This window comes from Pongo pygmaeus, chromosome 8, assembly GCF_028885625.2.
Source record: "Pongo pygmaeus isolate AG05252 chromosome 8, NHGRI_mPonPyg2-v2.0_pri, whole genome shotgun sequence".
Classification (NCBI taxonomy): domain Eukaryota; kingdom Metazoa; phylum Chordata; class Mammalia; order Primates; family Hominidae; genus Pongo; species Pongo pygmaeus.
The window spans coordinates 121,878,493-121,993,972 of NC_072381.2; the positions used below are offsets into that span (position 1 = coordinate 121,878,493).

General features: G+C 40.6%; 2 protein-coding genes and 1 pseudogene across 2 annotated transcripts; all 3 read left to right on the forward strand.

The window, feature by feature from the left end:
• Positions 1-15,131: 15,131 nt before the first annotated feature.
• Positions 15,132-73,202, forward strand: LOC129045085 (pancreatic triacylglycerol lipase). The gene is made up of 14 exons (XM_054503335.1): positions 15,132-15,290; positions 16,576-16,632; positions 26,059-26,212; positions 52,348-52,502; positions 53,397-53,519; positions 56,153-56,287; positions 58,750-58,861; positions 60,213-60,332; positions 60,426-60,545; positions 61,038-61,156; positions 64,228-64,357; positions 65,481-65,589; positions 66,555-66,719; positions 73,082-73,202. Exons 1-14 carry the CDS (start codon positions 15,132-15,134, stop codon positions 73,143-73,145), a joined length of 1,722 nt encoding a protein of 573 aa, XP_054359310.1. The 3' UTR covers positions 73,146-73,202.
• On the forward strand, positions 43,258-43,353 carry LOC129006959 (U6 spliceosomal RNA; annotated as a pseudogene).
• Positions 73,203-82,544: 9,342 nt separating the features above from the next.
• PNLIPRP1 (pancreatic lipase related protein 1) lies at positions 82,545-114,030 on the forward strand. Its single transcript, XM_054435898.1, is given in 12 exon segments — positions 82,545-82,590; positions 96,605-96,759; positions 97,255-97,380; positions 99,580-99,714; positions 101,078-101,186; positions 102,678-102,795; positions 102,895-103,016; positions 104,876-104,994; positions 105,914-106,043; positions 108,868-108,976; positions 110,297-110,464; positions 113,945-114,030. Coding segments are annotated over 12 exon segments (1,401 nt in total). The 3' UTR covers positions 114,009-114,030.
• The last annotated feature ends 1,450 nt before the right edge of the window (positions 114,031-115,480 follow it).

A 115,480-nucleotide genomic window follows, 5' to 3' on the forward strand; every position in this document is an offset into this window, starting at 1 on the left:
CTTGACTTTTAATAAAACAAAAATAGCCATTCTGACTGGCGTGGTTTTTTCATTCCTCTAATAATCAGTGATGTTGAGCTTTTTTAAATGTTTGTTGGCTGCATAAATGTCTTCTTTTGAGAAGTGTCTGTTCATGTCCTTTGCCCACTTTTTAATGGGGTGTTTTTTTCTTGTAAATTTAAGTTCCTTATAGACTCTGGATGTTAGACCTTTGTCAGATGGATAGGTTGCAAAAATTTTCTTCCATTTTGTAGATTGTCTGTTTATTCTGATGATAGTTTCTTTTGCTGTGCAGAAGCTCCTAAGTTTAATTCGATCCCCTTTGTCAGTTTTTGCTTTTGTTGCAATTGCTTTTGTATTTTCGTCATGAAATCTTTGCCCTTGCCTCTGTCCTGAATGGTATTGCCTAGATTTTCTTCTAGGGTTTTTATAGTTTGGGGTTTTACATTTAAGTCTTTAATCCATCTTGAATTAATTTTTGTATAAGGTGTAAGGAAGGGATCCAGTTTCAATTTTCTGCTTATGGCTAACCAGTTCTCCCAGCACCATTTTTTAAATAGAGAATCATTTCCCCATTGCTTGTTTGTGTCAGGTTTGTCAAAGATCAGGTAGTTGTAGATGTGTGGTCTTATTTCTGAGTTCTCTATTCTGTTTCATTGGTCTATATGTCTGTTTTTGTACCATGACCATGCTGTTTTGGTTACTGTAACCCTGTACTATAGTTTGAAGTCAGGTAGCATGATGCCTCCAGCTTTGTTCTTTTTGCTTAGAATTGCTTTGGCTATACAGGCTCTTTTTTGGTTTCATGTGAGTTTTATTTTATTATTTATTTATTTATTTATTTATTTATTTATTTCGAGACAGAGTCTTGCTCTGTCACTCAGGCTGGAGTGCAGTGGCGCGATCTTGGTTCACTGCAACTTCTGCCTCCCAGGTTCAACTGATTCTCCTGACCCTGTCTCCCAAGTAGCTAGGATTAGAGATGCACACCACCATGCCCGGCTAACTTTTGTATTTTTAATACAGATGGTGTTTCACCATATTGGCCAGGCTGGTCTCGAACTCCTGACCTCAGGTGATCTCCCGCCTTGGCCTCCCAAAGTGCTGGGATTACAGGTGTGAGCCACCACACCTAGCCCCATATGAATTTTAAAATAGTTTTTTTTTCTAGTTCTGTGAAGAATGCCAATGGTAGTTTGATGGGAATAGTATTTAATCTATATATTACTTTGGGCAGTATGGCCATTTTCATGATATTGATTCTTCCTATCTATGAGCATGGAATGTTTTTCCATTTGTTGTATCCTCTCTGATTTCCTTGAGCAGTGGTTGGTAGTTCTCCTTGAAGAGGTCTTCACTTCCCTTGTTAGCTATATTCCTAGGTATTTTATTCTCTTTGTTGAAATCATCAATGAAAGTTCATTCATGAATTTGGCTCTCTGCTGTCTGTTTTGGTGTGTAGGAATGTTAGTGATTTTTGCACATTGATTTTGTATCCTGAGACTTTGCTGAAGTTGCTTATCAGCTTAAGAAGCTTTTGGACTGAGACAATGGAGTTTTCTAGATATAGGATTGTGTCAGCTACAATTCTAAGAGCTTTGGGCATTTTCTGATTCAGTTTTCATGACAACCCTATGAGGTACATACAGACGAGGCACCTGAGACACAGAGAGATTAAGTAACTAGCCAAAGATCAGACAGCTGGTTAATGGCAGAAACAGGGGGCAGACCCCAAGCAGTCTGGCCCCAGTGTCAGTGGTACTGCAAAAAGGTGAATGTTTTACACATTGTGGACCACAAGAGTGATGAGAACCAAAAAAATATCTGGAATCTGAGCAAATAGAGCACAGGGTTTTACTGAACCTAAAATGAGGGTTCACTATTTCTAGTTGCCATGGCAATGAACCACTTTAATGACAATGCAGGCAAAATGAGGGATGGGGGAATGATGTACAAATGAAGTAATAGTAGTAAGGCAGAGAAACTAGGGGAGTGAAACTTGACTTGGGGGGAAGTTTGTGGATCCATTTGGGAAAGAATCTGCAGCCAACATGTCATAGCAGCATCATAGGGAAGCATCTGGGTTCTAAATAATGGAACTAAATGAACGGTGATGCTCCAAAACATATATCTAGATATCTATCGTCTCTCTCACTGCTTTGGTCAACAGAGAGTCAATAAATCAAAGAGTGAAAACCCACAGGGTCTCATTTTTTCTACCTGTCATCATTTATATCTTGATAGGATGACTGTAGAACTCATTCTCAAGGTGTCCTGTGCAAATTGGCTTTTGGTTCATGGTCTTGCTGACTTCAGGAGTGAAGCTGCAGACCTTCACAGTGAGTGTTACAGCTCTTAAAGGTGGCACGTCCAGAGTTGTTTGTTCCTCCTGGTGGGTTCGTAGTCTTGCTGACTTCAGGAATGAAGCCACAGACCCTCGTGGTGAGTGTTACAAGATCATAAAAGTGGTGCGGACCCAAACAGTGAGCAACAGCAAGATTTATTGTGAAGGGGAAAAGAACAAAGCTTCCACAACATGAAAGGGGACCCAAGCATGTTGCCACTACTGCGTCAGGTGGCCAGCTTTTATTGTTTATTTGGCCCCTCCCACATCCTGCTGATTGGTCCATTTTACGGAGTGCTGATTGGTCCGTTTTTACAAAGTGCTGATTTGTGTGTTTATAAACCTTTAGCTAGACACAGACTGCTGACTGGTGCATTTTTACAGAGCACTGATTGGTGCATTTACAATCCTCTAGCTAGACAGAAAAGTTCTCCAAGTCCCCACCTGACCCAGAAGCCCAGATGGCTTCACCTCTCAATCCCCCCTCTAAACAGGACACCCCAACTGCTGTTAGGAATTAGGCGGTGACCACTCTAGCTATTTCCTGCTAGATAGGGGCAAAGAAGGGGCCCTGCAGATGTAGTGTCCTCCAGGGGGGAAATCTTTAGGCCAGTGAAAGGGCCAGCGGGTTGGTCTAGGGGTCCTCGGTAGAAGTTGTTAGTTGAGCTCATTTGGGGTTCCATTTGTAAGACCATCTGTAGCTTGATGGCCTCGATCCTAGAGGAAACAAATTTGACAAGGAGGTTAAAAATACAGGGCCTGAAGATGAATAATAGTAAGATGGCTGTCATGAGACCTAGAAAGGGGAGAAGCCACGTTGCCTAACTTCAGAGGTTGGTATAAGAGTTTGAAAGGCGTTGTCTGATTTCAGAAGCCTTTCCTGTAAATGCTGGGCAGTGTCTGGTACTATCCCTGAATGGTTAGTGTAAAAACAACACTCTTCCTCTAAGAAGGTACAGAGTCCTCCTTTCTCAGCAGTGAGGAGGTCTAGGCCTCGGCAGTTTTGGAGAGTCACTGCTGCCAAAGAGTCTATTTGGGGTTATAGAGTAAGGATAGATTATGTTATGTCTTGCAAACTGTCTGAGAAATCCTTTGAGAGTGTGTGGTAGTAGGATAATACATGTTACACTGTTAGCAAACTTTACTTTTGTTGAAAACCTTGTAAGTTTGGGATTTCAATTATTCTTTGCTATTAATAAGACCTCATTCAGTCCATATTAACTTAGAATTTGTATAAATGGCTCCTTCCTGATTCTGTAAGTACCTTAATGTTTGGCTGAGTGCAAACAGCTCCCACATTTGAGCAGACCAATTATTAGGCAATTTTCCTAACTCTGCTTCTATAAGATTTTCCTTATCACTTACTGAATACCCATTGTGTCTTTTTCCCTTAATCGCCTGGGAGGAACCATCTATTGTCCTGTCCTGGAGGGAGATCCTCCTAGGTCTGGTAAGACCTTTGTATGGTAATTAATTAAGATTTAGATCCGCTGTTAGGAAACCTGCTGGGTTAAGGATTTTTGATAGGAAGGCTATGGGTTGTCAGTGGCCTCACTGCTTTTGGACTACGTTTACACTGACAACAAGGTGGTATTGGAGTGTTATAGGGTCACGGAGAAGACCTTCAATTATCAATTATAGGTTTTAAATTTACCCTGGCTTTTAAAGGAATAGGGTACACTGTTTTTTCTTTAGTAATTCTATCTCTGTTTCTTTCTCTTTGACTTCTTCTTTGTCTCTTTCTCTCTTTCTGACTCCCTCTTTGTCGGTCTCTTCCTTTCTTTGACTATCTCTCTCTTTCTCTCTGACTCCCTGTTTGTCTCTGTCTCTTCCTCTCTCTGTCTTTCTGATTTTCAGTCTCTTTCTCTCTTCCTCTCTGTCTGACTCCTTCTTTGTCTGTCTCTTCCTCTCTCTCTTTCCTTCTCTTTCTTTGACTTTGTCTTTCTCTTTCTTTCTCTCTGACTCCCTCTTTGTCTCTCTGTCTCTTCCTCTCTGTCTCCTTCTCTCATTGACTTCCTGTCTTTTTCTCTCTTTCTCGCTCTCTGTCTCTGCCAGCCGCTTATGCTGCTCTTGCCACTTCCTTGGGTTTTTGCACTGTGTGCAATAACTCCATGGTTTCCTTGTGATATTTAATGGAGATTCCCCCAGAGGTTAGGAACTCCCTTTCTTTCCATATTGCAGCATGGGCATGTAGGATTAGATAAGCATACTTACTATCTGTAGCAAAGTCTCCCAGTTATAACTGAGGAGGTGGGAGAAATACCTGGTTACCAGCTGTCCCAGGATTCCTCAGATGGTAACGGACCTTGAGGACAGCTGTCCGGGACAGGAGATTAACACTGAGAAAGCCATGCCAGTGTCCAGGAGGAAGTCAATTTTCTCTCCCTCAATGGTTAAACATACCCAGTGCTCAGTGAGGGTGATGACATGAGCTGGTGCTTGCCCCAGGCACCCTCAGTCCTGTTGTTGAATCATCTGGTTGGGGGCTTCTGGCCCAGAGAACCTTCGTCTTCTGGGGCAGTGCACCTTCCAGTGATTGCCTCGGCATTGTGGACATGGGCAAGGGGACAGCTTGTTTCTTGTTGGACAATCTTTTTTTAAGATGTCCTTGCAAACCACACTGGTAACAAGCCCTACCGTGTGATTGACCTGCTCCATTTTCTGTCCTCTCTGAACCACCAAGGTTTGTTTGTCTGAGGGCCATGACTAAGGTTGCGGCTTTTCTCTGATCTCGCTTTTCCTTTTGAGCCTCTTCCTCTTGGTCCCTATTATAGAACACCGAGGTTGCCAGGTTTAATAATGCCTCCAGATTTTGTTCAGGGCCCAGGGTTTGCTTTTGGAGCTTTCTCCTGATATCTGTGGCTGATTGGGTAATAAACTTATCTTTTAGGATCAATTGACCCTTGAGTGAGTTGGGTGACAGGAGTGTATTTTCTTAAGGCCTCCTATAGCCACTCGAGGAATGCAGAAGGACTTTCTTCCTTTCCCTGAGTTATGGTGGACATCATTGAATAATTCATGAGCTTTTTCCTACTTCTCCTTAGTCCTTCTAGAACACAGGTCAACAGATGTTTATGACTCCAGTCCCCATGATCTGAGTCAAGGTCCCAGTGGGGATCCATACTGGGGGTGGGGGGTGGCTTGCTGACTGGTAGGGAATTTGTCTCTTTCTTCGACTGTCATTCTATCATTTACCTGACTAAGATACCAGGTATCTCTGAACTCTTGGGCTGCAGCTAAAGCCACATTCTTTTCATTAAAGGCCAGGGTTTGATCTAACAATAGCATGACAGCTCTCCAAGAGAGATTGAAAGTTTGCCCTAGACCCTGTAGGACATCTATATACCTATCAGGATCATCTGAAAACTTTCCCAGATCTACCTTGATCTGCTTTAAATCAGAGAGGTAGAAGGGGACATGTATGCGGATTAGGCCAAATTCTCCTCCCCCTACAGCTTGAAGGGGACATAACCGATAGCCCAGGGATTTTTGTGGTCCTTTGAAGATTTCTTTGCTTGTTTCCTTCTGGGATGGGGAGATTAGAGGAGGCTTATCATTAATAGGAAGGGAAGCTATGGGGGTAAGCTGAGAGGTCCTCCTGTGGGATGTAAATTGCAAGCTTTCCATAGTTATGGATTCTCCTTCAATGAAAAGAAAGCTTGGAAATAAGCTCCATTTGCCTTCCCTCTTATAGAAAAGGTCAAGCTGCAGGATAGTATTGCAATTTATACTTCATTCATGTGGCCATTTTTCCCCATCAGAGAGAGAATATTGGGGCCAAGCCATAGTATAGAAAAAAATGAGCCACCTCTTTTTCAGGGTTTGTGGGTCAAATTGGTCCTAATGGCTTAGGATGCATTTCAAGGGTGAGCCTGTTGATGCCTGAGTGTTTCCCATCTGAAACACAAAACTGCCCATGGTTTTGGTTTGTTTCTCCCCCTGCCCAAGAACCCGCAACAGTCCCTGGACCCTGCTGATTGGAATAGTTGTGCTCACCGACACAGCAGCAGAAACACTAGTTTTCCTCCTAGACCCCAAGGAGGGCCGAGGAATGTCAGATTTAGTGGCCCTTACCACTGCATTCTCGAAAACCTGTTAAGAGTCCTAAGCATTCTCCTGTTAGTATTGGGACCTTACCCCTGTCCTATAAAGACGTTATGCCCCAAAAATGAAATGGAGGGCCATACCCTGAGGGAGGGAAGGGATCTCCAGAGTTGGAAGAGTGATGCCTTTTTTCCTCACTTATATGAATAGGAAAGATACCATTTCTGAAGCTCCCCATATCCTAGCTTCAGGAATAGCTTTTATTAGGCCTGCTAGTCTCAGGAGGGATCCTAAAATTCCAGATAGTAGCCCCCACCACTGATGGGGCTTTGGGCAAAAATTATGTCTTTCTGATTGGTGAACCTGGGTGCCTAAAGAAGGGAACAGAGTCCTGAGGTTTATACTAGAAATCATGCTTAGAGGAGAAACTACAAAAGCACCAGAGACAGGGAGTGGTTTTTAGAAGTGAGACCTGTCTCGGAGAAGAGAGGCGAGAGGAAGTTTGTCTGACAGGCATTAGGACCCATGAGGCAAGGGTCAGGATAGATAGGATAGATGGGTGAGTCTCACTTGGACAACGTAACTTTGAGAGTTCCACTCATGGCCGCAGGTTCAACCAACTTGTTGTTGGGACCCTGGAGCTGAATGGCTTTCCTCTTTGTTGACCCTCGGCTCAGCCCAGAAGTACAGGAAAAGTGGAAGCTGGTTCCAGGCAAACCAACTCTCCCAACTCCAAAGAGTCGGGGATTGTTAGAGAGCCCTTTCCCAGGAAGCCTGACACCTGTGTCTTTAGTGCAGCGGCCACAGTAATCACTTAACTGGCTGACAGGTGCCCGGTATTTAGTCCCCAAATTGTAAGTAAAAATAGGACAGAATAGCAAGCGAAAGGAGTCCGATAGTGCTCACCGCTTGGCAATAGTCCCATCTGGGTCACCAAAATGTGTCTGGAATTGGTTTCTTCCAACGGGTTCTTGGTCTTGCTGACTTCAAGAATGAAGCCGTGGACCCTCGTGCTGAGTGTTACAGTTGTTAAAGATGGTGTGTCTGGTGTTAGTTCCTTCAGATGTTCAGATGTGTCCGGAGTTTCTTCCTTCTGGTGGGTTCATGGTCTCACTGACTTCAGGAGTGAAGCCGCTGACCTTCGTAGTGAGTGTTACAGCTCTTAATGGTGGCACATCCAGAGTTGTTTGTTCCTCCCAGTGGGTTCATGGTCTCGCTGACTTCAGGAATGAAGCCGCAGACCCTCACGGTGAGTGTTATTAGCTCATAAAGTTAGTGCGGACCCAAAGAGTGAGCAGCAGCGAGATTTATTGCGAAGAGCAAAAGAACAAAGCTTCCCCAGTGTGGAAGAGCACCTGAGCGTGTTGCCACTGCTGGCTTGGTTGGCCAGCTTTTATTCCCTTATTTGGCCCTGCCCACATCCTGCTGATTGGTCCATTTTACAGAGCACTGATTGGTCAAATTTACAGAGTGCTGATTCATGTGTTTTTACAGAGTGCTGATTGGTGCGTTTATAAACCTTTAGCTAGACACAGAGTGCTGACTGGTGTGTTTTTACAGAGCGCTGATTGGTGCATTTACAATCCTCTAGCTGGACAGAAAAGTTCTCCAAGTTCCCACCTGACCCAGAAGCCCAGCTGGCTTCACCTCTGCAACCTTAAACACTTGGGCTCAAATGATCCTCCCATCTCAGCTTCCTAGGTAGCTAGGACTACTGGAACATGTCACCATGTCCACGCATCTGGCTTTTTAATTTTTTACTTTTTTGTAAAGACTGGATCTCTCTATATTGCCCAGGTTGGTCTCAAACTCCTGACCTCAAGGAGTCCTCCTGACTTGGCCTCCTAAAGTGCTGGGATTACAGGTGTGGCCCATCACACCTGGCCAAAAAAATTTATATATATATCCCTAAATATTGAACTCAATATTAAATATATATATACAATTTTTTATATATTTTACCTAAAGAATATGCCTTTTGTATTTTCAATTTGTGGCTTGATTTTCCAAAACATATTCACAAGAAAATGGAATATATATATTATATATATATATATATATATATATATAAAATTGTTTAACTGCACTTAGAAAATGGAAGTAAAATTTTTAAATTAAAAAAAAATATTACCAATGGTGTGGAGAGAAATAAGGTGGGAAAAGACAGAGAAAGCCTGACTTTTCTGAATCTACTTTGTTTTGTAGATTTCATTTTGGAAACATGTAGGTATTTTACATGATTATATAACAAAATAAATGAATAGAAAATCCCTAAATATTGGACTCAATATGAAATAAATGAACTTCAGTGTGTGTCTGGCTGATTTGCATAATCACATAAAGATAAACCACTGCAAGTGATTTTATAGCAGTCATTTGATTTATATCCCCAGTGGGATAACCTGAAGGATAAAAAGACCTGCGAGGAAAAACCACATAAACTCTTTCCAGTATTTATATTGTTGTTGCTGGTGTTGATATTGCCATTTTGAGACTGATGCCTGTGTTGTTATTTTGAGACCATTGTAGGATAAAACAAATGAAAATTAAGCTGATGTCATTGAGAACCAGTACTTCTGGCATGGAAAAAAAGGGATATACAGATGCAAGATTAATGAGATTACATAAAATCCTTTAGTACTGAAGTGGAATTCCGGTGGGAAGTCATAATCCATTTTATCTTTTTCTAAAATAAGAAGATTTTGTAAAGTCATATTTAAAGGCCTAAAAACAATAACCAGTCCAGTAGTGATGAACACCCTAACACCCAAATTGTGACCTCCACTTGCCATTTCCCAATAAAAATAACCAAAGCTTCTTGGAGAAATGGCTGACTTCAGGTAGAAGATGAAGCCAGCACATCTTGTCTGACCTGAAAGCAAAGAAACTGTCAAGGATTACAGGGTCATGTTAAAGAGACTAAGGAGCTGACTTAAAGAGGCTCATATTTATTGCAGGTGGGACACTATGAGCATCAATAAACAGTAGTTATATGGCAATGGCCATAGATGGAAACATTTAAAAATTTGTTTACTCATGAGTTCAAAACGAGACTAGAAATCAAAACAAAAAGTTTATTCGTCACCTTTGGAGGATGATAAACTCATTACTTTGAAAACTGGCAAATAAATGGTAAATCATTGATCCTGCTTTTCCTATATGAATTGTAACTCACAGTAACTAGTTATTAAAGAGGCAAGTAATAGTAAATAGAGAGGTAAATTCCTCTTTATAGAAATATTCTAGCTAATACATGAAATAGAAATTACATAATTAGGATACCATTATTTTCAAACCTTAAAGAATTATAGTATCTAGGCAATGATTATCATTGGCTACTAACATCACAAAAAGAGAGACAACCAGATATCTGGATATCAGAGTCGTGAAATACACTACCTAGCATTGCTGCATAGAATCCTAAGGAGGAGTTTTGACAAACAGCTTCCTAGTGATCTTACTGGGAACGATTCAGATTTCAGTTCCCCCCCCCAAATTTGTATGTGCATCTGAGTAATCAAAGAATTAAAAAAAAAACAACCCCAAATACTGCCCCTGATCATGTGATCTAATAGAGTTCAGTTGAGGAATTGATTTTATAAAATTTCACAGGTATTTCTGATGTTCATCCAGGTAAGGGAACCATTGGCCTGTCTTTTATTGTCCCCAAAGCCTCATCTAATACCCTGTATGGAGCAGACTACAGGCAGGTAAAGCCTTGGGATTTTTGGAGAATCCATCAAAAGGCTGGTATCTTCAATCACTCCTCCACCTTATTGCTGGAACCTTCAATTCCACCATCAGCATTTAAAGTGTTTAGCTTTTAACTGTCAAAATAACCCACTAAAGATGGGAATGGAAAACGCATAGCCAATGTAATATCACTTTTTACTCCCAACCAATGGCCCTGCGACTAACTGATCAACATCCTCTTCCCACTGAAATCAAATGTGACCTCAGATTCTTTCTCACTCCAATGATCCGGGCAGTCACAACCAGTTAATTATTATTGACACACAAAAATGATTTGTCATTTTGGGCTCGAGTGTTACTATTATCCCCTGTGCACTTTGTTTAGGCAGAAAAAAGTGATTTGTTTGCATCTCCTTAACATGCACTAAGGGCCTGAGAGTGGCAAGTGATGATAAAGTGAGAAATCATGAACATTTCCTGTATCTCAGGCTGATAATGGTGTGTGTGCTCATTACTTCAACAAGTATTCATAGAGTTGCTCTTGTCCAGGCCCCATGTTTGGCAGCAGGGTTCAAAAGAAGAAAATAAACATGGCCCCCAGCCTCGTGAGGTTCACTGTCCCACACTTCACAGAGAGGGTTCCACCAAGAGGTGAGCATTTAGCTTGGAAGTTTCAGAGGAATGAAGGAATGAAACAATGTTGTTTGCACGCACTTGATAAATAGGAAATGTAACATTTACTATCATTTCCTTGGAACCCCTGCTTCCTTCTTAACAATGTGCTCTGAGGATGGAATCCATCCTTTGGCCTCAGCAAGCATTTTACTTAGTAGCAAGCCTTCTCAGCTGATGTCTTCTCGCACCATTTGTGGGTTTATTCTTCAATTGAGCTTGTTAATTTGCACAATTTCTTGTTACTCCTGTGTTTGTTTCCTGTGTTTGTTACATCCCCACTTCACTAGAAAGAATCAGTGGCTCCAAAGTCGTTCAGTGAGAGGGGAAATCAGAGATGACAACAGCAGCGTAAGTACCAGGCACAGAAGCGTGTAATAAACCAAAACCCAGCCTTGGCTCAAATGAATCTGAAAGCATGAGAGAAGCCAACTGAACAGTAAAACTTTTTCCATCTTCCTTTAGGTCTATAGTGTGTAAACATTTCTCCAGCAGTAGCGTCAAGTTTTTGACATTCTCATGACATTGTTAAGCAAAATGTGGTGGCCTCTTTATTAAGCGTATTTATTTATTTATTTATTTTTATTTTTGAGACAGAGTCTTGCTCTGTTGCCCAGGCGGGAGTGCAGTGGCCCGATCTTGGCTCACTGCAAGTTCCGCCTCCCAGATTCACGCCATTCTCCTGCCTCAGCCTCCCGAGTAGCTGGGACTACAAGCGCCCCCTACCATACCGAGCTAATTTTTGTGTTTTTAGTAGAGACGGGGCTTCACCATGTTAGCCAGGATGGTCTCGATCTCCTGACCTCATGATCCACCTGCCTCGGCCTCCCAAAGTGCTGGGATTACAGGCGTGAGCCACCACGCCTGGCATAAGTGTATTATTTTTTAAACAAGCAGAAAACAATACCTTCCAGAATTAGATTTATAAATAGGAGATGAGTTCAAGAGTACACAGGCATCATTCAATGTTGCAGCCCTTATGGCAAAAACAGGTGCAAGTCGCAGTATTGCAGAGGAGCTTGTAAAACCAGTCTCAAAGTCAGTGACAAATATTTTTGAGAAAAAAGAATAAGCTATCACTTAAATGCCTTTTCAGATGAAGCTGTTGGATGTTGCATCATATCACTAGTATACCATGTGGAATTACTATCACTTGTACACGCCAACAGGCTTATACAGTTGTACAAAACCATTGATATGTAAAGTAGTATGAGGGAGAAGTGTGATGACCTTTTGTCCTCTGTATTGTGGAAAGCCCATGCCAAAAGGAGCAAAGATTTCCACCTAGCTCAATGGTTGGTGTGTGAGCCATAAGATAAACTGGAAGAGGTATACTGGGATCAATACAGACAACACCAGCTGTGTTTGCAGCAAAGAGGCTCTGAGGACACAATTGAAAAATATGGCACCAGAATGCCTGTTCATGCATGGCTGAATGTTCAAAGAACAGTTGGTCTACAAAATGCCTTCTGATCCTGAAATGGTGTTGAGAAAGATTGTGAAATTTTTGATATGACAATATCGTGGCCACGGAATATGTGTTTAGCATGCTGTATGAAGAAAAGAACTCCAGTTCTGAAGGGAAGTGTGTTCATGTTGAAGAAGAAAAAAGCGTATTCAATATCCCTAATGATGTCTGTTCTGTTATTTCCATGAATGATCTTAGCAATAGATTTATTTTCTTGAGTAGACTGAACCTCTCACTTCTTGGATAAAATACCACAGTTTTTAATGCTGAGGGGAAAAAATGTAATTTTTAAGAAGAGAAAAATATGGTGAGAAACTGCTTGATGCCCAAGATTGGATTCTTTCTAATTATTCAATAATTTTCCCCATTTGCCCCCTCCAGCCCTATGCCCTGCTGCCAAATAGGCATATTTTTAAGAATAAAGAAGAAACCTCAATATCCTCAATTGAGGATGTTAAGAATGGCTGTATTCTCAGATATTCGTCACTCTCTTTGTAAAACATCAACAGGTGTCTGCAGCACGGTGATTCCACTGTGACTCAGTATGTCTGTGTGTTCTCAAACGTATTTACCACTTGCACTGTTAACATAGGTGTATAATTTAATCAAACATTACACCAGCTGATGATATAAAGACATACACCAGACTCTCTTGGGAAGCTTTAAAAATCCCAGCTCATCCTCCAGCCCAATTTCACCAGCATCCCTGGGAATGGGTCCCAGGCATCAGTGTTTTCTTTAGAGATCTTCAGGTCATTCCAATATACAGCCAAAGCTGAGAAACAGAGATTGATCACCCAGCTATCTTAGGTATGGAACAAAAGAAAGAGTTGGCACAAATTATTAGTTTAGATTTTTTTTCTTCATTTTTTAGCAATGACCAAGCTACCTCCATAGATTCTCAGGAATGTTATCTTTTTCCTTTTTTGATTCCTTTTGGTAAGTAGTGGCATTTGAGAAGATGTTGCCATTTTAGGGGTCTAGGATGTAGCCTACCTTTATATAACTGCAGCTGATTTTTTTTTTTTTGAGATATTGTGAAAAAAAGGCCCTGTGGCACCTCCCATCCTGATGAAGTCCTGAATGTGTGGGCATATTCAGACATCTTCATAGCTCACTAAGCAAATAGAGACTACTCAAAAGATGCTTCAAGCTCGGCACAGGGTAGTTCCAGCTACTCGGGAGGCTGATGCGGAGGATTACTTGAGCCCAGGTGCTCGAGACCAGCCCAGGCAACATAGCAAGACCATGCTGTAAAAAAGTTATTTTCAAAAAAAAGAAAGTTGGGGAAAAAATTAGCACAGCGAGGGCGGGACTGGAGGACAGCACCAAAGGGGAAGACTTCATGCTCAGGAGGGAATTATGATACAGATAGATAGATATCAATTGAATACCAGGGTCGCTGGGTGGGCCATTGGTGAGTGTTGCCAGGTGTGTGGGGGATGGGGGAATATGAGGGTAGGGAGCGTAGTGGGGAGGAAATAATGTTCCTGGCCGAACAAAAGAAAAGTGAGAGGAGAGCTGAGCAACTCTGCTGTGAGTCCCCAGGGCCCTTGGGGAATTCCACTACCCAATCATTCTTGGAATCTCTTTTGTTATCCTCTCTGGGGTCCAGATGGGAAGACACAGGAACAACTGTTTCTCTGCAAGTCCTTGTTTCTCAGGCTTTCAAACTCATGCTCATTCGTCCATTCAGCAAAAGTTTGCCTGAAGTAGGAGCCTCTTTGGTTTATCTGAAAAACAGCAGCGTGGCCAGAGCCAGAGTGCAAGGCAGAAATTGAGAAGAAACGACGTGAGGGTGGAAAACAACCAAACTTGCAAGCCATGGTAAGGAACTTGGAACACATCCCAAGGAAGCTGGGAGACCCATGGAAGATCTTGAGCACATCCTCTAAGTTAGCTCCCTAAGAGGAACACTTTTACTATTAACTTTTGCAGAGCTCTTCACTAAAGACATAGCCTCATTTTTGTGACTGTGATTGACATTAAAGGACTAATGTAAACCTGGTGGCAATCTGGTGTTTAAATACCTGTTGGGGATGATTGGACAAAGAAAATGTGGTGTATATACACAATGAAATACTATTCAGCCATTAAAAAGAATGAAATTGGCCGGGTGTGGTGGCTCAGGCCTATAATCCCAGCACTTTGGGAAGTTGCGGCGGGCGGATCACGAGATCAGGAGATCCAGACCATCCTGGCTAACACAGTGAAACCTCGTCTCTACTAAACACACACACACACACACACACAAAATTAGCCAGGTGTGGTGTCAGGCGCCTGTAGTCCCAACTACTCAGGAGGCTGAGGCAGGAGAATGGCGTGAACCCAGGAGGTGGAGTTGGCAGTGAGCGGAGATCCCCGCCACTGCACTCCAGCCTGGGCAACACAATGAGACTCTGTCTCAAAAAAAAAAAAAAGAATGAAATTATGTCTTTTGCAGCAACATGTATGGAACTGGAGGCCATTATCTTAAGTGAAACAAGTTAGACACAGAGAGCCAAATACTGGATTTACTTAGACGTGGGAGCTAAATAATGTGTACACACGGACATAGAGTACGGAATGATAGAAAATGAGAACTTGAAAGAGCAAGGGAGCAGGAGGAGGTGGACAATGAGAAATTACTTAATGCACACAATGTTTGTTATTCAGATGATAGATACTCTAAAAGCCTTGACTTGACTACTGTGCAATCTATGCACGTGACAAAATTACCCTCGTACCCTATACATTTATATAAATAAATAAATACCTGTTGGGTGTTTTACTTAATGGACCAGTTTTTCTTAAGAATTACTTCCTTGACACTTCTTTGCAAGGAGTCTTTTCTTTCCTAAGTGCTTTTGTTCCTAAGTTATGCTTCCACACAGCATACAGGCATTAGCAAGATCCCTAGAGTCAGAAAGAATGGACCCTGGAGACCTGCCTTCCTTCCTGTGGACACCTGTGACTGATGGGGACTTAAGCAAGTCAAGGGTGACCATAGTTGAGCTATCTCAAGATGTGATGTGCTGTGGAGACTGGAGGAGAATAGGTTTGGGGGGCAAGTTCAAGCGGTTCCACAAGGTATGTGAGTGCCCTCTGTGTACTAGCCCCTTGGGCAACTTCAGCCTCATGTAAATGATATCTGGGGACCCAGGGAGCACTGGGTAAATCTGCACTGAGATTTTGGGTTTCAATTGACCTCAAGCTGCCTAGAAATCACAATTCCCGTAGGTATGATAAATAACGATGGATATATTCAAGTACCCTACCAAATCATGAATTTTAGATAATTTAGGGATAGCAAATGGAGAAGGATTTTTTTCTAATATAGAAAAGCTCTTTTAGGATATTATGGTTATGCACAAATACTGTATCTTCAGAAATATTCATAAGTACTGCCCAAGCCATTAAGGATGTTGGCAGCCCAGGAGATTTTTTTTTACTTAAACTTTTAATGGACTTTAGAAGGAAATCAGTGAATAGTGAAATACTGAAATACTCTAAACTATTTTTCTACTGGGAAATAAATGGCACTCTAGAGGCCTAAATAAATCATTACAGCTAATAAAATTTCCTGATATTGCCTCTAGTGAATTTTCACCAGGAAGATTGAATTTGTACAGATTTATACAGTCAAACAAGGTCAGTCTAGGAAAGGAAAGCTGTTTATCCAGCATGTGGGCAACATAAATTCAGACTATTCATTATGTAACCATACCTTTGGTAGATGCCCTTTGTAGCTTTCCTGTGAGATTGGAGAAGAGAAGGCTTACGTTGCTGGAAATAGATATGACTGCTAGTGAGAGAGGACACTGTAAGATTCGTTCCTAGGATATTGGACTCAAAAGCCTGTGCTTTCAGTCATTGCAGACTTTCAGTTTTATTTCTCACCAAAATCATATCTCACTTTAATTTGCATTGTCATTACTATATTTAATTCTATTTTATGTGTAATTTTTCATATGTATATATATTTCAGTTCTGAATTTCTTGTCTGTGTATTTTACCTCTTTACTTATTTATTGTATCTGGATGGTTTGTCTTTTCCTGATTGATTTGTAAAAACTCCTTGTATATCATGGATATTGTTTTGATTGACATATATATTGCAAATATTTTTCCCAGGTTGTGGTTTGCATTTTGTCTTTGTTTTTACCTTGTGGAGATTTTTTTTATTTTTATGCACTCATCATTCAACTGAGGTTAAGATTAGCTTTATTTAAAAAAAAACATTCACTAATTATCCAAAATCCATCAATTTCCATTTAATTGATTTAATGATATCTTTATACTAGTTTATATTGCTATAGATGCTTAGGTCTAATACTGGATTCACTACTTTGTGCTGTTCGTTTGTCTGTTTTAGTTTCTCAGCCTTGGCACTATTGACAGTTTTGAGCTAGTTATTCATCGGCAGATGGGAGTAGGCGGCTGTCCTGTGCATTATTGTAGGATGCTTAGCAGCATCCCTGGCCTCCATCCTCTAGATGTCAGTAACACACAACTGAGCATCCCTCAATTGTAACAAAAAAATACCTCCAGCCATTGCCAAACGTCTTTGAGGAGCAAAATTGTCCGCAGTTGTGAACCCTGGTCTATGTCTATCCCTCTACCTCATTATTTTAATAACTGTGGCTTCCCAGCATACTCTGGTATTAGGTAGGGCAAGTTACCCCCTTTTATCAGAATTTCCACATTCAGAATTCCAAAATGTAGAATCACCCAGTGAATTAAGAAAAAAATCCTGATGTAAATTATGTATCAATAAAGTTGTTATATTTTTAAAATCCTGTCAACATTTTATTGGGTTTGCATTTAATTCAAATATAATTTGGTAGGAACTGACACCTTTTATGATACGCAGCCATCCTGTTCAAGACATATCTCCACTGAGTCAGGTGCTTGTGTAATACTTTAGTGGAGTTCTATGGCTTTTTTTTTGTAAAGGTAGAGCGGGAGTCTCTAGCCATTAAGACCACAACCTTTGGTGCAAATCCTGACTCTCTTGTGTTCTGGAAATGATTTTGGCGAGCTGGTGATGCTTTTTGAAGCTCAGTTTTCTCAGTTACAAAATGATTGTAATAATGTTAATGCCAACCCCATAGTTTGTTTTGAGGATTAAATGATAAATGTAAAAAAAAAATCCCCATTTCAACAGGTGCTTGTTATTAGCTACCATTGCGATTCCTAGATATTTTGTGTCTTGTTTTTGTGAGTAGAACTTCTTCTTTCATGATGCGAATTGTTTCTGCAGCGTGAAGTTTGTTGATACTTGCATATAAATTTTACAACTAACCACCTTACTGAACTCTCTTATGGTTTTCAATGGTTTTTTTTTTTTCAATATAGTGATAGCATCTGGAAATAAGGGAATATTGCCTCCTTCTTTCCAGCTGGTTTTAACAGCTTGTTATTGAATTGATGCATTATTTAGCACTTTCAGAACAATTTAAATTATAATAAATGACAAGCATCCTTGCTTCATCTGGTGTAAATGAAAATGCTTCTAGCCTGTCATCATTAAACATTGGTTCCTGAGAAGTATTATCATTCTTTTGAAGTAGTTTTGTATTCTTCCTTTCAAAATTTTTGTTTGTTCATTTTTTAATCAAGAATAAATATTGACAGAGAGTAGAATAGTGGTTGCTGTTCTACTACGGCAAATGGGGAGTTGCTCATCAGTGGGCATGAAGTTTCAGTTATGCAAGAGAGAGTAATGCTAGAGAGCTGCTGTACAACACCGTGCCTGTGGATAATGATACTGTATCACACACTTAAACATCTGCGAAGAGGAAGATCTCACGTTAAGTGTTCTTGACACAATACAATAATTTAAAAAAGTAATAGACAAGGAAACCAATGAAACAAAATAGACACAGACCCACACAAATATAGGAATGATGCATTATTGAACTGGCAGATGCAGATGAGTGGGAACAGATTGGACATTTTAACAAATAGTGCATGGAAAGCTGGTTAGACATATGAAGTTTGACCCCTTACACCACACGATACCTAAAGAAATCAACTCTAGGTGGATTTGAGACTCAAATGTAAAAGGAAGAACTATAAAACAATTGGAAGACAGTATCAAATGTCTTTATGTTTTCTGAATTGTGAAGGATTGTTTTAAGATATTAAAAAATATAGACCATAAAGCAGTGGTCTCCAACCTTTCTGGCACCAGGGACCGGTTTTGTGGAAGATAATTTTTCCATGGACCAGGGCGGGAGGATGGTTTCTGGATGATACAAGTGCATTACATTTATTGTGCACTTTATTTCTATTATTATTATATTGTAATATGTGATGAAATAATTACACAACTCGCCATAAGGTAGAATCAATGGGAGCCCTGACCTTGTTTTCCTACAACTAGATGGTTCCATCTGAGGATGATGGGAGACAGATCATCAGTCATTAGATTCTCATAAGGAGCATGCAACCTAGATCCCTCTCATGCACAGTTCACAATAGGGTTTGTGCTCCTATGAGATTAATGCTGCCACTGATCTGACAGGAGGCAGAGCTCAGGCAGTACTGTGAGCAATGAGGAATGGCTATAAATACAGATGAAGCTTCACCCATTTGCCCACCACTCACCTCCTGCTCTGAGGCCTGATTCCTTACAGGCTATGGACCAGTACCAATCTGTGGCCCTGGGGGTTGGGGACCCCTGCCATAAAGGGAAACATAATATATTCAATTACAGTAGTATTAAGAACTTCTGTTCATGAAAATAAAACATGAAGAAAGTGAAAATCCAATCCTTTAACTGGGAGAATATATTGCAAAACATATAAGTGGAAAATTATTTATATCCAGAATATATAAGCGATGCTTACAAATTAATAAAAAGGAGAAAACCAACCCAATAAAAAATGGTCAAAAGGCACTTTATTGAGGAATAAATCCAAATAACCCAAAAAGAAGTTCTAGGTCGTTGGCAATCAGGGAAACTAATTGAAATGACCTGACTGTTTTACTGGCAACAGATTACCAAAACTTTTAAAAGCCTGATAACATCAAGTTATTGTGAGGATGGAGAACAACTGAAGCAGTTATACAGTTCTCATGGGAATGTAAATTGGAACAAACTCTTTGGAAATAATTTGACACTATCCAGTAAAGACTAAGGCCAACCTATGAAGACCCTACATATCAAGTTCGCTCCTAGATATGTAACCTGAAAAAAACATATACAATTGGGTCATGTATAAGAATGTTAACAGCAACGAGTTTTGTGCCACAACTAGGAACACTACAAATGTCCACATATGCCCAGATAATTAATTGTGATGTAATCATACAACAGAATACCATACAGTGGTGAACACTGGCTCCAAGCTATACACAACATGGACACACAACATGGATGAGTTTTGGAAACTGTTGAATGAAAAAGCTGAGTCACAGAAGAATGCATGTGGTTTGCTCCATTTATAGAAAGTCAGAAATATGCAAAACCAAACAGTATGTTTTTAGAGATACAAACATATTGTAAAACACACAAAGTATAAAGACAGCAGGGGAGAGATAAACATATTTAGATTTGTGACCACCTGTGATGGGGGAGGGAAGTGGGTAGAATAGAGGAGGGTCACTCAGGAGGTTTGTCCTGATCCTTCAACTGGGTGGCAGATTTGTGAGTGTTTGTTCACACATGCATTCAACAAATGTTTGTTCAGAGCCTCCCCCCTGTATCAGGAGAGAGAGCAGCTGTTCTGCCCACCGGAGCTGACTTCTGATGCTGAGAGATAATTGATTCATAAATAATATATGTTCTTATAGTGATAAATGCTAAGGATTTTTTAAATGAAGAACAGAGGAAGGACAGGAAGTATTGGCTGGGATGGGTGCTGAAAATTTATATTTGGTGGCAGGGGAAGGGCTCACTGCAGAGGTAGCAGGCATTTGGGAGAATCCCTGGAGGAAGTGAGGCTCAGCCCTGTGGCTGTGTGGGGAAGACAGCTGCGGGCCGAGGAAGGGCCAGGGCAAAGGCCTCAAGTCTGAGGGCCAGAGGAGGGGGCAGCGGTCAGCTCTGCTGTAAGGACAGGGTGGAGGCAGGTGACTGGAGCCCAGCTGGAGAAGGGTGAAGAGGAGGCCAGGTCTGAGGTGGTGGGTTGGAGAGTAGATCATCACGGAGACTTCGGCTTTTCCTCTGAGGAATATGTGACACTATAAGGAGGTTTTCAGCAAAAGAGCAACAGTCACTGCAACATGATTCTTTCTACCCTAGACATAGCTTATCAGGATTTCCTATGGTCTGAATGTTTGTGTCCCAGCAAAATTCATATATTAAAATCCTAACACCCAAGGCAATGGTATTAGGATGCGAGGCCTTTGGGAGGTCATTAGGTCATGGGGGCAGAGGCCTCATCAATGGGATTAGTGCCCTTATAAATGAGGCCTGGGAGAGACCCCTCACTCTTCTACACTGTAAGGATGCAGCAAGAAGACGTCATCTATGAACCAGAAAAGGGGCCCTCACCAGACTGGGAATCTGCTGGCACCTTGATCTTGGACTTCCCAGCCTCCAGAACTGTGAGAAATCAATTTCTGTTGTTTGAAATCCACCCAGTTTATGATATTTTGTTATAGCAGCCCGACTGGACTAAGTATTCTTTTCTGAAAATTCAATATTAATTTGTTATAAAGGTATTCAAAGACAAAAGTGGGTTTTTCTCCCACCTCCATCTGCCCACTTTATTCCCATGGGTTAATAGAAGAGGAAGCAGGCGAGCTTATGATTCAAGTGTTTCAATTAGTAAATAAGCTTAGAACTCGAGTATGAACAGCTAAGGCTGCAGTAATTAGGCATTCAATGTTGTATTTCCTAAATAACAGCCAGGAGCTGCTGTGCAGACCTAGTCTCTGGCTGTGACCATAGGGTTAACTTGACACTGGTATGAACACATGCCTTAAAGAATTAGGACTCTGGTTCTCAGAAGTTTCTGTTCTCCAATGTTTTAGCCCAGTTTTGAGATAATGAGAGCTCATTAAAGTCCTAGTGTAAGATTTTAGAAACAGCTGATGTGACCAGGCCCACTAGACAAAATAATGTATTCTTCTATATCCATAACTAATCTAATTTTTACGAGAACTGGTCCTTTTCTTTGTGTTGTGTCATTACAAGAACATCACTCGAGCCTCTCGGTCAGTCATTACACACAAAGGTCTCTGCCTCCTTATTGGTCCTGCTTTCTATTTTCTGCACCTGCCATTTTACCTGGGCACTGAATATCTCTTTTAGGGACACACAGGCAAGCCACAATGGCTCTAACTATTTCTTCTTAACATACCACAAGGCCCTGCTCCTGGCCTGAAGAACTTAGGAGCTGATGGACAAGGCAGACGCTGTACACGCAATCTCCAGTTCGCTTCTCCAGAAGATCTTTTCTGACTCCTTTTTTCCTAGATGGAATTTTCCAAGTTGAATCTCAGTTTACTCTCCTTCTCATCATTTCATTGGGCAGCCTGTAACTTATTTTTCCTTTATTGTTTGACCACGGTTCCTTCCGTTAGCTCACTTTTTTCCCTACATTAATGCTGAGAGGTAAATGGACTGGTTATATGTTATTCTAAGCTAAAATAACACCCGTTTTTCTAGAATGACTGAATGGTCTTGCTGGGTTAGCAGTGAGTGAAGAACTATTGCTAATTTTCTGTTTTTGACCTTGCTGTGAGTTAGACAAGCTGTTCATAGAAAAAGTATGGGCAGATAATTTCTTCATATTTATTTGCCAGGCAACCCTAATGGGCTTTGTGGTCACAAAACCCTTTCAGCCACAAGAATGTATATGCTTGAAATTGTGGAATAAAAAAACAACCACACTGAAAAAGTGACTTATTTAAGCACTGATTACCCAGTTTTAAAAATAAATTTTATATGTGCATTTATGACCTTTCCTCAATTGTTATTGATGTAAGCTTTTCAGTGGTTTAAATTGGAAATATATCCTGGAAACCTCTCTTTTCTTGTTCCTTTTCTATGGAATTATAGGGAAAAGCAAACATTTACCTATAAAAGGGCATTTGTACTCTGGCATGATATCTGAAACCTCCTGGAGCTACTTGGTGAGGTGAAAAATGTGCCATACTTAATTAGGTAATGGCAAATGTTTTTTACGTATAAAATTTATTTCATATCTATTTATCTATATTCAAATTAAACTGTAGCTGTCCCTTGATAGCCTCGGGGATTGGTTCCAGGCTCCCCCCACCCAGGATATCAAAATCCTCAGATGCTCAAGTCCCTTATATAAAATGTTGTGGTATTTGCATAAAACCTACATATATCCTCCAGCATACTTTAAATCATCTCTAGATTATCAAAATACTTAAGGTCAATGCTATGTAAGTAGTTGCTATGTTTTATTGCTTTTATTTATATTATTTTTATTGTTATATTGTCACTTTTATTGTTTTTTTTTCTCAAATATTTTTGATCTGCAGTTGGTTGAATCTACGGATGTGGCACTGACCAACATGAAGGGCCGACTGTATTACCATGGCACTGAATTTTCTGAGTTAAAGCCACTTAAAAATATCACCATTAGGCTGGGCGCAGTGGCTCATGCCTGTAATCCCAACACTTTGGGAGGCCGAGCCGTGTGGATCACGAGGTCAGGAGATCCAGACCATCCTGGCTAACACGGTGAAACCCCATCTCTACTAAATATAAAAAAATTAGCCAGGCATGATGGCGGGTGCCTGTAGTCCCAGCTACTCGGGAGGCTGAGGCAGGAGAATGGTGTGAACCCACAAGGCGGAGATTACAGTGAGCTGAGATCGCGCCACTGCACTCCAGCCTGGGTGACAAAGCGAGACTCCGTCTCAAAAAAAAAAAAAAAAAAAGAAAAGAAATGATATCAAAGAATTTAGAATATTGCATAAACTGAGTTGATAACGCAGCAGCAGAATTTGAGAGGACTTGCTAGAATTTGGAAAAGGTTCTACTGTGAGTAAAATGCTATCAAACATCATTGTATGCTATAGAGAAACATTTTGTGAACGGAAGAGTCAATTGATGCAGCAAACTTCGCTGTTGTCTTATTTTAAGATATTAGCCACAGCCTCCCACCTTTGCCAACCACTACCCTGATCAGTCGGCTATCAACACTGGGGCAAGACCTCCAGCAGCAAAAAGACTATGACTCACTGAAGGCTCAGATGATCATTAGCACTTTTTAGCAACAAGGTATTTTTAAATTTCAGTATGCACATTGGTTTTTTAGACATAATACTGTTGCACCCTTACAGTGTAGCACACACATAACTTTTATACACACTGGGAAGCAAAAAAATACTTTGGACTCCCTTTATTGCTGTGGTCCCAGTGTCTCTGAGGTAGGCCTGTACTTATGTCTGTGTTGAAAGAGAAGTTATATAAAAATCTTTGTGGCCAGGCTAAGTGGTTCATGCCTGTAATCCCCGCACTGAGGTGGGAAGAGTTTGAGGCCAGGAGTTTGAGACCAGCTTGGGCAACATAGCAAACATAGCAAGACCCTATCTCTAAAAAAAAAATAAAAAAAAAAAATTATTAGCCAGGCATGGTAGTGTGTGCCGGCTACTTGGGAGGCTGAGCTGGGAGGACTGCCTGAGCCCAAGAGTTTGAGGTTGAAGTGATCATGCCACTGTAGTCCAGCCTGGGTGACAAAGTGAGATCCTGTCTCTAAAATTATAAATAAATAAAAACTTTTAAAAGCTTTTGTCAAGTGCCAAGATAATATGATTTCAAATTATGTAATGGATAAAACTGAATATACTGAGTATTTTCCTTTGATACCTATTTTCATAGAGTGGTTTTAGAAACTCCAAAGAATTCCTCATATTGTTTTGCTCGTAAGCAGCACTTGCAGCCAGGGGACCCTCAAACTCAAGCCAGAGACGGAAAAGCTCAGCCATACATGAAAAGGAAAAACTTCTGGTCACAACGGGAACCTTAAGTGCTCAAGGTAAAGCCTAAACCATTAACAAATTGAATGAATTAATGGCAATGGCCATCTATCTTGAATGGTAAAAATGAGTCTGAAAGTATGACTGATCTGAGAAGTGGCAGGAAAAAGACAGCTTACTTCCTTAGAAAAGAGCATTCCTGCCACCCATACAGAAGTGAAATTGTTGAGGCACTGGTTAGGATGATTGTATGTGGGGTCCTGGGAGAAAAGCCAGAGGGGAAGAAATGCCTGCTATGAACTTCATTTTAACTCATAATGGACCATTTGACAAAGTCACATTCTGGAAAACTGTTATTCTTGAAATTCATTTTGGGATTCATTTTGGGAGGTTTTCCAAAGACCCCAGTGTGGGAAAGATATTAACACCTGCTTATCTAATGATAACAAAAACAACTTTCAAGGAAAACTACTAATTAGTCTTATATTTTATGCCTGTATATTTTATCTAATCAAAAAAAGCTAAACATGCAACTTTAAAAAATTTATGACACTGCAATCTTATCTTGATATATGCTCACCAGAAATTATGGCCCCATTCTCACCAAAAGATGGTTCAAAAATGTTATAGTGGCTTTATTTTAATAGCCCAAAGTCAGAAACAACCCATATCTATTAGTAATAGGTGGCTAAATAAATCGTGGTATATTCATGCAATGAAATACTACATAGCATCGAAAAGAAGCATCTAATTAATATGCACAACAGCAGGAATGATTTTCATAGACATGATATTGAATGAAAACTGTCAGACACAAAAGAGTACAAATCATATGATCTTTAGAATCAGTAAACTCAAGTATTGTGTTATATAATTTAATTTTAATTGATTTATTGTGTTGATATTATTCTTTTTTAGTTGATATTATTCTTGTTCTCCCATTTAACAAATATATTCCATTATTAGTTGCTTTTTTTCCTATGAAATTGGGATTTTAATAGCACCTGCCTCATGGGGTTATTTTTTAAAATCAACTTTGTTATAAACTTTATTATTTAAAATAAATGGCACCTATTTAAAGTGTCCAATCTGAAGAAGTTCAAAAACGATAAAAGTAATAATCAAAGGTGATATAGGTCAGAATAGTGACTCCTGGGAGTGGTTACTGACTGGGTGGGGTCGTAAGGAAGTCTTCTCATTGTTAGAATCTTCTATATCTTTATCTGAGTGATAGGTACATGGGTGTATACATGCATAGAAATTAATATTTGGGTACTTTACTGTACTTAGCCCTTAATTTTAAAATATATTAATTTTTAAAAAATCTAGATGGCTTTAGATAATGAGATTTTATATTTAGAGATCTTTGGAATCAGTAAACTCGAGTGTCATGTTATATAATTGAATTTTAATTGATTTACTATGTGGATATTTTTAAGTTGATATCATTCTTCTTGTCCCATTTAATAAATACATTCCATTATTATTTGCTTTTTTTCTATGAAATAGGGATTTTAATAGCACCTGCCTCATGGGGTTATTTTTAAAAATCAACTTTGTTATAAACTTTATTTAAAATAAATGGCACCCATTTAAAATGTCCAATCTGATGAGTTCGCACAGTGTGTTAGCTTGTGAAACCATCACCATGATCAAAGTAGACCCCCAGGAGTCTCCTCTTGCCCCTTTGCAGTCCATTTTTTCCTCCACCTGGTTCCAGGCAACCACAAATTTTCTTTTTGTGCAAAAAGATTCCTTTCCATTTTCTAGGATTGTACATAAATCGAATTGCGGTGTGTATTCTTATATGTCTGGCTCCTTTCACCCAGCATCATGCTTTCAAGATTCGTCCATGTTGTTGCATTTCACAATAGGCCACGCCTTTATATTGCGGAGTGTTATTCCATTGTATGGATACGCCACATTTGTTCATCGGCTCACCTGTTGACAGACATTTGGAGAAGCCAGAGACATCATGGGAGAACAGAGTTGTGTGGCTGTAGGAACACAGTTCCACGTAACAGTGAAGAAAATGGCCGTCCTACCTGCAGTATTACCCAAAAGTCAGGTGGTACGGGACTTTTCCCAGGACTTGAGAATCAGAGGTAAAATTATTTATTGTAGATGGTAGATAGATGGATAGGTAGAGATAGAGAATACTATTACATTAGAGAATAGTGGAGAAAGCACTGAGCTGGGGCTTAGGGCACCTGGCTCTGCCCCCACAGAGTCACTGGTGATCTTGTCCTGGGCAAATTATTTCCCCTCCTTGAGCCTCAGTTTCTCCATCTATAAAACTGAGAGTGTTTAGGATTATTTCCAAGACTCTTGCCCTTAAAAATATAATATTTAAACAGGTAAGAGTGTTTGTAAGTTATGTTATTATTCTTTTAAAAGTTTCCATTCATCATTAACACTGTACATTTCTATTTTTTATTTTGTTGACATTGTCTTCTGGTCATAGTTCTCTGCCTTATAAAGCTCTAATCGAATATCTGCATGCTTTTCTGCGAAATAGCTTTCCACCGATGTACCATAATGGTGTGATTCAAAAGCCTTTTTGATTAAAGAGAATATTGTTCTTTCATCATAAAAAAAAAAATTTCACATCCCTTCAATGTGTTTAGTTGAGGGGCCCTCTAGTGGAAGAAGGTGGACATAGCATGACAACAGTGGCTGCTTACACATTTATTTAATAGCCAGTGATACATTTTATTCATTTAAAAAAAATCCTATGCCTATATTACAGTAAAATTCTCAATACTCAAGTTTTCACTCAGGTTGAGCTTCTAGTTTGGATTCTGTATTAAAATGTATCAGAGACTACATATATAGGAATATGACATTTAATTTTTTATCCCGATTATTGGTTGTTACTGTTAGATTAGCTTTGTGGGTAGGAATGTACAAAATTGATGAAATTTTATCTTATCCTCAAAAATGTATTAAAGGAGAAAACACCTGGGTCCTGAATGATTTCCCACTTTTGTAGATGGTTCCTATGTTCTTCAGGTGAAAAAGATGAACACGTGTGGGCTGGAGCAAAGGGTGGTGGGAGGCAATGAGGCATTTCTTGTGAGTGTTTGCCAGGTAACTATATCGAAGTCACATGGGAACCCACAGGCTCTGCTCTCTGGGGTGTTTCCTAAAGCAATGCTCTAGGTGTGATCAATGACACAGTCACTCCCCCAGGAGCACTGGCTTTACCCATTATTGAACAGAAAAATACTGTGAATGACAACTATTTTTAGCTTCAGTCAGAAGCCAATTTGACCTCATTTACTAGTCTTTTCTGTTTTTAGAATGTAAATATAGCTAAGGCAATTTAATTAAGCAATTAATCTCATCTTTAAACTGAATTTCATGTGTTATCAGTGTCAATTCTAACAAATTGGTGTAATTCATTCAAAATATTAAATAGGTTGTGCTATAGGAAACTCATGGAGTAAATGAAAAGCTAAACTTACTATAAGAAACATATGCTTGAATTTCATGGGGTTAAGTCATTACTCTCATTATTATTTTCTTGAAGAAATTCTTTCTAATAGCAAGTTCCTGCAATGATTCTTATTAAATTAACTCCTTCATAGCAGAGGGACAAGATAACGACCCATGACAACTACCTTAAGAGTTAGATGTACTGTTATTTTCTCATATGACTGTGAAGAAAAATGGCTAATGAATATTTGGAGTGCTTTTATATCTTCCCTTAATTGGACCCAAATCCCATTATTTCTCTGTAGATGTTATTGTCAAGTTATCTTGGCAAATCAAGGAGCCAGAGTCTCTCATTACATACACTATTTTATTACTGGCTCATTCTGGCACATTCTGAAACAGTTTACTCTCCAAAAGTGGGCACCGGTCTTCTGAGGTTCACATCGTTGGAGACCACTGGGCTCCCACTCTCCTGGGGAGGCTGGAAGGAGAGCAGATGAGGCCATCGGGCAACTCACAGCCTGTTCATCTGGCAGCTCAGGGCAGAACAGGCAGCACATTTAACTTCAAATAGTTACATATTCACCTGGGAGAGTGGTTGCCAAGTGTTTTCAGTACGGGAACACAGGATCCAGTTTTGAAGGGTTGATAATGAGCATGATTGTGTTTTATTGATACCAATAGCGGGGTTGGCAGAACATGTTTCACACATAAATACTATCTGAGACTCAAAAGTGTTTTGGGGACCTCATCTGCATCCACGCCCACTCAGTTGGCCATTCCCAGTGTCCCAGTTCCATGATGTAATTTAAGTGGAATTAAACTTGTAGAGCTAGAAATTGTATAGTTCTTCACAGCCAGCTTCCACTGCAATCACTCATAGATGCAGAGCTACCAGCTGAACTCCAGGTAGTGTCAATTACTCAAGAAGGAAGGAAAGGAGGTCAGACCCCTCTGGTTCTTATTCCCTGAATAACGATATTAAAATGGTGTGGGCTGCAGAATCCCTGGGCCATCTGTAGGCAACCGAGGGCTACCTGTTACCTGCTACTCTGGCTAACAATGTCAACTTCGTAGATACAAATCACATGGATGCAACTCCCATAATCCCCCAGTGGATGAGGGGCACTTCGGGAACCAGTAACCCTCTTCCTGTCACTTCCTCTCTGTGCTAATGTGAGTCTCTTATCTCTGTGTGGCTTTCCTAAAACTCATCAGTTCTTCAGGAAATTTGGTTGTCTTCAGATATCCTAGAAGAGATATTTGATATTTAGAATTTCTAGCAGGTTATTTGCTGAAAAGGCGTTCTCCATCACAGCTGAGCTGCTTTTATGGAACCAGCATCTCCCACCTTTGGCAGAATCTTAGTAATTGCCCGAGGAGGAGATAATCCTCAGAGTCAAGCAGCCTTAGATATTTGCAGCAGCTGCCTCTTCTTGGGCACTTAGCAGGGGCTGTGCTAAGCCCTTACATGCATTATTTTATATATTCCCCACAATAACTCCGTGATGAAGTTACCATTATTGTTCTTACTCTACAGAGAAAAACAGGTTTAGAGCGATAGGAGATAATTTTGTGGATTTTTTCAGTAACGTAAATGGCAATCTAGGCGATTTCACTTCAGAAAATGGCAGGGGAGGGCCGGGTGCGGGTGCTCACGCCTGTAATCCCAGCACTTTGGGAGGCCGAGGCAGGCGGATCACGAGGTCAGGAGATCGAGACCGCGGTGAAAGCCTGTCTCTACTAAAAATACAAAAAATTAGCCGAGCGCGGTGGCAGGCGCCTGTAGTCCCAGCTACTCGGGAGTCTGAGGCAGGAAAATGGCATGAACCCGGGAGGCGGAGCTTGCAGTGAGCCGAGATCGCGCCACTGCACTCCAGCCTGGGCGGCAGAGCCAGAGTCCGTCTCAACAACAACCACAACAACAACAACAACAACAAAAATGACAGGGGAGTCTCATCCCATACATAGACCCAGTTATAAAGCTGGATTTTTGTGCACATTCCCACCCACAGAGGCAATGCCCCCAGGCATTCACATCTATGCTATTAACATGACGAGTGTGTCTGGCTCGAAGATCCAGCTACCCAATCTCGAGTAAGGACACCAAAGACCATAGCAATGCCAATCACCAGAAATCAGAGCCTACTGCATCTTCTATGGGTTTGGAGACACCAAGGAGGACTCAACACACAAGGCACTGGTTGGATCAATGCTTTACTCACAGGAAGAAGAGACCAGCATCAACGGTACCCTGTAGTGTGCACCCACCTCCCATGACCAGAAGTCCTTCCCAATAGCCAACGCACGGTGATGGGCTGAACACAGATCTCTTGGGCTGCTGGAGAACACCCACATTCCCTTGGGTGGTGTGGTGGTGGAAGATACACTGGTGAGGCTGGCCACGTAGCACACACTTGAGCAATACAAGGAAGCTCACTGTGTACCCAGAACAGGGGCGAGTTTTCTCCTAATTAGGAAAAAGCATCAGAGAACAAGCAACAGCTCAGCACCCAGCTTCCATATAGAGGAATGTTCCACGCCCAGGGCTCTGATGGAGCAATCCCAGAGAGGGGCAGGCAGTTCTCATGATGGTTGCTTTCCCAGCAGTGTAAATATTTCTTTAGAATTGGATCTGCCCAGCTTGAAGAAGCCTGAAGATGCCGCTGATGCTATATCTGTAGATGCAAACTATGTAGAGGGTGGTACCATAACACCCAAATAGAGGAGCTCCTGGACCCCAGTTTCCAAGGGTGATCAGCTATTATTGCTCAGATGGCAATTTTATTAACTTCCCCTTCTCCTCCTTTTTTTTTTTTTTTTGAGATGGAGTCTTGCTCTGTCACCCAGGCTGGCTGGATCACAGTGGCACTACGTTGGTTCACTGCAACCTGTACCTCCGAGGTTCAAGCAATTCTCCCTTCCTCAGCTTCCTCAGTAGCTGGGATTATAGGAGCCTGCCACCACGCCCAGCTAATTTTTGTATTTTTCAGTAGAGACGAGGTTTTGCCATGTTGCCCACACTGGTGTTGAACTGCTGACCTCAGGTGATCTGCCTGCCTCAGCCTCCCAAAGTGCTGGGATTACAGGCGTGAGCCACCGCGCCCGGCCCCTTTTCAAGTATATTAGGTTTGGGGATAAGTCAAATTGGGGCCATCCAGATCAGCATCTCTCAAACTTCAATGTGCTCACAAAGCCCTATGGAGATCCTGTTAAAATACAGATTCCCATTCAGCAGGAACAAGTGGCTTTTGCATTTGTAACTAGCTAGCTCTCGGGTTCTGCCAAGGTTGCTGGTCTGCAGACCTCACTTTGAATAGCAAGAATCTATATTTCTTCCAAGTAAAGGAAAAGAAATATCATATGCAAAAAGAATTCTCTCTTCTATTCTGTAAATAGAGAATGAGTCTGGGACCATAAAACCATTTTGTGTGTAGAAAGATTTTTTTCCAGGAAAATGTTGTTTTGCCAAACTTGCTAAATATTGTCTAGTTCTTATTTTATTTAATGTATGAGGACTTCAAACATTGTTCCAAAGACTGCCAGTGTTCTGTGAGTATTCTGCCAGGGTGAATGAAGAAAACTGTTGGAGAAAGCATGTTTATTATTAACATTTCATTGAGCTAATCTAGACTACCCATTAGTGAGTAAGACTCATCTAAATGAATCAATCTTTTTCTCTAAGTTTGTTTCGCACTTTTATCTATGACCTATTTGAAACAGCTCTTGGGAACTACAAAATGAGTCCTAAGGCTGTAATGTCTCAGTGTGATTCTGATCCAGTTGCAATAATGCCTATCTCGTTATATCGTGAACAGGATACTAACTAGAAAAATAATGGTCATTAATGTGTAATCAAGTCTGATTTTATAAGAGAATTTATAGTGTGTCAACAGCTAAATGATTTTTCCAGTAATATTCTCAACACAGATATCTTTGCAGGATATCCTTGCCCTTCCTGTAAAGTTTCAGAAGGGAAAGTATCTTGACATGGCAGTGACTAGGGAATAGTATCACCCATAAAGAAACAGGATATTATTTTCAGTAATTTTTATGACTCATACAATTTTCTGCACGTTATGCATTTAAGAACTATTTTACATACTGCTTATCCAGGAAAGGATATTTTAGAGAAAATTTAATTTAACTTTAAATTTAATTTAACCTCGGTTATTCAAGTTACTGGCTCATCTGAAATATTTACTTCTCATCTACATGTTTCATACTCTAGACAAAGTTATAGTCACCAAATGACAAAAAAATGTAATTGGTTTCATTTTCATGTGTTGTAATTTTCATTATGCGATGTTAATTACTTATCAGTTATTTCTTATAAGAGATTTTTTAAAATATATATTTATTAAACTCAGACTTGGTGATATAGATCATTTCACAATGAAAATATCAAGTTATACGTTAAGTGTGTGGTATTAATCAGAGGTGAGGTCTATTCACTTAGAAGAGGGGAGTATTGAGCTTGACTCAAAGAAATAAAATAGATTGTTAGTAAATTCTGCAAGACCTTATAGGAATACAAAACAGGAAAAATTAATCGTGATAACAATAATGATAATATTTATTATGTACCTGCAATGTGCCATGCCTTATTCTGTATGCTTTTCCTGTCTCATTTATTCTTTACAGGAACCCAGTGAGGTAGCTTCTATAACATTCATCTTTTATAGATGAAGAAACTGAGATACAAGGAGCTTAAGCAACAAGTTTGAGAACACATTAGCATGTAGTGGAGCTGGGATTCACACCAAGGAAATTTGATTTCTAATCCCACATACATCACCACAAAACTGTAGAAGGTTTTGCATTCTTTAGGTCAGGGGTCTGCACCTTAAGCCTGCCACCTTAAGCCTGCAAGCTAAGAATGGTTTTTACATTTTTTAAACATTGAAAAAAAAATCTTTGTGAAATACGAAAATTATCTGAAATTAGAACTTCAGTGCTCATAAATAAGTTTTATTGACACACAGTACACTTTTTTGTTTATATATTGTCCATGGCTATTTTCATGTCACAGCAGCCAGGTAGGGTAGTAGCTACAGAGACTCTCTGGCCCATTAGAGAAAAAAATTTACCAATCTCTGCCATAGACCACAGGGGTGAAGGGAACTAAGAACATAGTTGGAATTTGAGCAAATGCAACAGACGGTCCATCCAAAATGGCCTCTGTGTCATACAAGGTTACCTGGCCATGGGACCTCATGTTATAAAAATGATAGTGTAATGAGAAAAACTACATACAATCGAGTAAGTAGCAATTAGAGGCAGAAAAAGTGGCTGTCTAGCCTGCTTTTTACTGGGACATAAGTGTAGGAAGGAATTTGGGAGGCGTCTGGGCAAAATGATAAGATCAAGAGGGGCAGAATTATGTCCCAAGCTTTTGGATACAGAACACACCTGCCATTTCCTATACTGACCTGGTAAAAATCAGAGCCAGTAAATCAAGGAAAGACAAAGTCTAATTTTTTCTACCTGTTGTCATCGCTGCCTGAAGGGATTTTGGACTGGAGACCTGCAGAGTATTTCCAGGTTAGGACTGGGTTAGGGGTGGGATGGGGGTGTACATGGGCTTGGGTGCAGACTGCCTGGTCATTGGGGGAAGGAAGGCAGGGAACTTTCCTGTGTCTCAAATTAGGCACTAAACTCATGTGCCCCTGTTATAAAGGGCAATATTTGCTGGAAAGCTATTCATTCTATATGTGTTTTGCCAAGAAAATGGTCTTTCAAGAGATGATGTTTTTAAAACGTTATTAAGATCACTTTTTACCTCCCAAATAGCGATGACTTGAGACCGTTCCAATTCCTGAAAACGTAAGACCCCAAGATTTATTTATTTTCATTAGAACAAGAACTTCCCACACCAGGCGTGGTTGCCCAGATGGGCCTGTGGCTGAGGCCTGTGAAGTGAGTCAGGTCAGCTATCAAACGCTGGAGATACCTGTCATTTTGTTCCTAAGTTCCTGTATACTTTCTCAAATGATTAAGTTCTGTGCCATGATGAAAGCTGTCCTCTGTAGTATCATGTTTATGGATAAAAATACGTCTGTCGGTATCATTGGCTTGGATAGCACAGCAGGATTTTTTTTTTTTTTTGAGATGGAGTCTCGCTCTGTCGCCCAGGCTGGAGTGCAGTGGTGCGATCTCGGCTCACTGCAAGCTCCACCTCCCGGGTTCACGCCATTCACCTGCCTCCGCCTCTCAAGTAGCTGGGACTATAGGTGCCCACCACAGCGCCCGGCTAATTTTTTGCATTTTTAGTAGAGATGGGGTTTCACCGTGTTAGCTAGGATGGTCTCGATCTGCTGACCTTGTGATCCGCCCGCCTCGGCCTCCCAAAGAGCTGGGATTACAGGCTTGAGCCACCACGCCTGTAGTAGTTTAAGATTTGGGTTATTAAACTACTAGTGAGAATGGCAGGAGGCAGCCAAATGCCTAGGCAGATAGGGGCGGGTCCCTGGTGAAATCCCACCTCCAAGCTGAAGACAGTTTACAGCCTGAAAGCCAAGATACAAACTAAATCCTCGGACTGGATTGAGAACTTGTCTTCCTGTTTGGTGCGTTCTCCTCTAATTGATCCCCACCCTTCATCTATTTTACACATACCTACCCTTTCCTAATTGGTTTTCTACACTGTCATGCCCACCTTTGAGTGGTGTCTTCACCTTAACCTTTTTTGCATACTCACAAACCTAGCAGCATTCACTCCCAATTCTGAGTCCATAAAAGGCCCCAGACCCAGCCACACCGGGGACTTTCCTGCCGTTGGGTAGGGCAACTCCCCAACCTGAGTCCCTTCTTGGCTGGGAGCTTTCCTTTTGCTTAATAAATTCTATTCCACTCACTCTCTGGTGTCTGCATGCCTAATTCCTCCTGGTTGCAAGACAAAAACTTGGACCTAGCTGAGCTAAGAAGCAGAAAGACCACAACACTAGATTATACAAAAAGGAATGTCTTTATATTCAAGTTTGGTTTGGTGAGGTTCTACGCTTTTCTTTTTGAAACAGATTTTGAAATACACAGCAGTTTCACTGAACACATTGAGATGTCTGTGTGGGCAAGGTGAAGTGTCCACTGGAGAAAATGCAGTGCAGCATTGCTCTGTGGAATCCCTGAGCAGCAACTCTGCAGCTCCATGGGCATCCTGCCCAGGGGAAATAACATTTCAGTCAACATCCCAAACCCAATACGTTGTATCAGTGTTCCCCTCCCAAGCGTGTGTGCCGTGAGTCACCAGGGGAGGTTCTGAAAAATACAAATTCCTCAGTACCACCCCCGAAGAGTCTGATTTAGTAGATAAGAGTGCATCCCAGGAATCCAAACTTTACAGAAGTTCCCCGGATTTGCAGCTATTGATTGATGTGCCTCTTGTTTTTGCAAATGCCTTATTGGATACTCTGTGTAAAGCTATGTGTGAGCAAGACAAACCCTACCTTTTCAAAGAAATCAGTTATAATGGACTCAAAAAGTCATAATAGCTAATAAAATCCTAATAGCCTCAAAAAGAAACTTCCCAACACCTACACAGAGAGGCCTGATTCCCCCTTCAGTACTTAAAGGCAGTGGTCAGCAGAATACAGTTCCCTCTGCCCAGATGTCTGCATCCTAATCTGAAGAATCTGTGAATATGTCATGCTACATGGAAAAAGGGAATCAAGATTGCAGGTGGCTTTTTTTAAAGCACTGCATTTCTCTGCAGAGAATAGCACAATAACACATGTGAATGCTTAGTAAATGTTTACAATTATAATTACTATGAGGACCTCATGAAATTTTCTAAACATTCATGATAATGATGAAAAATGAATAATAAAAAACAATAAAGAAATAGGGTTATGTGCAAATTTTCTCATTTAATAAGATAAGACAAAGGAGTGTAAATTATTTTTTTAATATATCAGTTAAAAATCCTTTTGTTAAGAAAGATATCCACTTTTATCATAATGAAGTCATTTACAAATTGGTTTAATTGTTTCAAATGAATGGTTTACTCAAATAATTTACGTATTTCTGAACTTGGTACTTTTTTTGAAAATACTGTTTTTGGAGTCCTAACTCAAACTTTTTTCCTCCCTTAAGAGATGAGCTTTATGTCAGTTTGAAAGGATGCTGATAATGTTCAGAATACATGATGTAAAATGGTGGTAGAGATGATGGTAAGGAGTTTACAAATTCATTAATTCAGTAAGTGCTTAGAGAGTGTTGACAATGTGCCAAACCCCAATTTAGATATTGGAGAGCTAGAAGTTGAAAATATAGACATGATCCCTACACTCATGAAGTTTTCTGCCTCTTTGATGTTTCTTAAAGTGTGGTCAATCAAACAGAAGACAGATGATGAATCAGTTGGCTAACACTGCATAGCAAGCCACCCCAAAAACTCAGTGACTTGAAAAATAATCATTTATTATTGTTCTATGAGTCAACAAGACTGTTTGGCTGCTCTGGGCCAGGGTTGGCTGATCTTGCTTGGTCTCACTCGTATGTTTGTGGCTGGTTGGCAGAGGGCTGGATGGTTTAGGGCAGCCTTGTGTGCATCGGCTTTCCTCCACGTGATCTCTCATCCTTCAGCATGCTAGCCTGTGCTTTTGAACTTGGACTCCCAGGGGTCCAAGAAAATGAATATAAGTAAGAATGACCTCTTGAGGCCCTGGCTCAGAAGCAAAGTGTCACTTTCACCACGTTCTACTGGACAAGGAGGTTACCCGGCAGGTTCAAATTCAAGGATAAATTCTACTTATTGATGAAGGTAGCTAAAAAGCCATATTGCAAATGACATGGATAGAGAGAGAGGTAGGCAATTAGAGCATTTTTGGAATCAATCTAGGTGGCTTGTTAGTTTTAGTAGAGAATGTGATGAAACCATTTTGTTGAACTACATTTGACAGATCTGAGTTGTGAAATTTCTTATGATTTTCACAGAAATCCTTTTCACTTCTTAATAATTGTGGCCATACATGGTGCAGAGGCCCTTGACAGTTTGCCTCAGCACCATTTCCTCACCTGAGAACAGTTCTCATGGGCCAATGTATTTTCACAACCCTTGTGTACTGGCTCATTCGCATTTGTCAAATTTCTATTTTATATTATACCTATTCTGAGTTATATTCTCATTTTGAGGTATTTTAAAAAAGGATAGGCTGGGCACAGTGGCTCACGCCTGTAATCCCAGCACTATGGGAGGCCGAGGCGGATGGATCACGAGGTCAGGAGATCGAGACCATCCTGGCTAACACAGTGAAACTCTGTCTCTACTAAAAATACAAAAAATTAGCCAGGTGTGGTGGTAGGCACCTGTAGTCCCAGCTACTCGGGAGGCTGAGGCAGGAGAATTGCTTGAACCTGGGAGGCGGAGCTTGCAGAGAGCTGAGATCGCACCATTGCACTCCAGCCTGGGTGACAGAGCAAGACTCCATCTCAAAAAAAAAAAAAAAATAGAATCAATGGCTTCAAGTGGTTCAGTGAAAAAACAGTGATAAAAACAGTAACAAAAATACCGTAGCTCATAAACCTAAATAGTGAACAATAAGTTCATAACCTAAATAGTGGACAAGACTCAAAGGAGAATCCCCCATATGAATCTCTATGTCTTGAAACAAGCAGAAAATGGGATGGTGCTAACGGGGTACACAGCAATGATGAGCTAAACTTGGCTGACACTAGATCCATATTCATTTGTCTTGTAGTGTCCTGCCCTCTACTCCCAGTCTGCCTTGCTTTTGTCATGAATATTTATCCTAAGTGGAGTTGATGATGTTGCTGTTTTCATAATATTTTGAATAATACTAGAGACTGTACAGATAAATTTAGTCACCTTTTTTTCTAGAACAAGCAACAAATAATGCTTTGCAAGAAGAAATGAATTATTTTTTTTTCTAGTTTACCCACTGATTACAAGGGATAATTTAAAGGATACAAATGAAACAGCTAAATGAAGAGACACACAGGGCAAGGTTTGGAAGGGTCCCAAGCTCAGTAAAATTGATTAATTTTGTGGCTAACAGTGAAAATCAATCCAAGAGTACACAGGCATTATTCAAACTTAACATTTCTTGTAGTGGAAACTTGCAAATCATGCTGTCACACGGAAGCTATAAAACCAGACACAATGTTAATGATACGATATTGGGAGTGAAAACGAAGAATGAGTTATCAGACAAATTCCCTTATCAGATGACCACCTTAGACGTTACATAGTATCATTGGCATATTGTTTAAAATTACTACCCAGAGTGTGCTGGAGAGATGTCTCACATTGCAATCGGATGGCCCCACTCATGTGCAGATTTGGAATTGGTTCCTGGCACACAAGGTACAAGGAAGAGTGCTTTACACTCTTTTTTGTCTACTTGATTTTGTCTACTTGATCATTTGTCTACTTGATCATTGAATTTTCACAATTAAACATTGCTTTGTGAGCCATATCACAGACTGAAAACAAGGCCCTGGGATCCGCAGGGATAGAACCCCAACTGTGTTTGCATCAGGGAAGAACGTGGCTGTTAAGATATAAAAGGTGGCAAAGAATTCTAAATCTCAGAGACCAGCTGATGATCAACTAAATGCTTCATGTTCCTGATTGAATGTTGAAAGACATAGTGAAAATGGTAAATTCAATAGAAATCTCTCTTAATCAGCCTCTGCCTACCCAAATCACTGTTTTCACTCATGTTCCCCATTCTTATGGTAAACTCCTTTCTTACCTCTGAGTCTTTTGATTGTCTCACTTCCTTGAAACATTTTCTTTTCTCTGTCTCTAGGACACCACTTTTTCTTGGTTCTCCTCTGTCCTCACTGGATGCTGTTTTTCAAATCCTTAATTTCCCTGTGCTTGTAACATTGCAGAGCCTCAGGACTTAGTATTTAGTACTTAGAAACATCTTTCTAAGAGATTTCATCTAGACTAATGGCTTTATGTAAAACCCAAGTTGATATTTCTTACGTGGACCTCTCTTCTGAACTACAGAATAACTGCCACCTCTCCATCTCCACTTAGACTCTAAGAAGACATTTAATTTTAACCATGCCCAAAACTGGACTCCGGATCTCCACGCCAAACCTACTCCACTGACATGCAGCCTTCCCCATCTCAGTTAATGCAATTCCAGCTTTCCCATTGCTCAAGCCAAAATTTGAGGGCCATCCTTAACTCATCTGCATTTACCCAACTCCCATCCAAATCCTATCAGTCATTTTTTTTTTTTTTTTTTGAGACAGAGTCTCGCCCTGTCACCCAGGCTGGAGTGCAGTGGCGCGATCTTGGCTCACTGCAAGCTCCGCCTCCCGGGTTCACGCCATTCTCCTGCCTCAGCCTCCCAAGTAGCTGGGACTACAGGCGCCCGCCATCACGCCCAGCTAATTTTTTTTTTGTATTTTTTGTATTTTTAGTAGAGATGGGGTTTCACCGTGTTAGCCAGGATGGTCTCGATCTCCTGACCTCGTGATCCACCCTCCTCGGCCTCCCAAAGTGCTGGGATTACAGACGTGAGCCACTGCGCCCGGCACTTTTTTTTTTTTTTTGAGGCGGAGTCTCACTCTGTCGCCCGGGCTGGAGTGCAGTGGCGCGATCTTGGCTCACTGCAACCTTCGCCTCCCAGGTTAAAGAGATTCTCCTGCCTCAGCCTCCCGAGTAGCTGGGATTACAGGCGCCCTGTAAATAATCCCCTAATTCACCCTCAACCCTAGACAGACACTGATCTGTTCTTTGTAGTTAACATAGTTTTGCCTGTTTTAGAACTTCATGGAAGCCTAATAATATAGTTATATGCTCTTTTTGTTGGGTTTCTTTCATTTAGTTTAATATCTCTGAGATTTGTCCATGATGCTACATGTACTCATAGTTCATTTCTTTATATAACTGAGTAGTATCCCACTGTATGAATATTGCATAATTTTTTTCAACTTTTATTTTAGATTCAGGGATACATGTGCAGGTTTATTTCCTGGTTATATTGCATGATGCTGAGGTTTGAGTATGAGTGATGCCGTCACCCAGGTACTAAGCATGATACCCAACAGTCAGTTTTCCAACCCTTGCCCTCCACCATTCCCCTGTCTAATAGTCCCCAGTGTCTATTTTTGCCATCTTTATGTCTACAAGTCACTGAGGTTTAGCTCCCAGTTATAAATGAGAACATGTGGTATTCAGTTTTCTGTTCCTGTGTTAATTCACTTAGGATAATGGCCTCCAGCTGATCCATGTTGCTGCAAAGGACATACTTTCTTTCCTTTTTATGGTTGCTATTTTTTACTTCTTATTTGTTTACTTTAAAACTTTTATTTTAGGTTCAGGGGTACATGTGCAGGTTTGTTATTAATATACAGGTAAACAGTGTTGCAGGGGTTTGGTGTGCAGATTATTTCATCACCCAGGAAGTAAGCATAGTAACAGATACATAGTTTTTCCATCCTCACCTTCCTTCTACCCTCCACCCTCAAATAGGCACCAGTTATCTGTTGTTCCCTTCTGTGTGTCCATATGTACTCAAAATTTAGCTCCCACTTATAAGTAGTATTTGGTTTTCTGTTTCTTTGTTAGTTTGCTTAGGATAGTGGCCTCCGGCTGCATCCATGTTGCTGCAAAGGACATGATGTCATTCTTTTTTATGGCTGCATAGTATTATATTGTGTATATGTACCATTTTTTTTAATCCAGTCTACCATTGATGGGCATTTAGGTTGATTCCATGTCTTTGCTATTGTGAATAGTGCTGCGATGAACATACATATGTATGTGTCTCTATGGTGGAATGATTTATATTCATTTGGGTATATACCCAAGAATGGGATTGTTGGGTTGAATGGTAATTCTGTTTTAAGTTCTTTGAGAAATTGCCAAACTTCTTTCCACAATGGCTGGAATAATTTACATTTCACCAGCAGTGTGTAAGTATTTCATTTTCTCCACAATCTCACCAATATCTGTCTGATAGTTTTGACTTTTTGATAATAGCCATTATGGCTGGTGTGAGATGGCATCACACTGTGGTTTTGATTTGCATTTCTCTAATCATTAGTGATGTTGAGCATTTTTTCCTATGCTTGTTGGCCACATGTATGTCTTCTTTTGAAAAGTGTCATTTCATATTATTTGCCCACTTTTTATGGTGTTATTTGGTTTTTGCTTGTAAATTTAAGTTCCTTATAGATTCTGGATATTAGACCTTTGTGGGATGCATAGTTTGCAAATATTTTCTTCCATGCTGTAGGGTGACTGTTTATTCTGTTGATAGTTTCTTTTGCTGTGCAGAAGCTCTTTAGCTTAATTAGGTCCCATTTATAAATTTTTGTTTCCATTGCAATTACTTTTGGCATCTTCATCATGAAGTCTTTGCCATGTCCTACATCCAGAATGACATTTTCTCAGCTGTCTTCCAGGGTTTTTATAGTTTTGCATTTAAGTCTTTAATCCATCTTGAGTTAATTTTTGTATATGGTATAAAGAAGGGATTAAGTTTCAGTCTTTTGCATATGGCTAGCCAGTTATCCTAGTACCATTTACTGAATAGGGAGCCCTTTCCCCACTGCTTGTTTTTGTCATTTTTGTCTAAGATCAGATGGTTGTAGGCATGTAGCATTATTTCTGAGCTCTCTATTCCATTCCATTGGTCTATGTGTCTGTTTTTGTACCAGTACCGTGCTGTTTTGGTTACTGTAGCCTGTAGTATAGTTTGAAGTCAAGTAATGTAATGCCTCCAGCTTTGTTCTTTTCGCTTAGGACTTACTTGGTTATTCAGATTCCTTTTTGATTCCATATGAATTTTCTAATTATGTGAATAATATTGATAGGAGTAGCATTGAATCTGTAAATTGCTTTGAGTAATATGGCCATTTTAACAATATTGATTCTTCCTAATTCTCATTGGAGAGGTCTTTCACGTCTTTGGTTAGCTATATTCCTAGGTATCTTATTCTTTTTGCAGCTATTGTGAATAGGAATGTATTCTTGATTTGGCTCTCAGCTTGAATGTGATTGGTGTTAGGAATGCTACTGATTTTTGTACATTGATTTTGTATCCTGAAACTTTGCTGAAGTTGTTTATCAGATCAAGGAGGTTTTGGGCAGAGACCATGGGGTTTGCCAGGTATTGAATAATATCCTCTGCAAACAAGCATAGTTTGACTTCCTCTCATTATTTGAATACCCTTTATTTCTTTCTCTTGCCTAATTGTTCTGGTTAGGACTTCCAGAACTATGTTGAATAGGAGTGGTGAGAATGAGCATCCTTGTCTTGTTCCACTTTTCAAGGGAATTGTTCCAGCTTTTGTCCATTCAGTATGATGTTGACCATGGGTTTGTCAAAGATAGCTCTTATTATTTTGAGATATGTTTCTTCAATACCTATTTTGTTGAAGGTTTTTAACATGAATGGATGTTTAATTTTATCAAACTATTTTCTGCATCTATCAGGATGATTATGTGGTTTTCACATGGACACAAACAACTATGACACTACTCTTGTGACTTAGGGCCATTGTTAAGTAATATAAGGCTTCCCTGAACAAAACCACTGGATACCCCAACAGTTGATCTGATAACCCAGACAACTGACTACCAAGTGACTAACACACAGGTAGCATGTCCAGCCTGGAAATGCTGAACGAACGGATGATTCATGTCCCAGGCAGAAGGGAGTAGAACAGTGCAAAATTTGATAATGCTACACAGAAGAGCACGCAATCTAAAGCATATGAAGTGTTTATTTTATTTCTAGAATTTTCCAATTAATATTTTCAAACTGTGTTTGGCTACAGGTAACTGAAACTGCAGAAAGAGAAACCATTAATAAAAACAGACTGCTGTATTTAATGTTGTCATAGTTTAGTTAATGAACATTTGGGTTACTTTCATCTTGGGCTATTATGAATAAAGCTGCTATGAATGTTCATGGAAGTCTTTTTGTGGATATATGCTTATACCTAGTTGTGGAATTGCTGGTTTTTATGTAAGTGACGTTTACCTTTATAGGAAACTTCAAACTTTTCCAAACTAGTTGTCAATTTGATACTCTCACTAGCACTTTATGCACTTTATGAAATTTCCAATTGTTCTACACCTTTGGAATTGTCAGATATTTGCCATTTTACTGGGCTGTAATATTTCTTTGTGATTCTGTTGTGCATTTCTCCAATGACTAAAGGTGTTGAGCATATTTTTGCATGCTTGTTAGCCACCTATGCATCTTTTTTGTGAAGTTATTGATTAAATATTTTTCGTTTTTCTTTCTTTCTTTCTTTCTTTTTTTTAGATGGAGTCTAGCTCTGTCACCAGGCTGGAGTGCAGTGGCATGATCTTGACTCACTGCAACCTTCGCCTCCCAGGTTCAAGCAATTCTACTGCTTCAGCCTCCCGAGTAGCTGGGATTACAGGCACGTGCCGCCATGCCCAGCTAATTTTTGTATTTTTTAGTAGAGATGTGGTTTCACCATGTTGGCCAGGATGGTCTCAATCTCCTGACCATGTGATCTGCCCGCCTGGGCCTCCCAGAGTGCTGGGATTATAGGAGTGAGCCACTGCACCCAGCCTGATTAAATATTTTTCTATCTTTGTAGGTTGTTTGTTTTACTATCATGTTTGTAAGAATTCTTTTTATAGTCTGGATACAAGTTTTTTGTTAGGAGTGTATTGTAGACACTTCTTCCAAGTCTGTGTCTTGCCTTTTCATGTTCTTAACAATATCTTTTGAAGAATAGGGTTTTAGTGCTCATTTAGACAGCACATATACTAAAATTGGAATGATACAGAGAAGATTAGCATGACCCTGCACAAGGATGAAGAGTGGGGTTTTAAATTTTCATAAAGTCCAGTTTATCTGTTTTTTATAGAGTGATTTTTATGTGTTGTCTAAGAAATCTTTGCTTATTCTAAGGTAGCAAATATTTTTCTCCTCTATTTTCTACTAGAAGGTTTTAGTTTTGGCTTTCACATTTAGGTCTGTGACTTTCAGCACACTAAATACAATAGTCCCTTCTTATCCATGTTTCTCTTTTTGCAGGTTCAGTTACATGTGGTCAACCATCGTCCAAAAATGTTAATTGGAAAATTCCAGAAATAAACAATTCATGTATTTTAAATTGCATGCTGTTCTGTGTAGCATGATCAAATTTCACAATGCCCTACTCCCTCCTGCCTGGGACATGAATCATCCCTTTGTCCAGCATTTCCAGGCTGAACATGCTACCTAGGCATTAGTCACTTGGTAGTCAGTTGTCTTGGTTATCAGATCAGCTGTTGTGGTATCCAGTGCTGTTGTTCAGTTAAGCCTCATTTTACTTAATAATGGCCCTCAATCACAAGAATAGTGATACCTATGTCAGTCACCTCACTTTATCACCACACATAGGCATTGTATCATCTCATATCATCACAAGAAGAGTGAGTAGAGTATAATAAGTTATTAAGACAGACAGAGAGGGAGGGATGGAAAGAAAGTGAGAGAGACCACATGTACATCAATTTTATGGCCATACACTGTTCTATTTTATTATTAGTTATTGTTGTTACTCTCTTACTGTGCCTAATTTATAAACTTTATTATAGGTATGTATGTATAGAAAAAACATAGTATATATAGGATCAGTATTATTCACAGCTCTAGGAATCCACTGGGGGTCTTAGAATATACTCCCCATGAATAAAGGAGAACTACTGTAAGCCAATCCATTGTCTTTTGGCTTGCTGTTTCCATTGAAAAGTCTGCAGTCATTCTTTCTTTGTTTTCCCTGTGTCTTTCTCCCCCTGTCTGCCTTTAAGTTTTTTTTTTTCTCTATTATTGGGTTTCACAATTTTACCATTTTTTGCCTTTGTTTGGTTTTCATTGGATTTGTCCTACTTGATATTGTTCAACTTCTTGGATACATAGCTTCATTTTTACAAATCAATATTGGACATTTTCAGCCATGATTTCTCCAATTTTATTTAACACTTGGCCCAGGACTGCAATTAGATGTGTGTGAAACTGCTTATTATTACCCCAAAGATCACGAAGACTCTGCAGATTTTCAGCCCTTTTTTCCCTCCCTGAACTTCAGTGTGAATGGTTTTTCTATTGCCATGTCTCAGTTTTCTGATCTTCTCTTCTGTATTTCTTAATATGCTAATCTTGTCTAATAGTTTCTATTTGTCTTCTCATTATGTCTATGTTTTCCTTTAGCTCTTAAGCTTATTTATAATAGCTGTTTTAAAGTACTCATCTGCTCATATTATAATCCCTATCAATTCTAGATCTCCTTCTATTGACTAGTGAGTCATATTTTTCTGCTTCTTTGTATGCTTAATAATTTGATATTAGATGCTGAATACCAATAATTTTACATTTTTGCAGATCAGATTGATGCTTGAAGGTTTGTTTTTATGCTTTCTTATGGCAGATTGAGATTAACGTTTACTCTAGGGATATTTTAGTTCTCCTAAAGCATGGCCTTTTGGGGGTGTCTACTAAATGCTCTGATTATTCAATAAAATCTCTTACTCTGTTGGACCAAATGTCTTCCATCATGTGTGAGCTCCAGGAGTTGTTTGGATTACAAATTCCATCAGCAAATTGTTCTTTCTCATATGGTTGTCATCTGACCAGTCTCATGGAATCTTATTCTTTGTAAGCATGTTAGTATTATTCAAGGACTCAGGTGGACTCCTGTGCCAATTTCTGGAGCTTTTCATATTTGTAGCTTCTCGTCTTCAGTACTCTGCTCTGCCCATTCCAAATACTTTGGCCTCACTGAAATCTGATCTTCATCTTCTCAGCCTGATGAGTCTACCTTTCTCTTCTTGGATTCTCCCTCTCTCTGCTAGGGTCCTGGAAATGTCTCCAGACATATAGCTGAAGTAATTGGTGATCTCACCTCATTTGTTTTCCTTTTTCACTTATTATAGTCTTGCATTGCTCATTGTCCAATCTTGGGAAACTTCATGTATATTTTCCAGACTTTTAATTATTTATGGTAAAAGAGCAAGTCTGAAACAAGTTGCCCCATCATGGCTAGAAGTGTAAATCCCTCAGCTTATAATTTTTGAAAGAGACTTTGCTTCTTGCCTTGCAAGGGTAGTTGTGAAATGCACATGTACAACAACCTCTGGCTTAGCCTGCCCCTTTGTGAGGCTCCTTGTATAATTCATATTGTTTGGTTCCTCAGACATCTTAGGTGTGGAACAAATATATAATTTGGTACAAATTATTGTTAGTCTTATTTTTTTCTTTCTTTTTTACTTTTGTGCTTTCTCTCTCTTTTTCCACTTTCATTACACCTCTCAATATTCATTCTGTGATCTTTGGGTCTGTTGAATTTTGCAACTCTTCCTATTTACTCTCTCTTCTTGTTCATTGACACCTGGAAAAGTTTGTTATTCCATTCTTCAGCAGTTGTTTCCCATTCCAAACCCATTGAGAGTGCATATTTTGAAAGAAGCTCATTAGGAGTGGAAGATGGGCTAAGTGGGTATACAACAGGGTTGACTGGAAACCATGGAGAAGCTAACCAGATCTGTAAAGCTGTATTTGTGATGTAAAGAGAGTAAAGTTAATCTAGAATTGTGCAATACATTACAGCAGCCACTAGCCACATATGACCATTGATTAGTTGAAATGCAGCTAATGCCACATGTTAATATTGATATGATAATATTTTGTATGTATTGAATTATAAAAATTGTTAACATTATTTTCACTGGTTTCTTTTTGCATTTTAAATGTGGCTTGCTTATATTCCTATTGGGCAGTGCTAATCTAGAAAGCACAGGAGAGGGGAAGGGAAGTGAGGTTTTAAGAAAGACAGTACAATGACCAGTCTTCATTTTAGAACTGACTTTCTAACAGTGTATAGAGAACAGACAGAAGAGGAACAGTCTGCGGGCAAGGAAGGCAGTTAGACTACTGTGATGGCTCAGGAAAGACATGATTTGCCATATTCAGTATCACAAAAGTTGTATTTCTGTTTGATAAAATTACCATTTACTGCATTAGTATTGGAAAGCAGACTATAAATAAAACAAGAAAATAGGCTATACAAAGCATATTTGCATGAATTTGTTTTGGAAAGCAAATACCCAGTCTTACACACCTGTATATATGTACTAATGCCCCCTGGTATTCATTCCTGACTATATTTTAGTCTAAGGCTAGACTGACACAGCCTGGGAGAACATGGCCTTCCGTGGATTGACATAAACAAGTCATTTGGAAATAGTGAGAAGAAATTGTCCCTCCTGACAGCTCTGCTACTTACCAGCTGTGTGTTCCTGGGCAGGTTGATTAAACTCATGTCTCACTGACTTCATAAGGAAAACAGCTAATCGTTTAAGTTTGGTGGGAGATTAAAGGCAAAAACTTAAAAAGTATGAAAACCTAAATAATGAATGCTATAAAATTTTAGGTATGCTTGTTATTCTGGGCCACAAAGAAAACCATCTTTATGCATAACAGAAGACGGTTGACTATACGTTCACGCCTTAGGCCTGGATAGTGAATGTGTGACCCACTCACATTTGGCAGGATGGTTGCTCTAGAAGGTGTGAAGCAATCAACCACCCCCAGAACTTCACAATATTTTTCTGCTCAGGGAAGTTTGGGATGCTCCAGAGAGCATGTCCTCCTTACCTTCAATGATCTTGGAAAGAGGCTGAGCTAGATAAAGGGAAGCAGGCCAGGCTCCCTGAAGGTTAAGTAAATGAGACCTCCTTTGGGTAACATGCTGGTTATCTGGCCACACAGGTGTTCTGAAACCTTTCTTTCCCTCACCAGGAGTTTAGTATCACAAGGTTGTCAGAAGCAGAGCCTAAACTTAAACCAATATTTAACTCTGCTGCAACTTGATTAGAAGCATCCAAGTTTGGCATTTTTATTTTCAAATGTGCAAGGTTTCTGGGGCAAAGTTGAACTGATGTTATATAATGCATTGGTAAATAGGACACATGGAATTAATTCTCAGTGAGATCCCATCTTGTCTGTCAATGCCATGAGGTAGTAGGGTGAAGACTCTCAATGCTTCATTACCATTTGAACAGCTTCTTGTCAAGCCTGCAATCCTGAGATGTGAGGAGTGACAGAGGCTGGTAGAAAGTAGGGTTTTGATGGGAGCTCCAATCTGCCTCTGGTGTTGCAGGGTCTCCTATGTATCAAGAACATTGAGCTGCTCCAAGTTCACATCAGTTGTGTCTAGGGACTCAAGCAACACTGGGTGAATTTTCTCTAAACCGTGGGTATCATACGGGCTCAGACTGTCTGTAGAACAATGGTCACCACTAGGGACTGAACTGAAAAATGCCCATTAGAATTTAAAATTTACCACAATAAAGTGAATACTTGAGCACTTATGTTCTGTGATATGGGAAGTGGCAGGAAAGGGATTTTCAAAAAATCAAGTATTAGAAAAAATCTGTCCAAGTATTAGTGTTATCCGTAAGTACCATCCAAATCTCATGTTGAAATTTTTAGCCCAGCATTTAATGTTTGATACATGGACTGTTCATGGAAGTAAGAGAAACATTCTATAATAAATAATCTATTGGTTAAGATAATGTTAATTGTTATAACCCTTAAATCTCAAGGCTTAAGATAGTAGTTCATTTATTGCTCACGTACAATTTGAAATGGATGTTTGTGATTGTAGTGTTCCATTAAGCAGGGAGCCCAGGTTCCTTCCATCTTGTGTTTCTACCAGCTTCAACACGTGGCCTTTAAGGATTTGTATCTGTCTGCATCAAGCCACAGAAGGCATGGCACATGGAGGACCATGTGTGGGTTTTTTCGTTTTTTGTTTTTTGTTTTTTGAGATGGAGTCTTGCTCTGTCGCCAGGCTGGAGTGCAATGGCGTGATCTCAGCTCACTGCAACCTCCGCCTCCCAGGTTCAAGCGATTCTCCTGCCTCAGCCTCCCAAGTAGCTGGGACTACAGGCGTGTGCGAACACGCCTGGCTAATTTGTTCGGATTTTTAGTAGAGATGGGGTTTCACCATCTTGGCCAGGATGGTCTGGATCTGACCTTGTGATCCGCCCGCTTCGGCCTCCCAAAGTGCTGGGATTACAGGGCTGAGCCACCACGACCAGCCCATGTGTGGGTTTTTTAGGAACAGGATTGACAGGGGTGCACATCCATGCACTCACATCTCATTAGCCAGAAAATTGGTTACATGACCCCATCTCCCTGCAAGGGAGGACAGAGAATAGAGTCTAGTTCTATTCCCTGTAGAAAGATGCTAGCAAGGCCGGGTGCGGTGCCTCACGCCTGTAATCCCAGCACTTTGGGAGGCCGAGGCAGACGGATCATGAGGTCAGGAGATCGAGACCACCCTGGCTAACATGGTGAAACCTCATCTCTATTAAAAATACAAAAAATTAGCCAGGGGTGGTGGTGGGTGCCTGTAGTCCCAGCTACTCGGGAGGCTGAGGCAGGAGAATGGCGTGAACCCGGGAGGCGGAGCTTGCAGTGAGCCGAGATCGCGCCACTGCACTCCAGCCTGGGGGACAAAGCAAGACTCCATCTCAAAAAAAAAAAGATGTTAGCAACTTTGCCACACATACTGTGTAAATAGACGCTTCTAGATAGTACATTGTCGTCTGAATGAAACAATGTGGTTTATAACATTTCACAACCCAGTTTAAGAGTTCAGCAGGATTATGTATAGAGGAAGTTATTCATCCAGAGCAGATGTAATAGATGGCTGATTATGTACCATTCCGTTCTTAGCTTTTATAAATTTGAGAAGTTGAATCTTCTTGAGATATTATAAAATTTGAGCTTATTTTAGTTTACAAAATATCCCCACAGATTTTACTATTTCAGAATTTGGTGACTATTGATCCTAATTGTTTAGATTATATTAAACAAATGTCCCCCCAATTATGGATTACATTTGGTGCCATCTAAAACGCCAACTTAGAAACTTTGTGTGAATTACTTGGTAACTCACGCAAAATGTAAATGACTTCATGGTAAAACCAGAGTAAACAATGACTCTCATAGGATATGACTCTGAGATCAATATAGCATTACCATCGCTAAATACTAGAGAGATGCAAGATTTCTGTTCTTAGAAGCTTCTGGATTTTTTCTTTCCGCATGTTTTGAATAAAAGAAGTTTCAACAGCTTTTTACTTATGAGATTGTGGAGACAATTGTTATTGCCATTATGCAAAATAAATTGCTTTGCTTTTCATATTCATTCCCTTATTTGTTCAATCATCCATCAGAGATGTGTTGAAGGCCTGCTGTGTATCAAGCACTGGGCTAGGTGCTAGGATGTGACAACAAGGCCCTGAGCATTCCAGCCTTCTCTGAATTTATAATATACAAATGATCAGTCTTGAGTGAGAGAAGTTCTAAAGAGAACCTTCCTTAGAGGGAACAAGGGAACCAACTTGACCATGGCTGGGGAAGACTGCCTGAGGAGAGGATGAAAGGCTGATATTTGAAAGATTAGGTGGGAATTTGCCATGGTGTCCATCCATGGATCCTTCCTTGTGCCTTCTGTTTTTATTTTAACAATTCCCTTGCCAAACTTCCTTGAACTTCCTTTGTATATAATAATTCGGTTGCTTTTCTCCATACCTATAAACTTTTCCAGGGGACTGAATTATTTTTGACGACTTTTGACCTACGAATGTGACAATTGCAATAACTCAGTGTATAGCTGTGACACTTTCAGGCTAAAAGGCTCTGGTCTCTTAAAATTATGTTATCACATTGTACTCTTTTTAACATTTATTGTAAGCAATCCATCATTAACTGAAAACATCCCAGTTATTTTCCATCAAACAATTCTCTTTCAGGTTATTTTTTCTAAACCATTTTCTTCCAAGTTGAATCATATTTTTTCCGCTTATTCATCATTTCATCTGATAGTGGGGTCACTGATTCTGCCTCTATGCTTTTGGCTGTACCCCCAATTCCTTTTCTTAGCTTGTTTATTCTTTCCTCCATGATATTGTTGAGAAATAAATCAGTTCTATGGACTATCAAAATAAATCAAATGCTTTTCCAGAAGGTATGAACTCTCTTGAAGGACTGCTTCTATTTCATTGTTTTTGAGGGTAAGGCAAGGTTATACAAAAATGGCAAGAGCTGGTAGGCTGTTAGTATTTGTTTTTAAGACTGCTGTTATCAAATCTGTGAAAACAATTTAGTTTCACACATGCCCACAGACATGCACAAAGAATTGTAAACTTAAAAAGGGACAGAAAGACTAGAACCTTTACTATATAGAACCTTTACTATAATGAAATTAATGTGATTTTGAGCTTTACATAATCACATATCTACCCCCTTTCTCATCTTCCCACAACTACTATGGAAAACTTTACTCTGTCAACCTTAGTTTATCTATGATTAAAATTAGAAACACATTCTTGGGCCTTTCTTTGCATGCCATTTATCCATGGTTTCAAAAAGATAAGCTTCGCCTATAAAAGGAGCTTTTGTTGCTATCTGGTTGTGTGTGGAACCTGACGGAACTGCCACGGTGAGTCGGGAACATGTTTTCCAGGCCTAATTGATCAGAATTTATCCATTTTCCCCCAGAGGTCTAAATGAACTAAAACTTGCCGAGCTTTTAAAAACTTAGCCAGACTCAATCATGTTTTTAATTTCGTGTAGATGCTGCCACTTTGGACTCTTTCACTGCTGCTGGGAGCAGTAGCAGGTAAGAAAAAAAAACAAATGTTGAGCTGGAAGAGATTCACTTTTCAACACTGTCAAGAGGGCTAGGGCAGCTGAATTCAGGCCGCAGTAATAACATGAAGCTTTACTTCAAGGAGTAAAGCACAGGAGATGCATAAGAGCACAGGTACGTGGAGTAGGGTTGTCAGAAAACATCTAAGATGCCCAGTTAAATTTGAATTTCAGATAAACAACAAATATTTCCCACAAACAACAAATATGTGACATATTTATACTAAAACATTATCATTTATCTGAAATTCAAATTTACTTGTATTTTGATTTGCTAAATCTAGCAACCCTGACATTAAGTCAAGTTAAGAGTTTGAACCTGGGCTCCACCACCACCTACAACTGCATTACCCTGAGCAAAATTCTTAACTCTTCTGTGCTTCAGAATCTTTGTCTGCAAAATGGGGAGAGTCAGATTCCCCATCTCCTAGGATTATTGTGAGAATTAGGTCAGATTAGTAAACCATTAAGCCCAGCACCTGGCACAAGGTAAGATTTTGAGAAAGGCAGCCCCCACAACAGCTACTACTCTTACTCCTACTGTTAATCTAGATTTATCCTCCTTAGAAAAGAGAACCCTTCTTTGGGTTATTTTTTTTATGGAGTGACATTCAAGCCTAGAGTTGTGTTAAAACATGGATTTTTTGTTTGGTTGTTTGTGAACAGCTTCTTCATCACAGGAATGAAGATGACCTGCAGTACAGGAAGGTTGGGGATATATGGTTTTGGCCTTTCCATAAAATTTAAGCTCTCCTTTCAAAGCCCACAGCTAAACAGTGGCTACAAGAAGTTAAGGCTTAGGGACACAGGGCTGTCCCTTTCTTGAGCACCTATAGCCCAAGGAAGATATCTGAGTTTAGAGGCTAAAAGGAGTCCCACGTTGGGACTGGGCAGAGACACAAGGGGAGTGAAGTGATCCATGTGGTAGAATTGAGGAACAAGAACAACAGCCTGTCTGGAATGGTTGTGTTGTCTTTTGAAGTTGTTTTGTGAGTGTGTGGCTAGGAGGGTGTTGGAGTAGTAGAGGAGGAAAGTCTACCACACAGTGTAATTGAACTCATATATTGGCAGACAGATCATTAAAAAGAGCATGCTTGTAAAACTAATATCCTTCTGGGGGATTGCAGGAAAAGAAGTTTGCTATGAAAGACTCGGCTGCTTCAGTGATGACTCCCCATGGTCAGGAATTGTGGAAAGACCCCTCCATATATTGCCTTGGTCTCCAAAAGATGTCAACACCCGCTTCCTCCTATATACTAATGAGAACCCAAACAACTTTCAAGTAAGACGTATCACTGTGTTTAGAACTAAGTTCTTTGGGAGGCCGAGGCAGGCGGTTCACGAGGTCAGAAGATCGAGACCATCCTGGCTAACACAGTGAAACCCCATCTCTACTAAAAATACAAACAATTAGCAGGGCATGGTGGCGGGTGCCTGTAGTCCCAGCTACTCGGGAGGCTAAAGCAGGAGAATGGCGTGAACCCGGGAAGCAGAGCTTGCAGTGAGCCGAGATCACGCCACTGCACTCCAGCCTGGGCGACAGAGCGAGACTCCATCTCAAAAAAAAAAAAAAAAAAAAGAAGAAGAACCAAGTTCCACCTGTTTTATGTAATAAGGATACTGAATATTCAAGTTCTTAAGAGAAAAAAATCAGCTGTGAAATTTGCATCTTTGTAGATATTCAGGGCACTGAGCTTAGGTATTACTTAATGTAAATTGTTTATAAAAGGTTCATTAACTTCATATTATTCTTGTCCTTCCTCTATAACATTTAATAAATATTGTAAATGTAGGGCTATATTTATACATGTAAAGTATATAAACATTCCCAATATTATATATTTATGTAATCTCCTATTATATATGTATCTCTATATAGATAAAGACGTATAAACACACACACACACACAAAGCCTTCCATTGTATGAAGAAAAGATCATTACCACCAAGATAATAACAGACATATTATCCCAAGTTGAACAATGGCAAACCTGTTGTGATGACTGGGAAATGGCAACATGATGATGATAGTGAATACTGTGGTTGTTATGGAAGAATCATTATTCACAAGGATCCTGAATCTTAGCAGTCTTCTACTTACTACCGCTCTCCATGTACAAATGGTTCTATTGGCTACTATAGGAAACTGACATGAAACACTTTTCTGTCTAAACAGGAAGTTGTCGCAGATTCATCAAGCATCAGTGGCTCCAATTTCAAAACAAATAGAAAAACTCGCTTTATTATTCATGGATTCATAGACAAGGGAGAAGAAAACTGGCTGGCCGATCTGTGCAAGGTGAGATGTGGTCATCTCTCAAGGAAAGATCATTTCCAAAGTGATAATTAACAAACGGTAAGGCACTGGCCCCGACCAATGAGGAGAGTGCTTGGAGGTCTTGGAGGATATTCAGACCCCTGCTGGGCCTGGAGTTCCTAGGGGAGGTCAAGGAGGTGCTGGTGGGAAGAGGGGGTTTAGGATGGTCAGAGCAGTGAGGCTGGCAAACACTTGGTGGATCCAGGCAGTGGTTATTTAATAACTGATATGGAGGTGTTTCAACGTTATAGCAACAGATGCTGTCATGCTGATGCACACCAGCTGGTTATAGGCCCCTGTTTTTTTCATTAGTTTTTAATTTTATGTGAAGTGCTAAGAGGTCTCATTTTGCCTAAATGAATTCTTTTCCTTTGATTTTCACTTGCTACTCTTGGATCTCCTCTGGTAGCAATAACTTGGAAAACTGTGTAGGTTTTCATTTTTGGCTTCTGTTATTTCAACAGCAGTGATCCTATTTTCTTTAATTTGCCTTTGGCTATATGCCCTGTCATAAAGAAGAATGAAAAGACAGAAAATCAAATAGAATAAATTTTCCTAGTAACTGCTAGTGCTTGAGGAACATTACTGTTGATTCATTTATTCAAGTATTTATTCATGTATTCATCAAATTTCTTTGACCTGCTGTGGCACAAAGGGAGTAGTCCTTTCTTCAGAGGTGTCAAGAAGAAAGACACAGGCTGCGTGTGGTGGCTCATACCTGTAATCCGAGCACTTTGGGAGGCTGAGGCGGGCGGATCACGAGGTCAGGAGTTCGAGACCATCCTGGCTAACACGGTGAAACCCCGTCTCTACTAAAACTATTAAAAAAATTAGCCAGGCATGGTGGCGCACACCTGTAATCCCAGCTACTCAGGAGGCTGAGTCAGGAGAATCACCTGAACCCGGGAGGCAGAGGTTGCAGTGAGCCAAGATCATGCCACTGCACTCCAGCCTGGACGACAGAGTGAGATTCCGTCTCAAAAAAAAAAAAAAAAAAAAAAAAAAAAAAAAGACACAAAGGTCCTCCTAAGCCCATACAGTTTCAGGTCTGCCTCTGGCTCAAACCAAGGGCAGAATGGGTCAACTCCAGAGCCTATCTGTTGATCCTGAAGACAGATGAGCACCCTAGAATCCATACACTCCGCAAGTTTAAACACAAGCAGTAAAACCACAGCTTGTCCTCCAAAATAATTTAAAGCTGATGATTACTGGAGGGAGGGTAGTAATAGATTTTTATACAACAGCGAAGAAAAAAATGTGATTCTCAGTTCAAAAGGAATATAGCTTCCTTTGATATGGCTATGCAATTTATTTCTAAGATCCCAAAGGCAATTGTGGTTTGTTTTTGTTTTGTTTTGTTTTGCATTGATTCGGCTTTGACAGAACTATTGCTTTGAGATGCAGAAACAAGTGGTTTAAACTAGAAGGATAAAGGTTCTACAGTCCAGTCCTGACTCTCTCCTTAGCTAACTATGATTAGCAAATCTTTTCCCTGCTTTGGATTTTTCCTTTTGAAAATGGAAAAGTTGGAGATGATTTCTAAGACTGTTCAATTATTCTCAAATTCTTTTTTTTTTTTTTTTTTTTTTTTTTTGAGATGGAGTCTTGCTCTATCCCCCAGGCTATAGCGCAGTGGCGCGATCTTGGCTCACTGCAAGCTCCGCCTCCCGGGTTCATGCCATTCTCCTGCCTCAGCCTCCCGAGTAGCTGGGACTACAGGCTCCCACCAACGGGTCCGGCTAATTTTTTGTACTTTTAGTAGAGACGAGGTTTCACCACGTTAGCCAGGATGGTCTCAATCTCCTGACCTCGTGATCCACCTGCCTCGGCCTCCCAAAGTGCTGGAATTACAGGCGTGACCACCGCACCTGGCCTATTCTCAAATTCTTTTTGAAAAAAAAAAAAGAGGCTATACATAAACACACTCAGACAACAGAATTCCTTCCAGAACTAACCTCCATGAAGCCATAATTAAATGCCATCAAACAAGGCTTTCCATAGATATCTGGTAGGCAATGTTTTCATGTGAAATATTAATACCTCTTTAGTGATGTACAATAAAACACATTCATCCAAAAAATTTGATTAGTCTTTCCACTGTGGAAAAACTTATTTACCTTCAATGTATTTATATAAGGGGTCCTAACATTGTCTTTCATTCATTCATTAAATATTTACTGAGCATCTACTGTATATCAGAATCTGTTCTGGACACTGAGGCTATACCAGTGGACAAGGCAAACAATGTCCTTGGGTGCATTCTATCAAGGGACAACGTAGTCTTATGGCATTTAGGGTGACCTAATAAACAACACATTGTACCACATTTTATACAGTTTATACATTTTTTTCTTGAATTAAATGTCTCTGTATCTGCTACAATAGAAATCCCAAGAATCCAGTTCCCACTATGGTCAAATTCCAGTTTGGAGATGATGTTAAACTTTAGCAGAGATTATATATCTATAACAGACTAGAAGTTTTGTCAATTGCATTAGGGTTAAAATGACATTGTGTCAGTCAAGGAGGGAATTTATCCTAGTCCTCCAATATATTAACTAGTAATTAATAAAGATCCTGAATTATTTATCTGTTTATTGTGCCCCTTCCACCAGAATCTGTTCAAGGTGGAAAGTGTGAACTGTATCTGTGTGGACTGGAAAGGTGGCTCCCGAACTGGATACACACAAGCCTCGCAGAACATCAGGATCGTGGGAGCAGAAGTGGCATATTTTGTTGAAGTTCTTCAGGTAATTACCCCTGGATTGTATAAAAGCCTGTACACATGATTTTCCAGATTATCTTTCCAAAAAAAAAAAAGGCCTATAGATTTAATCATAGATAAAGACATTTCTCTACTCAGGTATGATGTTTCCCTTGGTTACAAAGAAAAATTTAAAAAAATCTAGCTTTGGGTTTCATCAATAACCCATTATGTTAATAAACTAGTTTTTTAAATTTAACTTATTCAAGCAATTGGTAGGTTGTTTTTAATAAATTCCATGAGTATTTGTTTTAATTTTACTAGTTGTTACCAATGTCAACCTTAAGATTAATCTAGTTTTGTTTGATTTTAGTTTTGCTTTCTTAAGAGAAGCACGGTGATAACAAGCTAACCTCATTTGGTAACAAAAACCATGGAAAATGTTATGCTTGAATGTGTTTAAATAATTGTTTTTATTTTTACTTTTTAATCCAAATACTTGCTTCATCATCTCTGGATAACAACTCTTCATGTTCATTAAGGGTTCTCTCTCCATAGTAAAACAACAAAATACAGCCCTACTTCCACCAGATTAAAAGTTAAACACATTTCCGTTTCTCATTATAACTATTTTAAAAAACATGGAAATCAAGTGCTTTGGAAAGGCAGTGTATCTTCTTGACACTGAGGTTTTTTAATGTTCTTCCTCTGCACCCCTCATGAATTCTGCAATACAGTCATGCACCACACAAGGATGTGTAGGTCAATGATGGAGGTCCCATAAGATGACAATGGAGCTAAAAAATTCCTATTGCCTTGTGACCTATAGCTATCATGATACCATAGCACAACATATTACTCATGGATTTGTGCTCATGCTGGTATAAACCTACTGCACTCCCAGTTATATAAAAGTCTACCGCATATAATTATGTACAGTATGTAATACATGATAATGATAATAAATGATGACATTACTGGTTTACATATTTACTACACTTTTTATCATTATTTTAAAGTATACTCCTTCAACTTATTAAAAAAAAAAAAACAGCCTCAGGCAGATCCTTCAGGAAGTATTCCAGAAGAAGACATGTTATCATAGGAGATGACAGCTTCATGCATGTTATTGCCCCTGAAAACCTTCCAGGGAACAAGATGTGGAAGTGGAAGACAGTGATATTGATGATCCTGACCCTGTATAGGCCTAGGCTAATGCAGGTGTTTGTGTCTTAGTTTTTAACAAAAAATTTTGACAAGTTAAAAAAATTATAAAAATGGTTATAGAATCAAGATATAAAGAAGTAAAATGATTTGATACAGGGATACAGTGTGTTTTAAGCTAAAGGTTATTACAAAAAGTTAAAAGTTTAAAAAAAATAAAAATTGTGGCCCGGCATGGTGGCTCACTCCTGTAATCCCAGTGCTTTGGGAGGCCAAGGCAGGTGGATCATGAGGACAGGAGATCGAGACCATCCTGGCTAACACAGTGAAACCCCATCTCTACTAAAAATACAAAAAATTAGCAGGGCGTGGTGGCGGGCGCCTGTAGTCCCAGCTACTTGGGAGGCTGAGGCAGGAGAATGGCGTGAACCTGGGAGGCGGAGCTTGCAGTGAGCTGAGATCACGCCACTGCACTCCAGCCTGGGCAACAGAGTGAGACTCTGTCTCAAAAATAAAATAAAATAAAATAAAAATTACATAAAGAAAGAAACATATTTTAAATGAACTGAGTGTAGAGTAATGTACAGTATATAAAGTCTTCAGCAGTGTGCAGTAACGTCCTAGGCCTTTACATTCACTCACCACTTACTCCGTGACTCGCCCAGAGCAACTTCCAGTCCTGCAAGCTCCATTCATGGTAAATGCCCTCTACAGATGTACCACTTCCGATTTTTTTTTTTTCTTAGACAGAATCTTGCTCTGTCGCCCAGGCTGGAGTGCAATGGCGCGATCTTGGCTCACTGCAACCTCCGTCTCCCAGGATCAAGTGATTCTCCCACCTTAGCCTCCCAAGTAGTCAGGATTATAGGCACCCACCACCACACCCAGATAATTTTTTTATTTTTGTAGAGACGGGGTTTCACCATATTGGCCAGGCAGGTCTTGAACTCCTGACCTCAGGTGGTCAGCCCACCTTGGCCCCCCAAAGTGCTGGGATTATAGGCGTGAGCCACCAAGGCCAGCCTAAAATCATTTATACCGTATTTTTGCTGTATGTTTTTAGGTTTAGATATATTTTGATACACAACTAGTTACATTGTGTTCCAGTTGCCTACAGTACACAGAATAGTAACATGCTGTACAGATTTGTAGCCTAGGAGCAACAGGCTGTACCACACAGCCTAGGTAGGTAGTAGGCTATGCCATCTAGGTTTATGTAAATACTTTATGATGTTCCCACAACAATGAAATCGCTTGATGATGCATTTCTTGTAACGTATCCCTGTTGTTAAGCAACTCATGACTGTACTTGAAAACATTCTGAAAAGGTTTTCTTTCCGACAGTCGGCGTTCAGTTACTCACCTTCCAACGTGCACGTCATTGGCCACAGCCTCGGTGCCCACGCTGCTGGGGAGGCTGGAAGGAGAACCAGTGGGACCATTGGACGCATCACAGGTTGGTGAAAACAGTGAAAGATGCCAGGGGGGGTTGAGGCAAGATGATCTCTTGAGCCCAGCAGTTTGAGGCCAATCTGGGCAACATAGCGAGACGCCTATCTCCTTAAAAAAAAAAAAAAGAAAGAAAGCTACAAACTCAGACTAAATGCAGCCTGTATGTGGTCTAAAAGGAAATACAAGACGGAAATTTGGTGCAACCCTACATTTTACCTTTTCACGTTTTCTGAATTGGGCCCCATGATCAGAAATCGCTATGTTCTGGGGCTTTGTAAAGTCTTCATTGATACCAATCTTTGGTCTACAGCACCCTGTTTAACATATTTATATTGCACGTCACTAAAATATGAATTAAGGACATCTAGAGATTTTATTCATGTCTATTTCCCCATTGACCGACATTCACAAAGGACAAGTTTCATGAATAGAATAAATTTCATAAATAGTAGAATAAATATAATTAAACCCAAGGAGCTGAAATTTGTATAACTAATTATATTCTGTTTCATTACCAATTGCTAATGTGCTTAAACCTCAAACATAACCCCAGAGTTGTCAGGGAAAAGGTGGTCAGGGTGCCCTGGGCTGCCAGTTCTGTGTGCTGCTAATGAGATAACAAATAGTATTTTACAAACCTGAGGCTGGCTGCATTCAGCCAGTGAGCTCACATATTGGATACCCAGGTTCTAAAACCTCTGTAAGGTTATAAGAAAGACGCTACTATCCTGGATCTGAGAGGTGATTATTTCAAGGAAGGACCACTTTCCTCTTCCATCTGTGTTCAACCTTTTTGTCTCTGACTTGGTGATTTTCTTTTTAACCCTTGGGATAAGTCGGCTGTATTTGGACTTGGGATAATCTGGACTGCCTATCCGTTCATTTGCTGAAGGGGAGATCTGCACAAGATTTTCTTTTCCACAGTCTGTAAAGACTGTGGGAAAGATTTTCTTTCCCACAGCCTGCTCGGCCAGGTGCTGTGCAATGCATGCCTGTGGTCTCAGTGACGTTTGTGAAAGCCAAGGTCCTTGCCCTTGTGGGAGTTCACAGTCTAATGGGGACTCTTTTTACCCTGAGTGGTTTTTAGTCCAGTGTGTCCCAGAGTCTACCTCTTTTGTTGTAACTGCTGCTAGTGACTAAGACTCTCCCAGTGACTACGCAGCCATAAGGAAAGGCATATTGTTTGGTTTGGGGAAAATTCACTTTAAAGCAAATAGCTAGAAGTGGATTCCTCTTCAGCAAATGGTCAGGTAAGGAAGAACTCGTTCATCCCTTTCCATGCACAACTCATATTTTACTCTTAATACTTGTACTCAGGACTTGTCATAATTCATGAAACATGCTCTTTACTTTAGGATTGGACCCAGCAGAACCTTGCTTTCAGGGCACACCTGAATTAGTCCGATTGGACCCCAGCGATGCCAAATTTGTGGATGTAATTCACACGGATGGTGCCCCCATAGTCCCCAATTTGGGTGAGTTCCTCAACCCATCCCCCAAAAGGGTGTTACAGTGTCTGAGTCTATATACATTAGCATAAACCCTCATGTATTTTTATGATTCTTCAGGATTTGGAATGAGCCAAGTTGTTGGCCACCTAGATTTCTTTCCAAATGGAGGAGTGGAAATGCCTGGATGTAAAAAGAACATTCTCTCTCAGATTGTGGACATAGACGGAATCTGGGAAGGTAGAACTATTATGTGTACAAAGAGATCTTCCTGGGGGAAAGCTTGTGTTTTGTTTTGCTAAACTTGCTAAATTCTTTGGAATTGTACAGGTCTCACATTTTATATAACAAAAGACTTTTAACTGTATCCATGAGATGTAGGTTTTCACTGGGATAAGTGGGCATGAGGAGACTGGGAAAGAAAGCGTATTTTCAGTCAACTTCCGAGCACCTAATTCAGGGAATGAGCTTTTATTTATTTAAACCAATCTTTTTCTTCTACAGTATTTTAAACCTTTCATTTAATTACAGTATTATCTATTATAATCTTAAACAGTACTCAACTTCTGATTACATCACAGATCATAAATATACTTTACAAATGACTTTGCTCTGTGTCCTGCATGAGCTCACACTAATTAGAGAAATCTATTCAACCACTATATTCTGAATATGACGTTAACTTGGAAAAATAAAATCTGTTCTTGATGTGTAATTGTGTCTGATTCGAAGGGACTCGAGACTTTGCAGCCTGTAATCACTTAAGAAGCTACAAATATTACACTGATAGCATCGTCAACCCTGATGGCTTTGCTGGATTCCCCTGTGCCTCTTACAGCGTCTTCACTGCAGTAAGTAGACTCCACCTTCTGCATAAAGAATTTTGTGACTGTCACTTCTCATGACTGGTGTGCTTTCCTATACATGACATCATTCAATGAATGTTTATACTTTCGAACTTATACATGCCTTTAATTATATATATTTAAATAGTGATAAATTAGAGCACTTTAAAGAAATGAGCTTGTAAATGGAAATGTCCTATGTTTACTTTCATTTGTATTACTTTTGTATGCATTGGGTAAATGTTCAAACTTGTTTTAGAAATAACCCTAAACAAACAAAAAATAATTAGTCTATGGAAATCTGAGCAATATCTATAGGGTGCTGATGAACATGGAAAAATTTTCTTAAATGCTGACCTTTCAAACTATTAATACATAATTATAGACATGTGGATGTTTCTGTGCAATTTCATAATGGCCAAGATTTTTTTTTTTTGAGTTTTCATCTTGTTTGGTATTCTCTTGATATCTTGGTTGAATTATTTATTTAATTTTCCTTTAAGTTCCAGGATACTAATGCAGAACATGCAGGTTTGTTACATAGGTAAATGTGTGCTGTAGTGGCTTCCTCTTGGTTGAATTCTTTATATGTGTTCTCAAATATGACATATCTATTGTCTGGGTTTTTTTATAAAATTGACTTTGCTTTGCACCATAAATTTTTGAAATCAAAATTTAAAACCTACGGATTTAATAAGAAAATTTCCAGTAACAAGTGTGCCAGCTGAAGTCATAATTACCCAGGATATATACCTTAGTGATTAAGAGAGAGGATGCAAATCTTGGTTTCACCATTAAATAGCTGAATATCTTTGGGCAAAACAGTTCTCCAAGAAGTTTCTTCATGTATAAATGTAAATACTGATGGTAAACTCAACATATTTGGTGAGAGGACTTAATGAGAATACATATGTTAATTGCTTAGCCCAGAGCAAAAAATATAATAGCATTCAATTAATGTTAGCTATTATGGGAGAGGGAGTACATATATTATTCGCACTACTGCTTCCATATGCAATGAGACAGAAGATCCCTCCTCTTTATTTATTTTAACTTTATTTTTATTTTCTTCCCCAATACCCAAAAATAAGTAATGGGGGAAAAAAATAAAGAAGCAAACACAAAAGCCTCAGGTTTCATCCAGTTAAAACTTTGTCTAATTCAACAATATAAACAGTTCCTTTAAGTGATACTCAGCACTTGTATAAGAAAAAATGTCTCAGTCTTGCAGATTTCTTCACCTTTGCACTCCCTTCTAAGCTTCTCTCCAAGTGAGTGCTGGGGCCAGGTGATCTGGTGGTGGTGGTCGATGTGTGTTCAGCAGGGGAAATGAATTGGGAGTCCATGGGTGCAAAGTCTTTGGGCTCCTTTCGACTCTGGGTAATAGCCTTGCCTGTTTTATTGATGGGCGCACTGCTGTATTTAGAGATGACGTCTTGGGCTTGTCTGTTCTTCTGGCTCTAGCAATGCCCTCAGAGAGCTTTGGCCATTTTTTCCTGGCTGGCTTAGGCAACACCTGGATTTTGTTGAATGCCAACCCTGGGACTGTGATAAGCCCATAATAAGGTCCATTGAGCCAGGAGTCCACCACTTGCCTTCACTGTAGAGTAGCCCTGCCCCTCACAGTGGGAATTGGGACACTTGTCCTGCCAACTTGGTTCCTCCCTCTCCATCTCTTTTTCCCATAAGTCCTTGGTCCAGAAATAAGGGATATTTTCCTATACGAATATGTCTTCTCCAGGTATCAGCCTCACGGTAAGCCTTAGGCTAGCTGGGGCATTTTCTCTTCACATAGAGAAAATTCCGGGATCCGAATCCTTCAGGGCTTGATATGCTAAACATGAGCTAAAAGAATTGAAAAATGCCGGGTGCGGTGGCTCATGCCTGTAATCCCAGCACTTTGGGAGGCTGAGGCAGGTGGATCACGAAGTCAGGATTGAGACCATCCTGGCTAACATTTTTAAACCTTTAAAAAAAAAAAAAGAATTGAAAAAAGCCTGACTTTTGAGCCTATTGTTCTCCTAATAAATTCTATTTTGTTTATCAGAAGCTGATTATAACCTCTGTTCTACTTATGCAATCTTTCTTTCTTTTTCTTTTTCTTTTTTTTTGAGATGGAGTCTCGCTCTGTCGCCCAGGCTGGAGTGCAGTGGCACTGTCTTGGCTCACTGCAAGCTCTGCCTCCTGGGTTCACGCCATTCTCCTGCTTCAGCCTCCTGAGTAGCTGGGACTACAGGCGCCCGCCACCACACCCGTCTAATTTTTTGTATTTTTAATAGAGACGGGGTTTCACCATGTTAGCCAGGATGGTCTCAATCTCCTGACCTCGTGATCTGCCCATCTTGGCCTCCCAAAGTGCTGGGATTACAGGCGTGAGCCATCATGCACGGCCAACTTATGCAATCTTTCTAAAATAAATTCTAGCTGTAAGTAGATGAATGTCTTGGGAGCAAATTAGGCAAAAGAGAAAAAATAGATAGAAGATAGATACACACACACACACACACACAAACACACACAAACACACACACATATTCTCTCATTGTATGATTTTTTTTTTTTTTGAGATGGAGTCTTGCTCTCTTGCCCAAGGCTTGAGTGCAATAGTGCAGCCTCAGCTCACTGCAACCTCTGTCTCCTGGGTTCAAGCGATTCTCCTGCCTCAGCCTCCAGAGTAGCTAGGATTACAGTCACCTGCCACCATGCCCAACTAATTTTTGCATTTTTAGTAGAGACGGGATTTCACCATGTTGGTCAGGCTGGTCTCGAACTCCTGACCTCAGGTGATCCACCTGCCTCAGCCTCCCAAAGTGCTGGGATTACAGGTGTGAGCCACCATGCCCAGCTCCTTGTATGATTTTTATAGTATTGTGTTGTTTGACAGTGAAGTTGGTGACTTACTGTTGTGAATAATGAAATGCATTGTTAATCTTTCCTGCTGAGACACTATTAAAGTCCCCATTTACCATCAGAACAGAGCTGGCTTTAGAATATTTGAATGGTGACAACATGTAGGAAATATGGTACACAATTAAAAGATAGGGCATCCTCATTCATCATTTGTTTGTTTTCACTAGAACAAGTGCTTCCCTTGTCCAAGTGGAGGCTGCCCACAGATGGGTCACTATGCTGATAGATATCCTGGGAAAACAAATGATGTGGGCCAGAAATTTTATCTAGACACTGGTGATGCCAGTAATTTTGCACGTAAGTTTCTGTTTTCTGTATCTTATATTCTTATTGCTATATATTTTATTATTATGTCCACTGAAAATGTGCATACTTGTTTTTCTATGCAAAAGCTTTAAACACCCCTTCTGCAATGTGGAAAAATGCTCAATGCTATGTTCAAGGTAATTATAGCTAATTAGAGTAGCAGAACAGAGTTTGGGTCCTGGACTCTTAATGCTGCAAAAATAAGTTTCTTCACGTTTGATTCTGGTGCTGAATTCAGAAGGTTTTCTCCCCTCCAGCCTCTTTATATTCAGTCAAAAGTTTCACTGAACAAAATTCTGAGATTTTTGTAAAAGCAGAAAAGTAATCTAGGAGAGAGAGATGGCAGAGGTTGTGAGAATGGAAAGACATTGACAGATTTAAGAGACGTTTAGGATTGTAGGCTCCATGGGTGATGGGAATTAGAGGATGGAGGAGTGGTAGGAATGGGAACAGGTTCTGGGTTTCTTTTCTGAATAATAGAGAAGAAAACTATTTGGATGAGAGTCAATGGGGTTACCGATTTTTTTAAATACTAATGACAAATTTTATCTCCTCCCCAATTTGCTCAGGCTGTCTCTAAATGGCAAACTATTGGCTAGCACCAAGAAAACGCTCTTTTGGTTTTCATAAATTAATATATTCCCAAAGGCAATGAAAAGTTGAATTATAGAATTTTGAAAATAAATGTAGATATTTAGACAAAAAGATAGCAGTACCCTAAAATTTGGTGATCTATGAAAATAAATTAAACTGAAAAAATGTCACAGTTCACAATTTTACAACTACCTTTTAACATAAAGTTCTTACAACTTTCAAGGATAAATTGTCAGGTTGGAAATTGAAAACTAAATGTATTCCTTAGTCCCTTGGCTTGAAAAAAAATCTATCTTAACTTTGAAAAAATTCTGCAAAGCCCCTACTGCCTAATGCCTGTCCCCTAAACACATATAAAGGAATAGCTATCACTATTTCATTAGAAAATTACACACACACACACACACACACACAATTATAAATAAATTATTCAAAACTCAGCAGTAGTGGGATCCAAATTAACTTGTTTTTAGTGTCTTTTATCTCCAAACTGACATTTTGCAATTTTTCTCCCTTGCAGGTTGGAGGTATAAGGTATCTGTCACACTGTCTGGAAAAAAGGTTACAGGACACATACTAGTCTCTTTGTTTGGAAATAAAGGAAACTCTAAGCAGTATGAAATATTCAAGTGAGTAAAATAATATTGCTCTATGCTTTTTTTTTGAGTCGGAGTCTTGCTCTAACACCCGGGCTGGAGTCTTGCTCTGTCGCCCAGGCTGGAGTGTAGTGGTACAATCTTGGCTCACTACAACCTCTGCCTCTAGGGTTCAAGCAATTCTCCTGCCTTAGCCTCCCTAGTAGCTGGGATTACAGGTGCCCACCACCACGCCTGGCTAATTTTTGTATTTTTAATAGAGATGGGGTTTCACCATGTTGGCCAGGCTGGTCTCAAACTCCTGACCTCAGGTGACCTACCCACCTAGGCCTCCCAACGTGCTGAGATTACAGGCATGAGCCACGGTGGCCAGCCAATGCTTCTTAATGTTGGAATACTGCACATGTATAATGTATGTCATCAACGTAAGAGTTTGTCTATTCATTCCTATATGGGAGTAGAGTACTGAATGTATAAGGGAAAAGGAAGCAATTATGTCATCCTTACGCCTTAGTACCCCTCAGAATTCGGTTTCTAAATATTTTCATGCTATTTCCTGATAAAACCATTCATGTTTGCTTTGATAACTGGCATCTGATTTATGATCAGTAATTAATTAGTCTGCCCACAAAACACATGTGAAAAGATAATGGAATACTCTCATCATTTGTTAAATTGTGGGGGAATTGTGACTAACACATGTTTGAAGTTTTATCAAAGTAAAGGTGACTAATATGAGATATTCATGGCAAATGGACTACCACTGAGTTAGCATGCATGTCTGAATTTGTTTAATATGTTAGAATGCAAATGTACTGCCAATCACCTTAGCCAGAAATGCATTGTACACTGGTCTTAGAAACATAAATGTGTATGTATATGTGTATATATATATATATATATATATGCACACACACACACTTACATACACACAAATAGATATGTGTATATTTATATGTATGCTCATGTATGTTTTTGTTAACTTCTTAAATCCTTAGGGGCACTCTCAAACCGGATAGTACTCATTCCAATGAATTTGACTCAGATGTGGATGTTGGGGACTTGCAGAAGGTTAAATTTATTTGGTATAACAATGTGATCAACCCAACTTTACCTACAGTGGGAGCATCCAAGATTATAGTGGAGACAAATGTTGGAACACAGTAAGTAATGAAAATCCCAGGAGATGTGACATATCGAGTCTGTGTTTATAGTTCTATTCCCACTAAAAGTCTAATTTAAGTGAAACCTCCTGCAGGGGATCGCCTACATCCTAGTTACAGTTGCTTCCTAATGCCTTCTGTTTCTTTAGGAAAAAGGGTAGAACTCTAGGAAACAGCTTTGATCAATTCATGATAAATATGTGTTAGCTGATACAAATTAAATGTTAGAATGAGAAACCAGCTTCATGATTCTAAGGTGAGAGGAATGTTTCCTTTGGCAGCTGTGCTTTGTGCTATGTGAGTACTTCTTGTGTGCATCTTCCAAACTTCCTGGGCTCACCTAATTGCTGTTTAAGTTGCTGGGAACACAGTGAACATATCAAGGAACAGAAATAGGCTTTTCCAAATCACTGGTCTTCTTAGTGAAGATGAAGGTCCAGGAGATAATCCTTGGTTTCAACCAGGACTGGAGTGTGTGGGAGCCAAAGGATGGTGAACTACTATGGTGAACTACAAGGAAAGGTGATCTGATGATAATCATAACAATACCAATACTAGACCAAGTATTTCTGAGTATTAGGCCAAATTCTGAGGCAAGCACTGTGCCTCTGTCATTCTATCCTTCCATCCTCATAAAAACCAAATGAGGGGACTTTGCTTCTGGCAAAGATGGAGTAACAGAGCCCAGATTTACTGGCCTGACTGAAATAACCAAAAATTCAAACAAAGTATATGAAAAAACAGTTTTCCAGACACTGAACATTGAGGAATAAGGGATAGTGATCCCCGAGAGACAAAAATGGACAAGATGGAGTATTGCAATTGCCCCAGCTTACTGCTCCGAGAGATTTCCAGGATGTGTCACAGGGAGGAGAAACCCAGGCAGAGTTCAGTGGACTCCTTAAGTTAAAGAATCAGAGCTAAGAATCAGAAGATCCAGGGAAGTAGATTTCACAGGACAGCATACCAGAGAGGAGACAGTTGCCGAGGGAGAATCCCAGAGATTATGAAAAGTCTCCCTGAATATTCATCAAGGTCCTGATTGGCCCATGTATGAGAACAAACCAGCTGGAGGTCATTGAAATATCCATTTGATGGATTAGAGAAAATAGTTCCCCTATTTTTGCAGGACTGGGAATGGTGCTTGTTTCCACCAAGCAGTCTGGAAAAGTTTGTAATTCACAGGACACAGGGTAGAGTATTTTAGAAGGTCTTGCTTTATAGTGGAAAATAATTTACCTGTATTGACCAAGATCTGTAAAGAAACTGTTTCCAAATAACTTGACTGCATTACAGAACAAAAAAGTCAAGAATATTTATAAAGATCCAGAATTATCAAGCACCTAAAAATCTAAAATCCACAGTATCTGACTTTGACTCAAAGATTCCCAGGTATGTAAAGAAGCAGAAAAATATAGCCTATAATGAGGAGAATAATCAATCGACACCAAACCAAAACTGACATAGATGTTACATTAGCAGAGGAGAAAATTAAAACAGTTCTTAAACCTGTATCCATTTGCTTAAAAGGTCGGTAAAGGCATGGCATATACAGATTAAGTGTTTCTCATCCAAAATGCTTGAGATCAGAAGTGATTCAGATTTTGAATTTCTTTCGACTTTAGGAATAGTTCCATTATATGTACCAGTTGAGCATCAAAAATTTTTTTAAAAAATCCAAAATCTGAAATGTTCCAATAAGCATTTCCTTTGAGTATCATGTTGGCAATCAAAATTTTCAAATTTCAGAGCATTTTGGATTTTTTAATTTATTTTTAATATATTTTATTTTTCCGTAAGTTATTGGGGTACAGGTGGTATTTGGTTACACGAGTAAGTTCCTTAGTGGTGATTTGTGAGATCCTGGTGCACCCATTACCTGAGCAGTATACACTGCACCATATATGTTGTCTTTTATCCCTCGCCCCCCTCCCACTCTTCTTCCCAAGTCCCCAAAGTCCGTTGTATCATTCTTATGCCTTTGCATCCTCATAGCTTAGCTCCCACATATCAGTGAGTACATACGATGTTTGGTTTTTATTTTTGGATTTAGGATGCTCAACCTATATAGAAAAAGACCCACACTGAGTTTCTACAGATGAAAAATACAATGTCACAAACAAAAAAATGCACAGAATGTAATTAACAGTAGATTAGACATTATAGAAGACAAGGTTAATGACCTTGAATACATAATAGAAACTTTCTGAAATGAAATACACAGAGAAAGAAATCTTAAAAATAATTTTAAAAGAACATCAGTGATCTGTGGGACAATAATAATAAGGCTGATTTATTTGAAATAAGACTCTAACAAAGAAGGGACAGAAAAATATATGTGAAGAAATAATACCTCGAAAATTTTCAAACATGGTGAAAACTATAAACCAACAGATCAAAGAAAATCACAAGAAACCTGAAGAAAACAGCCCCAACACGCATAAAAATCAAAATGCTCAAAACCAGGTAGAATGTACATTATTCAGGTGATTACACTAAAAACCTAGATTTTACCACTATACAATATATCCATCTAACAAAACTTCACTTGTTCCCTTAAATTTACACAAATAAAAAAAATGTTGAAACCCAATTATAAAGAGAAAATATTGAAAGCAGTCAGAGAAAAACAATACATTACAAGAGTAAAGAAAAAAAATTACAGCAAATTTCTAATCAGGAACAATGCAAGCCAGAAGACAGTAAAACAACATCTTTGAGTATGGAAAGGAAAAACTGTTAACCCGGAATTTATACCCATAAATATCTTTCAAAGATAAAGATGAAATAAGACTTTTAAAACTGAAATAATTCCTCACCAGCAGGTTAACACTAAAAGAAATGTCAAAGGAAGGCCTTCAGGCAGAAGGGTAGAAAAGAATTCACTAAAAGAAATTAAGAACACAAGAAATAGGAAATACATGATAAATACATAATATTTTTAATTCTTATTACTGAATTCTCTTTGAAAAAATTGACTAAAAAATAATGACAGTATTTTGGGGAGTATATAATATATGTATAAGTAAAATATAACAATGACATAAAAGGCAGGAGGGGAGAACTGAAAATATACTATTGGAAGGTTCTTATACCATTTATGAATTGGTATACTCTCTCTTGAGTATACCAATTCATATGTATATGATTGTCAATGTGATAAGTTAAAAATATGTGCTATAAATTCTAAAATAATGAAACAAATAATGAAACAAACACTAAAATGATGAAACAAAGGATGATAGCAAGTAAACCAAACAAGGAGATAAAATGGAATAAAATATAATCCAAAATAGAGTATAAAAGAGCTAAAAGCGGCCGAGTGCGGTGGCTCACGCCTGTAATCCCAGCACTTTGGGAGGCCGAGGCGGGTGGATCACGAGGTCAGGAGATGAGACCATCCTGGCTAACGCTAAATACACCACGCCCGCGTGGTGGCGGGCGCCTGTAGTCCCAGCTACTCGGGAGCCTGAGGCAGGAGAATGGCGTGAACCCGGGAGGCAGAGCTTGCAGTGAGCCGAGATCGCGGCACTGCGCTCCAGCCTGGGCGACAAAGCGAGACTCTGTCTCAAAACAAACAAACAAACAAACAAAAGAGCTAAAAGAGAACAAAGAATATAGGAGACAAATGGAAAACAAATAGAAGACAATAGACTCATACCTAGCCATATAAATAATCGTATAAAGTAAAAATGGTCTAAATACCACGATTAGAAGACAATTACCCCACTGTATTTTTAAAAACTCAATATCCAATTGTATTCTGGCTATATAAAATGCACTTTTTTTTTTTTTTTTTGAGATGGAGTCTTGCTCTGTCGCCCAGGCTGGAGTGCAGTGGCACGATCTCGGTTCACTGCAACCTCTGCCTCCTGGGTTCAAGTGATTATCCTGCCTCAGCCTCCTGTGTAGCTGGGATTACAGGCAGCAGCACCACTCCCAGTTAATTTTTGTATTTTTAGTATAGGTGGGATGGGATTTCACCATGTTGGTCAGTCTTGTCTCAAACTGACCTCAAGTGATTCATCCACCTCGACCTTCCACAGTGCTGAGATTACAGGCGTGAACCATTGTGCCCAGCCTGAAATGCACTTTAAATATAAAAACACAAATAGATTTCTCAACGTGAAAGAACAGAAAATGATACACTGTTAATCGTTAGAAAAATGTAAATTAAGAACAGAATTAGATACCACCTACTTAAATGGTCACAATTAAGATTGATGATACCAGCTCTTGCGAAGGACTACCATACAGTGCTGATGGGAATATAAAAATGATACAACTACTTTGGAAAGCAGTTTAACAGTTTCTTAAAAAGCCAAACATACATCTCACTGAGTCAGCGATTTTGGTCTTTGATATTTACCCATGAGGCAAGAACACATATGATTATACAAAAGATTTGTACATGAATATTTATAGCAATTTTTTTTTTTCAGAGAGAGTCTTGCTCTCTCACCCAGGCTGGAGTGCAGTGGCATGATCTTGGCTCACTGCAACCTCCATCTCCTGGGTTCAAGCGATTCTCCTGCCTTGGCCTCCCCAGTAGCTGGGATTACAGGCATGCGCCACCATGCCCAGCTAATTTTTGTATTTTTAATTGAGACGGGTTTTCGTCATGTTGGCCAGGCTGATCTCGAACCTGTGACCACAGGTGATCCACCTGCCTTGACGTCCCAAAGTGCTGGGATTACATGCGTGGGCCACTGTGCCTGGCCTATAGCAGCTTTTATTGTAACAGCCAAGAAGTAGAAACAATCCAAATGTCTACCAATAGAGGAATGGATAAACAAACTATGGTCTGTCCATACAATGGAATATTACTCAGCAGTAACAAGGAATGACCTAATGGTACACTCAGCAATATGGATGAATCTTGAGATAATTATGCTGAATGAAAAGCTAGACAAGAGTGCATGCACCTTAGATTCCATTTATATAAAATTCCAGACAATTCAAACTACTCTATAGTGACAGCAGAGCAGTGGTTGCCTGGGAGGAGTGAATATTGAAGGGAATGGGAAGAAGCAATTATAAAGAGGAAGAAAGAAAATTGGGGGGATGATAGATATGTTTATAACTTTGATGTTGGTGATGGCTTCAGAGGTGTATGTGTGTTGTGTGTGTGTGAAAACGTATCAATTTAAATATGTACAGTTTATTCCAGGTAAATTAAAGCTCAATAAAGCTGTTAAAACAAAAATATATATCCTATGAGGTAGATGGTTTTATCATCCTTATTTTATGGATAATTAAATTAAGGTACCATTTCTGAATTTCTATGCAGGAAGTTTGACCTACAAAATTCTTAACTACTACAAAACAAATTCAGTTCACCTTTAATCATATATAAATATTGGTGCCTTTCATTTTTTGTGTCCCTGATTGATAACAGTTTTAACCTTTAATTTCCTATTTGCGAGGCTGCCAGTCATTGAGGAAGTGAGCGTGAAGGGAAAAAAACATTTTCTGAGCACTTTTTTCTGTGCCTGGTAGTTTACATATGGTAAGGTATTTCATCAAAGAAAAATATTCCAAAGCATCCTAAGTATTGTTCAGCCTGTTCTTTCCTTCTTTCATTTTTTCCCTCCCTCCCTCCTTCCCTCCCTCCCTTCCTTCCTTCTTCCTCCCTCCCTCCGTCCTTTCCTTCCTTCCTTTCTTCCTTCCTTCCCTCCCTCCCTTCTTTCTTTTCCTTCCTTCCATCCTTCTTCCCTTCCCTTCCCTTCCCTACTTCCTTCCTTCCTTTCTTTCTTTCTCTTTCTTCTTTCTTTCTTTCTTCTTTCTTCTTTCTCTCTTTCTTTCCCTTTCTTTCTTTCTTCTTTCTTTCTTTTTCTTTCTTTCTTTCTCTCCTTCTTTCTTCTTTCTTTATTCCTTCCTTCCTTTCCTTTCTTTGATGCACACAGGAAAAGAAGGTTCATAAAAGTTCAGTCATAATGAGAAAAGTTTGTCATTTCAATTCAAATATTGAATTAAAATAATGGTTACCAAACGTAACACCAGAAATTAGATTTTATACACTGGGTTGATATCTTATGATGGTGACTCTGCTGTTCCTCAGTTGCATTGGTTGAAATGGGCTAAGTGTTCAGTGACTGCTCATGACAAATGAGTCTTTCTTTTTCTTTGGGGTGTCTATCGACAACTTCTCTCTCTGCTATTGCACAACCAGAAAATAACACTGGAAAGGAGAATTCAGTCCTTTATGTAGAAGAGGTCTTCCCTCAGCCATTGTCTGGTCTCCAGCACAGGGTGTGCCCTTCCCTCAGACTGGGAGGTTGGGGGCATAGGTTGTCCTCACTGTCACACTCCAGATGTGTGCCAGGAAGAGGAGGTGACTTTGTGTTGTTTTTTCTCCACAGGTTCAACTTCTGTAGTCCAGAAACCGTCAGGGAGGACGTTCTGCTCACCCTCACACCGTGTTAGGAGACTACTGTTATTTGACCAATGAATTGACTTCTAATAAAATCTAATGGTGATGCATTACATGCCTGGTTCTTTTGTCCAAATCCTCCATTGTTTCAAGTGAATCTGTTGGATAAAGTGACTAAAATCCAAAATTTGGAGTTGATCAAAAGAACCACCAATGACTGTTAAATTTTGCTGTATATTTGACCTTAAGAATGTTGTTTACATGGTACTGTCATCATGTTCATTATTCATATTACTTATGCCATTCTGGTCACTTAAGGCAGTCTTCCATGTCCAAAATGACCCCCTCTTAGTGGGTTCACATGGAAAGACTCACAATTGCCACTTTTTCCATAATCTTTAAGTTCTGTGTCTGCTCCTAATAAGACATCTCAGGGGAAATGACACACAAGGAAATGAGGACTAGACAGATCCAATGTTCCCTAACAGGTCTACCTGGTCTATGTGGGACTCCCCCACACCCCTCACTTCTGCAGCCTCTTTGATTTTTCTAAAGCACAAATAAATCATCTTCCCAGTGGTCCCCAGGACAGAATCCATATTCTTTAGTCAGCCTTGTGAGGTCCCTCTTGGTCTGGTTGTCTCCTTGGACTCCAGCTTCATCTTTTGCTATGTTCCTTCTGGAACTCTACATTCTGACCCTGTCCCCCAAGAGGGTCGTCTCGATCTCTGATGTTGCTGGATGTTGTCAGGAACTCTTCTTCTTCCTGGGATGTTCTTTTCTCTGTCTTCCTGTCTGTTAAACTCCTACTGGTTCTTAAATCTTTTTGTAGACATCACTTCCTCCAGGATTCACCTCCATTATCCACGCCCACTAAGACTTGATTAGGGGCTTACCACTATTATACTCCTACCACACCCAGATATTTTGCCGTCTCAACACTGGATTTCCCATATTGTAATTGCTTGCTGGCTCACTTCTCTGTATAGGGCATTTCTAAACTCCTTAAGGAGTTTTCTCGTTGTATGTGCCTGGCACATGCCTAGCATGTAGTAGAAGAGCAAATATGTATTTTTTGAACGACTTTCCCACTAATGGGACCAACGAATGAATCCACTAGGGTCAGGTACTTAAAATTAGGCCATGCCTAAACATACATCCTAAGAAAGAAAGGGATATTTGTGTTAGGTCTTAAAAGTTGAGTAGGGATTTGCTAAGAGGACATGGTGGAAAGGGCACTCCAGAAAGAAGGAACAGCATAGCCAAAGGCACAGGGCTATGAAAAATTGAAAATGCCATTTATTCTGTATTTCACCAAAATATATGAAGTTAATCAACACACAAAGACTTGTTAAAGGGCCATCCATTTATATTAATTAGGATGCTTTCACTTGCATGAATCAAAGGCTCCAATTCAAAGTTGCGTTAACAACAAGGAAGTGTTTGGCTCACGTGATTGGAAAGTTCAGAGGTCGAGGAAGCTTCAGGTTTTGATGACCCAGTCACTCAATAACCTCTTCAAAAGCCACTTTATTTTTCTATCTTCTGATATCTATGGTGCTAGTTTTATACCAAGTCTGGCTCCCTTCTCAGCTGAAGAATGGCCATCTCCCACAATTGAGCCTATAAACATTTAGTTCACATTCAACAAGGAGAGAAAGTGCATCTTCTTTCCTATTTTTTTCTCACAAAACTTGTGAGATTCACTCTTATTGGCCCCTGACCAGGGAAGTAGAATGTGCTGATTGTCTCAAGTCAATCAGTGAACACTCCTGGGCAAAGAACAAGGCCGGCATCCTCAATGTACATGAACTATATAGAGAAGGAATTTATATCTAAATGAAAAAGGGAGTTAAGAATGACTCATGGGTCATCACTGCAATTGGAAGGATGGAGTTGCCATTGCCTGAAATGGACATGCTTTGAGAGGCACTATTTTGAAGAGGCAGGTCAGAAGGTCAGTTTTAGTCATATCAAATTTGAGAGGCTCATCAGGCATGCAACTGGCCGTGGAATGCAGGCATTTGGATATATAAACACAGAAGTGAGGACAGAAATCTGGGTTAGACATATAAACTTTGGCATCTTTAGTCTATAGATGTCATTTTTAAGCACTGCACTTCTCTGCAAAGAGAATAATGCAATGTTTATCACATGTGAGTGCTTAATGAATGTTTATAATTGTAATTACCATGAGGACCTCATGAAACTTTCCCAAACATTAATGATAATGATGAATAATGAATAATAAAAATCAATGAAGAAATAGGATTATGTGCAAATTTACTCATTTAATAAGATGAAACAAAGGAGTTTAATTTTTAAAAATCAGTTAAAAATCTTTTGTAAAGAAAGATATCCATTTTCATCATAATGAAGCTGTTTCCAAGTTAGTTTAATCATTTCAAATGAATGGTTTACTCAAATTATTTATATATTTCTAAACTCAGTAAATTTTCTGGAAATACTACTTTTAGAACCCTAAATCAAATTGTTCTTCCGCTAAGAGATGAACACTTGTGAAAGGATGCTGATAATGTTCAGAATGCATGATGTAAGATAGCGGTAGAGACAATGGCAGAGAATTGATGAGTTTGTTAATTCAGTAAGTGCTTACAGAGTGTTGACAATGTGCCAAGCCCTAGTCTAATATCAGAGAACTAAAGTTGAAAATATAGGTATCATCCCTACCCTCATGGAGTTTTCTGTCTTATTTGATGTTTCTCGAAGTGTGACCCAACTAATAGAAGACAGCTGATGAATTAGTTGGCTAGCACTGCATAGCAAATCACCCCAAAGCTCAGTGACTTAAAAACAATAATCATGTGTTATGGTCCTGTGGGCCAACAGACAGATCTCCTGATCTGGGCCAGGGTTGGCTGATTTTGCTTGGTCTCACTCATGTATTGGTGGTCAGCTTGTAGGTTGGCAGAGGGCTGGATGGTTTAGTAGGGCCTGTGTGCATTGGCTTTCCTCCACATGATCTCTCATCCTTCAGCATGCTAGCCTGTGCTATTGAACTCAAACTCCCCAGGGACCAAGAAAATGAGCATAAGCAAGGAAGACTGCTTGAGGCCTAGGCTCGGAAGTAGCAAAATATCATTTTCCCCACATTCTATTGAACAAAGCAAGTCACAAAGTAAGCACAAATTCAAAGATGAATACATAGACTCTATTTCTTAATGGGAGGAGCTAAAAAGTCATATTGTAAAAGGCATTGCTAAGGAGAGTAGTAGGGAACTGGGACCATTTTTGTAATCAATCTAAGTGGTTTCTCAGTTTTAGTAAGGAATGTAATAGAAACATTTCTCTCACTTTCGACAAATTTGAGTTATAAAATCTATTAATATTTCCACAGAAATTCCTTTCCTTTCTTAAGAATTGTGGTCATATGTGGTGCAGAGGCCCTTGACATTTTACCTCAGCATCATTTCCTTGAGTAAGAAAACATTTTTTGTGGGTGAATGTATTTTCACATCATTTGCAAGTAGTTGCTTACTCTCATGTGTTAAATGTGCATTTTATATTATTCTCATTCTGTTAAGTTATATTCTCATTTTGGGATGTAAAAAAAATCAATGGCTTCAAGTGGTTCATTGAAGTGAAAAAGCAGCAATGAAAATACTAACACAAATACAATATCTCAGAATAAGATTGTAACCGAAACAGTGGATAAGACTCATATGAAACTCCCCCATATCAATCTTTATATCTTGAAACAAGTGGAAAATGTGGTGTTGCTAATGGGATACACAGCAATGATCAGCTAAACTTGGCTGATACTAGATCTGAGATCATTTGTCCTATACAGTATCCTGTACCCAACTCCCTGTCTGCATTGCTTTTAGTCATGAATATTTGCCGTAAGTGGAGTTGATGATGTTGGTGTTTTCATAATATTTTCAAATAATATCTTTGTATGCTCAGATAAATAATTGATCTTTTTCTAAAACAAGCAACAAATAATGCTTTCCAGGATGGAATCAATTAATTTTGCAATTAAAGGTAGAAATAAACCCACAGCTACAGTCATTATTCAAAATTACATTTCTTGTAGTAAAAACTGTTGCAAATCACACTATCACACAAAAGCCTAAAAAACAAGCCAAAATAATAATGATACCTGTTATATTGGGGGAGAAAACAAAGAATATGCTATCAGCCAAATTCTCTTATCAGATGACTACCTTAGATGCTACATAGCATCATTGGCATATTGTTTACTATCTGGAGTGTGCTGGAGAGATGTCTCACATTACAATTGGATGTCCCCATTCATGTGCAGACTTGGAATTGGTTTCTGGCACACAAGTCACAAGGAAGAGTGCTTTATATTTCATTTTTTTGTCTACTTGATCATTTAATTTTCATTGAACGTTGTTTTGTGAGCCATAACACAGACAGAAAACAAGGCACTGGGATCTACACGGATAGAACCCCAACTGTGTTTGCATCAGGGGAAAGTGTGGCTATTAAGATATAAAAGGTGGCAAAGAATTCTAAACCCCAGAGAATAATGGCTGGGTGGTCAGCTAAATGCTTCATGTTCCTAATAAAATGTTGAAAGAGGCCAGGCACGGTGGCTCACACCTATAATCCCAGCACTTTGGGAGCCTGAGGCGGGCAGATCACGAGGTCAGGAGATCGAGACTATCTTGGCTAACACGGTGAAACCCCGTCTCCACTAAAAACACAAAAAAAATTAGCCGGGCCTGGTGGCAGGCACCTGTAGCCCCAGCTACTTGGGAGGCTGAGGCAGGAGAATGGCGTGAACCCGTGAGGTGGAGCTTGCAGTGAGCCAAGATCGCGCCACTGCACTCCAGCCTGGGCGACAAGAGCGAAACTCCATCTCAAAAAAAAAAAAAAAAAAAAAAAAAAAAAAAAAAAACTCTCATGACCCCCTGGAATATTCCTACTGACTTCATTCTATTAAGCCTCAGCTCAGGAAGCAAAAGTTCTGCTACAAATTATCACAACAAAAAGGAAGATTTATTTCTATAACTGGTAAAAATAGATTATCATCAAAATGGAAACATATAGTAATTTCTCAGAGAGAGTCTGCCCAGGAGCCCTGGGAGTTAAATACTCCTGTATCAGGGCGGACTGTCACCTATCTGCACATGGGAATCACCTGTGGGCTTTTTAAAGGGGCCTGTGGCTTATGATTACCCTTTAATTGGTTGGGGTGGGGCCTGGGATTTGTCTATTCTTTTTTTTTTTCTCCCAGGTGACTTTGATTTGCAGCCAGGATGGACAACAACTGGCATGTCTTGATTGTGTTTTGGCTTCGTGCACCTTGGAGTTGTATGCAGGAGGCGGAGCTTGCAGTGAGCCAAGATCGCACCACTGCACTCCAGCCTGGGCGACAGAAGGAGACTCCGTCTCAAAAAAAAAAAAAAAAAAAAAAAAAAGAAAGAAAGAAAGAAAAAAAGTTGAAAGATAGAGTAAAAATTGTAACTTCAATAGAAATCTCTCTTAGCCTCCACCTAGCCAAATCATTGTTTTCACTCATTTTCTCCATTCTTATGGTCAACTCCATTCTTACCTCTGAGCCTATTGATCATCTCATCTCCTTGAAACATTTTCTTCTCTTTGTCTCCAGGACACCACTTTCCCTTGGTTCTCCTCCATCTTCACTGGCTGTTCCTTTTCAAGTCTTCCTCATTTCCCTGTGCTTGTAACATTGTAGGGCCTTAGGGTTTAGTATCTGAACCTCATTTCATCTAGACTAATGGCTTTATGTGAAATGGATGAACCCCAAGTTGATATTTATTACCTGGACCTCTCTTCTGAACTACAGAATAACTGCCTACTCTCCATCTCCACTTAGACTATAAGAAGACATTTCATTTTAACCATGCCCAAAACTGGACTGTGGATCTCCACCCCAAACCTGCTCCACTGACATGCAGCCTTCCCCATCTTAGTTAATGCAATTTCAGCTTTCCGGTTGCTCAAGCCAAAATTTAAGGGTCATCCTTAACTAATCTCCATTTCCCCAACTCCCATCCAAATCCTATCAGTCCTATCTTCAAAAATATATCTGGAATTTGGGCAATTCTCACCATTTCTGCTGCTAGCATGAAAGAGTTCTGGGTCTTAATTATTCACAGGACCTCTGACAGCAACTAGGAGTCATGCAGAAAATATACAACTGACAATGAAACAAGGCATAAGTGAATGAATGAATAACCAGGATCAAAATATCAGGAGAAGTGAATTGACAGAACCATCCAGTTGTCAGCCACCCTTAACAGAATTCAATTAAATGAATAGTTTCTGAGCACTTAGCATGGGCCTGGCATGTAAAATTTTTCAGTTTTATTGAAGTATATTTTACATACAAGAAAATGCACCCAATTTAAGAGTATGGTTCAATGAGTTTTGAAAAATGTATATATCCATGTATACAATCAAACTCTTGAAAAATGTATGTGTTCATGTGTACAACGAAACATTTCCATTATTTCCTGAAAACATTCCCCTAATTCACCCCCAACCCAAGCAGACACTGATCTGCTCCCTGTCATTATAGATTAGTTTTGCCTGTTCTAGAATGTCATGTAAGGATAATAATGTGGTATGCATACTTTGTTATTGTGTTTCTTTTATTTAGTTTAAGGTGCTTGAGATACGTCCATATTGCTGCATTTATTCATAGTTCTTTTTTTATATATGAGTGGTTTTCTATTGTATTAATATAGCATAGCTTTTTATCCCTTCACCCATCAGTGGACATTTGCATTTTTTCCATCTTGGGGCTACTATGAATAAAGCTGCTGTCTTAGTCCATTTTGTGTTGCTATAACAGAATACCACAAACTGGGTAATATATAAACAATAGAAATGTATCTGGCCCATGGTTCTGTAGCTGGGAAGTTCAAGATCAAGTGGCTGCATCTGATGAGGGCATTCTTGCTGTATCCTAACACAGTGGAGTGTGTCACATGGCAAGAGAGCATGCAAGACAAAAGAGATAGGTGAACTTGCTTTCATAACAAACCTAATCTCAAAATAACAATCCTACTCCCACAATAAAGACATTAATCTATTCATGAGGGCAGAGCTCTCATGACCTAATCACCTATCTAAGATTCCATCTGTTGCATTGGGGATTTATATTTCCATCACATAAACTTTCAGGGACACATGGAAACCATAGCAACTGCTACAACTATTCACATAAAAGTCTTTGTGTTGACACACGCTTATATCGCTCAGGTCAGGCGGATACCTAAGTATGAAATTCCTGGTTAATATGTAAGTGATTATTTAATTTTACAGGAAACTGCCAAATTGTTTTCCAAAGTGATTGTAAATTTGATACTCCCACTAGCAGTTTATAAAAGTTCCAATTGTTCCACATCTTTCATAATGTCAATTTTTGCCATTTTACTTGGCTGTAATGGTATTTCCTTGTGATTTTATTGTACATTTCTCTGGTGACTAAAGATGTTGAGCATCTGTTTGCATGCTTATTGGCCATTCATAAATTTTTTGGGTGAAGTGATTGATTAAAATGTTTGCCTTACTGTTATTAGGTTGTTTGTTTCATTAAGTTGTGAGAGTACTTTCCATAGTCTGAATACAAGTCCTTTGTTAATGTGTTTATTGCAGACACTTTTTCCCAGTCTGTATCTTGCCTTTTATTTCCTTAACAATGTGTTTTGAAGACTAGAGTTTTAATGTTCATAAAACCCAGTTTATCACACTTTTATAGAGTAAATTTTATGTCCTGCTTAAGAAATCTTTGTCTACTCTAAGGTAACAAAGATTTTCTCTTATGTTTTCTATTAGAAGGTTTTGGTTTACTTTTTACATTTAGACCTATGACTTTCAGCACTTTAAATAAGCTATTCCATTTTCTTCTGTCTCCACTGAGAAGTCTGAGGTCATTCTTATCTTCTTTTTCCTGTAGGTAATGTATCTTTTGGTCTCTCTGTCAAACTTTGATAACTTTTTTTCTTTATCATTGAACTTATTTTTGCCTTTGTGTGATTTTCATTGGATTTATCCTGATTTAGATTGTCCAACTTCTTGGTTATGCTTTTCATATTCATTCCTTCAGTTGTTTGTTTATCCATTCAACAGGAATGTGATGAGGGCCAATGTACCAACCACTGGGGAAGATGCTAACATGTCACAATGAGGCCCAGAAAATTCCAAATTTCTCTGAGTTTATGACCCACAAATGATGGTGATGGTCTCAAAGGAGGGAAGCTCAAAGAGAAGGCTTTCTTTGAGGGAATAGGGTTACCAATCTAATCAGGGCTGAGACATGAAGGATTGTGTAGGAATTTGCCATGGTTACTATTCACTGGAATTCCTCCCTTGTCTCTTATGCATTCTTTCTTTATTTTAACAATTCCCTTGCCAAACTTTCTTGAACTTTCTTTGTAAACAAATAATTTTGTTGCTTTTCTCTGTATCTGAGCAGGGGGCTAAATTATTTTTGACCACCTTTGACCTACAAACATGGCAGTTTCAATGATTCGACCTGTATCTATGACATTGTCAGGCTAAACGGTTCTGGTCTTATAATTATAATATCATTTTGTTGTCTTTTAAAAATTTATTGGAAGCAATATATCACAAAATCATCCTAGTTCCTTCTATCAAACATTTCCCTTTCAGATTACTTTTTCTAGACCATTTTTTCCAAGTTGAATCATATTTTCCTTTCTTATTGATAACTCCATCAGACGGTGGGGTCGCTGATTCCTCCTCTGTGCTCTTGGCTGGACTCCCGCAATTCCTTTTGTCAGCTTGTTTATTCTTTCCTCCATGATACTGCTGAGAAATAAATTAGTTCTACAGACTATCAAAATAACATATCAACTACTTTTCTAGAAGGAATAAACTCTTGAAGGATTGCTTTTATTTCACTGTTTTTGAGGAAAAAGCAAGGTTATACAAAAACTGCATGACCTGGTAGGCTCTTGGTATTTGTTCATAAGACTAGTGTCATCGAATCTGTAAAAACAATGCCCACAGACCTGCACAGAGAATTGTAAACTAAAAAGGGGCAGGGACATTAGAACCTTCACTACAATGAAATTATAGTGATTCTTAGCATTACATAATTACATATCTACCGCCTTTCTCATCTTCCCACAACTACTGTGGAAAAAACATTGCCTACACTGTCAACTTTGGCTTACCCACAATTAAAATTAGAAATACATCCATGGAACTTTCTCTCTTTGCATGCCAGTTTTCCATGGTACTCCTCAAAAAGATAAGCTTTACCTATAAAAGGACCTTTCGTTGCTATCTGGTTGTGTGTGGAACCTGCCAGAACTGCCACAGTGAGTCAGGAACATGTTTTCGAGGCCTAACTTAACAGAATTTACCCATTTTCCCAGAGAGGGCTAAATGAACATTAATTATGCCAATCTTGTAAAAAAAAAAAAAACTTAGCCAGATTCAATCATGTTTTTAACTTTGTGGATATGCTGCTGCTCTGGACTCTTTCACTGCTGCTGGGAGCAGTAGCAGGTAAGAAAAAATATGAATATGGAGCTGGGAAAGATTCACTGTTCAACAATCAAGAGGGCTATGGCAGCTGAATTCAAGGCATGATGTGGATAACAAGTAAAGAGAGGGAGATACATGGCTAAAAGCACAGGTGCTTGGAGTAGGGTTGTCAGATAAAATCTAAGACACCTAGTTAAATTTGCATTTCAGATAAATGGCAACTGTTTCCCACAAACATGTGATACATTTATATTGAACATGTTATTGCTTACCTGAAATTCAAATATATATGTACAAGTTAAATTTGAATATATTTATTGTTGTTGTTGTTAAATCTAGCCACTTTAGCTTGGGGTCTAGTGAGGGGTTTGAACTCTGGTTCTGCCACCTACAACTTTACTATCCTGAGCAAAATCATTAACCCCTCTGTGCTTCAGAATCTTTGTCTGTAAAATGTAAAGAATAGGATTCTCCCTCTCCTATGTTGGGAGAACTACGTCAGATTAGTAAACCATCTTGCCTAGCACCTGGTACATGGTAAGATTTTGAGAAAAGCAGCCCCCACAACAGCTACTACTCTTACTCCTACCATTAATCTAGATTTATCCTACTCAAGAAAGAGAACCCTTCTTTGGATTGTTCCTTTATGGAGTGACATTCAAGCCTAGAGTTGTGTTAAACCACGGATTTTTGGTTTGGTTGTTTGTGAACAGCTTCTTCATCACAGGAATGGAGATGACCTTCAGTACTGCCAGGATGGAGATACACGGGTTTTGTGGCCTTTCCATGAAACTTCAGTTCTCCATTCAAAGCCCAAAGTTATATGGGCCCAAAGCCCAAAATACCAAGGGCCCAAAGAAAACATTTGAGTTTAGAGGCTAAAAGGAGTCTCAGATTGGGACGGGACAGAGACACAAGGGAAGTGAGGTGATCTTCTGTGGTAGATTTTAGGAACAGTAGCCTGTATGTAACAGTGGCATTTTCTGTGAGTGTTTGGCTAAGAGGGTGTTTGGGGAAACAGAGGAGGAAAATCTGCCACAAAATGTAAATTAACTCACATTTTGGCAGAGAGGCTATTAAAAAGAGTGTTCGGGTTAAACTAATATCCTGGAAACACATCTAGGAGATTGCAGGAACAGAAGTCTGTTACCCAAGACTTGGCTGCTTCAGCAATGATGCCCTGTGGTCAGGAATTAAGGAAAGACCTCTCAAAATATTGCCCTGGGCTCCAGAAGTGTCAATACCTGTTTCCTTTTGTACACCAACGGGAACCCAAATGACTTCCAGGTATGAATGCTTATTGTTTTCAGGACAAAGTTCCATCTGTTTTATGTAGTAAGGATACGGAATATACACATCTTCTAAAGAGAACAAATCAGATAACGGAATTGCATCTATAGACACTTTTAGGGCAGTGATCTGAACTGTTATTTTATGTAACTTTTTATAAAAAGTTCTTCAACTTCATATTATTTTGTTCTACCTTCATGGTACCATTTAACAAATATTCTAAATATGAGCAGATTTATATATATTTTTACTCTATACATAGTTAAAATTTCCAACATTATATGTTTATATAATCTCCCAATTATATGTATGTGTATCTCCATACTAGATGGGTAGAGTACAGATATATATAGATACACGCACACATACACACAAATGCACAAAGCCTTCCATTGTGTGAATAGAAGATCCTTACCACCAAGATTATAACAGATACATTATCCCAAGTTGAACAATTGCAAACATGTTGTGATGACCAGGAAATAGCAACATAGTGATGATTGAGAATAGCGTGGTTGTAATGGGAGAATCATTATTCAGAAGGATCCTGAATCCTAGCACTCTTCTACCTACCGCCTCCCTCCATGTACAAATGGCTCTACTGGCTACCGTAAGAAACTGACATGAAACAGTTTTCTGCCTAAACAGGAACTCATTGCAGATTCATCAACTATCAGGCATTTCCTGGGTCCAGGCAGTGGTTATTTAATAACTAATACAGAGATGTTTCAAAATTTCAGCAAAAGTTCCTACCATACTGAAGCATTACAGCATGTCCCAGGCCCCTGTTTTTCACTGCTTTTTTTTTTTTTTTTTTTTTTTTTTTTTGACAGAGGGTCAGCCAGGCACAGTGGTTCATGCCTGTAATCCCAGCACTTTGGGAGGCCGAGGTGGGCGGATCACCTGAGGTTGGGAGTTCGAGACCAGCCTGACCAATATGGAGAAACCCCATCTCTACTTAAAAAATACAAAAATTGGCCCGGCGCGGTGGCTCATGCCTGTAATCCCAACACTTTGGGAGGCCAAGACGGGTAGATGACGAGGTCAGGAGATCAAGACCAGACTGGCTAGCACAGTGAAACCCCATCTCTACTAAAAATACAAAAAAAAAAAATTAGCCAGGCGTGGTGGTGGGCGCCTGTAGTCCCAGCTACTTGAGAGGCTGAGGCAGGAGAATGGCGTGAACCCGGGAGGCGGCACTTGCAGTGAGCTGAGAGCGTGCCACTGCACTCCAGCCTGGGCGACAGAGCGAGACTCCATCTCAAAAAAAAAAAAAAAAAAAAAATTAGCTGAGCATGGTGGCGCATGCCTGTAATCCCAGCTACTGGGGAGGGTGAGGCAGGAGAATCGTTTGAACCCAGGAGGCGGAGGATGAAATGAGCCGAGATAGCGCCATTGCACTCCAGCCTGGGCAACAAGAGCGAAACTCCGTCTCAAAAAATAAAAAAATTAAAAAAGATTGGCCGGACACGGTGGCTCACGCCTGTAATCCCAGTGCTTTGGGAGGCCAAGGTGGGCGGATCACAAGGTCAGGAGTTCGAGACCAGCCTGACCAACATGGTGAAACCCTGTCTCTACTAAAAATAAAAAATTAGCTGGGCGTCGTGGCGCGTGCCTGTGATCCCAGCTACTCGGGTGGCTGAGGCAGGAAAATCGCTTGAACCCAGGAGGCAGAGGTTGCAGTGAGCTGAGATTGTGCCACTGCCCTCCAGCCTGGGCAACAGAGCGGGACTCCGTCTCAAAAAATAAATAAATAAATAATAAAAATAAAATAAAGACACAGAGTCTTGTGTTTTTCTTGTATTTGGTTCAGCGTTGACAACACTGTCGTATTTAGATGAAGAAACAAGGAGATTAAACTAGAAGAATAAATGCACAGGCTGGAGTGCAGTGCCACAATCAAAGCTCACCGCAGCCTCAAACTCCTGAGCTCAAGGGATCCTCCAACCTCAGCCTCCCAAGTATTTGGGACTACAGGTACACACCACCATGCTTGCTTAATTTATATATATATATATATATATATATTTTTTTTTTTTTTTTAAGACAAGCTTTCCTTATGTTGCCCCAGCTTGTCCTGAACTCCTGGTCTGAAGGGATATTCTTCCATAGCTGGGATTACAGGCTGGAGCCATTGCACCAGGTTCTCTTTCATTACTTTTCAATTTTCATGTGACGCGCTAAGAGATCTCATCTTGCCTGAACAAATTCTTTTCCTTGATTTTCACTTGCTACTCTTTGATCGCCTCTGATAGCAATAACTTGGGAAACTGTGTAGGTTTCCATTTTTGGCTTCTGTTGTTTCAACAGCAGTGATCCTATTTTCTTTAATTTGCCTTTGGCTATGTGCCTGTTATAAAGAATGAAAAGAAAGAAAATCAAATAGAATAAATTTTCCTAGTAACTGCTAGTGCTTGAGGAACATTATTATTGATTCATTTATTCAAGTGTTTATTCATGTATTCATCACATTTCTTTGACTTACTGTGGCACAAAGGGAGAAGTCCTTTCTTCACGTGTCAAGAAGAAAGACACAAAGGTCCTCCTAAGCCCATACAATTTCAAGTCTGCCTATGGCTCAAACCAAGGGCAGAATGAGTCAACTCCAGAGCATATCCATTGATCCTGAAGACAGATGAGCACCCTAGAGTCCGTACATTTTGCAAGTTTAAACACAAGCAGTAAAACCACAATTTGTCTTCTAAAATAATTTAAAGCTGATGATTACTGGAGGTAGTAATAGATTTTTATACAGCAGTGAAAAAGGAAATGTGATTCTTAGCTCAAAAGGAATATAGTTTTCTTAGTGAATACAATTTATTTCTGAGATCCCAAAAGCAGTTGTGTTTTTCTTCTATTTGGTTTAGCGTTGACAACACTGTCGTGTTTAGATGAAGAAACAAGGAGATTAAACTAGAAGAATAAAGGTCCTAGATCCCCGTCCTGATTCTCTCCTTAGCCAACCATAATATTAGTAAAATCAAACTCAGTCCAGGATATCAGAAGTGCTGTGCCCTAAGCACACTTTTATGTTGCCATTCAAGAGTAGCCAAACTGGATCCAAGACGATCATTTCCTTGCTTTGGATATTTCCTGCTGTAAAATGAAAAAGTTGGAGATCATTTCCAAGATTGCTTTATCATTTCCAAATTATTTTTAGAAAAAAATGAGGATATGTATAAACACATAGCCAAATAAACAAAACTCCTGCCCAAACAAACATTCATGAAACCATAACTGACCCTCATTAAACAAGTCTTCCAGTATATATCTAGTAGGTTATATTTTCTATTGAAATAACTCTTTAGTGATGCACAATAAAATACATTCAAATACAATAAAATACAAAGACTAAGCTTTGCTTAGTCTTTCAATCATGGAAAAGTTTATTTCCTTACCTTCAATATGTTTATATAAGAGAACCTAAAGTAATATTTTATTCATTCAGTAAGTATTTACTGAGCACCTACTGTGGCAAGAATCTGTTATAAGAATTGGATATAGCAGTGAACAAGGCAAACAATGTCCTTAGTTGCATCCTAGTGAGGGACAATATCTTGTGACATTTAAAATGACCTAAGGAACAACCCATCATACCACATTTTGTACATTTTTTGAAGCAAATGTCTATGTATCTATTACAGTAGAAATCCAAAGATTCCAGTTCCCATTGTGGTCAAACCTCTAGCCTAGAGCCAATGTTAAACTTTAAGAGGGATTGCATATCCATAAAAGACTAGAAGTCTTGTCAATTGCATTGGGGTTAAAATGATATTGTGTAGGCCAAGAAGAGAATTTATCCTAGTCTGCAAATGTGTTAACTAGTAATTAATAAAGATCCCAAATTATATATCTATTTATTGTCTTTTTTACCAGAATCTGTTCCAGGTGGGAAGTGTGAACTGTATCTGTGTGGACTGGAAGAGTGGCTCCCGAGCTGCATACACACAAGCCTCGCAGAACATCCAGATTGCGGAAGCAGAAGTGGCATATTTTGTTGATGTTCTTCAAGTAAGTATCCTCAGGTTGTACAAAAACCCATACACATTGCTCTCTGAATTTTCTTTCAAAAAAAATCCATAGGTATGATTAATGACAAAGCCATTTTCAGCAATTTCTCTTTCCCCTTAGTTGAAAGAAAACTGCAGGCCAGGCGCGGTGGCTCACGCCTGTAATCCCAGCACTTTCGGAGGCCGAGGCGGGAGGATCACGAGGTCAGGAGATCGAGACCATCCTGGCTAACACAGTGAAACCCCATCTCTACTAAATATACAAAAAATAAGCTGGCGCGGTGGAGGGCGCCTGTAGTCCCAGCTACTCGGGAGGCTGAGGCAGGAGAATGGCGTGAACCTTGGAGGCAGAGCTTGCAGTGAGCCGAGATCCCGCCACTGTGAGACTCCGTTTGAGAAAAAAAAAAGAAAACTGCAAAAAAATCTAGCTTTGGACATCATCAATAACCTTTGTTGGGTCAATAAACTGGTGCTGTTTGTTTTGATTCAAGCAACTAGGTAGGTTATTTCTAATAAATTCCATGAGTGTTTGTTTTAATTTTACCAGTTATGACCAAGTTGACATGACAATATCAACCTCAAAATTAAACTAGCTTTTTGTTTTTGTGTCTTGAAAAGAAGCACAATGATAATAAACTGATAACGAAAAATACAGAAAACGTTATATTTGAATGTGCTGAAGTAATTGCCTTCATTATTAGTTTCAAATCCAAATACTTGCTTCATCATCTCTGGGTAACAACTCCTCATGTCCATCAGGGGTTCACTCTACATAGTAAAATCTCAAAGTAGAGCTCCTTCCACCAGTTCTGAAGTTCAATTCATTTCCCTTTCTCATTATAACTGTGAAAGAGAAACATGAAAATCATTTACTTTGCATGGGAATTACCGAATGGGGCCACGACACCTGGCCAATGAGGGTTAGGCTCATTAGCAATGCTATTGATGCAGAATATAATTAATTATACAAATTTTGAGCCTTTGTGTTTAATTCTGTTTGTTCCATTAGGTTGGTGCAAAAATAATTGCAGTTTTCATCATTACTTTTAGGGCCAAAACCACAATTACTTTTGCACCAACCTAATATTATTTATGGTATTTATTCTATAAATGAAACTTGTTTTTTGTATATCCCTGTCAATGGGAAGTAGACATAAATGAGTAAAATCTCTGGATGTCCTTAATGCACATTTGAGTCACATGTAGTATTAAACAGGGTGCTATAGACAAAAGATGAATATCATTAAAAAAATACAAGGACTCTAAAAGTTCTGATTTCTGATCATGTGGCCCAATTCAGAAAATGTAAAAAGGTAAAATACTTATTGAATGAATATTTATACTTGCATACCTGTACTTTTGATCATAGATAAGTATTTTAATAGAGATAAAGCATTTGAGGACTTAAGAAAAATGGGTTTGTAAATGAAAACGTCTAAAGTCTACCTTAGTTACCATCACATATGTATATATCAGGTAAATGTTCAAACTTGCTCTGGAAATAATTCTGAACAAAAAAAATTAGTCTATGTAAATCTAAACTATGTCTACAGGATGCTAATGAACATGAGCAATTTTTCTTGAATGTTGACCTTTAAACTACGTAATTATGGATATGTGGATATTTCTGTGTAATCTTATAGTTACCAAGATTTTTTTCTTCACCTTGTTTGGTATTTTCTAGATATCTAGGTTAGATTCTTATATCTAATCTTGAAAATTTTATATCTGTTGCTTGGATTTTTATAAAAGACTATTCACTATAAATTTATTGAAATAAAAAATTTTAATGTATGCCACTTAGAAGTAACATTTCAGGTAATTAAAATGCCCAGTGAAGTCAAAATTACCAAGGATATATATTTTAGTGACTAAGAGAGAGGATTTGAATCCTGGTTTCACCATTAAATAGCTGAATGACTTTGGGTAAAATACTTCAATTCTCTAAGGCAGGTTTTTCATTTGTAAATGTAAATATTAATGGTATACTCAACATTCTTAGTGGGAGGCCTTAAAGAGATGATATATATTGAATGCTTAGGTTAAAGCCGAAAATGTAATAATTAGCATTCAACAAATGCTAGCTATGAGGGTGCACATTTTATTTCCACTATAGCTTGCAAATACAGTAAATATGGAAACTACCTCTCCCCTTTCTTTGGTTTAACTTTATTTTTATATTTTTCAACTTCTGTAGTCTAGAAATCATGTGAGAGGAAGTTCTGTTCACTCTTACATTGCGTTAGGAGGCTGCTGACATGTGATCACTAAATCTTACTGCTAATAAAATTAATGGTGGAGCGATACATTCTTGTCTTTTGTCATCAATTTCCATTATTCTCAATGAAACTTTTCAATGTGGTCTCAAGAACCATACATGACTGTTGAATTTTGCTACCTTTTGAACTTGGGAATACTGTTTACATGATACTGTCATCATTTTCATTATTAATATTACTGATGTCATTCTGATCATGTAAGCAGACTTCCAGGTCCAAAATGACCCCTTCTGGGTAGGTCCATGAGGAAAGTACCAACCATTGCCACTTTTCCCACATCTTTAGTTCTGCGTCTCTTCCACATCAGACGTCTCAGGAGAGATGCCACACAAGGAGATGAGGACTGGATAGAATCGATAATTCCTAACTCATCCCCCTATCCCTGTGAAAGCAACTACGTAGGTTATTTCTAATAAATTACATGAGTGTTTTTTTTAATTTTACCAGTTATAACCAAGTTGACATGACAATGTCAACCTCAAAATTAAACCAGATCTCTCCTCTCTCTGCAGCCTCTTTGATCTTTTTAAAGCACAAATTGATCATCCTCCCAATGGTCCCCAGGAAAAATCCACATTCCTTAATGAGCTTTGTGAGGTCCTTTATGTTCTAGTTGTCACCTTGGACTCCAGCCCTCATCTCTCACCATGCTCCTTCTGGAACTCTATATTTTGGCCTTGTCCCCCAAAAGGGCCTTGATCTCTGATGCGGCTGGATGTTACCATTAATGGTTCCTCTTCCCGTGATGTTCTTTTCCTTATCTTCCTGTCTGTTCAACTCCTACTGATTCTTAAACATCTGAGTAGACATCACTTCTTCCAGGAAATCTTTCCTCACCTCCATTACCCATACCCTCTAAGACTTGATAAGGGGCTTCCCGGCAATAATCCTACTGCACCCAGAAATGTTCCCACCTCAACCCTTGACTCTCCATATCATAATTGCTGGTTCATTTCTCTGTATATCCCATTTCTAAACTCCTTAAGGGGTTTGCCTATTGCCTACATGCCTGGCATGGAGTAGAAGAGCACATAAATATTTTTTGAATGACTTTCCCACTAATGGAAACAATGAATGGATCCACTAGGGTCAAGTATTTAAAATTAGGCCACGTCCAAACAATAACACCCTAAGAAAGAAAAGTGTATTTGTGTTAGGTCTTAAAAAAGTGGATAGAGAGGGCCAGGTGTGGTGGCTCATGCCTGTAATCAAGACACCAGTTTGTTAGAGCTCTGCGAATTCTTACCCAATCCATTGGGATAATCCTAGAGTTATCAGCCTATACTTGTCAGAGTACTTTCCATGAATCTCATAAAGCTGAAGCTCGGTAAGGTAACAGTTGCTTGCAAAAAGCTTTCAGAAAACAATTCACTGGCCAGGCGCAGTGGCTCACTTTGGGAGGCTGAGGCAGGCAGATCACTTGAGGCCAGGAGTTCGAGACCAGCCTGGCTAACATGATGAAACCCTGTCTCTGCTAAAAATACAAAAACTAACCGGGCATGGTGGTGTGCACTTGTAGTCTCAGCTACTCAGGAGGCTGAGGCAGGGGAACTGATTGAATCCGAGAGGCAGAGGCTGCAGTGAACTGAGATCTGCCACTGCCCTCCAGCCTGGGCGACAGAGCAAGACTCTGTCTCAAAAAAAAAAAAAAAAAGAAAGAAAACAATTAACTATTTAATGATCTGTGCATAAGTAACAGAACTTAAAATGGCCATCGTTAAAAGTTGAGAATTTATTATAATAGTGACACAATTCACAAGGAAATGTGGTTGTTTTGTGGCATATAACACTTTAACATAATAACCAAAATTACAGCTGCTAACACATTAGATTTTTAAAATTTATTAGTTTGTGGAACACATATTAACGACACATTTATACAAATATAACTCAAAGAAGGTTAAATATAATTTCTTATTTACAATGTTTCCCATATAACATAACATATTTAATAAGCCTAATTGGTTTAATATCTCTCTTCCTTTGAGAAGCTCCAGGGACCCTCTGGTATGTCCCCAAAGTTATTCTGAGATCAAAACATTTAATTTAGAATTTCAGAAGTTTGTAAGAGATGTCAAAAGACCTAAAACATTTTCTCAAATAGGATCTTGGTCATTATGAAACAACTAAAGGTAAGTACAGAAAAGTTACATAGTTTTTAAAAGCTTAACTCATTTAATATTGAGAAGACAGTTTGTTATGGCTTCTGGGCAGTATTCAGAGAGGAGAATTGTAGGAGACAAGACTAGGATGGTCCTTGAGTAAGCATTCATGCCTTCCACAAACATGTGTTGAGCACCTACCATATGTGAAGCACTCCGCTAGGCACTGGAGACACACAAGTGAGCAAAAAAAAAGACCCAGTTCCTGGTCTCCAAGGTCCACAGCAGCTGGATGATGAAGACTTCCTCATGGGCAAGCAGAGGCCCCCAAAAGTGGCCTCAGCCAAGTTTTGGGTGTAAATCAACTATTTTGATACTTGCATGGAGAGCAAGTTCTGATTATTTCCTTATCTAATTGTCATTCAAGTTTGCAGAACTTCACAGCACCCAGATTCTGAAGGCTGGGGGTTGTTCTGGAAATGCCAATGACCCCTACAGAGGAGTGCAGACTTTTGGACCTAATGCACTCCATCTGGCACCAGGGTTTGTCTGGCCTCGGTGAGATCTACCAATGGTCATCAAGGACTTTGAGAACTCTAGGTGAAACTCAGAAGCTGAGTTCACTTCCCACAGACAGGTATCTCTAATAAAAGAAAAAGAAATCAATAGCTGACTAATGATGAGGCAAGTTCTTGTACCCTACTTCCATTACAACACACAGAGGGAGAGTCTGCCAGTTCATGGGATATTTAGAAACATAGTTCAATGTAATACAGTCTGAGTCTAGGCTCTGGAAGAGATTTAAAAACCAGCTTTCTCAAAACAAACATTTCTCTAAAATTAAGGGACTCTGAAAACCCACCTTGAACCCAACTCTATCATTCCCCCAGAATTAAAATTGAAGGAGCAAACAAGGACAGAGCTGATTGCCTGAAGGAAAGCAGATATTTGGGCTCCATCTACACATGTATGTGTAACAGATAATAGCTGGTGACTTCACTCTTTACTTTTGTGACCTTCAATGACTCATACATCTTGAAGACCTGAGAGCTGTCTGGTGGAAATGAAGTCATGGTTTCAAAAAGAGATCCACAGATTTGTATGTCTATGAATCCTTACTTGTGATCCTGAAACTGGATGTAAGTTCATTCAAAATATTCCAGTTGTTGGCCAGGCGCAGTGGCTCACACCTGTAATCCCAGCACTTTAGGAGGCCGAGGCAAGCGGATCACAAGGTCAGGAGATCGAGACCATCCTGGCTAACACAGTGAAACCCCGTCTCTACTAAAAATACAAAAAATTAGCTGGGCGTGGTGGCGGGCACCTGTAGTCCCAGCTACTCGGGAGGCTGAGGCAGGAGAATGGCATAAACCCGGGAGGTGGAGCTTGCAGTGAGCTGAGATCGCCCCACTGCACTCCAGCCTGGGTGACAGAGCAAGACTCCATCTCAAAAAAAAAGAAAAGAAAAAAAGAAATTCCAGTTGTTATTGTTGTTTGAAAGCCTCACCCAGAAATCTTTCCATCTGGTGTGGAATGAATAAATTGTCTGACAGCCTGTGAGGGAGAAGCAGCTTGAACCTCAGCCTTGCTAGAGGCTTAGTCTAAATAAATTCCCTAGAGCATTTAAACAGGAGCCAGTGCATTGGAGCACAGTGTATATTGACTGATGCAGGGAGTTTCCTCATTGTCTTAGGAAAAGGTACGCTCGAACCTGATGCTGTGTGCTGAAGAATAATAACAGTGAGTGCAACAGGTGCTGCTGTCTCTGAATCCCAGGCCTGGCTTGTTTTCCTATATTGGTTAGCTACTGCTGCATAACAAACTATCCCCAATTCAGTGGCTTAAAGCAGTAAGCATTGATCCATGCTCAGAAATCTGAGTTTGCTGGGTGGTTCTTCTGGTCTTGGCTGGATTTACTCATGTCTCTGTGGTTACAGTGGGTTGAGTAGGCAGTGCCACTAATCTTGGCTGGGTCCTTTACATACTTGGGGGCCAGCTGGCTTTGAGTTGTTCAAAGATGTTGCTGTTACCACACTTAATGACCAAATCAAGTCATACCATGTCTAGATCAGATTCAAGAGGTGGAGAAATAAACTCCAATTCTTGATGGAAGGAGCTGCAAGATCACATTGCAAAGGGTGTGTGTACAGGAGGAAGGGATGAAGAACTGTGACCACCTTCCCAATCCATCACCAAGTTTAACCTGTTTCTCCATCCTGGGGAAGCCTGGAAGTGGGGAGGAAACAGGTCAGGGGCCAAGAGGGTTTTCACATTTTCTATTTTGACTCATTCTGTGTATCCCTCTTGTTCTACATGGTTGACATTCATTGAAGCTTGCTGATTACTAGCTCAGCACAACTGAATATTCAACAACTCTGTACAGCCTGAATTCAAATCTTACCTCATCACTCGTTAGTCGTGTGACTTTTTAGGTAATTTACTTATCTCTCTGTGCCTCAGTTCCCACATTTATAAAGAGAGGCTTATGGGGTTGTTTTAAAACTAATTAGGTAATACACGTAAGGTGCTTGGAATTCTGACTGTACTTGGTAAGCCTTTGTAACAGTTGGCAACTATTCTTTATGATTCCAGGAGTCCTTTCCATTTTCTTAAGAGGAAGGCCCTTAGGTCTGCACCTTTGTGTTCTGGTTATTTAAGATTGAGAACTTTGACACTGAGGCATATTTAACTTGGCAAGGGGAGGCACTCATGGTGTTTGCCTTGTGAAGGCTTATCTGCCTTGTTGTGTGAACTGGCTGGGCTGCTCACAGATGCAGAGGTCTCTGGTTATATCATGATGGCCTTACAGGGGCCAAGAATTATCTGCAGGTGTGCAACCCTCAGAGGACCTGGGGAAACTCAACAGACATGACATGGGCCTCTGGGGGCTCCTGAACCCAACTATTGAGATTACAGTGGCATAATGCAATCATTGTTATTGTTTTAAAGTGTTGTCTTTTGGATTGGTTCATTGCATAGCAATAGATAACTGGAATAGGCAGTTAATGGGAGGATTGTGGTCAGAAGCTACTGTGGGGGCTGTTGAATTTTTCTCCAAAGCTCAGATGCCCAGTATTCCTAGTCTTCGAAAGAGAGAGAGGAAAATTGAGAGCGAGAGAGAGAGAGAAGAAGTTTTCTTAATCAGAGATTTCTCTTTACTTTCAACAATTTGCAGGTATTTTCATCTATTCTAAATGAGAAATACTATCCTCTATTATTAGGGTTTGCTGCTGTGTCCCTATTGAGACTTGTAAACTATTTGGTGATGAAATAGAAAATTGAAAAGTGGGGGCCCATTCAGCTCACAAGTACATGTATAGTTACGTAGGTACAAGGTTGGTGACTTCACTCCCTGCTTTAACCAAGCATTCTGTCATATTTCCAGACTTGCGGGAAGACTTGACAGCTATTATTAATCTTGTTTTGTGTATTTGGGCAGATTAAAGTATTAAGCGTGCACAGCATGGGCTATCATCACCTGCTGTTTTCTTGAAGTAGCGTCCAAATGATAAGGCTGGAATATATATTTTTAGAAAGGCCTGGATACTCGATCCGGTGGGAGGGAACATCTGGAACATTAGACAGGGTAAGCCACCTTTGCAACTCCTTTCCCCCTGCTATGACGTACAGGTGAGGCAAACAGTACTGAAGTCCAGGGCATCAGTGCTCACTGCTCTGGCAATGCCCGGTGAGACTGAGTTATGTTTAAATTTATTGTACATGCTGATCTTCTGGACAATCACACTTTTCCTGTTGGGAGCAGCCAAAGGTAAGAAACACCACTCCTGCCCCGTAGGAAGGGCTTGAACTTAAGCTCTCAGCCCTGGCCAGAGAAAGCTTCAACTGTGGCAGGGCTCCCAGCAGCTCCAGGGTACCAGAGAGAAGAGGTGGGCTGACACTCTCTGCCTGGAAGAGTAGGCTGGGCAGTTTAAAGGGGACCTGTTTCTGGGGATGCCCCCAGTGGCCTACCTTCATGCTCGGGGTGCCCAAGGCCAGACATTTCTAGGTAAAGCATGAAACATCTGCCTGAGTTAACATATTGACTTATTAATGCCCATGATCACATTGGTCAAATAAATGTATCAGAATTACTAGGAATGGGACTTAGAACTTTCCAGTTTTGATGGTAGTTCTAAACAAAGGCACCAGTGGTGTCCCTGTGGGATTCAATGGGACTGATACCAGGCCAGTAGGTGGGCACTGGGGTCAAGAAGAGAGTGGGAGGGGTTGCAGTAGGTTCATCGATGTCTTCAGATTGTCCCTGAACAGAAGAGTGACCAGGCCTGAACAGCAGTGACACCCCAGAGCACACCTCGAAAGCAAATCCTTGAGCAGATTCAACCTTTCTCTGTAGGAAAAGAAGTTTGCTATGAGGACCTTGGGTGCTTTTCTGACAGTGAGCCCTGGGGCGGGACAGAAATCAGGCCCCTGAAAATTCTCCCCTGGAGCCCTGAGAAGATTGTCACCCGCTTCCTGCTGTATACCAATGAAAACCCAAACAACTTTCAAGTGAGACCTCTGTCATTTAAATGTCACTGTAACTGGGCACAGGGATATGCCCACCCTGCAGACCACGAATACCTTATCTCTGTGCCCTCTTCCTCCACCATGCCCCACCCCATCCCTCAAGCTGCCCTCCAGACCTGGATAGACCTAGACAGAGCAGGTCTTTAGTAATGTTGGCTTGAATGAATGAATGGTTCACATTTGCCAGAACCTCTAGCTACTGTGTGATTCTGGTCCGGGGCAAACAGCTTACTGTCTAACAAGAAACACAGGGAAGGTAAAATCTCAAACCACAATCCAGGCCTAGTGGAAGCAGTGATTACTCACCTGGAGAGATGGGGCAAGAAAAGGGGGATCAGGGTGGGCTTCATGGAAGAGGTGGCTTTTTGCTAAGCTTTGAAAAGTAGAGGCATTGGGGCAGGCGGAGATGAGGAAGGAAAAAGATAGGCCTGTGTGGCTGGGCTGCGAAAACATGCAGCACTTCTGCGTCTGTCACAGATTCTCCTCCTCTCTGATCCATGAACAATTGAGGCATCAAATTTTCAAACGGACAGAAAGACCCGGTTCATCATCCACGGCTTCATAGACAAAGGAGATGAGAGCTGGGTAACAGATATGTGCAAGGTAGGAGTCGGCTCTGATCCCTGTGGCCAGCTGAGGCCAACACTTCTGCTAACATCTCTGCCTCACTTTATGAACTCAAGAAATCTTTACATATTAGGTAACTTTATGCAATTAAAATGCTTCTCTTCACAAAAATTAAAATGCCTTTCCATGTTTCTGCACTACATCTGCACCCTGAAGCAACCACATTTGCTATTAGAAAAGTACTCCTACTATCTAATTTCTGGTTAAACCAAGGCCTGATGTTTTCTGCTTCCATTTGTAGTGAGGGTACTTTGTATCCTATAAGCAAGGGACTATAGGGGTTTTTTTGTTCAAATTTTTCCCATATCCCTGAGAGGCTAACATGTGTTGCTGTGACCATTTAAATGATCCCAGAACTTTGGGAGGCCAAGGTGGGTGGATCACCTGAGGTCGGAGTTCGAGACCAGCCTGGCAAACATGGTGAAACCCTATCTCTACTAATAATACAAAAATCAGCCTGGTGTGGTGGCAGGCTCTTGTAGGCCCAGCTACTCGGGAGGCTGAGGCAGGAAAATTGCTTGAACCCAGGAGGCAAAGTTTGCAGTGAGTCAATATTGTGCCGCTAAACTCCAGCCTGGGCAACAGAGTGAGATTCCATCTCAAAAAAAAAAAAGAAAAAAAAGAAAACTAAGATTAAGCTACTACAATGACAGAATAGAAAGTGTCACCTACATGTAATATAGGTCAGAAGGAGAGCAACAGAAGAATACACACATGTGCACACACACATACATACACGGACATATGTGCAACTTGTACATACACGCACACACACACACGTGCGTGGAATATACCACAATATACCATCATCCTTTCTCTTTATGTGGAGACTGGTTCAATCGATTTTTCTGTCACCTAAGAATTTACTCCAGGAGCCTGCCTTCCACACATACATTAATAACACCAACAAGTAATGTCAAAACGAAAAATTACAAACCCAGAAAATTAAAGTCATTCTGCACTTGCCCTTGGTTTAACAGGCATTTCACTCTCGGCACCTTTCCTGTCCTATCATTAATAAGCATCTTATTGATACAGTTTATACTCCAAATTCTCCAGGCTTGTGAAAGTTTCCTCAGGATTGCTTGAAAATGAAAGTCCTGGCCAGGCGCAGTGGCTCATGCCTGTAATCCCAGCACTTTGAAAGGCTGAGGCGGGTGGATCACCTGAGGTCAGGAGTTCGAGACCAGACTAGCCAACATGATGAAACACTGCCTCTACTAAAAATACAAAAATTAGCCAGGTGTGGTTGCAGGCACCTGTAGTCCCAGCTACTCTGGAGGCTGAGGCAGGAGAATCGCTTAAACTAGGAGGCTAGGAGGTGGAGGTTGCAGTGAGCTGAGATGGTGCCACTGCACTCCAGCCTGGGTGACAGAGCGAGACTCTGTCTTAAAAAAAAAAAAAAGAAAAGAAAAAGAAAAGAAAAGAGAAGTCCTGAGGAGAAAACTCCCACTATCTCTGTGCATGTGATCACACATATTAGTATACTATATGTGGAATGATTCCAAGTGCATTTTAAATTTATAGTACCATTTTAAATTCAAGCTGGTAATATGTACTGCCTGGCAGAACTCCTAAAGATATATCAGCTCCTTCGACATCCAGGAAGACATTTTCCTTCCAGAATTCTTCAATCTCTTTTAAATCAGTACAGTTCTATTTTTCAAATATCTACATGTGTCTACTCCTTGAAGTACTGTGTCATCGTGACTATAAAAATAGTGAAGCTTCTCTCTCACTTTCCAGCTCAGTAAATGCCCAGCAGCCTGGGGCATCACCAAGAGCCTGAAAGGACCCCTCACAGTCAAATCTGCAAGGTCATTTAGACACTGGCCACCGGAGATTGCACCTAAGACTTTTCCTTTTCAAAATAGGACTCTTTTCATGATGCAATTGTTTTTCCCTTACTAACCAACCTTACTGAATTTGGTTGAAGGAAACCAGAGAGTGGCCAGCTTCCAATTAATCTGCAAGCTGGAGGGGGAATCATTTTGCCTTTCTCATAGCATTCACCCTGAAGGATAACTCCTAATTACCAACAGGATTCCCTAACAGAGTCTAGTTTATCTCATGCCCTAGCTAGGAAAAGAGAGAAGTGGCCATTTCTGAGCCCTGGTTGGATAAGGTTTCCCTGCTCCCATTATCTCCCCAACCCCGCTATCTCCCCAACACCAGAACCTGTTCGAGGTGGAGGAGGTGAACTGCATCTGTGTGGACTGGAAGAAGGGCTCCCAAACCACCTACACACAGGCTGCCAACAACGTGCGAGTGGTGGGCGCCCAGGTGGCCCAGATGCTCGACATCCTCTTGGTGAGTCAGCTGGCTGGGCTATGTGAGGAGGGAAGCAGTACCTGCTGGTCTCTGTTTGGTAGAGATGCAGCTAAGAGTTATGGATTAAAGAAGGAGAAAGAATTGATACCCAGACCTTACTTCTAAAACTCTGAAATTTGCCTTCATAATGACACGCCAGTGAAAGCAAAAATAAGAATCGCTAACACTTAGTGGTTTTTTTAAAATCATCTTCAATTTACAGATAAAGAAACTGTTTAACTAGATAAACTAGTTAAACAGAAAGTTTAACTAGTTTACTCCCAAAGTCATAAAGCAAATGAATAGAAGAGTTGCCTTTTGATCCAGACCATCTAGCTTCAGAATTCACCCACAACACCAGGTGGGCTCTGTTTGGGGTGAAACACAGCATGGCCAGAGAGAGCCACAGAGAGCCAACGGACAGTACGTGCAATTGGCATGTACCAGCTCTACTGGCCTGGTGGTGTGGGTGCTATTGATGTTGGGGAATTCCTTCTGCCACAATCATTTCACTTATTTCTTCCTACACTGTTTCATTATAGCTAACTCCTTCAGTCTTTAATTCTTTAAGTTGCTAATCCTTTGTGACTATTTTCTATACCAGGTAATGACTACAGCCATTTCTGTCTTATAGTTAAAGGGTCTACAAAAGAATCAACTTCTGCACTCCTGCAGAAATCAAAACCCATGGTATTTGTACAAGAAGTATGGTACACCGATAAATGAAGGGCTTTTGGGTGAATGTCTCTGAGATCAACATGTGCAAATACCTCATAGCTCTATTTGATTTGCTTGTTCACCAGTTTTTTTGGAGCACAATGTCAGGAGTATGTGAGGAAGTAAAGAAGACACATGAGGTCCCAGATCATCAAGGAGCTTGCAGTGAAGACTTGCAATGCCAGTAGAGTGTGATCTATTCGTGGGTTCTGATGGGGAGAGTAGGAGCTTTACAGGAACACATAGAAGGCAGCTAATCCACACTGATGGGGCGGGGAAAGGGATTAAGGAGGTCTCCCAAGGAAGAGACGTCTAAATTGAGAGCTGAAGGCTAGTCTGTTGATGTTCGCTGGCAAGTGCTTGGGGGACAGACAACAACAGGAAGAGAAGAACAAACCAGGCCCAGAGGTGAGAGGCTATGATGTATTCGAGGGTCTGAAAGTTCAACAAAGGGTTTGGCTGAAGAGTCTAGAAAAATAGATGATGAGTTAGGAAAGCTCTGAGGCCTTCAAAATGAGTTTGGGCTTGATCCTGAAGGCAACGAGAGGCATGGAAGGTTTTCAGCAGAGGAGTAATATCAATTAGGCTGGCATTTTAGAAAAACCACAGCAAAAAATATCCTGAAAATACAATCTTCCCTCTCCAGACAGAGTATAGCTACCCCCCTTCCAAAGTTCACCTCATTGGCCACAGCCTGGGAGCCCACGTGGCTGGAGAGGCAGGCAGCAAGACTCCAGGCCTGAGCAGGATTACAGGTAAGGCCCCAGAGGCAGGGCCCCAGTTTTGTCTCCAGAAACCCCAGAATGAGGTCTCAAGAATGCAGCCCAGTTGAGAGCTCCCCTGAAGGAGACTGCCCCCCTTGGCTGTGATAGAGCTGCTTGGAGCCTGCACAGAACATTTTAGGGAGCCCCCAAGAAGCTCATGTGCCACCTTCATGGCAAGCGAAGGATGATTTTGTTCCTCTTTGCTTCTTCCACCTCTGTCCTAGCCCCTCCTTTCTAAGTCCTGGTTTTCTGGTGGTGGTGGTCTCTCAACAGGACTGGGCACCCAGGAAAATGCAGAGTGAGACTAGTATGAACATGAGCAAAACATAATCAAGGAGGGTCTATATTGCCAATTCTTTCTCCCTTCTCTTTGAAATCAAGGGCAGAATAGAACCTAAAAATTGTTTCCCACTGCTTCTACTAGTAGAAGAAACCCAGTCGCCATTATGGCCAAAAGCATTCTTTTAACCCAGTCAAAGCATTTGAATTATAACAGCAACAAGATATAGTTACATAATATGATGGTGATATTAATAATAATGCTATTATAATTATTATAGTAAGCATAGATTAAGTGCCTGCTTATCCCAAATACTGAACAAAATGCTTTATATTTTCTCATATAATTCTTAGAACTGAAGAAAAAGGCTCAGGGATGCAAATAACTTGCCCAAAGCCACACAACTCGTCAGTGGGAGAACCGAGATCCAGACCTGGTTTTGCAACTCTTTACAAGAAATCTCTTTTATTTTCAGCTGGCAACTACATTCACGTTTCTATTTTATCAGCTGCTCTAACAAAGCCTTCAAACAAAGCCTTCAAAAACTATTAACAAATCCAAGATCCCTGCTAAGAAGGAAATTTGTCAAAAATAATAATTTTTAATAACTTACTTACACATCGATGACTACACCAGACATTGTGCTAAGTGCTACATATTAACTCATTTAATCTGTAACAACCATATCAAATAGATGCCATTATCATCCCACTTTGTAAAATGAAGAACCTGAAGCACAAAAAGGTAGAGTGACATGCTCAAGGTCATGCATCTTGCCCCAAAAGCAGCTGAGTAGGAATTTGGAGCCAGGCAACCTAGACCCAGAACCTGTGTTCTTAACTATGATACCACATTGCTTCACCCCTTTCTTTCTACAAGCTTGGGGAGAGAAAGGATGTTGAAGAAGAAAGATACACAAGTAAATGGGAGACTCTGGTGTGGAAAAAATCCTTGCTTAAACAAAATCTGAATTTATTTATTCATTTGTCCTCCTCCATCCACGCCACTGGGAACCCTTTTGCAATGAGCCACATTCAGACTCTATGTCCTCATATTTAGCACCCAAGGCCATGGCACTGCATAACTCCAGGGCATGGTACCCCTTGAGTTGGGCAGTGCATAGCCTGGGCAGCTGTACACCTTGGTGCTGCTGACATCTACAGTCAGGTCTATTTTTCTGCAGTGCTGATCATCTCTTTTAGGGTTGGATCCTGTAGAAGCAAGTTTTGAAGGTACTCCTGAAGAGGTGCGACTGGATCCCTCTGATGCTGACTTTGTTGATGTGATTCACACGGATGCAGCTCCCCTGATCCCATTCTTGGGTGAGACCTAAAATGCGCCGGCTGTGAGCATGCACAACTGTGTTTTAACCATGAAAGTCCTGCATGACAAAAAGCTCATTGTTGTTCTAAACATTTCGGGTTTTGGAACGAACCAACAGATGGGTCATCTTGACTTCTTCCCCAATGGAGGAGAGAGCATGCCGGGATGCAAGAAGAATGCCCTGTCTCAGATTGTGGATCTAGATGGCATCTGGGCAGGTAAAGTCATGGTGGGGCGAGGGGAGCAGGGTGGGTGCTTTCCTGGAGTGACCAATACCTTTCTGTAGCAAATCTTAAGAATAAAAATGTCTTTAAAAATATACAATTCCCTCTTCTGAGGATTATTTCAGAAAAAAAATGTAGCTACATAGGATTTGTTATATCTCAGCTTTACTGCTTTTGTGCTTCCTTAAAACATTGCTGTGGATGTCCTGGCGTGTACAAGCAACAGAGAATCATAAAACTGTCACTTAAAGCTGTGACTCCAACAATCAATTGGTAGTTACCTATAGAGAAAGGAAATACCATAACAGCAAACATCCTGACTGTAACTTTTGTAACAAGAGACTTTTGCTACAAATTCTCTCTTGGGAGTCAGTGATAAGTTTCAAAATGATGTAATCAGCTCCCTTTCAGTACCTAGAATGAGAATATTCCCAATGATTTTCACAGCAAGCCTATTTGCACAATGAGACCATTGCTCACCCATGTTGAGTAGGAATGAGGAGCAAATCACAGTTAAGAAAGGTGAGATGGGAGACTGCTACTGGACGTGGTTATTCTTTATTGTTGATCTAGTGCACTTGGGAAGAAGGGGCATCCTGCAGACACAGCTCTGACTCTGTATCTAATGAGGCCAAAAGGACAATGGACTGGAGAAGTTTTCATCCAGACTTGTCTTGTGGCACCACACAGGAAAAAACCCTTAGTAGTCTAACCAAATGTAGTGAGTAAAGATTTTTATTGAATTTCATCAAAATGGCTTGGCATATATGGATGCCATCAAAGCAAATATTAAGAATGGGGACAGGCTAGACGTGATGGCTCACGCCTATAATCCCAGCACTTTGGGAGGCCGAGGCGGGCAGATCACTTGAGGTCAGGAGTTTAAGACCAGCTTGGCCAACATGGTAAAACCCTGTCTCTACTAAAAATACAAAAATTAGCCAGGCGTGGTGGTGCGTGCCTGCTCTCCCAGCTACTCGAGAGGCTGAGTCAGGAGAATCACTTGAACACAGGAGGCAAAGGTTGCAGTGAGCCGATACCATGCCATTGCACCACAGCCTGGGCAACAAGAGCGAAACTCCATCTCAAAAATAAAATAAAATAAAAAATAAAGAATGAGGACATATGCAGTTTGTCTTTCACAGCCTCATGAGGGTTTGCGTGCATAGGGCAGTCAAAACTCTTCATCAGTAATGGCCCAGCAAGCTCAGGCCAGGTCTAGAAGGTATACTGTAACATTTGTCACTTGGCAGGAGTTGCAGGGAGCCAAGAAAGGTTGCAAGGAAAATCAAGACGCTATAAGAGTGATGCTCATACAAAGCCACCTAAAGTTATCCAGCCCTTGTTTTTATTTGTATAACTGCCGCATGGAAATGCCCTTGCATTGGCTTGGTCATGTCACATCTGGTCATGTCTTTGAGGACCTCCAGCATGGTGCCTGGGACATGAGATGGCACAAAGGTTAGAGGGATGGGCTCAAGACCAGATGGGTATGGGTTTAATTACCAGCTTTCCCACCTATTAGCTAAACTGTAAATCTGAGGCTATACTCTGTAGTTCTTTCTGTAAAATAGGGATGAGATGATAATGCATAAATAGGGATGATATGGTACCCACCTCCTAGGAAGACTGAGGATTACATGGACAAGGCTTGTAAAGTGATCAGAACGTTGCCTGGTACACAGAAAGCACCCTCTATATGTTAACTGTCATTATTGTGGCTGAATTTTGGATTTATCTTAAGTTTCTGAAAATACGGTCGTGCTTTGGAACCATCCCATTTGGAGAGAGAGGCAGAGAAGCTGTTCCAGCCCCCCAACCACCTGTTCAGACTTCCTTATTTGTTTTCCCAGGAACCCGGGACTTTGTGGCTTGCAATCACCTAAGAAGTTACAAGTATTACTTGGAAAGCATCCTCGACCCCGATGGGTTTGCTGCATACGCCTGCACTTCCTACAAGTCCTTTGAGTCTGTAAGCTTTTGTCCTGCCTCGAGCAACGGGCATCACCCCTCTGTGGGACTGCTGTCCTGCTGCGTTTGGGATTTGCAATGTCTTCTCACTACACATTTTGCATTGTCCCTTAGAGTTCATGGTCCTGTGGAGTGGAAGAGAAAAAAAAGTAAACAACTTTTGGCAGGAGGTAGCTAAAATTTGGCGGGAGGTGGCTAAAAGATGAGATGAGTCATGTGGCAGAGGAAAACTGGGAAATCAGAAAGAGCAGTCAATTCAATGATATAGAGGCTTCCTGCAGGAGGCGACCTCTGAATCTGGCTTAAAAATGATACAGTTTAGAAAACACAGGAATGCACATTTCTGGCAAGGGCAGAGTGAGAGTAGAAGAATGTATAGAGAATAATTCACACTGGAGAGAAAGCAAGGTGGATGCTGGAGTCCTATATGCCAGGCTGGCAACAAGGGGAGAGATGGAAGAATGACAGGCTAGAGCCTGCCTATTCTGGCTCACGAGAGCCAGCGTGAGTATCCCTTCCCAACTCCACATTCAGAGACATCATGTTGGTAGCCTGAAACTGGCCACAGTCAGAGTATTTACACCACTGAAATTGGTAAGCACTGCAATCCAGGGTTTTTGTCCCAGAGTGTTGGCTGCTTATCATTCACCACCTCCACTCAACGGAAGGTATAATTGATCTAACCTGGGTCCTGGGCATCAGTATTTTTTAAAGCTCCTCAAATAATTCTAATGTGTTATGCCTAAAAGTTGGGAACCCTGATCCAGGTGAAGGTAATTTAGAGATCACCTGCTCCAACCCCTTTGTTGTCACAAAGGAGAACACTTTGGCTGTAGGAAAATTGAGTGTCTGCTCCCTCAGATGTATCAATCATACAAACACAAATTCTCCTTACAGTCCCATCTATCTCTTCTGATTAGGACAAGTGCTTCCCATGTCCAGATCAAGGTTGCCCACAGATGGGTCACTATGCTGATAAATTTGCTGGCAGGACAAGTGAAGAGCAGCAGAAATTCTTCCTGAACACAGGAGAGGCTAGCAATTTCGCCCGTAAGTTGCACTTTGACTACCTGCCCATGTAAAGAAAGTATATAGTTTCTGTTACAAATGAGGGGCTTGCTTTCAACCTGAAATATTTGTGGGTACATTTTAATTATCTTAGAAATGGACACATTCACCCAAACTATCACAGTTACAAGTCAACTGAGGATTTAGAAAGAGTGTGCATTTCTTCCGTTCTATTTCTGTAGCACGAAATGAGAGCAAGCAACTAGTATAATTAATGGGATGCGGCCAGTTTGCACATCCTTGCTACCCTGAATTTTTACCACTCCACAGTTCATTGTTTCTTTCCTTTTTAAGGCCGCATCAGACACACCTGTTCTCTTCATTCAGCAAAGATGTAATTGGTACCAGCTCTTTGCTGGGCTGTGTCCCTTAAGAAGCCCAACTCCATTCTCTGCTTTCCCCTCTGTCTGTGCATCCCTGATGCCCAGGGGCTGCCTCGCTGGTGGAGTGCAGGCAGGAATCAGGGGGAAGGATGATTTCTCTCCAAAACCTACTGAATGGACTAAGACACAGGGTAGAGACTGGGCATGTTTGGGCCACTTTGTACCAACCTGCCCCATGACAGTTCCATAGGAGGTGACCCAGTAAAGACAGAGGTTATACATTCATATAAATATATAACACATCTTACATAGTTTTTAAAGTCATATTTATTGAGGTATAATTTATATTTGGCAAAATGCACGCTTTTTAGCACACACTTCTATGAGTTTGGACAAATGAATTGTTGTGTAACCACCTCCAAATCAAGATACAGAAAATTTCTATCACCATATATATCACTCTGTATTTTTTTTTTTTTTTTTGAGATGGAGTCTCGCTCTGTTGCCCAGGCTGGAGTGCAGTGGCGTGATCTCAGCTCACTACAAGCTCTGCCTCCTGGGTTCACGCCATTCTCCTGCCTCTGCCTCCCGAGTAGCTGGGACTACAGGCACCCACCACCATGCCCGGCTAATTTTTTTTTATATTTTTAGTAGAGACGGGGTTTCACCGTGTTAGCCAGGATGGTCTTGAGCTCCTGACCTTGTGATCCGCCCTCCTCGGCCTCCCAAAGTGCTGGGATTACAGGCGTGAGCCACCGTGCCTGGCCCACTCTGTATGTTTTTTTGTAAGAAGACATTGATTAATCAATCCTTCCACTGATGTTGTGATGCATTAAATACTTGCCAATATTTCAACAACAAATTAAACACTCAAAAACCATGTATTCATTCCTCAATCAACATTTATTTATGGGCTAGCACAGACTATGCTAGACACTGAGGATGCAGGGACGAACAAGACACTCCTCTCATGAAATTAATAATCCAGCCAAAGACAGAACCTGGGCAAGCAACTACAAGGGTGTTGGGCTTGGTGGTTGTTGCCATGACATTATGGGACAGAGAACCCGGCCCTGACCAGAAGGAGGGTCAGGGTCAAGGTCTCTGAAGATACGAAAGATGAATAGGAGTTAGGCAAGAATCATGTGTGTGTATATTAATGTACATCTGTGCACATGTGTGGGTGTATGCATGCGTGTGTTTATGTGTGTATGTACCTTTGTGTGTATGCATGTGTTTATATATGCATGTATATGTGTGTCTGTATGTTTATGTGTATGTGTGTGCATGTGTACATGTGTGTATTTGTATGTGGGTATTTATGTATATGTGTGTGGTTATATGTGTGTAGGTTTGTGTGTGTGTGCATATACACATGCATGTTTGTGTAGATGTATTTGTGTGTGCACATGCGTATGTTTGTGTATATGTATTTGTGTATGTGCACACACATGCATGTGTATATGTATTTTGTGTGTGCACATGCGTATGTTTGTGTGTATGTATTTGTGTGTGTGCATGCACATGCATATGTTTGTGTATATGTATTTGTATTTGTTTGTGTGTGCATGCAGGCCCTGGGATAGCACTTCAGGTAGGAGCCTAAGTGACAACTGCTCGTGCATCTACTCTGTGCTAGAGACTGCCCAGGGCCCTGGGGAGCAGAGAGGAACCACAGTCCCCGCCCTCGAGGTGCTTGCCAGGCTGCACTCCCGAGCTACCTTCCCAAATGTGGAGACAAGCCCCCATTCCCTCTCTCTTCACCTTACCTCACTATACTGCCATTCTGGGGCAGAGCTGGCCAACAGAACTTTCTGCAATGAGGGGCATATTCTGTGTAGCCATTAGCCTCATGTGGCAATTTAACATTTGCAACACAGCTAATGAGTTTGAGAAACTAAATTTTTAATTGTATTTAATTTGGATTTAAATGTAAGCAGCCACATGTGGCTGGTGACCTCCTCACTGGGCAATGCAGTTCTAGAGGGGGATGCTGCTAAATACATACTTCTCCTTAAGGCCTTGTTTGATTTGTAGATTAACAAATAGAATTTCTTATACTTTGGCTGGGCGTGGTGGCTCACACCTGTATTCCCAGCACTTTGGGAGGCTGACACGGGTGGATCACTTGAGGTCAGGAATTGGAGACCAGCCTGACCAACATGGCGAAACTCTGTCTCTACTAAAAATACAAAAATTAGCCAGGCATGATGGTGCGTGCCTGTAGTCCCAGCTACTAGGGAGGCTGAGGCAGGAGAATTACTTCAACCTGGGAGGCAGAGGTGGCAGTGAGCCAAGATTGCACCACTGCACTCCAGCCTGGGTGACAGAGTGAGACCCCATCTCAAAAAATAATAATAATAATTTTTTAAAAAAGAATTTATTATGCTTTGATACCTCAGAGTAAGAGAAGGAGACAAGTCTGGGATATAGGCTACCTATTTTGTATGTGAATAAATTGAACTCTTCCATCTCCTGTGCAGGCTGGAGATATGGAGTTTCTATCACACTGTCTGGAAGAACAGCCACTGGTCAGATCAAAGTTGCTTTGTTTGGAAATAAGGGAAACATTCACCAGTACAGTATCTTCAGGTAATTTCCTATTTTAACACTACGTCTCATTTGATGATATACACAGGCTTCAAACCACACACTTAATTTGAACACTTACCATCTCTTTATATGTCAATGGTTTTTAATTATAGTCATGCAACATGTAACAACATTTTAGTTGATGGACCACATACACAACAATTGCTCTATAAGCTTGTAATAACTGTACTTTTTCTATGTTTGGGTGTTTAGATACACAAATACTTACCATTGTGTTCCAATCGTCTACAGAACTCAATACAGTAACATGTAGTACAGGTTTGTAACCTAGGAGCAATAGGCTGTACCATACAGCCTAGGTATGTAGTAGGCTATGCCATCTACGTTTGTGTAGTACAGGTTTGTAACCTAGGAGCAATAGGCTGTACCATACAGCCTAGGTATGTAGTAGGCTATGCCATCTACGTTTGTGTGAGTACATGCTATGATGCCCACACGAGGATTAAATCACCTAAGGACACATTTCTCAGAACATATCTCCACTGTTAAGCAACGCAGGACTATATTACTTTATGTACTGAAGTTAATTGCAGACTTCTGCTAATAATTTTTTTCTGTTATAAACCTAGGCATTTTGTCCTTTCTCTCTCTCTCTCTTTTTTTTTTTTTTTTTTTTTTGAGAAAGAGTCTTGCTCTGTCACCCAGGCTGGAGTGCAGTGGCACGATCTTGGCTCACTGCAACCTCTGCCTCCCGGGTTCAAGAAATTCTCGTGCCTCAGCCTCCCAAGTAGCTGAGATTAGAGGCATGTGCCACCACACATGGCTGATTGTTATATTTTTAGTAGAGATGGGGGGGGGTTGCCATGTTGGCCAGGCTGGTCTTGAACTTCTGGCCTCAAGTGATCCACCCACTTTGGCCTCTCAAAGTGCTGGGATTACAGGTGTGAGCCACCATGCCTGGCCTCTTTCTCTCTTAATAGATGTTTTTTTAAACATAAATCTAATATTACTTCAGATATCCTGTTTTCTGATTAGTACAATAACACATGGCTAATTGTGCCATACTATGTGGCTAATTTGTTACTGTACAAATAATTCTTCCAAAACATATAAAATGATATGCAGGAATTCTATTTTATTTTCTATTAGAAAGCTTTAAGGAAAAATTAATTTGAGTTTTAAAAACCATAGTTTGAGGTGCTAGCATATAGCTGGCTTTTCCATTTCTCCATCCTTTATTTGGAAATTAATTCAGAAAAATAATCCTGTTAATCTAGAATAGAAAACAGCAGCATGGCATTGTATGGTAATTAGAACTCATTTCCATGAACAGGGATGTTTATGTTTCTCTATTTCAAGGGGGATTCTCAAACCAGGCTCAACCCATTCCTATGAGTTTGATGCAAAGCTGGATGTTGGAACAATTGAGAAAGTCAAGTTTCTTTGGAATAACAATGTGATAAATCCAACCCTCCCCAAAGTGGGTGCTGCTAAGATCACTGTGCAAAAGGGAGAAGAGAAGACAGTGTATGTATCTTTGCTGGCTGGTGCCTAAAAATGTTTGCAGAGATTCATGTTATAATGAAAACCCACCCCAAAAAGTTATGTGTAGTTAAGCAAGAAAAGCCAAGAAAATTTACCCATCTGTGGCCCCTTCTCCCCAAACAAGCAACTGACAAAGAGCATAAAACGTTTCTGTTGGGTGCACCTTATTGGGTGTTCTCAGCACTGCCTGTGGGAATACAGAAGATAAGGCTGCACTTTCAAGGTAAAATAAGAAAATATAAGAAAGAGAACAAGAAATCCTTTCTGAAGGGTACAAGTTTATAAGTATGGGCTAGTGAATAGCTAGACTTGAAAGAGGAGAAGACCAATCACATTTCAGGATAATAAAACGGAAAATAAATTGGTTTTAGGAAAAGATCAAAAATTTTACATAGGACAAGAAAGCACTAGGATTGCAATACTTGTGAGATCCTGACCTGTGGTCTCCCTGGCTTTAGGCCTGAATAAGCACAGCGCCGTGGGTAGGAAAAAGGGACAGCTGGAGGAAAGTTGGAGTGGTGATCTGAGAGGGCAGAGCGACTGTCTCTCAAACCTCAGACCCCAAGTCTGGCCAGTAGAACATGTGGCTTTGTGGGAAGGAGATACTGGGCTCTCAGCCACCGATGGTCTTGAAGTTTGGGGTTAGGTGGAGTCACTGAGTTCAGGTCCCAGAGATTGTCACTCCCCCAGGTGGGGAGGGTGGGGTGGCAGAGTAGAATGGGGGCTGACTCCACATCTGGGTCTCCTTGAACTGGATGACCCAGTGAGGTTATCCCTATCCCCACAAGGCAAGAAGAACAAGGAGGCTGGCCCTGCCAAGTGATCGGTGGAACCAGGAGGCCTTATAAGCTAGAGCATAGTACAGAGGAGGCTGGGCCAGGCTGGTCGGGAGCCCTGTGCAGGCTGGAGGTGCAACCAAATCCTTTCCTCCCTGACCCCATCAGAGGATACTCAGCCTCTAAAATTCAGCTCCCCAAGGCCCCATTAGCAAGCATCCCATGGCCTGGATCCTGGGACTGTGTGGTTAAAAACATGTCAGGTGGTGGCATCATTGGAATCTTAAAAATGAGAGGTGCTCCCAGGAGATGACTTGCTCACAGGTAAGACATACGAGGCCAAATCAGCCAGGGCATTGCATCTTCCAGGTTTTCTGAGGAAAGGCTGAGGCTTTCTGAACTTTCTGCAAATGGAACAGAACGTACTTAAGGCTGCACCTGAGGCCCTGTGCCCATCAGCTGTCACCTGCATTCCAGTGGCTGAGTGCAGCTCCCCTTGCTGTCTGCTCCAGAAAGACTCTTTCTTAAGAGCAGCTGGATATAAGACATCAGGTTTTTTAAACAGAGGAAAATCAAAACAGCTTCAAATCTCTCAAACTAGTTTGGGGAGTAAAAACATTGAATTAGTTGAATTACTCAAACATTTTCCTGTTATGAAAATGGCCAGTAACATTTAATAATAATAATAATAATAATAATAAAGAAGCTAAAGAAAATCAAGATTTTGGTCCAAGCTCTTCTCAGAATCCCCTCATATTTTTTAGTAACCTCATTGGGGTTTCAATTCCTACTAAGGAACCTGCTGACTAGGATTCCCTCCAATGACACAGCATCCAAAGAGAAAGGCAGCCCTCCCCCTCTTTATTTCTCCCTGTCCTCCTCTCTTTCTTTATTAAGTATCTTTGGTAAATGTATCCTTGCAAATGACTTTATTAAGTACCTATTGTACGGACTGGCAAATAGTAAGGGATGCAAACACAGAGGCTACACTCAAGGAGCTTACAGTTTAGCTGTTGAGAAAAATCAGACTTATGGTTCACACGGAAGGTCAAAAGACCAAATAAAGAACTCCCAGGAGAGGCTCAGAAAGACAGTGGCCAAGGAGGAAAGCAGAGGGCCCTGGGGAGCCTGTGATGGGAGGAAGGCCAGCTCTCAGGATGAGGCAGGGAGTAGCAGGGAGGAAGGGCACATGGGCAGGGCAACAGGTCCAGGTGCATAAGGGGCGACAGGGCCCAAGTGCAGGGAATATGATCGGAGGCCTCCGATGCCAAGTTAGGGCTTCTTGGAAGAAAAAATGAAACACAGAAGAGAAGGTGGGAAGGGGCCAAGGAACACAAGTGAGGAAATGGGGCAAAGCTTCCGAGCTCACAGGTGGTGAGGCCTGAGAGAAGTCCGTGGTTCTTGAACAACCACAAAAATAACTGCTTACATCTGCATTTTTTTTGTTAATTATAAGACTTTTTACATTTACCGTCATGGGATGTTGCATTCTCATCATGGAATTCTCAACAGTCTTGGGAGAATGACTGAGATGGAATCTCACTCTGTTGTCCAGGCTAGAGTACAGTGGCACGATCTCAGCTCACTGCAACCTCCACCTCCTGGGTTCAAGAGATTCTTGTGCCTCAGCCTCCCAAGTAGCTGGGATTACAGGCATGCACCACCATGCCCGGCTAATTTTCGTATTTTTAGTAGAGACTGTTGGCCAGGCTGGTCTCAAACTCCCGGCCTCAAGTGATCCACCTGCCTCGCCCTCCCAAAAGTGTGGGGATTACAGGCATGAGCCACCACACCAGACCTTGACTTTCTCTTTTGATACTGTGTCATTGGAGGAAATCCTAGTGGGCTGGTTCTTTAGTAGGAATTAATATCCCAATAAGGTTATTAAAAAATATGAAGGGATTCTGAGAAAAGCTTGGACCAAAATCTTGATTTTCTTTAGCTTCCCAGTTATTAAATCCTTCCTCAGAGTCCTCAGATAACCAGCCCCGAAGCACTCAAACGTGGGAAGGGCAATGTCATGAGGAACTCCAGGGAGGAATGCCAGGTCCCCCAACTCCAGAGCTGGAAGACAAGGTCAAGGAAGGCTTGATGTGTGATCCTACCATGGAAAATACAGCCTCTGGCATCAGATGCACCTGTTTTTGCATCTTTGTTATTCTGCTGATTAATGGAGAGCCCTCTGTGCCTCAGTTTCCTCTCCTGTAATGTACAACTAATCATCAGACCCCCCTCACACATGTGTGGTGAGGATGCCGTTTGCATAAGTGAATTAAGCAGCAAAATTGGCTGCAGATGAGAAGGGCTCAGGGCGTGTTGGCTGCTGTCCCCTTCCGAGAGTGACTGGAGGACAGTATCCCTCTGTAAGCCAGGCTGCTGGGCCTATGGAGGCCGCCAGGCGACTGTGGGGACAAGGGAATGAGAGTCCCTGCCTTCGGAGGCCACCGTCCTGTGTGATACTCCAGAACCATAGCAGACCTTGTCCTAGAGCCTCCAGGCAGCAAGCACTGCAGGCTCTGGTTGCAGCTCCAGCCCTAGTGCCCCCTCGTGCCTCCTGAATCACTCATCAACTGTGACCTGGGCTTAACCCCTTAAGAAAAAACAAAACAAAACAAAACAAAACAAAAAAGCACCCGGCTTTTGCTAAGGTGACCCAAACTCTTACAAAGCTTCCTTTTCTCCCCAGGTACAACTTCTGTAGCGAAGACACAGTGCGGGAAGACACGCTGCTCACCCTCACGCCCTGCTAAGCTCCCGGGGCGACGTGGCTGCTGCGTTTACACCAATAAAATCCACTGGTGCATCTGTATGCTTTGAGTCTATCTCCTGCCGCGGCCGCCTCCCGGGGATACATTTGGGAATGGAACGTTTGCAAATGTCCCGAGCACGTCCCCATACCTGGGTTTCTCCCCATTAACTTTGGGTCACACAGTTTCCCTGGCTCCTGTGCCTGGGTCGACTGTCTTCTCCGCGCCTGAGCTGGTGGCGATGGACTGAACTCCGGAGCCTCAGCTCGGGGATACCAGCCTTTAGCCCCGTCCCTCACTTCACAGAGAGGAAACTGAGGCCCAGAGGAGCAGGTAGCTGTTCAAACTCACTGAGTGACCCGCTGTCCCCGTCAGGTCTGAGGGCCGGGCCCCGGACCCCTCTTTCACGGACCCTCCCTGACTCACCGAGACCACCCCGAGGGATCGCGGCAGGACCGGGAGGACGAGCCTCTCTGAGGAGGTAGATTTGAGGGTGAGGGGACCCCTCGTTGGCCCTGGCTCTTGGGGATGTGCGCAGAGGCGGGCACAGGTGCAGGGCGCTCCCGGGCTTCCGTCCCGCTCCCCTGGGTCAAGGCGGCCTCGCGGCCACCTAAGCTCAGCGTGGGGCGGAGGCGGGGCCCAGGGCGGGCCCTGCTGAAACGGGCTTTTCCATCAGCCAATCGGCTGGGGCCCCGAGGAACGCCCTCTCCCCCACCCCCCAGCCAGTCTGGCGTCCCCATGGGCCCAACCCACAGAGACCTGGGAGGAGCGGGCGTTCGTTCAGGAGGCGTTTCTGCCCCGCGGTGGCCCAAGTCACCACTCCCCCAAGGGAGTCTCTCCGTGGTTCACCAAGCCCCGCATCCCACCCCGGCAGTCCTGGTGCCGACTTCTGTTTCTTTTTTTTTCTTTTTTTTTTTTTTGAGACGGAGTCTCACTCTGTCGCCCAGGCTGGAGTGCAGTGGTGCCATCTCGGCTCACTCCAAGCTCCGCCTCCCGGGTTCACGCCATTCTCCTGCCTCAGCCTCCCGAGTAGCTGGGACTACAGGCGCCCGCCACCACTCCCGGCTAAGTTTTTTTGTATTTTTAGTAGAGACGGGGTTTCACCGCGTTAGCCAGGATGGTCTCGATCTCCTGACCTCGTGATCCGTCCGCCTCGGCCTCCCAAAGTGCTGGGATTACAGGCGTGAGCCACCGCACCCGGCCACCGACTTCTGTTTCTAACCTGCGTGGCCACGTCAAGCTATCATTGAACTTAAGACTTGAATGCGAGTGGGCTTCGATTGTCCCTCCAAAGCAGGGTCGTGGCGAGGATCAAAGGAGCGACCTTAGGAGGGGCGTCACAGGACAGGGTGCAAGGCGAGTGCTCGGTAAACCGCGGTGATGACGAGGGTGATAAAGACGGCGGCCAGGGACACCCACCCCTTGGGTGGTGGCACCAAGTGGGAGACAGCCGAACCCTCTGATTCTCTGTCAGT

Coding starts and splice junctions, on each gene's coding strand:
- LOC129045085 (XM_054503335.1), top strand. CDS start 15,132: ATGGACCCTGGAGACCTGCCTTCCTTCCTGTGGACACCTGTGACTGAT. Junction 15,291..16,575: donor AGTTCAAGCGGTTCCACAAG/GTATGTGAGTGC, acceptor TGTCTGTTTTAG/TTTCTCAGCCTTGGCACTAT. Junction 64,358..65,480: donor TGATGCCAGTAATTTTGCAC/GTAAGTTTCTGT, acceptor TCTCCCTTGCAG/GTTGGAGGTATAAGGTATCT.